We start from the raw sequence: 144,179 nt of genomic DNA, 5'->3' as shown, positions 1-144,179 counted from the left end.
CAGGCCTTTCTAAGGCTATGGAGCCTCAGTGGAGTGAGTAATAAGATGTGGTTCTAACTGACATGCCCATGACCTCTGCGTTATAACACCATTTTAGGCTGGGGGGGTTGGGTAGGTAGGTGGGTGAGTCTTCTTGTTGTGCATCAAAACATCTTTAAGATGTACTGCAATGTTTTTTCTCTTTTTTGTGTGTCTGAAGCGGGTGTCGGGGTTGGGGGGTAAGGGAAGCTATCCGTCTCACCTCTGTGCAGTTAACTGTTAACTTTGGGTAACAAATTGAACCTAGTGTGCTGTTTTTTCTATATTCCTGCTTGTTTTAATGTCAGGCAATGGAGATTCATATTTATATTTATATGAATGCAGTACATCCTTGGTCCAATGAACTTCTGATTTTGTACATGGATGCAAAAGTGCTTAGTGCTGGCTTAAGTTCAAACTCAAAGTTAAGGACAAAGTGCTCTCTGGTTAGGCTGCATGGCATTTGGGATGCCAGTATTCTTCCTCGGATTTCCCATGAGGCAGTGTGAGTGACACTAAGGTGCTGCAGAGTCTATTCTGCTCAAATCTGACCTCAGCCGTTTCAGATGGAAGTGTTTTACTCTGTGGCATTATTTGGGAATGAGAGAGAGCTGAAATCTAACTGCTGAATCTACCTGCCCGTGTGCATCCCTGAATATGTGCTGTGTTCTGTATTCTATAAATCTGACCTCCATTCTAGTTTGTCCTTCAGCTGGAAGGGTACTTCAGCGCTGATCACTCCATCCTCATTTAATTTCTTGCATGGTTAAGACAGAAGAGTCACTGAAGCTTAAAAAAAAAAAAAGTTTGTGCTGGAAAGTAACAGTTGTCACAGCGTAAATGTGTTGCTCAGCGTTTAGGCCAGTGTGTATTGCTGCCCACATGGAGTCCTGCCACATGAGAGCTCAGCGCAGCCTCACCTGCCGGGCTGAAACACAGAGTGGACGTAGAGCAGCCGGTGGCATGGTCCGCGCAGTCCACAGGAAGCACGCTCCAAGGCAGCCATAAACAGAGAAATGCATACATTTTAGAAAGCGCTGCGACAACAAATGCTGCAATCAGTTTAGAAAATGCACATTTTCCGAAAATAAATTATGTGATCCATATCAGAAGCATTAAGTGATAAAACTGTCATTGGGACAATAATAAAATGGCAATTATCCAGTGCGTCTTTGATTATTATTACTTGACATTTATGTCCACAGCTTCCATATTTGATGGCTGTTTATAATGGCATTGTCATTAGTGTGTTGAAAATGGATTTCAGTGCATGTAGGTGGTGAAAACTGTGGACAGTATTCACCCAAAGAAGCACAGTCATTGCTAACATACATTGCTAACATTGTTAATCACCATTTCAGCTATCAGGAATGACTGAATAATCATTTTTCAGCGAATATCATATTCCATTCATTGAATGGCCTGTAATCTCCTACACATTCCCTCAGGTTCAATCATTTGTCCTTCACTTTGACTCAGTTAAACACTTGTGTTTTCTCTTGAGACACTTCAGCAATTGCCAAAATTTATTTTAAAACATATGCCCAAATTGAAAGAAGAAGTACTTGCACTTGGTTGTGAGGCAGAGTTAAAGGCATGTTTTCATTGAATCCATGGGGATTTGATGAATCCTGAATATTTGCAGATGAGTTTAACGGTGGGCAGAATTGTCTGGCTGGGTCAGGAGAGATTTGTCTTTACTGTGGAAATTGGAGTAGGAGGAATGGCCCCATTTGATCTACCACTCATAGTCTACAGACAAATTCTGAATATGTGGATTTCCCTTTCTGTGCCCATACGTGGAGCTTTAGTTACATCTAGGCCTTACTGGCAACACAAAACTATCGGTATGGAAAGGAATGGGAAAAAAAAAGAGTGAGCTGTGGATAGCATTTGGATTTTTTTAAATACAAGTTATTAAAAAACTATATTATATATTATATATAAATATATAAATATTATATTTATATATATATATATATATATTATATATATAAATATTATATTTTATATATTATATATTATATTTTAATAAAAGTTATTTGAAATAAAAAAGAATACTACCCTGCACATCACTTGATGGGGTTTATTTCCTATTACAGTGCTGTCAGGGACATAACGCAGTACACCTCCCCCACCCTGAACTTTTGTCAAACGCGTCTGTATTTCTGGTCATTTTGGGTTAATGATTGCTCTCATTTATCATCTGAACTCTTCCAGTGTGGTTTCTGTGCAACGAATGATCCATGGTCATCAAAGCATCATGTCACTCTGCAAGTCCATTTACCAACCGACCAGGGCTGGGAGTTTTCTTTAATGGCTGTAGAATAGCGGTGACCACATCATATGTGCTTTCATCAGTACCATCACCCCCAAGCTGAGCTATTTCCACTCACTCAACCTTTAGCTACAGGTGAAATCCGTCAAACTGCGGAACATAAGTCAACCTGAGATGTACGGAAACAAGTTAAGGGCGTCGAGAAGCCTATGGATTCTGTAGGTGCATTGAGTCCTTTCAGACCTGCAGTGTTAACAGCTTAGATTTAAGCATCCTCATTTTGAGTTAGTAATCAGTGTTTATATGAAATTATTCATTACCTTACAATGTGGCATAGAGAGGGTCCACAGGTGCATGTAGCCGCTGCTTTATGACATTTTTTCCCAGACTTGATCTCATGATAGTTTAATGTTTATAGATTACAATTTATGTGCATTGCCTGTGGTTCACTGTTTTACTTCTAGCATGTCAGTCATCTTGTCATAGCAGCTACAGTTTGCCTACAGTCATGCTGTGATCAGACTTGTCTCCACTGCTACACTGCACTGCTACACTAACTCGTTTCCTGTTCTGGAGAAAAGCAGTTTAAGCACTCCATCCGGACTGAGTGGCACTCCAGTGCAACACCATCAGCACCCTCAGCACAGGAATTTCAGCTGTTTGTGCAGCTTCAGTAAAACTGCGAGCAACCCTCATTACACTCTAAACATTCTACAGCTCATGCCTTAGTAAGAATTTACTTTACTTAACATGAAATCACCCGAAAAGATACAATTTCTTCACAGCTCGTTTTCCATGAATAGCTTGATAATGCCCACCCTGGATGCAGCTGATCCCAGGCTCTGTCTGCTCTCTGCTGTTGCTATGGCGTTAGATGCAAGTGGTGCTCCGGAGGAGGGACTCCTTTTAAATCCTCACCTCTTTTCACTCCAGACGTTCATGTCTTCCTGTATAGTGACCATTTTTTCCCAGAGTTCCTTACCAGATACCCCGACTCCCCCATATGCCGCCCTCAAGCCATCTTCCCGTCTGGAGGGAGAAACGCAGGTGACCTTCTGTGACCTTTTTACGTTTCCCCCTGGCTAACAGCACACTGACCTGTTGTGTCCGTATTCGGTGTTCCAAGTGCTTATCCCCGCCCCCATGGACACACCCCGGGGTTAACTTCTCAAAGTTCCAGAATCGAGATGCTTTGCGTAAAACCACTTGAAAAGTGAGAGGTGAAATCCGGATCTTTTAGCCTTTTAGGCTTTTTCATGTTGCTGCTTGCTCTATGCTCTTGAAAGTTTTTACACTGTGATAATACACATTCATCTTGTTTGCATTTGCAATTTTATATGTTATTTTTTCTCTCACTGCTGATATTATGTAGAGTAACAGATTATGTATAGTAATAATTATACTAATAATAATGTTGCTGTTTGAAACTGATCATACAGTTTAACAGCTATCTTAATCAGTGATAATAATATTACATCAATAACAATTAAATTAAGTATCATAATGGATGTATGTACCACATCACAGTCATAGATCAAAATATTTAAGTGTATTGAAATGAATAAATGTCTGTAGTCTGCGAGGTGTCTTTTGGTAAGAAATTCCTTCTAATCTTCTTTTATTCTGTCTTTCTTTGAACTGGTACAGGAGATGTCATTAGCAGCATTGTTCAAGTCCATCCATTCCCCCTTGATGTTCAGTCCTTTACAAACATTTAAATATTTGGAGGCTTAAGGTGTAGAAAAACATTTCATATATTTTCATTTATATTCAGTGTATTTGTGCTGTTTTTCTAGTTTAAAATCTTATTACCTCAGGACACAAAATCATAAATGAATGTTACCATCAGTGATTTCTCTTGGTGCAATTAAATATCTCAGGAGTACTAATATTTACTAATCAAAATGCACAGCATGCGAGTGCTCACAACTGTAGTGTAGACTCAGGTCTCACCATTTTTCATATCATATCAACAATATATTGGTAATATAGTATATTATCCTAAAAATCTGATTAGGATTTAAATGAGCTTATTTGTTGGGATAAACGTGACGTTTCCTAATTAGCTCTAAACCAAATGTGTTTTTTCCTCCTCTCTGGCAAAAGCTGAGATGATTTTATTGACCAATCGTTGATCCGGAAGATTAACAACAGCCCGGTGTTAGCAGTGGAGTGAAGAACACTCAAGGTCCAATGGGCTTACTGTGACTGGGCAATGAAAGACAATCATTCCACTGGGAGAACAGCGGGCTTGACATTCTTACAGGAATTTCCCACTACACCCTTGTTACCATGTTTTACTTCTTATCATGCCCCCTGGAGTAAGACTGCCTGAAGGACAAGGTCGCTGGAATTCATTGGTTCATTGGTGCAGTGCAAATCATTATTACTATGTACATTACTATAAATTTCCATTTTATTTTATTATTATTACTTCATTAATATTGGCATAATATTGGCATCATTTTTGTTACAATTTCCCAGTTAAGCCAGACTTACAAACCTGTACCTGTTAGAGTCTGGCTCTACGGAAATCATCCACATAGCTTGGTATGGTTTCCTTTGCGCCTGTTTGCGTCATGTCCGGAGCTCAGCTCACATGCAGCTGTACGGTCTCTCCCAGGGCCGCTGAAGCTGCCGGCACAGCTGAGAACATGCAGCTGTGTGGTCTTCCTCAGACCCGCTTTCGAGTGTTTTTACAGATGTGGAAATGAACACCTGCCGCCTTGTGCCGCCCTCTCCTGAACAGACCCAGATTTTGAAACACTGGAGAGCCCTGTTGTGGGGAACAAAATTGCAAAACATTAACATCATCTGTGTTGAACCGGCCGCTCCTCCAAGTTGTGAAGCACTACTCCAGACAAGGGTAGAATTTCAGCATTATTGACAGAAAGCCATTAACTTGCCGAGTGCACCCACACACTCATTCCACAACAACGCTCCACACACATAACAAGGAAATTGATTCGTGGCACTTGAGCGGCTTTTTACTTTGCTGATTTGTTTATGGATTCTTCATTATTTTACAGTGCTGGTGGTCATATTGAACAACACTCAGGCATAATGTAGGATCCCTGAAGAGAAACAGCAGGCAGAGCTCGGCCGGTGAGCCATACCTGCGCGATTGTGTAAGAGCATCTAAACGTTTTTATTTGATTTAAGAAGTTGGATGGGCTTATCTGGTTTAAGAAGTGGCTTTTGGTTCTCATAAAGAGGGAAATTAGCTACAAAAAATGTCAGGGTAGTTCTGTGAGAAAGCAAATCCAGAAAAGTAGTTTATCTGAGCATATCATGCGTCAATAAATCGGCATTTTAATGGACATTCTCTGCATGTATGTAATTGTGTTATGTTATACAGAACCGATTTCTTTCTGTGAGATTTATGTTCAGCGACAGATTCCAAATGGAAGTTAATATTAAGTGGTAACTGTGGAAAAGGGCCACATGTGTATGTTTCTGTCTTTGTCTTAGTCTTTGTTTGCGCACCACCCCCACCTCTCACAGGCACTTGTTTACGACTCAGTTGAAACCTGGCCAAACCGGTCCTGCTGCTCCCCTTATCAGCAGGACCCCCACTGGTAACTCGAGTCACAGGCGCACCCCCAAGGACGGCCCCCAGGTCACCATTTGCCCTCGGACCTGCCCGTATCCTTTGGCCACCAATCAGGGCCTCAATAGGGCCGGGGATACGGGACAAGATAAAGGTGGCAGTGACCTCCCCCACCTCAGTACCGGAACAATATTTGGGAGGTGAAGAACTGGGGAGACCAAGCCTTTGGGGACCAAACAGTGTGCTGTTGTTGTGTGCATCTGTGCCTAAGTAAGTAGTATGCCTAACTTCAACTGGTTGTAATGTAATTGCCTGTAGAGAGGGAGGGGTGTGCATGTTAATTAAGATAGTGTGTCCTTAATGTATAAATGTTTTCATAGCCATTCCTGCAGTTTAAGTCTGTATGCCTCAATGCCTGTATGTATATTTTTACATTCAATGGACCCAACAATAATGATCATTCTCCCTGCTTACTCTTTGCAGGGAACCACACACACACCCATGCACCACAAACCCTTGTATCCATCCGTTCAAAATCCCCAATAAACACCTGAACCCGGAACCTGACTCCTGTGTCCTGACCGACACCCCACTGTGAGAGCAAACAAGCCTGAACCTAGTACGGGTGAAACTGCCCCCTCAGTTTCAGTAACTTTGAGGTAAATTATTGATTACTGAGACACATATGGCCAGTAAATGACATAAAAATATGAAAGCATGAGGACTGTTTAGTGTGGCAATGCTCCTCGGAGGTGCAGTGCACAGAAGTAGCTATCCTTGTGCATCGCTGTATTTCACCCACTCTCACACCCCGCATTCTCACAGTTTCCATCGTTTCACCATTCAGCCAGAGGGTTCAGGGGTAAGACCAAATCAGAGCATAATGTAATGTAAACCGGGTGTTGGGCAGGGGAATAAGGCAGCTGCGTGTTTACGGTTAACAAGCTGAAATCAATAAAGCAAACACGTGAAAATCAATGAGCCCCTAAGAAAAGAGCAAAAGCTCATAAAAGGTGTTGGCTGTTCTGGAACAGTACAGTCATCGTTACTCCAGATTTATGCACAGGTAGCTCACCTTGTGGCATTTACCGCCAATGAAGAGTGACATCAGGTGTAATTTCTATTGCATAAGACTTATGAATTCTAATGAGATTGTTTGATATACTGTATATAAAATGACCTTTATGATTAACAAAATCAAATGTTCCTTTTCACAGGAATTACACTAAACTCAAACATTGTTGCATTTTCATAAATATTTATTTCACACATCATGTGAAATAAATTCAGAATCATGAAAAAAGAACTAAATTAATCCCCAGAAAGAATAGCAAAAGGTTATAGTGGAAAACACATCCAAAACAGCTGTTTGTAGTATTGACAGCTATTAATAACTTTCTGTGTAGTTGGGTTTATTCATTTATTGGTGGATTTATTTTTCTTGTAGGGAAAGATAATGGTTTTCCACTTGGAACTTGTTTTATTGGAGCTGATGACAAAGGGAAAGAGAAAATGAGATAAATGTCAGGAATTAACATTTAATTCACCCAAAGCATGCGTTTTATGGGGCCTCTCAGAGACGAACATGACACAGGCTGTACTGTCTGAGTACAGTGGCAATCACATCTCATCAGGTGCCATATAACCATGACCACGAATGGAGAATGGGCTGTGTGCAAGTACCCTGTGTTTGGTGTTTATGAGCAACACGACGTGGCACCGAGTGTAATTTTTGTAATTAATTCTCTTCAGTCTAACATGGGTGACTGCCGAACCAACTCTGTCCCCACCTCACATTCATACAGTGTACTCCACCTAATGCAGCACACCATTGACTTTGAAGGAATCGCCTAGAAGGGCCTGGAAATTCAGTGTGCGAGATTCCACTGATAATAACTCACCGCATAGATAACTGAGTAATAACATTAATAAAAATTTTACATTGACTAAAAGTCAGAGTTCTCCCTTCATTAATTTTAAAGTCACTCCCAGGGAGCTGGCAGCAAGCTGGAATCGCTCTAATGCTGTTGCCTCGGTCTGAGCTGCTGAGATCACCCACGGACAGCCTGTTTGAGGAAGACTGAAAGGTTGCAGATGAAAGACATTTTGCACACATTTATGGCTGGATACCTGACATTTCACTCCTGCCATCATGCTCCTGTATTAGCACTATTCTCTTATTTGTGCTGTTACTTTTTCACTTTGGAATGCACACACCGTAAAAATCAATCGATCAGATTGTGGTAAATTTGGCAAAGGGTTCTCTGACCCCCTTATTAAGCGACGGGTTCAAGCGCAGGTCCAGTATCTGATGTCATAGCTGTGGCAGAAGCTTCAGTTCAGTTAGTCTCATTGGTCATTGAAAATGTGGTAAAACTTGAAAAAGTCTGGTCATATGTAATGCAGGTCCATTTGACAATAAAGTACTTTAAAAATAGGCAAACATTTCAGCTTTCATTTTCATTCAGCTCTTAAAATGGTCTTCGTTCCCCGCGAAGTTGTCGTACTGTGTAACAGTCACACTCTATAGGATAGCGATGTGTGCGTGTGTAGAGTGTTCTCAGATCCTGTATACTATATCCATAAGATAAGGAAGCATAGGGCCCTGTCAAATGAGAGAAAAGACAAAACATCTTGCATACTATGTTCATAACAAAACATAGGACCAGGTCACATGACAGAGAAGAGGAAGAGAGTGCTCCTGATTATAGCTTGTTTTTCTTTTTTCGTGAGACATTATGGTCCAAACAATTTGTTGTAACTTGACTTAATTTTTGCTATTGATTAATGGCAGACCAATTGTTGCAAATGTTTATATACTGACTCATAGAGAATATATTCTTTGTGTGTGAGTAACTTCCCATTTTTTTTTTTTTGTTTGAGAACAAATAAGCTTAACTCGTGAAATGTGTTCCATACACTGTGTTCCAAGGCAGATAACTAGTTATAAGTAGCTTCATGGTAAGTGAAATATTGTGATATTTTTAGATGTTATGCGTACACTTGGCTCATGGATGTAGCATGACTCAGGTTTGTAGGTGTTATATTTAGCATATTTGAACTACTCAGGAAAGGTGTGCCTGAGGCAAATGGATGAAGTCATATTCATCTGAAGACCAAACAGAGCATCTTATGTAATGTATGGCCACAATGGAGAATTTACAAAATTTTACATTGAAAACAAGTACACATTTACATATTCATAAACAAGTGTGTCTTTCTACTGCATTAGAAATCTAAACTGCTTTATTTAAAAATCACATACAATATACAAATACTGGCTTTTCAGCAGTACTGTAAATGCTGTCTTAAGCGTTGATTTAGAAGTCATTTAAGCTGTACAACTGTTAGGATGAAATTAGGGAAAATATGCTGAGAGGGTTTTGCATAAGAGATGTATTAAACATAAAAACATATGTTAAATGGATTTGAATTGTATATTCTTGATTTCAGTCTGTAAGCTGAACTTTCCTTAGCATTTTTTCACTTTGTGCATTTGTTACAGCGCTTTTGGTGAATCGAGACAGTGAAGTAGGTAGTGAAATACAGAGAGATTATGCTAAATCATATGTGCATTATTCATATAATAAATGCATGCAGTATTTAAAGTGGTGGAGCAGGTAATCTGCTTATCTTTATAATGCTGCTGCCTATCACTGTACTTAACAGCCAGCAAATAAAAGCGCAGAATGCAGCAGAGACATATGACCTTCAGCTGTTTTTTTCTTTACTGTTCTTTGTTCTTTTGTTTGTGAAGATTAGAAATATTTCTTTACAAAAAAAAATAAATTTCATGGCTGATAAGGGAATTACAGCAGGACATAGAATTCTGCTGTATATTTAAGAAAAATTGACTTGATCTGCCTTGAAGTGGAATGTAAGCTTCCTAGCAAGAGCTTATGGAGTTCCCTTATCTGTGGCATACCTGTTATCAAAGTGCCATGAAATGGCCGACAGACTTCTGGTATTAAAGGCAAAATAATTCGATTTCAAGAATGCTTGACTGAATAGAAACAAAGAGGACGAATGCTTCTTGTGGCTTTGAGGACAAACATTCCTTCGCGCATTACCTTCCCGGACCTTTAAAATTCCTGACATGTTTTCCATCAATAGCCGTGATACTTTGTGCTGTTCCCGAGGACTAGCCCCCATTGGCTGTTTCTCCCTGTCCTTCAGACACTGAGCTGTTCTGCAGTCAGTGACTTCTCCCGCTGGCCAGCTGCAGTATGCTGCCCGCTGCTGAACCCTCCGCACGCCGCACGGAACAGTCTTATTCTTCCCTCGCTCCCCGTTGCGCTGGGGCTCAACCCTGGCCATCCCTTGTGTGTTTAAATCAGCTTAGCAGCCTGCACGCCTCTCTGATTTCCTTGTAGGCCCTGGCGTCCTCAAAAAAGTGATCACCCTTTCGCCAGTGCCCCCGGGATTAAACAGGCCCCGCCAGCCCTCTCTCTCTATCCTTCCCCCTCTCTCTCCCTCTCCCTCTGCATCGCCAATATCTTTGTAGTCAATAAAAGACTAACTAGAAAAGAGTGAGGCGATGGGAGAATCAATCTGCCGGAAGCCACCCTGCAGTTTTCTCATCATTTCGAGTGTCGTGTGTCATTCCGGGCAGCAAAATGAAAAGCGGGACGGCGGTGTGCGGTGGGCAGGGTCTGCAGCACTCCGCGGTGCGAGAAGCCGTGCACGGAGAGAGGGTTTTAACACGGTGTAAGGGAGGAGGTAAGTTATCATTTCAGAGGAATGCACCCTCAATAGGACCCGCTTTATGGCTCTTACACTGTCATGCATTTCCAGCACCCAAACTACGGTACATTACCATACTTAGGAAACATTAGTGAAGACTGTTGGTTCCCAATTTCATCTTTTGTTACTCATAGATGAAAGGTGTGGTCTGGTTGGACTTAATATTAAAGTAAATATCTAAGGGAAACCTAGGGGAATCAAAGTATTCAGTTGTTCACCTAGAATTATAGAAGACTGTAGTTTTAACCATAGTGTTTAGCTTGTAGTTGTGTACCTAATTGGAGCTTGTAATTAATTTGAAGGTTAGAGAATGAACCCCAGATCACGATACCAGGCTTGAAATGAAAGAATAGGATCAAAATACGACCATGGATGCTGTTGTGATGTCATTCATTGCTTCTGTGCTGTCAGAAGACATGAAGTTGGGGCTGTTCCTAGATTTTTGGTCTGTAATTTTTGCTGTTTCCCACAGCCTGGGCGACTTCAGGACCTGGGACAGCAGCGACCTCACAGACAGGCACCTGCGCAGCTGATGCTGAATGCTAAGCAGCCCAGGTGCTGCTCACTGCCTCTGTTAGGCCTGTTATGAGGGCATGGCCGGGAGCTGCCTGTGCTGTGTGCTCTTTGCTGAACCACAATGCTTATGAGTGCTGGCAGGAAGCAGCCTTCCTCACCCTCCTCGGTGGGAGTGCTTTGTTTTGCCTGTTTGCGTTTGATAGCAAAGTTGTGTTTGTTTTGCAGTTTTCCTTAACCTCCACAGCAGGGCAAACAAATAGCCCCTGGCCAGATCTGCATACTATACACTGTGTTCCTGTACAGTTGCCACCCAGCACCTCCTTGTCACCCTGGCACAGACCCTTACCTGGGAGCACTTACTCCTACTCCTCCCCAACAATGAACAGGTGAGCAGGAAGTGACTGTCAAGAAGTCTGTTTGAGCCTTTCATCAATTTTATATTCCCGACCATTTGCATCTCAGAATGATGAGGGCTTCTTGTCCAGCAAAAATGCCACAGCCCAGCCACTGTACAGGCATCTGAAAATGTAATATGGTGGCACTGTTGATCTCACGTGGGCATGAAAGTGACAGGTTGCTTATATTTGTGTATTGCACAATAGAGTGGCAAAGATAAAAGTTATAAGTCTGAATACTGCATATAATGCTGGCTGAATAAGATTGATGCTCTCCAGTGAAGGTGTAACACTGCAGCACAAATATGGGATGTTGATCATGTGACACTTCATTGACATTCCACAGACCAGAGTCACACTTACCAGTGTACAGAGGCAGCTAGTATACACTGTAACAACACTTTTTGTCTTTTAATTTTCCTTTTTTTTGTTTCCTACGGGAACAAAATTCTCTGTCACTGACTTGCAGGAAGAAGGACTGAGACACGTATCCTCTCCTCCTAAATGGCTGCAAAAGAAATGTTACATAGCAAATCAGTATGAACCACAGGAAAGTAAACGACACCCTCAGGGGGTTTGCTGAGATGATCTCAGAAGGAAAAACATGAGGAAATGGCCAGTAAAACAGACAGGCGTAGCATCAGGACACTCCTCTCTGACCATACTTACTATGGTGAGGAAAAGGTCTTTCAATTGGGACTTCAGAAAAAAATGCGATCCCTGGTGTATACGGTTCATACCTGTTTAACTAGGATGACTAGATCACAAAAAGGTGTGCTATTGAAAATTAAAACAATTCACCTCTTATGGTACCAAAAGCACTGCACACTTACGACTGTGCGCTTGAACACATTAATCTTTGCACACCCAGTAACTCCTAAAACTGCAGTTTGTGATCCCTCGTGCAGTACATTCCTGATAGACAGACTGGTGAACAGTTAAAAGAAAAGTACGTCTGATTCCAGTTTTGCTGGAGAGAATGGCATCACTCACAGCTTTCTGTCATTTCAACCACAGTTTAAAATGGGTGTTCTAGCTCCTGAAGCTGACAGCGTAAGTGATGTTTTCAGAAGGTTGAGGAAGCAGGGCGTCTTTTAGGGTGTGGTGCCTATCCTGTCCAATTAAGATTCAGTGAACATCCCATCAAACCCACACATTTGTGGTGTCTTTGAGTCGCCTCCTTAAGAATCTGCTGATGGAGGGTTAGGACTGTGGGGACCGGAACACACTCAGCATTATTGTATTGTAATCGATGATTACACTTAGTGCTGACATGCAGTAGGGTTCCACAGGCAACCAGCCACACACCATTTTACTAAGCCCTTTCTTCTGTGCCTGTAGGGTGCCAAGATGTCACTATGTTTTAACCTTTTTTTGGGGGGAAAATGCAGATACTGTAATGTACAATCTCTTTTAAAATATAAGATGCGCACATGGACAACCTGGCCAAGGTTCAGTCTAACCATAAAATGGTCTGCTCATAATACTCAAACAAAAGTATTATTAAGTAGTTACACAACAAAATTTGATACATGATGAAATTTCATAAGTTTAAGTAACGCAGTTCTGTTCTTTTAAATGATGTATGTGTGGCTGTGTAAACCCCGCTTTCAGCTGCTATACCTGCTGACACAGTCAATGGGTCAGCAGCTGATTAAAGAATTGGGTGGGGTAAGAATTTGATTTAAGAAAAATTACAGCTTACTTAAAAATTACAGCTTTTACATTTAGTTCTTGAGAACTTCAGAGGTCATCTGCATGCATGCTGTTTACAGATGTGTGGAAGCTATTTTAGTAACTGAACACGTAACTATAGAAGATAAAATGATTATGTTACTGCTTGTGTCCATAATTTATTGTATACTTCTGATGGGCATTTGTCTTCATTGATTACCGCTGCCATACTCTAATGCTAATTGATTTTGGCAGCAATGAAATCGCATGTAATTAGCATTGGAGTGCACTGCAATTTGACAATAATAAGTTTGTTTGAATGTGCTCGTTTGAGGAAATCAAGGGATTAATTTTGGGCAATTAGCTATATCAGTTTTTCAGTGAGTGATGTTTGCTGAGCACGTGAGACTGCAGACAGTCTCTGCACAGCTGTCTGCCATGCCTCCAGCTCACGTCTCCACACACAGACCCAGCAGAAGAGCTGCTGCTTAGATCAGTGCCTCCATCAATGCGAGTACAGCTTTTTCACAGACAGACAGACTCCAGTGAAAGTCAAGCATTTTCATCCGATACGCGATTCGGATTACCTTGTGTGTGACCTGTTAAATACATTGTACAGTGAGTGTTCCATGACCTCCTCCCCTGGTTCATACTGTCTCTCTCAGTAATGTACTGATGCAAAAAGGCTGTTTATTTATGAACAAAGTCATCCTGATTCAGCATTTCACAGTATCTCATAGCTCCGCTTGACCCACATTGGCCATGGTGATTTTTTTTTTACCAAAAATATTACTGCTAGATCACCCTCAGCTGGAAGCTAGTGTTGTTATGTCCTTAGTAGTTCTTCACCTGAGAACACATGCAATTATAACAGATGTGATCCATGCTTCATACATGCTTCTTGTCTTATTAAAGTGTCACGGGGTGTTGACATATGATGATAGTGTGGCAGACTAGATCAGTAGTACCATGGGCTAAAGTTATGGATGCATAATCACATTTTGGATTCAAATACATGATGCTTTTTGATCAATATGTACAGAGATACTGACGCCAGAACTTTTCTTCTGTTGCTTGACAGATAACCTTGGGTCTAATTCTTTTGCATTCTGTCCATGTTTTGAGATGAAAATGAAAATATCTCTGCATGTAGGCATCTATTTTCCAGAACTGGACATGGTCTCCTTTTCAATCTCACATCAGTTTAAATGCAAAGGTTTCATTAATGTGACAGTATGATCATTGAGTGTTTAAAGCTTATATCAATTATATTCATAAGCACAGCTGGAAGAATACTGAATGTTTTGAGATTAATTAGAAATGAATTTTAATTAAATTTGCAGGACTTAAATGGTCCTGTGTATGTACCGTTTGAGCATAAAGACAATCAAACACAAATACAGTAGGCTTATTTGGAAAAAAAAATAATTTAATTTAGATGAGTTTTTCCCATTAATATCAAAATTAATCTGTGATTTCTAAAAAAAGAAAAAGCCTTGCCCTTGGGGTCTTCCTTTCATAATTCATTTACAACTCTATGTCTGTTCAGTTATTATTCATTTTATATATCTCTGTGTTTTCAAGCACTTGTATGCTGACAAGGTTTGGTGTTAGATTTCTCACTGGCTCCTTGTTAAGGCATGTTCCAAAAACTTGTGAAGACATAAAAGCTTTGATTAGGTGTAAAAAAAACCTTCAATTCGTCTTACATTCTGCTCATCGTTGAAAGCGATAAAAACACATCCCAGACTATCAAATCTAACTGCTTCATCATCTTTTATTGTTCATCCTTGAAGCATAGAGCTTGGGGGTCTCACTTTTTTGTTGTATTGGTTATATTTCTTGAAAGCAACAAATAGTGATATATGTTGATTCAGTAGCGTTAACTGTGTCCTTTCATGGGTTGATCTTCCAATGTGAGGATACTCAACTGTCCTTCCTTGTCAAACCCTACAGGCTTTGAAAAAGCAAGACGAATGAAAAAGTTTGAAATGAAACTATAACAGACTTCTTTCAGGGCCAAATCAATTCCCACAATGTATTTTTTTTTCTTCTGAGATTTCTTTTGAAGTTTTTTATTATTATTATTCAGAAGGCAGTCACCAAATGAAGTCGTCAAGAAAATGTACTGCATGAAAAGATGAAAGTTTACAGGCTGGTCATTCATCTGAAAAAAAAAGAAAAAGTTCCTGGTATTGAGAATTTTCAGTCTCTACATTGTAGCCTGTACTGTATGAGTGGTTTTGAAGAACAGGTGAAAAAGAAGAGTGCCTTCTGAAAGGACACCTTTCAGAGTCGTATGTTAATTCAATTCTATATAATTGTAATAACGATGCGTACAAAATGAATAAGTAATCATTTTAGGCGCAGTTGGCATTACAGTATGTTTTATTCTTTTTTGTATTTTAATCCTTAAGCACCGTTGGAGTGGAGCCGGTGTGCTTGGCTCCTAATGTATGACTATTTCATATCAGGGGATGAAGCTGTCTGTTCTGGTGATTGACACAAGACCAAGTTAAGAGGTGGTTTTGGAAATGAGTCCGCGGGGACCCTCAGGAGGAGTGATGGAGGAGGAGAGCCGAGCTCCAGGAGGAGCCGCGCCTTTTTAACCCCGCTCATTGCTATTCCGCTGCGCATGCTGCCGAGACGTGCAGACTGGTACCCTCGCGACACCGCGCCGCGCGGACACATCCCGCGGAGAGCAGCCCACAATATGCAGCGCAGAATACAGAAATTTAAACAGAACCCAATTAATAATCACACAGTTATTTCATATTTCATATCCTGTGCAGCGCTCAGCTGAACAAAGTTGGCATTACAATATTGCTGGGGAAAATACTTTATTTTCTGATAACGCCCCAGCCATACTGTAACATTTTGAACTTTTTTCCCCCATCTCTGCACGTTTGAGTTCGCCTGACGTTAATTATATGCTTTTCCCCTGGTTCTCCAGTGTAGGCACAGTGTGTAAAATATACATCATAGGAAGACCACCTAGGATTACTCATATGACTTTAATTATTTGTCCTATTTGAATGCAATGTTGAGCACAAACATGTGGGGAGAATTATAGCCATTGTTTGGCTATAGAATGGAACGGCCGGCCACCATGTTTACTTTGGAGTTTATTATTTGAAATTGGACACCACTAGTTTCGGATGCATACAGGACGGTACTTTCCTCAAAACACATGTTCAGCGATGCATTAGAAAGATTCAGTCCAGTCTTACAGAACGGAAAAGGAAAAGGATGTTAATTCTATAGTTAATTCTAAATGCTGACACTTTTGTGAGGTTGAAGGATGTACCTGTGTAGGCTTCTTGTCTGTGCATCTAGTGAAAGCTTCATTTGACACTTTTGATTCTGTTGTCTATAGATCCTCTTCTGTTGTGGCTTGGTTACAGCCCACTCTCTTTTACTAATAAGATAAATCTTGTTGTCACCTCAAAGGCGGAAATGGATGTTTTACTGATTTTGACATGTTCATTTAAAGTTGCTAATCAGATGTGAGTATGCAGAGCAGATTCCCATGGGCTCTCTTTGAAATGCAAATAAAGAGTGCAGACAGAGGTGAGCTGAATGTGGGTTCTGATACAGCAAGATCCGCAAGGTGTGAGGCAGTTCATTTCTCCCAAGAAATGTGAAAAGACGGCGCTTTATGTTCCCACTGTGCTTAATTCAAGATTTTATTGCAATTTGTTCATAACTCAGTTTGTTGCTTTGACGCTGTCTCATTACACTCCTTAGATGCACGTATACAAGAGGGAGATGGAAACAGTGTGTGATGTCCCATAAGTCCAGTCTCAGTTTAATTACATTAACAGAAATAATGAACACATGGACAAAATGTTCAAATTTGTATTCTTCCTGTTGTCACATGTTGCCTGTGTGATCAATGAGTTTGCAGTTATTTGTGCACAAATTGAATGGATATTTTAGGGTGTTCAGTGGTGCCTGGATGATCGCTGAACACAAGAGAATTAAAAGAATTATTTCCACTTGCTCTCTCACACACACACACACACATCCACATACTTTCCTATGAGACCAAACTTTTGGGACACCCTCTGTAGTGTGTAATACTAGGAAACACCATTAGCACAGGGCCGAACAGCATTCTTTCCAAGTCAGTATTGTGTTTGTGGTTCATATCAAAGGCCAATATCTTGTATCTGTCATATCAGCACCACTGCATGCAAGGAACCATAATTCAGCTCTGTATTCCTGTAAGTAGTGTGAGTTTAGACAGCCACTCACCAGCTATCAGTTTGATGGACAGTAAAGAGAAGGTCATTGTTTCTATAAATATATTTAGCATGAATAACATAATAAGATCTTGATACCAATAGCCAATGCTCTTCCTGCACGCTTGAGGGAAGCAGATTCAATATTTGTTAACCTAAAAAACTGGCCTCACGCGTCCTTTAGGTCACTCCAGAGAAGAAGGCAAAGTTATTATTAAAAACAAAGGCAATGGCATTTTTACTGATAAAAAGTTGCAGGACATCTTTGCGTGGATATTCACAGGAGTAGTCATGTGCAGTATTGTGGCCGTAAGAGATGTAGGAAGCAGATGCTACACAAACACTGGTGTTTGTATCAGTAAAGCCTGCATCAGCAATCCCTCGCATCTTTTAATGCACAACATGCATCTTATTTGTAAGGACGATACAAAGGTGTCTACGTGTAGAGCTCTTATATTGTTGCACATTGTTTTTCATTGCTTTTCTGAAAAAAAAAAAAAACGCATAAAAAGACAATATTATGTGACAAAAATGAAAAAAAAAAACAGAAACAAGAGACAGGTGCATGAAGCAAGTTCTGATTCAAAGAATATTCTTTTATTCTTTGAAATATGGCAGAGCACCACCTCGGAGTCATTCACATGCATAAACCCTTGCTGGCTGTAAATGCACCCGATAGGATAGTGTGTGTGTATATATATATATATATATATATATATATATATATATATATATAATATATATATATATATATATATATAATATAAAATATATTTATCACAAATACGTTTATCATAGTGAAATATATTTACCTGTCACTGAAGTAGTATTTTCTTAGCTATGGTTACAAGGAAACATCTCTAATTTATCTCTAGTTTATATTAATGGCATTAGTCTGACCTACTGTGGTGTTTTGAGTAGTGGCTCTTTCTAGATATTAGAGAGACATTCTTTGCAAAATCATTGATGTACTATTACACATGGGTGGAAGTATTTTGTTTTCATGTGTAATACGCACATTACTTTACTTTTACTTGTCAAAGTAATTGATCAACCTGATCATACTGTCAGATTCTCGCTCATGTCTGAATACACTGTAGGATAGAATATAGACACCCACACTTGGCCTGTTCTTTGGGGGACTGGGAAACAGAGGATTCCCGCACAGTAGTGCACAGTGCCAAGCATCGCTAAAACAAATAAATACTGTATTTCCACTGAGGGATAACATTTATTTATCTTTCATATGCCGACAGTATTAACACTGGAGCTTGAGAAATCATATTTCCTGTTCATCTTATTTCCAGAGCCCTCTCTGACAAGAATAACACAGAGAAAAAAAAATCCCAATAACCTCTTTAGCCAGACTTGGTAGTTAGCTCCAGCAGCAGTATTTTCGGCTCTGCTGGCAGCACACCTAAGCTCCAAAGGTTGGCCGTTGCATTCGAGGAGAGCTGAAAGAAGATATTATAAGATAATTCACTATGACTCTGAGCATTAAGTTAGCCAACCAGCTATAATCAGACAGTCTTGGGTTGTCAGATCTTGATCATAACAAAGAAGTATGAAAAATTGGCAAAAACAGGCAGGAATGGTTACTGAAAAATGCCAAAAATATCCTGTGCTGTATCCCTATTGGACAATAATATAAATGTCATTGGACAATGATATTTAGGTCAGAGGTTATGTGGCAGGAAGTAGGGGGTTGTACCCATGTGAAGTGAGTGAGACATGCTGTGTAAAAAAAAAAAAAAAAAAAAAATTCCAAAGTCAGTTGAAATACAGTGATGAGCGAATGAAGCCACAGTGAGTTTGAACTAGCTTTGCTCTGTTTGGAACTGATTGTGAGGTTTAACTGTATCCTGAAATTCATCTGATGGTCTGATGTTCGAAACTCACTGGTTCTGGCTGTCTGAAATTGGGTTTGTGTATCTGTTATCTAACTGCTTATGGCAGACTGGATCAAAGTAAAGTTTCCCTGGCAGACACAGTATATGTCTTTACTTTTTTGCAATATGAAGGTTCCTCTGTGAGCAGGAAGTGTATAGAACAGCAGAGGAGAATAAGTAGCCACATATTTATCAACACTGGACACATTTATCATTTGGGCACATTTATCAATAAATGAAAAAAGTTCCCCAATCCAACATGAAAACTGAAGATGGTAGCTGTGTAAACAAGCTGTCAGGCAATTGTAGTGGCATGACAAGAAAATGCAGACTTTCTGTTCTACATTTGTTTAGCCAACTGGTTAGTTGTGCTTTCTTACATCCATTGTGAAGAAGGACCATTCAACCAATGTGTAGTTTTGACTGTGTGGTATAGTTTAAACAGCTTAGTCTCCACGTTTCGGCCAGTAAACCACGTACATTGTTTACAAAGAAATATTCCCTTTAAATAAAATATGATTTTAGATATGATTTTTTTTGAGTGTAGCAGTCATATTACTGACGTACAACCAAGTTTAATAATAATTCCTAAATGCAAAGTTTTCTGAATGGAATAGGATACAACGGCTAGTCTGCTGATGATAAATTCAAAACACAACTTCCCATAAATATCATGGTGTGATGGAAGTAAAAAAAAAAAAAAACATTTATTAAAATTCTCATTCACATACAAGGTGCACTTGTGCCTTAAGTAATTTTAAAAGCTGTTTCTCTTATATAAATCCATATATATATAAATATATATTTCTCTTATAAAAAGTGAAAATAAAAGGCACCGCCATGTACACACATCACAGGAAACTCATCTATATAAGATGGGTGAAAATGACAGTCCAGCAATATTCCCTCTGGTCAGCCATGTCTCCTGGTGAAAGGAACTGGATTTCATTGCCAGCAAGCCATCAGCGGCAAAGCTGCTTGTGGATTTCCAGTGTCAGCAGTCAGATTGGTATTTCTGACCGTGCTCAATGGAGACTTGAGCACCATTTTCTGAATCTATGGAGTGGAAAACATGATTCAATTCCTGTTCAGCGCCTTCATTAACTAACCATAGAAAGCCATCCAACAAAATGTTTGTCACACAGAATGGGAGGAAATATTGTATGTCAGTGTTCACAATGACATTTTCTTGTATTGTTTCTTTATGTATGAATACCCATATATATATATATACATATACGCACACACACACACAAATAAATGAAAATTTCAATTAAAAAGAGCAATTAAACAACGAAGTGAGTTACCGGTTGTGCAGGACTTGAATGACCAGCTCTGGGTCTGTGTAATTGGCAGCAGTGGTTAAAACCCAGGCAGCTTTAGTGCTGTTGAATCTCTCCGGAGAGGCGTTTCAGCCCATGCTGTGTACCACCACTTAATGGGACACGGGAACACGATCCCTCGCCTGACTTTACTGCCAATCCATACGTGACACCCACTGTAGTCCCCATTAAAATTTTACAGGTCAGGAGCCTAAAAGGAAGTTGAAGAAATGTTCTTTTTCATTGCAAGTGACAAAAAGACCAGGTCAGTCCGTGGTGTAATGGCACAGTAATTAGAGCCCTCGTACTTGATAAAGTGTGACTGTAAATCAATGTTTGGCTAATTAATCAATATTTTAATCATTAGACCTTTTAATGAGAATTTCGTCTAATTCCCACAGACCCCCCAACCCCCCCACCACCACCATGTCAAGCGCAGCCACAGTTGTTATGGGTTACAATGAAAGTTTACTGCAGTGAGACTGTATTATTGCAGAAGTTCAGCTGTGGGGAGAACCTGGCCAATCTCAGCATCATGTGAGAGCTTTCACTGTGCAGAGGCTTTTACACTACCTACACTACCAACCTAACTCCCTGTCTTCTTTTTCACCTCAAACACTATATAAATCTAATGTAATAAACTGTCTTTGAGATGTAACTAGCTAATAAAGCCTTTTGCCTGTTGCCATTTAGTCCTTACCACCTTTCTTAACTGCAAGATGAAGAGCATTTCCATACTTTCATTTCAAACCTTTCAGCTATGTCATGTATCTTCAGTGTGACCCCTTCTGCAAACAAGAGCGTCTTTCCTGATGTGTTCCAACAAAACAGCTTTTGTGCTGAAATGGAATGAATCACCTCTAAGGTCTCCCTCTTTGCCTGCTCTTCCAGGAAGAGGTGTGACCAGTAGCCACTGGATTCCACTTCACCTAAAGGCAGCATTTCTCTGATGACCCACTAGAGGGCGATGGAGATGGAATAATCATATGCACTTTGACACAGTATAAATGGCTGGCTAACCCTTCTTTATTTTTGACTTAAATGTGAATACAAGTTGAAGCAAATCTGTAAAATTAATGAAATGAAATAACTGGGAAAAAAAATTTTGGTAGAGGTTTTTTTTTCCATATCGAGTAACAATAACTGAATGAATCAGTCGAAAATTATGTGTTTACTTAATGAACTACTTTTATGACTATGCTAAAAACACCGATTATTAGTCATTAGTTTGAACATTTGTAATGGCAACAGCTCAGTGGGAAACATTTTGGTGATACTATCTGGTAATTATCTAGCTGGAAAGTGGTGATTGTAGCATATGCTTACCTGTCTTATGACTGTGTGGGACTAATGGTGAGTTATTTCAATCTACCATATTTGAAGTATGTCTTTGTTCAGACATAATATGCAAAATGTATGCAGTAACTGTTAAAGTGTTGGCTTCTCATAAAAATAGAAAGGCAATATTTTATTTTACGTTCATGTTGGGTAGGGCTTTTGGCACAGGAGTTTATGTTCATATTCGAGTGCCAGTGGTGTGGGGTTTTCTGTACCATTAGGACAGGGATCAATGGTGCAGAGATTTGCTGTGCTTTTGAATTAGGAGCCAATGGTGTGGGGTTTTGCTGTACCGTTGAAGCAGGGACCAATCATGTGGGGTTTTGCTGTACTACTGGGGCAGGAGCCAATGATGTGGGGTTTTGCTATACTGTTGAGGCAGGAGCCAATAGTGTGGGGTTTTGCCATGCCTGTATTTGCCTGTATGGCTGTATTTCAATGGAGTGTTTGCTGTCATTTTGAAATTGCATGTCAGTGCTGATTACTATGGAGGGAATAAAATGCTAAAAGGTTCCTGCAAACCAGATGACACTAGCTTTGCCACACTGCACAGAAACCCATTTTAATGAGGCCAGTCTTAAGAGAAAGCCTAGTTATGGTAAGATTGATATTTCTCTTGTCTGATATCAATAATATTTGGTTTTTGTGATAGTGTGACTCTTAGGCAGCCTAGATATGTAGCAATGTGATCATGTTCCCATTGTGCTCAGCAGTAAAAGAAACATAGTGGGCTCAGTTTAACTGCTTCCAGGAACATTTCCACGTACCGTTTGGCACTGAAAGTGATGGATCTCATCAGAAGTGAATCCAAATCAATCCACCCAGTCTTGTTCGTTTTTGCCTGGGAGCTTTGCTGCATTGGTGGGATGTGTCAAAGAGTGTTTCTGCGGTGGAAGAATTTCTGTTCCAAAACAATTTACGGTCCGAGAGACCTTGGACTGATTTCGCTTCGGAAGGACTCTCAGTTCTCAAAGGCTGTGAAGGTAGTGCCAGCTCTGGATGGCATCCATAATGGATGAAAGGTAAGGGGAGGCCAATCAATCTTTTTAAACCGCCCGAAGTGCCCTTTAGACATCTTTAAATGTTGTTTTAATGATGCTGTTTTATGAGCGATGCGGTTTAAGAGATTCATTTTGAAAAGAAAAATGAAAGCGATGAAATGGATTGAGCAAAATGTTTTGCGTGTAAGTGAATTCCATCCAGATGCATTATGGATAATCCGAGAGGAACTGGTTTATACATCATAAATTCATCTGCATTATATATTTATTTGTAGTTACATGCTAAAAATGTGTAAAAATATAAAATATATGAGATTATAAATATACATTTTTATTTATATAAAATCTATTATAAATATATTCCATTTCTGTTCTATTTCAACTTTTTCTGTTTCTGTTTCAACATTGCAGTGGTTTTTTGGTTTGTGTGCATGAAATTCATTAATCTGAAGTTCTCCATGGTATTGATTTTTTTGTGTTATTTTTCCTAGTGAGACAGCAGTGTTTAGGTAGGTAGTAGTAGTATTTTACTAATACATCCTTATAGCAAGAACATTTATAAGCAACACCATTTTTTCACTGGGGCCAAAATATAGTGCAGGGCCAAAGAACATTGTGCTTCTTGACATCACTTTTTCAGACACATTGATGGTTATGTACACCCGTCTGTCTGAGAGTTCATGGAACTCACATGTAAAATCGCATATTTTTCTGCTTCTGCTCAGAAATGTTTTCTGAATTCTGAGTATTAATCTGAGTGGGGGAAACACAATGGCCATAGCAACAGTAACTGTTTACCTTTGGGCTACACCATCAAGGCCAAACTTCTTCTTCCCATGAGTATTTGTGAACTCAGAGACAGTGTTAATGTACTGCACCATCTGTCAGAATACACTATCTTTACATGCTAAGAAGTAGGAGGCCCTCTCTGGTTGGGTTATTAGATGGTTCCTGTGAGCCAATCACGATGAACAAATGCCTTTAAACAAAGGCATCGCACAGGCAACCAATGATTTGACAGCTGTGACCATGATGTCACCTTTAAAAATGGTATCACGGAAGGAATGCAAATTAAGAATTCAGATTATAGATGTTTTTGTATTGATTGACAAGATTTTAAACAATGAGTTATTGAAATATGAATCTGTGCTCAAGAACCAATACTAAAAAATTTAAGGTTACCTTCCCTATGTACTGTGAAAGATGTAATTCCGTATTTTTGTCATAACACTTCATAGGAGTTGTTCGCCTCTAAATGGTTAGAATTAATTAAATGAACGCATACACTGCCACTGGACGATTCCAGGAACTTTTTATTGGTCAGGTGTTTCCTGCATGTGATAATGAGACATTAAAGCGCAGAGCTGGGCATTATCCACTCATAATTGCACACCTGGGTGTTGTAAGGCCTAGGGGCTGCCGGCCAGAGAACATCTTGCCCCCGGTGCCCAATTATGTGGGTAGTGCAAAGAAAGATCTGTGATGCCTTTATGAAAAGTCTCACTTATCTGACTGAAATAGGCTTTGACATGCTAAGGTGATGAGCACCATTAGATGAGGAAGGCTTTATTCCTGGCGTTTGGTAGAGCCACATGTTCTGTAGCTTAATTGTATGGTTGAAAACCCACTACACTTCAAAACAGGTGAGAATATGACCTTACGTGGATTCGTATCTTGAAGAAAGCGAACGCGAATGGCAATTTTGCATTTGAAGATCCATTTGATTAGCCTATTTTGATGAGCTGAGTGTCTCTGAGCATCATAGAATTCTCAGCCTCAGCCACACCCCCTCCTGTTTCCATGCAGTATGGACCAAAGAACTCATTATTACCCCATCATATAGATTTTACTTTTTGAACAATATGCAATACTTTCATCCAGCGATGGTTGTTTGGTGTTCCGGTCACTCACAATGGCTGTCAGAGATTGAGTTTTGTTCTGATTGGCCCAGACAGAACTGTGGAGGTGGCTTGACAGTTGAGCTGCGCATTATTGTTCAAGCAGAGTTCAGTGTTTTTGGAGAGAGTTGTTTTCTTTACATAAATCTTAAACATGATTTTACAGCTGTTCAGTCTGAAGGTTCTAGATGTCAAGTATCACATGTCAAAGTATCACTTTTAATAAATTGCATTTATATTTATACGTGCAAGAATTGACATGGAAGGTCTAATAACCGTTAGAGTAGCGATTAAAAATATGTCCATCGCTCTACAGATGTGTGTTGATTTGGGAACGGGCTGAAATATTGCAATTCAGTGTGCGTAATAATGGTAGAGCAGTCAGGCTTCGATCATTTGATGGAAATCAGTCAGGTGCCAGGAGAGGAGAGCGTTGTTTTACTCTGACTGTACTCAGACTTGGTCAAACCCACACCTTACCCACCACCAACACCAGCACCCCCCCCCCCCCCCCCCCCCCCCAAAAAAAAAAAAAAAAAAAGCTGCAGCATGTTTCTCTGGGTGCCTGTGGTGATGGCCTGACTGGAGCCTGATGTCACTGATGGGGGAAGTTGCTCATTCAGAGTGACTGTCCGGGTTCCCCAAAATCCCCCACACAACAGCCCCACGCCCCCCAGCAGCGACCTAGGAGGGAGGAGCAGACTTGCCTCTCTACTCTCTGCTCTAGGCATGATGGTGGGGGTAGGCCACAGTAACTCATTAAGCTGCACTCTTGTCTTCTACTTTAAATCAGACCTAATATTCATCTCTGTCTCCCTCTCTCTTACCATCCCTCTGTCCTTCTCTCTCCCTTTCTCTCTTCCCTCCCTCTCCTCTTCTCTCTCTTTCTTTCCTAATTAGCAGTATTTTGTCATTTCGCCAACACAAGCCACTGCAGGTTTCCACATTTCTGTATTGCATTGCATGGCTTTGTGTTTTTTCTTCCATGATAGAGATGGAAAAAATTCATTCATTCAGAACAAAATGAAAGAGAACAAAAGACAAGGGAAGTACCATACATACGTGTGTGTGTGTGTGTGTGTGTGTGTGTGTGTACATATACATACATGCATACGTATATACATATTTGAGGTGACTACTGTATTTTATTTGATAAGCTGAGTAATATTCAATAACTTGACGAAAACACGCACACCACACCGTCCATGAGCTTGCACTGCCTGTCACAAAATCTGTCATGTTGGACAGTGAACATCCTCATAAATCCTCTCATGAAAATGGCACAAAGTGGGAGAAACGACACAGAGAAGAGAGAAAGACTCAAGGTGTATCCACAGATCTCAGAAGTGACACAAAGCCGCGGGGCGAACAGCTTCGCTTCTCCTTCTATGGTTTTATATGGGTTACCTCCACTAACTTAAATGAGGTAAGATAATCTGAAAGAGGTTAATTATAATGACAGCACCCTGGTGTAGCTAAATTGTTACTATAGTGACAAACTGATGAGTTAATCACGGATGCAGGGAAAGAGCTACGGTGGAAATTTGACATGGAAGATCTTTTTTTTTTTTTACGAGGAGAGGAAGAGATTGGACACTAAAATGGCTTTAAAATGGCTCTGAATGTAAGGTAGTCAGCCCAGTATTTCACAGTAGAGCCTGGAACTGAACCTGAACTGAATCAGTGCTGTACGTGACACAATATGATTTGGATCTGTGTTAAATGACTATTCTTTGCGTTCTTCTTAACATTAGTAATATGAATAATGAGAAGATGATTTGTATTTATATTTTTTTGTTTTTGTTTGGCAGAAACACTCAGACTTACAAGGTGCATGATGCAATAATTTTGAATCACATCAGAAACAAGAACAGAAAATATATATTAAACACAATTAAACAGCAAACAATTAAAATAAATAGGTGGTACAGTGAAAACTGTGATGAATAAAAACATAATTAAAACATGGTGTTTAGCAATTATTCTTAACTAACCATACTAATGTGAATGTCAAACCTAAGAATAATCAACAGAAGCAGCATGACCTTAATGCAGATTTACCATAACCAGCTTGGGTTGTTGGGTTAGATAGCTGCATAAAATATGTAATTATTTTATTTGGCTGCGGTAACATTAATACAACAAACCCTCCATAATAAATCTGTATTCAGAATGAACAAAGCTGTGTTTTTATTTCCTTGAATTGTAGTAGTGTCTTTCAGCTACTAAATTGTAAAGGATGAACCCAGCATTGAATTGTGGGATACATAGTGTGAATCTCATCAAATGCATTTCAGTCAATCAATATGCATCATTTACTTCCATTAGTGTACCCTTTTCAGGGTTTTCACACAATGGTGAAAGTCTGGGAGTGACATACAATCAAATCAACCTGTCAATCAAATGTGATTTGAGAAAGGACTTTTAACAAAGGAGATTTCTCACAATACTTCACAGACCACTTTTCCTGCAGAAAGTGTGTTTTCACATGTATAACTTGAAAAGAGGAGCATTGATGCCTTGGCGGCCGAAAAAAATGATCAAGTGTGACGGTAGAGGAGGCAATGAGATGTGATCAAACCGCCCTTGATCTGCAGGAGAGAGATGTCCCAACCGAACACCTTACTGTTACTTATATAGCATGGTTTAAGTGATTTACTCTTCGGCAAACAACAAACCAACAAAGAACTGACATATAAATGAAGAAATAATTGGAAAATTTCCCCTCTGACCCCCTTTAGGCAACCAAAGCTAAACTATAGCTTCAAATCCACACTGTTTTGGTAGGTTGTAGAGTTGAAAGAACTTGATTTGTGAAATTAATAACTTGAGCTACACTAAGAAGCTAAACCATGACAACTGCCCTCGGTTTACGGTATTATCAGTCGCTTTTGTGGGAACATGGAAAACAAGCAAAAAGCTCAACATGACTTCTGTGCTGATCAAGAAATTAATCATTATGCAAGTTAGCTGTGAATAATGGTTCTCTTTCTTTATTTTGTTGATTATGTGTCCTTTTTGGTTCTTGGTTTGGAAAAAAAAATATGTGCACTCAAACTACATATTGCCCAAAGTCTTTATTGTCTCAGCTAATATCCAACAGCCATTATGGCGATGTGCTGTCCCCGGAGTCTAATTCATAGACACTCATAACTGTGAGCTATGAATGGATACAGAGTCATTATTCTCCAGGGCTGTGTGGTGTATATTGAGGTCGTGCATGCATGAATTGTGAATAACCTCGCACACTTGCCTCGCAATGTCCAGAAAACCAAAGTGTGGAAAAGGGGCATTATTTACTGAAAGTGGGAGTTTATCCTCAAAGAGTTACAGTATTTCACAAGAGGGATTTCTGACCTTTCTAACGGCCAGAAGAATGTCACTGAGGGTTTAAGGCAAAGTAATGCAGACATATTTAACCAAGCCTTCAAAATCTTTGACATTTCCTCCGACGGTGCCACAGGATGGCACCTTGAGTGCTTTGTCACGACCGTCCTCGTCGGCCGAGGAGACTGTGAGGCTGTCACACATGTCAGCGTGGCTCTGGGCGGCCATTCCGGACTCTCAAAGCCAGCGATGACGGCCCATTCTGCCTGGAGAAACACGCAGCACAGCCCTGGTGTCTGCATAACTCAGTTACTTGAATGAAAGGCGTAAGGCGATAATTTCCTGCCCGTTACATTACTGTGTAACACCTAGCAGACAGCCCTATCTGAGGGAAACTACACAGCTTACATTGTGAAAACTATCCATTGGTTCAGCTGGATATTTACCGAAGCAGTGCAGGTTAAGTACCTCGCTCAAGGGTACAACAGCGGAGAACCACCCGGGACTCAAACCTCCAACCTCCTGGTTACGTACTCATTTCCTTAACCTCCACACTGCTGCCCACACTAAAAGGCCTGTCTGCTTTTGTCTTTAAGAAGCCCGCAGCCCAGGAGCGCAGTGTTAACCAAATTCTCCATTCTCTACAGAGTCTCACAGGGGACTATGGAGTCTTACACAAGGAGGTTTAGAATAACAAGCCGTATACGAGGCGGGCTTTGAAGTAGAAGAACAGGCAGGGTTAATGACTCAATGCGAAGCTCTGACTTATGGGGGGAGGGAGAGGAGCACATTCAGGCTTCCAAAGAGAGAAATGAAATAGCTTTTTATTTCCATTAATGCTGAAATATATTTAACTCTTTTAACTGTACCTTGATGTGCATCTCTTGATCTTGCCAAGAGCCTCAGACCCACTAGAACATGTCTCTTCTGTCTGGAGCTTGTCTGGCTGTCTTTTTTATCTTTATATTTTATGTGCATATTTTTTTTTTTTTTTGCAATGTGCAACATCTAGAAAATTCTACATGTGAAAGCATGTTTGTTTTATTCAAACCAGTGGATTTCTTTTCTGCTGTTAAAAAAAGCAAATTGACATTAATGTATGGTGAGGAAAAGGAGGGAGTGGATGGTGCAGTGGGTTAACAGAGAAATGGGTTTTACATCTAATGGAATCCGGCTTTGAAGTCGAAACCAAACCTGTCTGCATCGAGATCACAGCATCTTCAGAAACACTGCTCCTGCACTTGATAGGTAGTTTGCAGAGTATATTTCAAATATTTATTTTATTTATTTTTGACATATAGTTAATTCAAATTCAAATGGAAACAGTTGAAATTAGATGTTTGACACCACCAATGCACAACCCTTTTTGGTCCAAATTTGAACCCCCCCCCCCCCCCCCCCCAAGTATAAACATGTCAACATGTTTCATGAAAAAAGAATTGAATTAAACACCATAAGGCCATTGAAAGAGAACTTGCATTTGAATATTTGAATATTAGTAAAATAAGGGCACATATATGCATACACACATACTATCTATTTATCTGTCCATCTATCCACACACACACAGACATACATTTTTAATGGTGTTACACAGTTCACCGCAAATGCTCAATATTGTCTTTTGAAAAAAGGAAAACGTTATTTGTGTCATATAACACATCATTTATCATCACATTTATTTTTTGGTTTCCATCTTTGTGCGGAGCGTTGCATTTATTCGTGGTGTGCCTCTGTCCCCCGGCGTGATTAGAGACCACCTCACAGAGCCGCCGGTATGTCAAACTGCATCTTAACCACGACTGGCTAAACTGTTTGCAGCTCATCTCCGCTGAAGCAGAACTAAAATCTGGAAGTAATCAGCTAGCGGGGAACATGAGAAATTCTCCAGAAAACACTTTAACGCCGCTGGAGCCCACTGCTCTTCGAGATTGGATTCAGGTACCTAATCCCAGTCGGCAGCTCCCCCGCCTCCCCCCGCCCCCCCCGCTCCCTCTCTCTCGCACAGAGGAACGGAGCCGCCCCAGGGTGCCGGTGGGAGCCGAGCGGCTGCAGCGTCTGACACCTGCTGGGTGCTATAAATATAAAACTGTGGCTGCCATTGTTCGTTTGCGCTTCTCTCACACGCCGCCCTCTCTCTCTCTCTCTCTCTCTCCCCCCTCTCTCTGGCTTTTCAAACGATGTTATCCGTAGCGAAGGGCGCCGCTGTCCGCACGCTATTGAATAAGCGCTGCATCTAAACAACTTAACCGCTATTTTCCGCTGAGTAAAATGACAGTCAATGATCGCCGTAGCCGCCTATGCTGCGAAGTGCTTTCTGTCATTGCGAAGACGATGATAGCGGTGGCGCGCATCTAAGAGAAAATATTTCTCGATTACAGTCTCAAAAAAAACTGACAGACCGTTATGTTTGGGCCGGAACTGTCTTTCACATTTGTTCAATGTCATATTACATACATTAAAGGGAACGAGAAGTTTACCGAATCAGTCGCTCTAAAGTATGTGCAGAGAAGCCTGTTCAGCAGAAACCCTGGCACAGACGCGAGCGTCAGGCGGGTTTTGGAACAAGCACAGGGTGTTAATATTTATTTCCTGGCAATCTGACCTGGTCAAATTCCTTAAGGTAATTAGATTTAGCCCACAGGTTCCTGTAAGTGCTGAGGTGTCCTGGTAAAACTCAATATCCTGGTAGATGTCACTGCCAGTGGAGAGTTCTGTTTGAAGTCCCCTGAGACCGGAGCCACACATTGCCGACGAAAAGGTGGGGGCCACATGTAGGCTACTCAGAATGATACTAAACATTGCCTTTGGAAAATAAAAAAACGCTTTAGAGGGAAATCCTTCACATTGCGTTGTGCATTACTGATAACTCACACTCACATATACATATACATTTCAAACATGTATTAAAGCCTAAATGATCTTACTATGTAGGCCTACAGATAGATCATTTGAATTTCTACACATGTTGATATTATAGATAATATACGGGCGCAATTGACAATCTTTCTTGATTCAATAGCTCTACCCCGTCCTCCGTTACGGTGCAATGCTGGCACCGGCTGTTTCCCCGCTGTTGGCGGATCTGCGCTTTACAGATGATCTCCCCTGTATCTGGAGTGTGCGGGGCTATGACGGTGGCAGGCGATAACACCGCCGGCGCGGGGCATCAGAGCCTCGCTGCCCCCTCCCGCCATCAGCAGCGTGCCGCCGCCGTTCCCGGCTGCTGTCGCTCTCCGTCGGAAAACGCGGATTACTGTCAGCTCTGGAGAGGTTTCGCAACGTGCGCCGCTCTCTGAACCAAAGCGCTTTTTCTTCTCACACCCGTGCTGTCTGCACGCCGCGCCTCCCGCTCCGGCGACGCTCGGGAGACCGCAGCGCTGGTGTGCACAGAATCAAACACGATCCTTTCGGAAGCGGCTCTTAATCGCATGTGCCCGGCATCACACTTCCCGCCTTTCTTTGTGTTTGTAGATTTGACGGTTGTGTGTTTCTGCCCCCTCCCTCTCGCTCACTCCTGTCTTTGATTTTCCCCTAGAGACGCCATGCTGAGAGAAAGACAGGGCGGCTGAAGCGCGCAGAACCGGCGCTCCGCCGGCCCCAGCCTCCCCGCTCTCACACGCTGGAATGACCGCATTGACGGGAGGAGAGGCCTGCGCGTCGTGATTATACTGCCGTTTTAGTCAACATAAAGCTAAACACAGTTAATTTTTCCATTCGTTTGCCTTGTTTTTTGTGGTTCACATAACTCAGTTGGATTTAAGGAATAGTCTACTCCAAATTCACATTTAAAAAAGTCAGTGAAATCACGACTTACAAATGTAATGCAAGATAACATCAAGATTGTAAGTGCCTTTCTAACCACCTAAATAGTTTTAGATATGTAGCTGTCTAATTTAGGCAGATATTCATTCTAAGCCTGGAATGCTTTTCTCATCATTTGAAGGAAGGATAGTTTGTGTGTGTGTGTGTGTGTGTGTGTGTGTGTGTGTGTGTGTGAGAGAGAGAGTGTGAATGTTTTTTGGCTTTGTTGTGAAATCAGGGAATTAACACTTAAATATAGAATATAAAACCCAACTGTAGTAAGGAAAAAAATAATTTTCATAGTTTCATATGGAGATTCATGGTTTCATTGAGGGTGGGGTGAAAAATACTGAGTTGAAAATCATGTCACATACTTTCATAGCCACAGTTATCCTTACTGCCACACCGAGGGCTGGAAATGGCTCCATGCCAGGCACTAAGCACCAAATGCCACCGAGGTTACAGAGATGTTACTTTCCGGAGAAATACAGAAATATTAATAATATATGCTAAACTTGTGCTGCCCATGTAAATTGATCATTGAAATTCAAAAGAGGCTCTCTAACCCTGGACAAGTAGTTAAGTAATTAAGCCTGCATTGTAGCGGGAAGGAAACCTTTTTTCATCTCTGCACAGAATATAAAGGAAGACGTGTTCTACCCTTACCACTGCTGGCCTGATCACGGTTATCCAGAAAGGTGTCAAACGCTACTCTAAAAATCTGAAAAGAGCAAGTGCTTTACCAATGAATCTTTACCAAAAAAATGTTACTTATCTATAATGATATGTTTCTTTATAAAGACTGGAAGGCAACTGCAATATGGTAAAGTTGGTCCAATCTAATGAATGTCATTATCCTTAAGAGTGTGTCGCGTAGGGGGAGAATGGAGTGACTGAACAAATATTGCTCTCTATTGTCGCGGTGCGGTTGGATTTACTCGGCTGTTAATTTGCATTAATAGTCCTTGCTCGTTTGTGCTGGTTCTGGAATTGGCATCTTGCGAGAAACTACTTCTGTCAGCCTCTGGAACCAGGCCAGACCTCATTCAAAATCAGTGTCAAAGCCAAATTTATTATCCTCGGTTATTAGCGTAAGAAGGCTGTTTTTTTTTGTTTACTAAGCCTAATTCACTTCTAATTACAGCCACTATGAAATAATTACTATCCGTGGGACAAGTGCAGGGGCTGAATGACTTACAAAAGATCAGTGGGGTTTGGGAGAGAGGCTGTGTGAGATGTCACTGAAAAACAGCTTGCCCCGGTGTTGTGAGCAAATTAAATCTTTCAGCACAAGAGAGCAATAAAACTAGTCAAAAAGAACAAAAGAAGCCTAATAGGAAAATGGCTTCAGCGCGTCTGCATTGCACGCAGACACACAGGGCTGTGCGGCATCTGATCTCATTGTATGCATTGCACAATTGCGGTTTAACATTATCGTGGCTGTTAAATTGCCATTTCATGTCCAGGTTTACTGTCGGCACGTTTTGAGGTGACCTGTGCCAATAAATATGTATTAGACTTTAAAACCCGCTTTTCCAAGGGGTCGCGCACGCTCTTGTCTTTAGACCCTCTCCTTGACAGCTTTCTGCATGAGGCCAGGCTATTTATAACCCACACTGCAGCCTTAGCCAAATCTGCAACAGCTGGGAAAAAAATTGGGATTAATCTGTAAATGATATGGCATCTATTCAATAAAAGGTTGACTTGCAGACAGCTTGGTTATAAAAACATTAATGTTTTTTCACTGCTAGGAAATGTTGGAATGTTGTGAGAAATTCCTAAATTTTAAAAGCTTGTTTTTTGGTAAGTATACATGTGGCAGCTGTGATAAAATAAAGGAAATGTTGATGGTTTTAAAAATATTGTGACCATGTTGGCAAGAGGTTTATTTTCAGGGGATAGATTGGGAATATATTCGGAAATGGATTTTTTTTTTAATCTGAATTAAATCTGAATTTAAAAAAAAAATGTCAAATGAATTAAAAATGTCATTGAGCAAAAAATACACAATTAAACAGATTGGTTTTAATTAGTACTACACATTTGAAATAATACACAAGGTACTAAACATACAGATTCTAATTGTCTTCATCATAAGATTATTGCTTTCCTCAGTGGAATAATCACAACTGTAAACCTCTTTCATTCTCTGAAAAAAAAAATGCATAAAATAAAACAATGATGGCTTTTAGATGACAAGTGCATCCTTTAAAAACAAACAATCTGCTGGATTTAATCAAAATCTACAAATCATTTAAAGCAAAGGTGTGATTCAGTAAAATTAAAAGAAAACCAACAAACAAAAAAAGGGTAATCTGCCACAGTGTAATATAAAAGCAATGCCTGGATTCATTTAAAACCACTAAGTCATCAAGCCAGTAACTTTGTTGTAATACACCTCTAGATACATTTAGAAAGGTTTGATCTTTTTGATTGAATACCACTTTCTCCTAAGATGACTTGGCGGTTTTGATTGAATCCAGAGGTAAATCAGTTTGGTCTCCCAGAATGCCATTTGCTTTTAACATGGCTCTGACAACTGTAATTTGTAAATGTGTGTGATTGGACTGCCCACCCCCACTCCACCCCCCTCCCCTCGGACAGGCTGCCATGTTTGTTCCCCTGACGTCAAGGTCATGACACGCCTCCAAGGTCAGGACACGCCTCCACTGCTGCCCGTGGACATCAATATGAGCAAGATTCTCTCCAAATAACATTTCTATGACAACCAATGGGAAGCATGTGACTGGGATATCCTTTAAACAGTCGCGTTCTTTTGTAATCTGTCTTCGGAGTGTTTCAAAGCCACTTCCTGTGTGTCCCCTGTATGTGCTGTGTGGTGTGTGTCATCACTGCAGAGGCTTACAGTGTGCAGGTGTTAGAGGTGCCACATTTGAAGTTCTGACAGTTCAAGGAAACGGGAGGCGCTGCGGTATTCAGAGCCGAATGAGGCAAGGTCAGCGATCCGGCTCGGCTCTGCGTCCCGGCCAGGGGCCGCGCACCGAACGCCAAACCCGCCGCCGAACGCCACACCCGCCGCCGAGCCCTCGCTCGTCTGTCCTCAGAGGGGGCAGCGCGATAAAAACACCACGGCGAAAATAAATCTGAGGCGCCAAATCAAAGCAGCGGAGTACGCCGGCTCGCGGGCCAGGGCCTCCCGAAAACCAGCCCTCATTTGCAGTTTAATACATACCATTATATACGTCGGGGAGCTAATATCGGCGGGGCTCTCCCGCCGCCCGTGCGGGGCTGATTGACCCCCGCTCTGGAATCAGTCCCCTCTCCCTTGCCGCACCTGGGGCCCGGGGGCCGGCGCGGCGGCTGTCACCGGCGGTCGCCGCGGCGAGGGATTGATGACAGCCATTCACTGATGAAGCTGTGTACATCATTTCTGTCCAGGGCTGCTCCGGCCAGATGGGCCCTGACCATCCATCGCCTGTCAGGGGCACATCTGTTCCACTCCCTGCTCAGAGTGCTAACAAGTCGCCCGCTCTCCGGGAGGAGGGTGCGGGGGGGGGGGACAGGGGGAGGACACACTGACGCACGCGCTCTTTTAAAGACACAGCAATGCCCCGCGGGGGGGTGGAGGGGGCGGGGAGTGGGGGGGCACACCATTAGGCCCCCGATTCTGAATACACGAGGAGGCCTCCCCACAAACTGCCGCTGTCACCTTGGGCTGGACTCTCACCGCTCCGCATGACGCCGAGCGTTTAGTCTCTCAGTCAGAGCCCACAGATTCCGGAATGTTCCATTGTTCATTTTTTGGGAGTATTTTTTTTTGTGCTTTCTGGCTCCCGAATCCTCTGCTAGCCACGGGAGCTTTGGCGAGGTGTCCTTTTCCCTGCGTCTGACAAGGGCGTGGAAAACGCTGAAGAGAGGGACGCGGGCGTGCCTCTCCCCTCCTCTGCTGGCAGGCCACACACAAAGACACCGAGCCGAATGTCCTCGGATTCACCCGTCACTCTCACACCCTCAAACTGCAGCAGAGGAAAAGGAGATACATAATTCATTATGCTGTGTCAATGAAATATATTGCAACCATTAACATTTATATTATATTATTAATTCAACAGTAGGCTATTATTGAATTAATAGTAATGTTAATTGTAGCATTATGTTATTTTCATAAATTATATCTATAATTTACATTATGGATACAATTACATTGTATTTATGGAAAATAAATTTAATGACATACAAATAATTAATATATTGATTAACATATCTTTATGTATGTGTAAATATCTTCATATACTGTAACGTGACTTTTCAGTTGAAACAGTAGTTTCTTCCTACTTTGAAAACCACTGGTATGTAAATTTCTATTTTTTAAACATTATTGGCGTGAATAATACAGGAGTATTCAATTTAAAAAATGAATATGTGAACTGAATGTAAATCTTGGACAATATTTTTCCCCCTGACCTGACCCTGAAGATCTTGAGAACTGGAACTGTACTATTTTTATAAAAATCGTTTCATTCTGTAGCAAACATGCATGGAACAAAGTCCATTTTCTTGCTCCCCTAACATGTAATTTTTATGTTCTGATTATTTAGTTGATTTTTTTTTTGATATTTAGAATAAAAGTGAAAAGCAGGCCCTGACTCTGGTTTAGAGAGAGACACGTTAGAGACAGAGACATTAGAGACAGAGATGTTAGAGACAGGGACGTTAGAGACAGAGAGATATTAGAGACAGAGAGATGTTAGAGTCAGGGAGATGTTAGAGTCAGAGACGTTAGAGTCAGAGACGTTAGAGAGAGACATTAGAAACAGAGAGACATTAGAGACAGAGATGTGAGAGACAGAGAGACATTAGAGACAGAGAGACGTTAGAGTCAGAGATGTTAGAGACATGTTAGAGAGATTCCTGCTCTGTGAGAGCACATGGGCTGTAGAGGCCTCCTGACTGCTGCTGGCTGCGGGTCACTCTGTGTATTGTAGTGAAAGGATGGCTGACGTGCAGGTGATGGGCACACCGTACGGCCTGGGCCCACCCACGCTCAGGCCCCGCCCTCACTCCGGCCACACCCACGCACTCTGTCCCCGTCCGCACTCTGTCCCTGCCCTCACTCTGGCCCCGCCCGCGCTCTGGCCCCGCCCATGTTCCAGCCCTGCCCTCACTCCAGACCCACCCACTCTCCGGCCCCGCCCGCGCTCTGTCCCTGCCCGTGCTCCGGCCCTCCGGCGGGGGCACACTTAGCCCTGCAGAGTTCATAAGCCCCACTGCGAGGGAGCAGTGAGTGTAGGAGGAAGCCGCGTGAAGTTATTCATTGTCTCGCGACTCAGTTCTAATCACCGCGCTCAGCGTGACTGACAGAGGCGCTTTCCGCCGTGATTGAGAGTATTGATCCCCTCCCCTCCCCCCCGCCGGCGGCGTCAGAGGCGCCAAATCACAACCTTCACTTTCAAAAAACCTCTTCATCTGCCTTAATCATCTGATCAATAATTAGCGTCAGGATAGTGGATCTTTGACTAAGCTATCTCTGACAGATTTTTTTTCTCCCCTCTCTCCTCCCCCACCCTCCTTCTCTCTCTCTCTCTCTCTCTCTCTCTCTTTCTCTTTTTCCTCCTCCGCTCTCCTCTGCAGAAGGAATCTGCTGAGTCAAGGTGATCTGAAGAAGGGGGGCAGGGGGTTTTTGAGGGAAGGGTGTCCCTGGCAGGTGTGACTTCCAAACCCGTGGGTTCCACATAGCTCCACCCCTGCCCCCTGCCCCCTGCCCCTCCCCCTCCCCCTCCCCCACCCCCGCCCCAGCCCCCCTCTCCTCCACTGTCACGCAAGATCGGCCGCCCTGCTGTCACCTCCACCAGTCCCTGTAGCGTGTGACTCTCAGCTCTCAGACTGTGATCTCCCAGCTTGCAATCATAGCATCGGCAGAAGCCATTCATTTTGCAATGGTTACCATGACTGGAGTTTAAGTTTAGTAGGGTCAAATAAACCTGTGTCAGCCTAACAGCGCATGTTGGATTGTAATACATTTGCCAAATAATGGCCGAATAACTGTGTTTCCATGTGAAATGCAGGGAACTCTGGTGAAACTGTCGCTCTCAAAATACGGCATATGCCTTCAATCCTTTTAAAAGAGCAAGGGTTTCCTCAAAGGTTGCATTCGGTCTTCAGTTGTGAATCCCAGCCCGGGAGCAGCCACATTGTGGTCATCCTCCTTCAGGGTTGAGGCCTGCGTTTGCTGGTGCGATTCCTGTGGGGGTGGGGGGGTGAGTGAAGCCACACCCTCAGCCTGCCCCTCAGCCTCGGGCCACCAGAGCAGTCGTCTCAGCCGTTAGCCCTGCGCTCCGGAGGGGGTCAGTGATGCGCTCTCTTCTTGGGGCAAGCGTAGGGACGTGTTCAGTTTAAATTATGGTAGGGCGTTGATGGCGTTTCCTTCACGCCGGTGCCCGGATGCTCCTGTAGGCCTGCCCCCCCCCATGCTGAGTGCGAGTAATCTGCTGCGAGGTGACAGCCAGCCGCAGCGTCCGCCATCGCCACTGCCGCTGTGTGAGCGAATCTACAGCAGCCTCGTCACGCCGCCCCGTTATCACGGCCTCTTCCGCGTAAGCCTCGTCAACTTCATTACAAACTCCTAATCTCCGGCAGAGATAACGGCCGGCCGCGGCGACGGCGATGGGGGTGGGGGTGGAGTGGGAGAGGAGAACGGCTTGTTGTCGTCGCTGCCTCTCTCTCTCTCTCTCTCTCTCTCTCCCGAGGGGAGAATGAATGGGCCGATTCTTCAGCGGGAAACAAAAGGCCCTCATGTTGGAGGGCAGAGACGCATGGTGCTGGGCTCAGGCCAGCGATCGCCAGTGAGCATGCTCAGAGGGGAGAGAGGGGAGAGAGGGAGGACATACTGCTGCTTTCACAGTCACATGTTAGAGACAGTGGAAGTGTGTGGAAGCACATGTGTGTTTTTAATTTTTCCCTTTAAAAGCGGAATGTAATCGTAATAACCAAACTCCCCCAGGGCTGGACTGATTCTCTTTCTTGTTTTCGTCTTATAGTATTACAAGCACAATACTAGTGTGTAACATTACACCAAAATATGAAAATTCTCATGAGAAAAAGCATAAAAACAAACAAACCCTGTGTTTACGTTGATTTATTTTTTTTCGATACCTTTTCCTGTAGAGTGCTCTTGAATCTTTGTCCTGGTTTTTACATGTGTTCACATCAGCTTTACGCCCATCAAGCTAACATAAGTGCAAACCACTCCTCTTTTTGTAGTCATTTCAAAAAAAGAGTTTTAAAATGAGTCCTGGCTCCCTCTGCTCATGGTTTTGCAGTGATGTCACCGATCACGGCCTTGTCTTAGTGCCTGCTGCATAACTAAACCCATCAGCTAATTAGCGCTGACAGGTCACTGAGCAATCAAGTCAAACTGAGCTCCGCATTGGCTGAGACGCTCTTTACGAGAGGTGCAGCTCTTAGAAAAATTAGCCAATAAATTCCCTCAAATAATCTCCACAAGCACAGCCAGGAACTCAGAATATAGTTTAAAAAGAGAAAAATAAATAAACTGGGCAGATTTATTGTACAGGAAGAATACTTGTTAGATTACAACCTTTTTACACATACGCTTATTCACTCATCCCTCTGAGAGGATTTCAGCTGTTTGTGTTAGCTTATTTCTGTGAGCAGCATGGATGCAGCTTGAGTGTCATTCTGGGGTTCCGCTATGGTGAATGTGAAGCACCAATCATGGAAAAAAGGCAGAAAAAGGATCTCTCTTTCCCACAATAGATAATGTGGAGTGTCTCTGCTTTTACACTTAAAGATTAATTCAGTTCCTTGGACTTCCTCCTCTCTCTTCCGTTTTTAAATCTATGCAGGAAATAAAGGATGTTGTTCACCATGTGACGCAGCTATAAAACATCTGCTTACGGATGCATTCATAGAAATGTACATGGTAATAAGCAGGTCAAACAGAGCCCTCTTTTCACAACGATTCCAGTCAGGAATCGGTCCTCAAGGTTAATGTTTCTCCTCTCTCTCTCTGATCTTCACAAAGAGCCGTCGATGTTTTGTGTTGATATGTCAGAGTTAAGATTGCAAACCCCTTTTCCACACTCTCCTTGAAGGGTAAAGTAACCCTTCCATTGACAGATGAAGATGAAGGTACATACATTATTTTAATGAAGGGACTTAAAGTGTCCCTGTGACCATGGGCTTTGTGTTTGATCCACAATGTCAGTGTCAACAGCTGAAAGCATGACCTGACATTTCTTTTCTAGATGTATCTTGCAGCATTCAGAGTCTCTGGAGTGACCCAGCCTAGAAAATCGACTTGAAATTATATGCTAAGAAGGAAGGTAAAAGAAGACCATTGTAAAATGAATATCTATGTAGAGCAGTTCTCATTGCAACAAATAGTATCGTACAAAATACTTGGTGTAATAGGAAATTATATTTATGTGATTACATATTTATATAATTACATATATATAATTTAGGTGTGTGTGTGTGTGTGTGTGTGTGTGTGTGTGAGATCACATATTTATATTATCCACAGGATATGCGGGTACTTAATTAAATACAGGGGGGATAGGGGGGAAAAAAAAGAAAATTCACCACAAGCATCATAATGTTTTCTAATTTTCCATTAGAGGAAGTCTAGCACATAATTGCGTGTGCTCTTTATGTATGTGGAGAACGCCAACCAAATGCTCGAAAGTGCCCATTTTCAATTACTTTCAATTAGAAATCCCAATATGAGCAACAGCCTGTGGAGGGCTGAGCTTTCGCCACTCTCTCTCGCCTCCCTGCAAAGCATCTCAATCCAGTGAGAGCCTTTTGGAGTAAAAAAAAAATATCTGCCATTCAAACAATTGATTATGTAACAGTGGAGTGAATCAAGTAGTCCTTGTGTGCCCTCAGTGCCTCTCTGAGGGGACATCTTCACTCCCTCCGTCGGCCGGAAAAAAAGGGACAGGAGAAAGTAATCACTGTGTCTGTGACAACTTTCCCTCTCTGGCGAAGACGCGGGCGCTCCCCGGTGTGGCGGCTGAGGCGTGGTGCGTTCAGCTTCCCCTCGGAGCTGTGCAGGAACAGGAAACCGAGTGTGCGCTTTTGTCTGCCTCTTGCTGCGCGATATTTCCAGAGCTCAGGAAGTCAACCCTGAATAAGCGTCTCCACCAGATAAGGCGTCGACAAACAACAAGCTGTTTTACAATGTATTGTTGTCATGTAACAGACACCCTTATCCAGAGCAACCTACACATGTTGCAGTTTTTACACGTTATCCCTCTAGTTAGTCGAGTCAGTTCTGGGTTAGCAGCAGTGCCCCAGAGGGGGGAATCAAACTAGCAACCTTTTCGTTACCAGCCCTGCTCTTTACCACCGTGTTTCACTGTGTTTTTCTGGGAAGAGAGTCCATCCGGGGAACGATTTGCCAGGACGCAGAGGCTTTTCAAAGAGGAAGGTCATTGCGGAGGCCCCCTGAGCAGATTAATGTATGTTTCTTTACCTTTGACCTCTCCGCCCCCGTAGCCCTGTTTGTTGTCACCTGACACAGTGCAACGGCACAGCCGAGATCCAGCTAATAGCGAGCGCTATTCTGCCTGTCACGCCCTATCACTGTAACTTAAAGCAGCGGCCCTTTGTGAGAGCGCACCAGATCAGGCTCCAACACACACACACACACACACCCTCAGCCTCTCGCTCTGAGATATCTGAATCATGTATAACTGCATCGTCTTGTGAATTACAGTTATTTAAACAAATTTCCGTAAATAAGGACCACATCTTGCTAGTGCGAGTTTTCTCACTGTTTGCCTTTATTACGTGTTTTGGTTGGACTTTATTTTTACATCTTAGAATAATGGGGTAAAAATATGGTAAAAAGCAAGTAAAATTGCCTCTGTAAAACTACAGTCATCTGAATTTCCCCCAGACTGTGTGGACTGTGACATGGAAACAGACAACAGATTGTCACCGATACTGAAATGAAGGAGTATCAGAGCTGTGTGTTTTGATTTCCATCGTTTCAGTGTAAATAGTCATAAATCCATTGGTGAGTAAAGTGTAGATTCTCTCCCTGTCATGCATTTTGAGCAGAGCCTCATGCCTGCATGAGTGAGAGAGGGAGAAAAATTGAACTCAGATGTTTAGCGATATTGTTCTCACTATGCTGGACAATTGTCCCTCTGCTCCATTTGATAACCAGACCAAAAAGAATAGCGGTGCAGCTCGGGGTAGACAAATGAGCGACATTAGTCTTAACTAATCGCAGGCTGACAGTTGGAGGAAAGCTCGGGACTCTGGATGGTCGAAACGCTCAGTGTGAATCAGTATCTTTTGGATTAGCGATTTGAGTGAGGTATCTTTTCAGCGGCGGGGACGACAAGCAATAGGCAGGGGAACCAATTAGTTTGGATAGTTCTTAGAATTCTCCCCAAACCTCTAGGAGATGGACTGATTTTCCTCCAGGAAGCATTTAGCGGAGTGTTTCTTTTGTTTGCCAATGGCTTAATTATGGAGCTAGTGTAGCGTGGCTTTTCCCTGGGGTATGCCTCGTTGGAGATGTGCCAATTTCTTTCTTTTTTTTTTTAATTCAATCCGTAAATTGCGAGTTTGTGTGTTTGGAGGTGGGGTGGGGGGGTGGGGGGTGGTTGGGAGGGGGGATGGAGGACGAGGGGGGAAAATAAATAGCATTTTTTGGAGAGGAGCTGGACGGCCCAGAAGAGAGTAGCTGCAGGACTGCAGGAGCCAGCAGGCCGAGGGGCTGCTGAATTTAATACGAAGTGAAAAAGCCTGGAGGCGGTCATTACCGGCCAGCGAGTCAGAGACGTGCGGAACAGGCAGGCTCTCCTCGCTGTCTCTGAGCCCTCAGAACCCTGAAGCAAACAGAGGGATGGCCTTCCTCCCGGTGCTTATACACACAGGTTTACGCTTGTCCTCATGTCCTCAACACTTTTCACAAATCTTCTGTAATGTTGTGTAAAGGACCAGATGGCCTAAAGGCCTGCATGTATACAGTACATCTAATGTTCCACTGAACCGTTTCATCCATGTGAAAAAATTCACAGTTTAAATGTACACCGCACTAACAGCAGCATCCACACTTCAGAGACGCACTTCACACTTCCTTATCATTGATGTTCCTTGTGCTGTAAGTGTGCTTCTCCAAAGAGAGTGCTGTTCGAGACTCCCCCGTCTCCTTGCATGACCCGTCCACGCAGACTCATCTATGCAGCATGTTTGCATGAACTGACATGAACGGGGAGGCTTTCCTGAGCTGGCCGTCTGCGGGAGACCTCCTCGGGCATTTGCCTCACACCTGCTCTGTCAGAGAAACCCCCCCCCACCAGCAAGTGGTGTGGGAGTACGGTGTGTACACACCCCGAGCTTTCTCCAGGAATCATATTCCTGCCCTGTTTATTGCACACGCGCCTGCTGTCTCCTTCATCCTGCACTGTGAGGAGCAGCGGGTTCGATTACCAGATTTCCCTGCCCCCCCCATGCTCCCCCTGCCCCCCTCCATGCTCCCCATGCTCCCCCTGCCCCGAGGTGCTGGAATTTCAGAGCAGGTGAGTGCACATTCCCCCCCTCTGGGGATTCTCAGGAGTCCTCCTGTAGCCAGAGCCAGGCAGAGGAGAGAGCTCCGTCCAGCTGTGATCACCAGGGCCAGAGCCAGGCAGAGGAGAGAGCTCCGTCCAGCTGTGATCACCAGGGCCAGAGCCAGGCAGCGGAGAGAGCTCCGTCCAGCTGTGATCACCAGGGCCAGAGCCAGGCAGCGGAGAGAGCTCCGTCCAGCTGTGATCACCAGGGCCAGAGCCAGGCAGAGGAGAGAGCTCCGTCCAGCTGTGATCACCAGGGCCAGAGCCAGGCAGCGGAGAGAGCTCTGTCCAGCTGTGATCACCAGGGCTGCCGGTCGCTTCCACAGGCCACGGTGCTGACAACCGCATTTCAGGTGACTGCGTTCCAGGTAACCACATTCCAGATGACCGTGGTTTCGGGCGACCGTTGCCTCGTTACCGGGAGCGGGCGGCTGCATCTCGTTTTTTTTTTCGTGAAAGCCGTTTCTGAAACATTGGGCATTATGAAGAGTGTGCATGGCATAGCAGTGTCCCACATCGATCCTGTTTCTCACACAAAGACAAGGTCATTTGCAGTGCTTTTAGTGTTATTGGTCTTATTGGTTTTTGCAGAATTAGGGGAGTGCTTCTGTTTGGAACCAGGGGACTGTGCCTTTATTGGTCTCTTTAGAATGAAGTCACACTCATGCTTTCAGGCCTCAGCACAGACCCTCATTGTGTGTGGAAACTCAGGCCTCTGTTCAATCCAGTTACAAAGAGCCTTGTCTTTCAGTAAGAAATGTGAACAAGTGTGGCTGTTTTAAACATGGCCTTTAACAGTGATGTGCAAGGTAATTGCTGAAGTTAGTGAGAAACATCTTTAGAAGCAAAAAAAAAATCAACAACAAAACTTCAACCTGTGTTCAATGTTAAAACAATTAATTTAGTCTTAAACCTTGTCTTAACTTGTTTAAATTCTCATCTTATGTTTTTTCTTTTCATATGCTGTCAGTCTTTAAATACATTTTTGTTCACATAAGTGATGGCTGAACTCATCATGATGGTCAAGAAATGAAATGAAAATGTAATGTTTGCTTACCTCAGTTTGAAGGACATGGCATTGTGGGTAGATTGAACTGCAAGTCTTTATTCTTGTCTATTCTTTTCTTTGCACAACTATGTGTAAACACAACTTGTTCTGATTCCTCAATTTCACGTATAAGAGTCCAGTGCATCAGACTATCCTCTTGAATTTAAGTCTGGACAGTCAATAAGCCTGTTCCTTTCAGACAGATGCTACACTGAAATACCCTTTCCACACAAGCTGAGCTGAAGAGAACTGCAGAATATAAATGCATAGAATCTCTCATGAAATATGATCGTTTTTTTTTGTGATGCTTGTTTCCCGGTCCATTTTCCATGGTCGTGGTGTTATTGCTCTTCCTATAATCTGATTTTATTGTTGATTGTCATTTGACACGATTCTCTGTCATTGTTCAGCATTGCTCTGTGATGAAAGCAGCAGCTCCACCCGCCTCTCCGCTTCGCACCACACTGAGAGAGTGCGGACTGGACTGCACTGCATGTGAACAACACAAAGAGAGCAGAAGTTTATTTGGCGTCTGGATGTGTTCGCTCCCTTTCACTGAAGCCATTGCTCCTGTTGCAGCAGCACAGTGTAGGAGCACAGCATAGTAACACAGTGTAGGAGCACAGTGTGAGCACACAGTGGTAACACAATGTAGCAGCACTGAGAAATAACACAGTGTATCAGAATAGTGTAGCAGCACAGGGTAGTAACGCAATGTAACAGTACAGTGCAGTAGCATAGTTTAGTAACACAGTGCAGGAGGCGGTGAGAAACGCAGGTCTCTGCCCATGCTCCAATGCCCTACATATGTGACAGACACAGGAAGTGCTGGTTGCCACGGCTGCATCGATTGCCCAGACCCACCGTTTATTGTTTGGACGCGCCGGCCAATGAGCTTCCCCTCCCGTGGCCTGCGGAGCCTGTGAGCCGTGCACTCAGAAAAGCAGCTCTTTTAATTGTTTCTGGTGTCGGGCCGCCTCGCTCCCGGAGCTCCTGTGGGGCCGGCCTCAGCCCGGGTCCCGACCTTTCCCCCCGCGCTCGGGGAGCCTCTCGCCCAGATTGACCGGGAAGCGTATCAACGCGCCCGGCTGCAACACACTCCCCAATTAACAGCCTCGGAATGGAGATGCAGCGCTGCGCTCCGGAACGCTGGCCACATTCCGACGCTGCCTGAAAGTGGCGTGTGAGCCGCACAGACCGGGAGGACAGCGGAGTGACCGTGCGGAAGCCATGGCTGAACAACAGATTTTAACATTAGACAGCACTACAGTATTTGTGATCCCAATGGAATGCAGTCAACTGGGGGAATATCGGTAATCTCTGCAAATGTTTATTGGCTGGAAAAACTGCCTGGGCAGGAAAGGCTTATTTTGTGGTCGTCAGACATGAGCAAACCTATTCCCCATTGCTCACCTCCCCCTCCGTGGCTGCAACCCCATTAGATGCATTCTGAGACTGGCATTCCACAGAGTTTCAGCTCCAGTGTGGGAGACGTTAAACTGTGCTATTCTGTCTGCGTTAGGTGCGTTTTGCTTTATAATTAAAACGTTTATGAATGTGCACCGTTGCATGAGGACGCAGTGATGATCTTGCAGAGCGAGATCAGGAATCACAAGGGAAGCGCTTATCGTTCCGTTATTGCGGAACTCCATCACTGCCCTGCGCTGCGTGGACATTACCCACAGGCTCCGAATCCTTGCTCTCCGAAAGGTGGATTATTCCTGGATGCACAGATCAGCAGCGGTTTGTGTGCGGGGGTAAATGCAGCTGTCTGCTGTCTGTGGGGAAGACCTGCGTGCGAGGTGGAAAGCAGGACCCGCGCCTGACAGCACAGCGCGGATAGTTACGGCATCCGTGACACGGCTGGCTGCCTCTATGCAGACACAGGGCAGAAGCGGCATACAGATCCAGCCGCACACACACCAGTGGCGGCGGGGTGTAGCCACACACGCACCAGCGGCGGTGGGGTGTAGCCACACACGCACCAGTGGCGGCTGGGTGTAGCCACACACACACACCAGCGGCGGCGGGGTGTAGCCACACACACACCAGTGGCGGCGGGTTGTAGCTCTAGCAATAACACAAAGACAATCTGCGGTGTTTTACGACAATAATCATTCATTCTAATTACGCGATTGGTGTCGATTATTCTGTGAATTATTTGTTTTACTGTTAATCAAGGAGGATAAAGGGGAACATGTTGAAAGTAATGATAGATTTAAAGGTAGTGTTCGGGCTTCCCCTGTTTCCAGCGCACCCACCGCCACTGACACACACACATACAGATACACACAGACACACAGACACACACACACACACACGCACAAACACAGACATGCACAGATATGCACAGATACACACAGATGCACACACATGCTCACACAGACACACATATACATGCGCGTTCACGCACATATGCACACACATGCAGGCGCTCCCACAGACACACAAAGGCATGTACATGCACATGCACGGACAAACTCATGCACACATAAGCACACGCTTACAGACACACAAGCATACACACAAATACCCATGCATGCACACACGCTCCCACAAAGTGAAGAACATAACTATTTTACAGCACCCGCAAGTATTTCCAGTATCCACACATCAATGAAGTTTGGCAGGAATATAAAGCACTACAGTGAACTGGAGAGAGCTTTGTTTTAGCATCTGATGAATTTAGGCACTTCAAGTTACTGACAAAGGCTGTTCACTTCAAAGCCAAAGCCTCATGAAATGCAATGTAATTATAACCTTCGTCTGGCCATTTCGGCTTGTGTGCCATCACTTCAAAACTAATAGTAATATCCAGCCTCTGCACAATAAACAAATAGGCCCAAGCAGATAGTGTGTGATGAAGGAGAGTGGTGCTGGCCCAGACATCTTCAGTCTCCTTTCAGACCGTTCCCATGGGGCCCTGCGGGAGCCGGGGACTCTGACTTAATCCACACGAACGCTATCCGCAAGCCACTGAACCCTATTTGAGGACCGCCAAAGTATACGGAGAAATAGACTTGAACGGAAGGCCCCGGCAAATTCGATTTTGCCTCTGAGGCTGTCCGCCGGCGGGGCGGGAGATCGTTCGGGTTCGGGGTGGGTAAACAGACTGCTCCATCACTCAGAATGAGCCAAAGGCGAAGGCAGGGATTAGCGCCAATCAGGAAGGCACAGAGTTCTTTTAAAATGCCAGGCGGCACAGCCGGAGAGAGAGAGACCAGCTCTTCAAAAGCGCATGCACCAAGTTGGGTGCTTTTTTTGTTTTTTATTGCTCAACAGAGTTATAAAAGCGATAGCAGCCCAACTGTGCTCCAGTGCAACAGGAGTGATTCTGTAAACCTGCAGCACACCGTGCATGTAGATGGGTGCTGGATGCTCTTTGATTTTGATTTCATACTCAGGGGTAATAACACTGCCCATCTGCTTCGCCTTCACCGTTCTGCTGACTTGCCCCACAGAGCTTTGAGCCACTGGGCCAGATCTATGTTAGCTTGGCTAGCAGCTAACAGGGTTTTACAAACACATTATAGTTCACACTAGTGATGAAAATAAGATACAATACGTATACACTCGCTACGCTGGCTCTTGCTCCTTGCTGCTTTAACGGTTCCAGTGATTCTCTTTGTTAAGTGTTCACCGTCTGTGAAGGCGTAGGAAGCTTTACATTACATTGCCGTTGCATTGAGTCAGCAGATGATCTTTTTCAGAGCAACTTCCAGCACAAAAGAACAGAAGTGTATCCATTCAAGTCGAATGAGCAACAGCGTCAGACCAGGCTAACAACACCCCCAGACCAGTGAGGGCAAGCACAACAGCGTCCAAACACTACCACAGCTTGTGCTACCCGCACACACTCATTTTAATATCCGTTTCTAAGCTGTTGTGCTTTGAGATACACCGCTCCTGCCCCCCAAGTCACTCTGTTAACAAGGGTGCTTTCACTACCCACAATGCATGTGTGCTCAGCACACATCAAACCAAAAAATCAAAACCGTTCACAAAAAGATGGGTGAGTGTCATTTCGCATTTTTTGTTGCAGACTCCCCCATTATACCTTCCTGTGCCTCCTAGACATTTGATGCTGATGTGCCGTCATGCAAATGTCCAAGAGTGTGAAAACGTACAGGATTTAATTGAATTTTGTAATGAAACTGATGAAAGGATCATTGAAACTAATGACAGATCGCTTCGGCGGCGTCCCCAGGTGCCGGGACAGCGATTTACTTGGGCCTCTCAATCCGGTCGGAACACGAGGGCTTTTTCAATTTGATCTCGGTAGATTAATGTTGTTTTTCAAATTTTTTGAGCTGGTCTCAATTGCACCGTGCTTCTGTTTGGAGATGCGACAGCTGTGGTGGGCCAGCGCGTGGAAGATCTGTGTGAGTCTGGTTATTAAGAGAAGCCTACTCCAGGCCACTTTACTGCGTAATTCTCCCATCGGCAGTAAACGCTTCCAGAGAGGCCGAGCCTTCGAGTATGAAACACGAGCATTAGCATGAGGGTTATAAAGTGGAGTCTATTAGAATATGTCACCAATGTATCCAGGGACCATTTTGCACACCGGTATAAATACATCATTTAATTACAATAGCCGTATTACTTTGTGTTTCCAGCGATGTAAGTGTTATTGCAATGAAATTCTTCCACAAGCGTGAGCCATTACTTTGGGCTGTAAGCGGCTGGTAAAGATTTAGTACGGAGGAAGAGCGGGGGTATTTCACCGTTAATGGGCTCCATGGAAACAGGCTTTTATCCGGGGTCCCAAAGCAAGGACGGAGTGATCAGCAAGGCTGGAGAACGCCCTTAACATCTGCTGAAACTCAAAATGTTGAGGAATCATAAATCTAAATTTGGGAGTTAACCATGTAAAACAGCTGTGACAGCAGCAATAACAGAGCTAGTGTACAATGACACAGCCGCGGTGTTTAAGTAATAGAAACAATAACAGTGCTAGTTAATAATGACACAGCCATCATATCTCAGGTTTATCTTCCCTCAGCACACAGCACTGAATTTTTACATAAAAGAGTCCCTGCGGGTATACAACCCTGTTTTACTGATTATTTCTAAATACATCAGCACACATTCCTGATCTTTGTGTTTGTTTGTGTGTGTGTGAGAGAGAGAGAGGAGAGAGAGAGGGAGCAAGAGAGGGTATGTGAGAGTGTGTTTGTGTGTGAGAGAGAGAGATGTAGAGGGAAAGAGATTTGTGTCAGATGTAGCGGAAAATATTTTGTGCCAGAATAAGTGTGTTTGTGTGTGTGTGTGTGTGTGAGCGAGTGTGTGTGTTTGTGTGTGTGTGGATGTGTGAGCGAGTGTGTGTGTTTGTGTGTGTGTGTGTGTGTGAGCGAGTGTGTGTGTTTGTGTGTGTGTGTGTGTGTGAGCGAGTGTGTGTGTGCGCATGTATGTGTGAGAGAGAAGTGAGAGAAGTGTGTGCACGCATTCATTTGCGGGTGTGTGCATGTGTGTGTGCAGCGCGGTTTTCAGTCGCTCTGAAGGGGAGATAACACAACAGCACAATGGATCAGACCTGTGCTGGAAGTGCCTCTCCTCACACCGCTGGTGGCAGCTAGATTAAAGAAGCAGCTGTCAGAACTCAATAGCTTCTGCTCAGTCTCTGTCCATCACTGCTCTCCAGATCCACTGAGACAATTACCTGCATCCCTCACTTTTTCCCCTCACACTTGACAGCTTACGTACACTGATGCTGCAAAGCAGATTTTTTTTCATGGAAAGATGTATCATCAAAAAAAACTGATTTATTTATTATTTTCTTAATTTGTGCATGCCTGTGCTAAAAATGAATAGATGATTAAAAGTAATACTCACTCGTGCAGGTGAGCTTTCTATTATTGGCACTGTGCTTAAGTGCGACTGGTAAGGCAATGCTCAATCACAATGGAGGCACTAAAGCTGACGAGAGATGCTTACACTAATTGAACGACCTCAGCATTGCCAGACTTAATGAGGAGATCCACTCCAATATAAAAAGGATACAGGGGGAAAAAATGTATTTCATTGCGCGTGGAAAAAAAAATCCAACTCTGACAGTGGCGCACTAAATGATGACCAGCGCTGCTCTGAGTGACATTACGTAGTTAACTTCGGCCACCTTCGGAGAGATCCCACTCTCGTGGAGTTTGTAATAAAACGCACCATGCCGAGCGGGTCAGAACCTACGAAAGGGGTCGGCAGTCATGCTTTTTACGGCTGCAAAGCGTTATCGTTTCAAGCCAGAGAAAAACATGATGGGATCGTTTTTACAGTGAACAAAACTTATGCAAAAAAGGGTTAAGAGCTTTGGGAATACCCTGACTGAAGCAGTGGGGGGAAGAAGGACACCAGTAAGCTGATCAAACAAATCAAAGCCTACAGCCTAATCCTGCAACACAGACATCTTCTGCAAAACTTACTGACAAAGCCAGCAGTCCTTCCACACAGTCTGCAGTGCTTTGGTGTCATTCCTATTCACCAGAGTCTCAGGAATGAAACTGTTTCAATCGGCTGAAGGTAATCCAGCCGGCGGTATTGGCCTGAACAGGTTTGTATTGATATGGAATAAACTCTGCCTCTCACAAATTGGCTTCTGTGGGGAGAGGGGGCCGGTTGCCACCAGCTCTCTGTCCTGGTAAACGGCTGCTTCAGACTCATTCTGAAATTGGACGATTGAGCTCTGAAAGCGTTTTTCACGGGCAGCGGGAGTGGCTCTGTGTTATTTGTTTCTGGAAGTGGGCTCGGGCGTGATGGGAACTGACTGCTCATTTGTAGATAAATCGGATGAGCAGTGTTCCCCCGTGAGAGGAAGTGTGCCATAAACGTTGAACACGCACCGTTGGGACTGATAACATTTTTCACCGAGGTTTTTTCATCCACCAATAATTATCGTTAAATAATACGGCAATAATAACACACAGATAAATTCCGTAAGCGTCTAGAGCTCTTTATAGTGTCTTTATTTAAATGGTGAGCTGTATGATGCAATTTTCTTCAGACTGCCAGAAAGCGAATATCATATGGCTTCTATGAAAAGGCATCTGTTGCTTTTTCATATCACTGTTTATGCTTTATTTACCCTAGTCCTGTTTTATTTCAGTCTTACCTGCCTACATACACACAAATATCAATGCTTATATACACGACAACCCTGTTAAGTCTATTTCACTCTGTGCTTCACTCAGTAAAAAAAGTAAAAAAAAGGATAGTGATAAAATGGGAGAGACAATATGCACTTCATGTTAAAAGAAGACTGTTTATCTGTAAAACGAAATCGCATGTTATGTTCAACTTGAAACCAAAAATTAGGAGAGTATCTGAGTGACAGGGTCTACAACCTCACAGCCAGGAAAACTTCCACCAAGTTCTAAATTTCCGTCAGAAGCTGATATTTCTCCCCTCTTGCAGAAATATCCCCAGCAAACATAACTTTTTATAGTACTTACAGTACTGTAGTATAGTACATACAGTGATATTCCAGGAGAGGAAATCAGATCTCTGAGTCTGAGTGTTAATTTACCTGATGTCTGACAATACACTCTCACAAACACAAACAATATGCAGCTGTGTCGTACACATCGGAGGAGTTTATGACAAACCGCAGTTTCACTGATGTGGTATCTCTGATTTCATCTCTCACTTCATTCCTGCATTGCTTTGACAGGGCGCACGCCGAGCTCCAAGCGCTCCGGTCTCTTACTGTAAAGAGCGCATCAGAAAGCAGTGAAGCTGTTGAATATGCCAAGTGAGGATTCGCTGAAACGAGGCGCGTTCAGCTGTGAACATACCCCCCACTCCACTCGGAAGAACAGCCCAAAGGTCATGCTTCATATTTAGCGAGAGGGGTAACTCCGGGTTTGCGCTGATGGCGTTTCAATCATGTCGGCTGCTGGGGACGGAGCGGAGGCCTGGTCCCCCGCCTCCAGCCAGCGCCGGCCGACGTGCCTGATCCATCACCGCGGCGGCCGCTGTCTGGGCTGGGGCAGGCACAGGTAGGGGTTCTGAGATCAGGCCTGGGGGTGAGAATGAAATCCTGCAGCTTACTGGCATCCTGCCAGACTGTACTTAGAATCACTGCCCTTCACCTGTACTGCACACGCTGGAGCTTCACGGTCACAGCAGCACAAAGGCGGGCCCCTCATATACACATATGTGTGCGTGTGTGTATATGTACAACATCAAGGTTTAAGGTTTGCATTCTTAATTCTTTGGTGAGTCTTTAATGAATGAACTTCGAAGATAGAATTATTTTGTAGATTAACATATAAAAACATGTCGGTAAATAACAGGGACTGGGTGAGTTGTGAGTAGCAAAGTGTTTATTTTGAAGCTTTTAGATCTGCGGGATTTGCTGAGGGAGAAACTGATAATAACGTTTAGCCAAGTGTTTAGGCTCTGCCAATATTCCAGAGCACAGACAGATGGAGCTGGCATGTGTGTGTGTGTGTGTGTGTGTGTGTGTGTATGTGCGTGTGTGTGCGTGTGTGTGTGTGTGTGTGTGTGTGTGTGTGTGTGTGTGTGTGTGTTTGTGTGCATTTAAAGTAAGCAGATCACAGCTCATTCATCTGAAATTTGTTTTCAGTAATTTCAGCATGACTCAGTCTGTATCGGTCACATTTTTAAAATCTGAGAGCGTCAGCATATGAAGTGTGACCTGTCTCCCATAACATGCTGCTTGATGTGAGCTAATAATTCTCATTCTGACTCTCATAGTTCTAAGCCATGGATCCAAAGGGTCCGCAGAGTTTATTTAATGACTGGGTTTTTAATTACAAACAGGATGCTAACATCTGCAGTCAACACCTCCCTGTTGAAATAGCTGTATTTAGCCATAATGTATATGAGTAATTTGAGACCAGACATATTTGTTATTAAAATCCTGGAACACAACACTGTCATCTTTGCAGCATTTAATTGACTTACTCTGTGTTATTCAATACAGACAAATTTAGTGCAAAGGGCTGCTGATCGTTGGTTACTGCTTAACCATTACATGCTCAATGACATTTCAACAGATACTGCCACACTGATTGAACCTTTGGATTATTTTCATGACTTTGGCTGGGATTTAATGAGTGTTTGTCCTGAACTTTGATGCACATTTAAATGGCAGCATTATACTGTGATTCCTCACAAACACTGTGGGGCAAGCTGAGCTGTCACTGAAATGACTGAAGAGAATTTGTAGTTTGCAGTGAAGAAGACACGCGTTTCTCTGCCAGTCACAGGTAAGGACGCATGTTGACTGAAACCGGGCTTTTATCACGAGAGGGGCACCTGGCAAAACAAATTAGTGGGTATTTCCCAGTGTCAGCAGTCAAAAGTCAGCTTCAGCTCAATTCTGATTGGCGAGCGGCCTCACGCAAGTCGACGGTAATCTTATGCAATTGGGCCGTTGTCTCACATTACCTGTGATTGGTCCACGCAGCCTGGTGTCGGAAAGTTGAGGCAGAAATTTGAAATGGCTGATTGCTCCTCACCAGGATTCTTTCCCTCATCTCAGAGGAGTATTCTATTATCTTCAGCTGGGGGTATTCCAGCAGAAACCGCTTTCAAGCCAAAATCTCCCGGCCGCCAGTACAGCTCTGCCAATTTCCAAAGATCTTTGTGTTATTTTATTTATTTATTTTTTTAGTTTCTATTAGTATTTTTTACAGCAGGTCTGGGGCAGGCAGGGGAATAGAATAAAGCACTTTGGTCATTTTTTAAAAACACAAAGTAAGAATGGAAGGAAGGACTTTAATTAACTTGGGGGGAATGTTTCAGGAGCAGGGCTGTAATTGTGTGAGTTTATTGATGGTCAGTAATCAGAAGTCCTCTGTGAAAGAAGGCCTCTCCTGCTTGCTTTCTCTTCTGCCCCATTCGATCCTGCTTGTTTGTGATGAAGTGACAGAGGTAACAGGCCCCAGCTGGTGCGGGTACAGTCAACATTTCCTGGCCAAAGCACGATGTTTTCAAAATAAAATCCATATCCTTAAATTGAAAAAAACATACGGTAATAATCAACAGGTAATACTTTGATTAGATATTTGATTTTATTTGATAAAATTTTTGATTAATTCAGCACTCATGAACGCAGCTACCCTGAGGCTAGGATGGCAAAAATGTTCTCTGGTAATATAATGACACCCTGTCGGTAATTCTGTGCCTTCCTTTTACCTCATTACAATTCCAATGAAGTGTTGTTCTTCAAACCAAACTTCAGGATCCAGCCTCATAGAACAGTTTATAAAACGGTAACAAGTCCTTTAACGACTGTGGCGATTGCCTGTGCTCCAATAAAAGGCTGTTAATTTATATTCTAGAGACAAATCAGGACTCATTTTCTATCAGGTCTGTGCATCTATGCAAATCGCTTTAAATTAGTCTGAACGTGCATGTCTTTTTTCTCTCTCTCTCTCTCTCTCTACAATGAGTCTGTTCCACCTCCACACTGCAGAGGGAGATAGCTGTGATCTCCTGTTGTGGTCTATGTGTAGAAGCTACTACAGGAGCTGCAATCTATTCAATTTCTGCATTTCTAACACTGTAATTGCAAATTCCGCACATTGTGACCTCACAATGGCACGATGCTGTGTGCGCTGTCCCGACCAATCATTCGGCTGTCTTCATTACACCTGCCATTTCTACATACTTTGCTTTTGTTTTTGCGTATAATTCGGCAAGGACATGCATGCCACTGTGGATTGCTGTTGCTGAGGGTGAGGCTGGAGGCCCAGAAACACGGAGCTGAAAGCCAGGCACTCCATTTCACCGCCCCGCCGCATCTTTTGAGTCCTGTTGAACCGCATACTTCACCGAGCTTATACGTTTGATTGAGTCCGTCCAGCTGAAGAGCAATTGTATCTAGAGAGTAAACCGCAGGGATTTTGTCTGGCCGAGTAATCTTCCCCCCGGCATTGCGGCGGGTACCTTGGCAGGCCCAGGCAGGATGGTTATTGTAAGCTGCCTCTCTCCCTGCACCTTGTGGAGCATGACAGTGGCTGTACTTCAGGAGAGCGGTGAATCGGGCAGTAGCATGCCACGGCCTGAATCTCGGCACTGCAGAGGTCACCACAGATATTGGGGCAGAATTTCAGTCCTCCAAAGTGCAAGACAACGTCAGAACTGTCTACTGTAGAAATAAGATCACTGTTGTTTCTGTGAGCATGTTAATATTTAAAACAATAAATGCATATTGTAAAAACGCATACATTGGCTCAAAAGAATGTGTATAGATGCATATAAGCTTCTGTGTATGTGTATCGTGATTTATCTCAAACTGATGTATGCATACATGGTTTTTTTAATAAATTTCCAAACCTATTCATTATGTTTTGCTAATAAATGAGACTATCTGGTTTGAAAAACACCAGTCGATAGCACAGAACTGTGACACTGATTCTCACTCATCACATGAATCACAGACCACACCGTATCTTTCAGCTTCAATTACCCAGCGGCCCAAATCGAACATGAAAGCGATAGTGCCGGTGATGCACACATTCTTTCATTTCAGCCAGCGTGAGACTCTTTGTTTTCATGATGGCCCTGAACCGGTACACAGGGAACCTACTTGAATTTCAAGTACACGTGGCAGGCCCCCCCACCTCAATTCCACCTCTCCAAACGTCCCGGCTCGAACCTTCAAAAGTGTCAAATTCACTTTAAAAATGTGTGTAATCTCCAGCCAGCCCGCTCTCGTACGAATTCGAGTCATAAACGCAAAAGGCCAACTGCAGACCGCCGCGAGTGGTCAATGACAGGCCCAGCCTCACGCTTCCTGCTGGCGAGAGAGAGCGTGTGCGTTTCAAGTAGCTAATTGGATGGATCTGGGCATTCGCTTAAATAGTTCTGCTGCAAAACAAAACGTGTTTTTTTTTTTTTTAATGCCCATGTACATCATGAAGAAAGTGACAATTGCTTATCTCCATGGAGATCAATAATGGGCCTGAGATCATTGTGTAAAGTGTCTGCAGGTTTAACGCTGATAGAATGTCATTATTATTTCTCTCTAATGGCCGTCATTATGCACCAACACTGATTGAATTGCATTTGTTACCTGTATTTGAGCTGAGTGGAATAATTATCATTTAAGTGTCTCCATTAAAATTCATACACAGATTTTGATGCCCGGACTTCTAGCTTCAAAAATAACTAAAATATTCCTTGAATGTGAAATGAATTGCATTATTACCCAGCTCTGCTGTAAATACCTGATTAAAGAAGTGGCTGTCAATGTGAAATTTGCACATAGCCTTTTATCCTGTTGTGTGGTCATGTCTTAAAAGACCCACACATAAAAACATAATAGTCATCCTTTTCTGCATTTTTAATATTTAATTACAACAGACTCTTTAATAAAACATATTCATTTTAAATTGGGCTTTTTTCCCCAACCTCCTGTGCCAAATCTAAAATAATTACTGTGAGCCCATTGTAGGAAAACATCCCGATATCCTCCTGCATTAGTAGTTAATTTATAATTTATAAATGATATTTGCCGTTTAAATCTAATTAAAATGCCTCAGATAAATAGTATGAGCATATCCTTCAGGCCTGTAACACATTAATTATGTATGTATAATTTATGAAAACTGTAGTGTTCTCACACATTAGTACTGTTACTGTGATGAGTAAACCCTGTCCAACAAAGTGGAAACGTCACTTAGTCGCACGCTCGGGTAACAGAGAGACGATCTTATTTGGTGCATGCCACAATTATGCGGACCGGATATTTGTTGACAGGCATCATCTTCCTGAATACTATTATGCCGTCTCCGCCAGATGTCAGTGGATGATAAGTTAATACGTATTTGTCTTCCGAATGACTAGCGATATTTATTGCCGTTATGCTGAAGTGCTGCAACATTACACGACTAGTCAGCCATATGTCATAGGACTGCTTCATAACAACGTTTGAGTATGGAGTTATCCAAGCAGTTCAGAGATATGGCTTAACAAATATGCAACCCCCCCACCATTGCCCAGTGCTCGTTCTAAACACCAAACAAGAGCATGTCACGTCTCGTTCTCGGGTTTATCAGACCCCACTCCCGCACACATCCACCCAAGTGGAATTAATTGTGTTTGTGTTTCAGGTAAATACAGAGCGAGGCCCTAACACAGCCATTCTGCTGTAAATTCACAGCTGCGACCGAGTGCTGAGCAAAAAAAAAAAAAAAGAAAAGAGGGGGGAAAAAAAGCCAGCGGAGTGGGGATTTGGTAAGGCCTAATCAATCACTGACAGATTACTGCTAAAGCCACTTCCAGACCCATTAAACCAGGACAAATGCAGAATTGCAACTGAACAACTTCTAGTTTTAAGCCAACAGTGGGACTTCCTGGTTATTTATCAAAGTCGTTGGCAGTAAGAGGCATGCCTGGGCGCACGATTGTAGTTCACAGCAGATAGAGCTGAGAGACAGAGCTGCACTGAAAGCAATGTTTATGCTCTCAGCTGTGCCGCTGTCAGCCCTGTGGAATTTACTGTAAATCACATCGCTTTTATTGCAAGATTTAGTAGCTTATCCTCTGTGGGCTCCATTCACTTCAAGCTTGTCCCCATTAGGATGTTAGCCTCAGTCCATAAAGGGACTCGGCTACACATCATCAAACAATGCGAGAAACCTCCAAACCTTTCATTTTGCCATCTCTCTCTTTTTTTTTTGCTCTTCAACAGCCATTGAGTTTCAATTTGCTTTTATTTTCTTTTTAAGCCTCTCATTCTTGCTTTCACAATGTCACTTTTTTGTGTGCAGACATACTAGAAGGCTGATGTAAAGGTTTATAGATATATTAGTGCATATTACCCCAGAGTTCCTTCTAGAAAGACACCACAGCTAAAGTGTGAATGATTTTATGGAGCGATCTTCCTTGCACAATATGAATGGTTTTGACAATGTTGTGTGATACTTAATATTGAAGGTTACCCTCTTTACATTTAACATAAATGAGAACCCAAAAGAATTTGCCTGAATGGTAAAGACACACTACCCATACCTACGCCTGTTTGATCCTGAAGATTAAAGCATTTGATCTATATGACAGCAGATGAATGTTTACATCCATTGTTCTGTAACATAAATGCGTCTGACACACAATTCAAACATTGAGATACACAATGACTGACTTCTTTGAAAAAAAAAAATCAATATGATTTAAGACAGACTCTTTTTATGCCAACGGGATTGCTCCGTTCAGTGAGAATGTTTAATAGCTATCTATTTGATTAAACACTTTGCATAACACATAAAATCGTGCTTTGATAACAGCCATTGTGCGGCCTTTCCCCAGCTCCCGCGTTCTGAAGGGAGAGAAGGGAAGAAGCCTGACTCTGGCTTGTGAAGCAATCAGAGGTGACATCAGAGTCTGCAGGCAAAAGGTTAAAACGCAGCCAGTCACGTGACCCAGTAAACCCCTAACCCCGGTGCTGAGGAGATGAACAATTTCACCGCGGGGGGAAAGTCTGGGCAACAAACAGCCCTCCACAGCCGCGCATTCCTGTTCAATCAGAGAGAGTGAGCTCATTACGAGCAGGCCCACACCATTACTCCTGAAACGCTTAATGAGTTAAAATCTATTTAGATTAATGTAGCAGTTAAATCAAAGCTATGCCAGCTTAAATACCACTAGGCAAACCCCCGCTCACAGCAGCCTCTTTCTCTTTAACTAATAATCTTTGTAGCCACGTGTGTATTCTGTTTTGCGTGGTTTCAAATGCGATTCTGAATTGAAACTGGTTCATTTAAAAACAAAATCACATTGACAAGTCAGCTCACAAGGGTGTATTGACCTGGAGGTATTTTGAATGGCAATAAACATTTTAAAGCTCTTGGTGAAGTAAGTTGTTTATGGGCTTTTGGCAAAGCAGTCGACCCTGAATTAGGAATAAATAACATCATAACTGGCAGTTATGATAACAAACATTCTAAAATCCAAACTAACCCTAACCCTAAAATCCAAATTTTTTTTTTCACTCGTAACTATTCCACTGACAACTCATAGTGTATTTAAATGTAGACCATACTGTTACAGTCTGAAATGCAATAGCCTCCCGGAGTATCCCACATATTTGTTGTTTTGAGTGTATATTTTCTGAAAGACTGAGACAGGAGGAAAGCAATTATCCACAGGACTGCTTTCCTCAGCTACAGTGCGAATCCCGTTTTAATGCCTCATTCAATCAAAGCAAACCTAAATATCAGATATTTACAGCTGGAAAACAAGTCGCTGTCGCGAGCTGCGAAATGATCCAGCGCTGATAACATGAGGGAAAACACAAAGGCCTCGGTGCAACACTACTTGCTGCGCTGCCTGTGTGTGCTGATGGGAGTGAAGTCAGAGAGCAGGTAGCTCTGCCTTTGATGCTAAGCAGTCCTCCTCACAATCGCAGCCAGCCTCCGTGTCTCCGAGCGTCAGGCTGAGCAGTCTGACTGCAAACACAGTACCTGACGCCTCTGAAACGGCCGAGTCCCCGAAGGGCAAGGGACTCTCGCGCTCTGCTTCCTGTGCTGTAGGCACGCCTACTGCGTTAAATCAGACGGGGATGAACGGAGTAACAGCAATAATTAAGAGACGCTTTCCATTCTGATGTGCAAGGTCGTGTCCGTTGCACTCTCACCCCGGGCTTTTTTATTTGTGTTTTTTTTTTTTTTTGGCATCACAATGACCCCCGGTGATAGCGGGTTTTATAAAGGTCATGCGGAACAGGGCCGGCCTGCGAGGTGAGTGTGCCGGGATCGGCTGTAGGGTGTGCTGACATGCTGCAGGCAGAGTGCAGGCTGGCATCTGAGCAGAGAGATTCAGAACCGCCTTCCTGCCGACGCGGCGACAAAAGAGATGCAGAGCCGGGGGGCTGTGGCGTCTGGGCCGGGAGAAGGCCGACGCGGCGCGTCAGTAAACGCACATCCGCGTGTTTTTTAAATGACCTCCGGGCCGCAGGAAGCCCGAGCGGCGCCGTTACCAGGCAGCAGGTGAGGGCGGCGCGGGGTGTCACCCCCGGCTCCACCACTTATAGGCACAGCCAGGATTCTCCCATGATGCCTTTGGCCAGCCGCACGCCTCGACCGGGAGATTAATAGCGATCCTGATTACATCTACTGTGCTGTCTGTGCTCCCTGCTCTCCTGTCTGCTGTGTTTTTACACACTGTACCATAGAGCTAAAGCGAGGTAGGGGCCCTTTTTTTGTCTGTTTATTGATTTACTTCCCAATTTCCTTTTAAGACGAAGAAAACCAGCTAAAGAGACAAGAGAGGGACCCTGCCTCTCCAGCCGCAGTGGGTATCAGCTGCGCAAGGCCAGGCCAGCGCAGTAATTATTACCTTGGAATGTGCGAGCCATCATTTGTTAGGCCGGCTGAGCGTTTGAGTGCCGGCTGCCTTTGGGTAGGAAATCTCCAAAGAGAGCTGCAGAACACAGGAAGCAGCTCTGGCAGCCTGCAGGGAGAGCTCCGGGCCGAATCAGTGCACCGCAGCGCGGGCCCAGTGCAGGACTCTGAGAAGGCAATCTGAGACTCGGGGTGTCAACTTCCAGATCACATGTCAAACCGAGGTTCTGTCTGCAGTCCCAACAGACCGGGAGAGGAAAAAAAAAACTCTCTAAATGAAAAAAAGAGAAAAAAATGAAGACCAGACAGGATCTTATTGTTAAAATCTGATTATGAAAGATGGATATTACATACATATATATATATATATATATATGTGTGTGTGTGTGTGTGTGTGTGTGTGCACATACATCCATACACAGACACACAGACATATATGCTTAAACAACACAAATAAAATCATTTAAGAAAAATTTTCTGTGATACAGGTAGATAGATTTCAGAAAAGGAAAAAAAACGTAGCTTCAGTTTAAATACTTTAATTATGTAATATACATGACAGCAGAGTAGATTGAGTGTTCAAAGGCTGATTTATATTTAAAACAATGAACTTTAGTTGACAGTCATCGTCTTTGATGTCTTCTTCAAACCATGTCTCCCCACTGATCTTCTAATAACATGCTATCTGGGACATTTCCACACTAATTAGGACTGAAATTATTAATTCTGCGCGTGCTCTATAATTATCATTGGGAAAGACATGGCACGGCCATCTCGCAGGGTGTGTGGGTGTTGGGCAGACCTGCACATGAACACTCTGCGCTGCAATGCAAACAGAGACAAACACACTCCGCGCAGCCATTGGCTGAAAGTAAACAGCACTCCCGGTTTCGCTTCGCGGTTTGAGTCATTCCGCGTTTTACTCGAAGCAGGTTAATGTACCGAGCGAAAGCAGCCAATGAGTGACCTCGGTACCCTGTTAATAAAATAAACGTTGTTAATAAAATGAAATAAACTGTATTGACTCATATTGCTATTCACAGAGAGTTCTACATCTGTCCCCGTCAAAATGGAGAGTGACCTCTGACATTGATCAATGAAAACATACCACAGTTCAAACTAATATTGTAAACGAAAGAGTCTGCTTCTCGCATTCACTACATTTTTCTGCTGTCCATCATTCTGAGACTGAAATAAACAATTACCCGATATTACTGGACTTCATTCTTAGATACACATATGCCACTATGTCTTCTAAGAATGCAGTTGACAACAACTCTTTTAGCTACCGATTATAGTTTATTCTTAACCACACACAAGGTAGGTTTTTTTTTAGTTGACAGCCGCTGCTACTGTAGTATCAAATATATGCATATAGCAATGTGCATAAATACCGATGTGAGACTCAACTGATTTGAATTTGGCTCCTTCGCATGACGCATGCGCAGTGCGGGGCATGCTGGCTTCTCCAAAGCAGCTGTTTTGGGTTTGAAATTCCAACATGGCAGAGGCTATGGTCAGTCTTCCCTTTACTAACTTGGAATGGTTTCAAATCGAAAGCATCCTCGATTAAGCCGAAAACCCATTCATCAGCAAACACATCGGATCGATGTTACTCTAACCTCTGACGCTGCCCTGCCACGCATACAGGTAAGACTTTAATATGAGGATATCCGAGATCTGGGCAATTAAAAATACCGAAGCAATTCCAACGTAAGAGCGACCGCTCTCATTTTATCCTACCCTCTCCTAACCCTCGCACGCCTCACCCAGAATTACACATTTTCTTTCTAGTTCATAAATCCACCATGTGCAACACATTTAAATAGACTTAGTTACATATCGCACAGCGTGAGACGAATTTGGTGTCTGATAGGGTTTGGAAAATATCCACACGCGTATTTTCCTTACGATTCCCGTGTTTGGTATTTAATGAGAAAGTGAGAGTGGGGTGGGGTTTAAATTGTTGCAAAGTAACTTTTTTTCAGCGACGAGAAGTTCATGCATGTATCATCGTTTTTAAAAAAAAAGTTATGGTGATCACTTCAGGCATAAAGCTGGGAATTAGATACAATGTCACTGGCTCGTGGAAGCGGCAACTGCAGGCATATCATCTATTTTTAAAGTGGAGGGGGACGCCGTGGTGGGTGTATCGTTTCCTCAGAAATCCAGCTAGCGAAAATGTGCCTTTTAATGGCATTTGCAATGGTCCGACCCTCCTCGTACCACTCTAGCCCTTAGTAGTTTTCAGCGGGAGCGAGTATAACTGACATGGGCTTGCATTCGTGGCCATGCGTTTTTCCCCCATCTCTTTTTTCACTTGTTATCCGAAAGAGCTTTTGTTGGTGTTGCTTTCCCTTAATTATATGCATGTAGGTTAACTGAATACCTGACGAAAACGGCCCGCGTTTCGAGGCTGTGAAATCTGATAGCCGAGAAGGAAGAGTGGTTCTAATGAGAAGCAACCTTTGGAATCTCTCCTTGTGAAAATTTCGATTCAGCCTTTTTTCTGTCTCTTCTTTTTCCCCTGTTATCGCAGCGAGAAATGCTCAGTAGCGGCAGTGTTTATGGTATGTCAATTTTGGGATCTACTTCACTAACTAGCTACAAAATACGAATCGTTTCATGTGTTGTTCGGCTTTCCTCACATGTATGCTTGACAGTTTCTTGTTAAAATGAATGGTTGTAAGGATATTTTTGTGTGGTCATTCGTATGTGACTGTCAGTGTGTTTCATTATGTTTGTGCTTGAGACTTTACATTGTGATGTTATTTCATACTTTTGTCCTCATTTCAGTATTTTAACTCAGTTAAATAACGTATTATTTTTAATGTATATATTTAGTAATGCATTCACTAATAACAATAATATGCTATATCTGTATTTTATGATAATTTTGCATGACTTATTGCAAAGGCCTGTTCAGTACGCCAGTTTACATGTGTTGCCTGTATTTCCTATATTTTAAGATGTTTTATTCATATCGGTACAGTTGTTGAATTTTTCTGTTGATGTTGCCATGATAGCATTTTCTCGGCCTGCATCAAAAAATAGTTGGCAGGGTATAAAACGCAATCATGTTGCAGTAGTATTTTCTAATTTATCTGCAGAACCGATTTCCCTTTTCCTGCCAAACAAATAATCAACAACTGATTTGATGGAATTCTCGCACCTGAATCTTCTGAAATCAAAAGGAACCTTTGTGTAGATGTTTGTTTTAAGATGCACATAATTTGCGAGCAGAAATGTTTTCGGAATGAGCGTGGAGGCTCTCTCTCGGAGCCTTTTCTGCGCGATGTGATTACCAGATGGGAGATTTCCCCTTCCTCGTGTTAAAGCTCTAATATATATTCAGAGCAGATTGGTCAACTCGCCTCTGATGAGCAGGATATCGCATTTATACATTTTAAATCGGGGGCAGCGAGCACCGCCGAGATCTGGATATCTGATGGGAAAAATGTTTTCCCCAGACCGATACTCATTAAGAGTGTTATTGCCAAAAAAGGATTCGATTCGATGGACGCATTTAGGCTAGTTGTCTAAAGTAGACGGTCAGTGAGATCGTGACCGTGTGTGATCCGTACGACTTTGTTGTACGTTTTGTTGTTGTTGTTGTTGATATTGATTTAATGGCATTGCTGGGGTTGTAAATCAATGTGAATGTACCGAAAAACATGTCACCGCGTGTGTACAACAGCCACGCGTTTGTACAACTGCTTAGCTGAGTTTTTCCTAAAAGCAAAGATGAAAAAGTTGAGCCTTAACATTATAGGCAACGTTTGCATTAATTAGCCCCCTGAAAGTGTTAGTCGTGCATGCCTGCCAATCCCTGGAATATGTTGTTGATAGTCTTGCACTTGACGTGTAGTGTAGGTGCTTGCGTTGTTTTGAAGTGGCGGTCCTTTCCGGGCATGTCATTTTCCCCGATTTTCAATTCGCTTGTATTTTTGCGACGACGTGCAATGTCCCGTTCACTCAGATTAATTTGTCATGTTTTATTTCAGTTCCTCCGATTAGTTCGCCAAGCTGCACAGAACTCGGTAACATCACATTACGTCTGACACTACATTTGGATCGGTGTGGCTGCAGAGTAAAGTGGGGTACTGTTTGCTGTTTTTCATATTAAAAGTAATTATAGGTAGTGATGCAGTATTTTTGAACTTCAGGTGAAGCAGACGATTAACACATCGTTTCTTCGACGCAATAGAATCAAACTGCGTTTATTTTGGTAGAATACTTCTATTATACAAATAATTGCGATTCAAGTATTAAGTACAAGAATATAATGCGCATATATATATTATAAAACATAATATAACATAATATTTCTCTGATTTCATTGCAATAAATGATCATCATTTCGGAGACACTCATTAACAAGGTGCTAGATAAGTAAATACATGTTGTTTGCTCCGGCTTTACGCTGGTGTATGTGTTAATTGACGAACATGGTAAACATATTTTAAAATAATTGTTTTGAATTGAATGCTCCTACCGTCATAACACCAGTAATATATTCTGAATATACTCCTGCAGACAGTTCATTTGTATATATTTTAACACTGGAAAAAAAAAACCGTATCAGCAGCTGTGAGCTCAAAATGTGTTTTCATACCTCTTCAGAAACGACAAAATTGAACATTCATCGAGCGAGAGAGAAATATGTGCGGAAAATTATGAAAAATAAAGGCCGCAACCGCGTTGTTTTGTCCGTATGAGTTTAAAATCACAGAGTATTCGCGTGTAATATGCTTCTTTTCTTTAAGTGGTCATCAGTGTTATCCCTTTCTGGTGAAAGTGTGTTTCAGGGCACCCGCAGCTGTTGTGGCTGTTGTTCACTATGCCTACCAGATCAATTCAGAAACAAAAACAACTATATACCATACCTTACTATCACAGCCTGCATTGCTTCTTACAGAAATCTATTGGTAGTAAAAATTGCAATAAATAGTCTTTAAGAAAGGATACCAATTTGTTTCCAGTGTCCAGAGTGTTGTCTTGAAATTAATGGGCTTGGTGTTTTCTGTTGATCGCTTCTAGCCACACACCTTGTTGTAGACATGGGATAAAATGCTCTGTTTTGCAGTTTAATGAGTGTTCAGTAGGCAACAGCACTGTTAATATGTCGGATAATAATCTGACAATTAGTATTCACTACTCCTAGTACTTTGGAATGCAGACGGCGTTAAGTTCATGTGACTGTCTATTATGAGTGTTGCTTATCTAGTCAAAGAGGTTTGAGTGGTAATAAGTTAAGCATTATTAGGGATTAGTTCATTCTAGCAGCCAGTGTTAAAAGGCGGGCTAATGACATTCATTTGGGGGCAAAAAGGGCCAGCTGAATTTGTTTTCTGGTTAATATTTTGCTATCCAGGTTATTGGAAAATAACTGTGACGGTGACAATCAGTTTTCTTCAGATAATTGTCTTCTCTTAGATCTGAGTGGATGTGTAGGTATTTTTTTGGTGGAAGGCCTGCTGGTTCGCTCCATGTGAAGTCCTGTAATTTAGCTCTCAGGTTAGGATGTGCAATGCAGTTGCGTCCAAATCGCGGGGAGTGAAATCTTTGTTAGTCCTGATTTAACCCCGAGCGCTCCAAAATAAGCATGTGAAAGGACATGACAGCTCTGTCTATGCCTGATGGCGACGCGCTTTATGATAGCGATCTGAGCTGGAAAAGTTGAGTTCAGTGGGACAGGCACACGCGATGACAGACGCCAGCCCCACCTCTTTTCACCACTGGCTGTCACACATGTTGACATGCGAGGGAAGCACTTTGGTCATACAGCCAGATAAAGAGTTACGGAAGCAGTAATGTCCCTCTGTCACACATACAGAGGCCGTGAATGTGGAGGGTTTACATTGCGTGGTTTTGTTCTGTACCTCCAGTTTAGAATATTTTTTTAATTTTTATAAGAATGGGACACACACTCATACATTTGTATATATGTATATGTATATGTATATGTATATGTATATGTATGTGTGTGTGTGTGTGTGTGTGTGTGTGTGTGTGTGTGTGTGTGTGTGTGTGTGTATGTAGGCATGTAATTTATAATTTTCTGTTTTTATTTTCTGACACATTTCCTGAGGAAAACAATATATATAGAGTTCAAGATGCATATTTGAGTTTCTTAATTGCATGTTGCACTCAGATCATGCTGTGTGTATTTTTTGTTAGATTTGTCTTTCTTGGATTTGCATAAGATTTGGCACTCCCATGTCAACTGAGAGGGAAAATCCAACAGAGTCCTTTCGGCAGCTGCCCAAATCACTTTGTACTTAGAAAGCAACACACATTTGTCGTCATGCTCTGACTTGGAGCAAGCCGTGCTCTCTCAAAATAATTTTAAACAATTTCAGTTTGCTATGGGGATAAAGGCAACAGTTGCATTAATCATCCCACATTTGAAATAATTTGCTTGAAAAAATGTCTTAAGCTGTAGAAACCCCTTCATAGAGCAATAAAATGTTGTATCAGCAGAACGTAGACATAATGTTAAATCTTAGTCTTGGTGTTAAATTCCCAGATAACATTTATCTTTTCACTTGTATTATTCAATTGCAATCATTAAATGCATAAAGGAAGGCTGTGATGGAGATATAATGCCTGAACTGGTTCCAAATAGACTGACACACCAGCTGTACATTCTAACCCGCCTTTGTTTAGAAAGTTACAGGGACTCTTATAGCTATGTGCAAAAAAAAAAAAAAAATCATAATCAGCCAGTACGTTCAAGATTATCTTTAAATTGCTGATGGTGTTCTGGAATGTTCGAAGGGCTGAAATTCTGTGATTCCTGTATTCCAGAGCCTGGGTGCAGTCACATAAATTACCTTTCGGCTTGAGCCCTGGTGTGTGTCTTGGGAATATTTTAATTTTCGACCCTCTCGTGCTTATATTCTTTTTCCATGGTCGTTTCGGTACCTATGTGTGAATTAATATTCATGCTTGTTTATTTTCACCCCCAGTTGCTGTGGGTTGATGCCAGAATGAAATGAATGTAATGCGGGGCTTCTTTAGCCACGGAGGCTCAGGGTTGTGCTGCCTGCTTCAGCAGACAGTAAAAAAACTGCTGGCTTTCATCTGCTGAGTAAAAGGCTGTTTTGCCTGAATATCCACTTATCATAAGGATCAAACAGTATGTGGTCATGGCGAATTTAAAAGTGTGCTACAGTGGTATGTTTGCTGTGGTAAGGTTTACAGGATTTGAAATGTGGCGCTCCAAATTTAATAACGGCTGTAATTGATTTGTAATGCATTTACCCAGCCCTGTCATAATACGAGCCTCCGAATCCTGATGCCTCTCTCGGTAAATCGATAGCGTAGAGAGCGGCGGTGTGGCCGGTGGGCTCGCCAGTGAATTATACGGCATGTCATATACTGTGACTTCCCCCGCCGTCTGATATAAAAAGCAAACGCGGGGAGCCGCGGCTGGCGTTCTGATGGAATTATAATTACGCAGCGAGATCTTATCAGCGTCTGTGCTGTAACCTCGCCTTCGGAGGAGCCCGGTCCGCCTAATTGACAGTTGTACGCGATGTTATCCATTATGTACATAATGTGTCATTTTGTCTTAATCTAGCTTGGGGTTTTAATAGCCCCTGACAAAGGGATAATGAAGAGGATAATTACGATTATTGAAAGGCGTCTGCATTACAGTTTTGGGTGCGATGCCTGTTTTAACAAACACACGGCTTGAGACTCTTTTCTTGGTAAGATTTATTAATTAATTTATTTTATTTTTTGACTTGCCTGTGACACTTGAAAAGACTGCATATATTGGCATATATTGGATTGGCGGGCGGGGGGGGGGGGGGGGGGGGGTACTACCTTTCCCACGGGGATTATATAAATAAATCAGACTGACAGTATTTATCACATTCTAATGTTGGGCATTAAAGAAAACCTCCGCCTAACTAAAGTTACTTATGGGCAGGCGCTCCTGGGAGTGCTGCTGATCTGTTTAAACTGATGAGGCAGGCAAGCGTTACAGACGGATACATTTGTCAGTCTCTGTTGCAAATATTATTCATCCTCATATCTGGAGTCCTGACAAAGCCGGGCTCAAATGAAATCAACACGAGGTTGTCATCTTTAAGCAAATATGTTAAGTGTTGTCTTTTGTGCTTTTTCCATTTGAAAAGTGCGCTAGACCCCGAGGGAGGCAGACTCATGCAAATAGAACAAATCCCATTTCTTCTGAGTGCTGTGTTTTTTTTCTCTCTCTCTCTCTCCCTCTCCCTCTCCCTCCCTCTCTCTCTCTCTCTGTAGTCTCCTCTCTCCCTCATGGCAGCTTGCTATGTTATCTCTGTGTGTTTCTCTGTGCGCTGACAATTCTTTCAGTGTGATCTAAGTTAGGGTGCATTAGAAAGTGGAAGCAGCTGTCTGTTGCTATACTGAGAGACGTATTTGCTCTACTGCAAAGATGAAGGACCGTGAATCCTTGACATCTCCCCCCTCCCCCCCCCCCCCCCACCCCCAAACCTCCCCCCACCATCTCATTTAGAACCAGAGACTGTCTGCTTAGACAGGGTTTTTTTTTTGACTGACAGCATATGGCATAGACATTTTTTTTAAAAAAAATAAAATGGCATATATGTCTGTTCCCCGTGTCTGGCAGGAGCCTCCATCGGACCCTTCCGGTGTCTGTGCTCTCTGTCCTGCTCTGATATATGGCTGCTGTTGAGAAAAACATTCCAGCCTTTAGCTTCCATCTTGATAAACTTAACAGGAATAGTTTTAGTCCAAAGCAGGTGCAGGTGTGAATACAATATTGTTAGGTAACCAAACACATTTTTTTATAGACTGAAAAAACCTGTATGTAGTTGATATAGGTATAAAGTCATATTTATTTATAGACAGCACATTTATTAATATAAATACCCGTGTGTATGTGTGATTTGTGTTTGTGTGTGCATGCATGCGTGTGTGTGCATTGTAATTTTTATTTTCTTTTCATTTTTTGGTGAAGTTTTTTGTTATAAAGACTGATAATACACAAATATATTAAAATATATTTTTGATCAGTGAACAAGCTTTATTTACAATTTCAAACACAGCCAACTGAAGGTATCTTTCTTTGGGTTAAGACACGTCTTGGAGAACAGGAAATGGCTCATTGGACAGTCAGTGAAGAGTTTGGTATTTTGGGTTAATGGTATGTTCTCAAATGTGATGTGAGTTTTTGTGAGTAGGTGTGGTGGTGTTAGGGGTTTGGTGATGAGGGGTTTGTTTCCCGGGTTTGTGAGCCCTCCGTTTCAGGCTAGGATGGTCTGGTCTGCAGACACGTGGGAGTCGGCTGAATCCAGCCAGTACGTCACCGAGGGTGGCATGCCTGTGCATACTCCCTGCCAGCACTGCAGCACACGTACAATTATATTAGCAGCAGCAGTGCTGCGTCTTATGCGTCCTGTTTTATTTTTTTTCTCACTAATACTGCTACTACATCGGAACATTCTAGTAAATGCACCATCCCAACACTCAGGGATGTGAAAGTGAAGTGCATATCACACAGCGCGCTCTCTCTCTCTCTCTCTCTCTCTAGGTCACAAGAGGTGACATCAGGAACTTTACACTTGCTGTGGTACTGCATAAATGACCCTTTTCTCAGCTGTGATGCATGTTTACAGGCAGGATTGCCGCAAAAGCCCGGTTGTTGCACGTCTGTATGCATAGCAGCTGCTGCTGTTGCCCTGGTGGAACACCATGATGGAACAGAACCACAGGAAGTACTGCTTGGGAATTGTGGCTAAAATGACTTTTTATAGCCAACGTGTGCATTCTTTTGCTGCCATCATTCATATTTGATTTGTATCGTTGTAACAAGAAGTTTTAAAAGAAAAAGAATTGTTGAAGTCTTAAGACTAACAGGGCAGCCATAGCATTATTAATTTTAGCTACCATGGTTACCATGGTTAGCTTGTAGCAGACCATGGTGGAGATTGCTGGAGACTAATTTTGTAAATATCTGTAATAATTTCTCCATGTCTTTTGCCTGTCAGTTTCCAACAATTGACCTGAATGTCAGATCGGCCTTTGTTGGTGGAGATGAGAGAATTTTTTCTCTAGTATTTCATAAAAGTATTACCTTTGTTACAAAATGTTTGCTTCTTATGTGCAATAGGAGCCCTGGACTTCCGTGATCACAGCATAACGGATATAATTCCTGAATGGCCCTTCGGAGGTGACGTTATGCCCTTCTAAATTGGGCATGTCAAAACAGAAACAATTTGTTTTGAAAGGCCACATAATTTGGCATCTGACATACTAATGACAACTGATATGATGGATCAGTGAGTCAAATGGGAACTGTTGCTCATAATTTTTGCTATGTGATGGGTGGATGTAGCCTGTGTTTTGTTTATTTATACTGCAAAGATGAATTGGAAAGCAAAAGATTAATTAGCTATAACTTGTCATCATTCAAATTCAAAGTATTCCTTAAAAAATTGCTGTCATGAGAATGACACTTTAGGTGGAATTTGCACAATACCAGTGTAGAGAAATACATGTGTTATTGAAAAATCTATATCGCCTCAATACCGTTTTAAATTGTTTTATCACTGAATTTGATTGCTATGTTTAAATTTGTTGTTTGTTGCTTTTAATGATATGTATTGTTGTTAGTAGCATTAATGTTACTGTGTCACTTGGCAGACAACCAGGGCATAATACAAAGAATTTAAAATATAATTTAAACTGTTACCAGACATAATTATAATCAGCTGTGTTTTGGCTTTATGAAACTGGGCCTCAATGTATACTGCCCCCTCTGGTCAGGTCAGGTACTCTGGACAGTACACTGAAAACAATCAGTGTTGTTGGTGCAAGCTAAAAGCTGGGTAATGGAAATACTAAGTTCAGAAAAACTAAAGAATGCAAACAAGCTTGTAAACTGACAGGGATGACCTTACTATTGCAAGGATTTTTTTTTATCCTATTATCCTTTTATCCTATTTTTATCCTAGGTATTTGTTCATTAATTTTCCTTACTCAAGTGTTGTGTTCTAAATGGAACCCTTTTCCAGCACATTCATTATCATTATTATTTGAAATGTTTTAAATAAAAGCATGTCAGTAATTAAGTGTAACCAATAAAAAATATCAAATTTTGCTAAATCAGAAAATGAGTGTTTGTGGCTCTGAGAAACTGCCTCAAAATCAAATTTCCATGTTACTTGGAGTAAAACTAGATTGAATATATATTTTTCCCCCAAAAATCAGGTTGGTGAAAATTTTAATTGTTTAATTCGCTGTGTCCATTACTCCTCTTGAATGTTGTTGTGTTTTTTTTTTTTTTTTTTTTTTAAATATACTCTTGACTTTTCATGCCCAAGAGGATCAAAGTTGTTTAAGCATGCTACCACGTAGTAAAACATAGGTGTTTTCCATATAGCAAAATTGACAGGCTTGTTAAATTGAGAAACATTTTGAATATTACACAATATGGTGACCAAACAATGTGGCCAAGATGCCACATTTTTTTTCTTTTTTTTCCATATAAGGTAGCAATATGTCAGATTGAAGTGCTCCTCAAAACACAGTGAAGGCAGGTAGCTGTACTAAAATCGTGACTATAAATATTTGAGAGCCTCCATACCAGCAGGTGATTTGCGTTGTGTTGTAGCACTGTGAGAGGTATTTTCCTGTCATCACATGGCTCTCCCGGCTGTGTAATCTGCCATCTTGGATTGATTTGTCACACTACAGAATGATTTCTACATTACTGTAATACTGGCTGAACAACCTATAGGCCCACCCCAGAATTTCTTGCCGGTATATGACTCCCAAATCAAAAATCGCAGCTACCACAATCGGACGTTTCGCTGTAACCCATGCCGAGGATCGCAGTGAATGAACAGGGAACCATACAGCAGAATTCCTTTGCAAATTCAGCGAAAGCACATTTCGCAATCCTGGTGTGTTTGCTGTCGGGGGCCTTTGCGCAGACCTGCATTTGTGGAAAGTGCAGGTTGACGTGCTTCACGTTCTGCTCAGTCACTTGCTCCAAGTGCACGGTGAGTCCGACAGTCGTGACATCGCTATTGCAAGTGTGGGCCATGTCATTAGCTGACTGTAAGAAGAAGCCTACAGCCGTGGAACATAAGGTCACCTCAGGTCACTGCTGTATAAGCCTCTCCTGGTAACTATCCAGGCATGTATAAGTTTCTAGGTTATCGTCAGTGGTGGATGTGCCTCTCCTCTGATCAGTGCTGGCCGCCCTCGGGGGCCTGAGGTGTGAAAGGGTGTGATTCTCTCAGAGGAATGCACACACCTTGCTTCAGTGCTTCCTGCATGGGGGCAGGCGGCATGCCCGTGATTTGAGTGGGCACAGTCCATTTGGCATTCCAAAGCCAGGCTGAAAGTGTGTGTGTGTGTGTGTGTGTGTGTGTGTGTGTGTGTGTGTGTGTGTGTGTGTGTGTGTGTGTGTGTGTGTGGACAGATTCTAGTGGGTTGCATTCTTATGTACCATATCAGCCATGCATTCAGTGCTTGGTTACACCAATACCATACAATCACACATTTTGTGGAGGCCTCCCAAGTGGTTCAGTAGTTAAGGTGCTCACTTTAAGGGCAAGCTCTACGGCCAGGGTTCGGTGCCGGCTGTGATGTCAGCTGACGGTGACCAGGCATTCATAGTGGCATAAAACATTCTGACTTCATTCCGCCAGGGATAGGGTTGGGTACGTGGGTATGTCTGCAGTGGTCGCCAGTCTCGGACACTCTGCCTCGTCAGACAGCAGTGAGTTGATTGGATGACGTCAGTGATGCCACACTGGGAAAACAGGGGCACACAAAGGTAGGAAAAGCAAAAAGGGGAAAAAAAATTCATGGTGCTCCCGTGTATGGCTTGGCAGGATTGCGGGGTTGTACATTTTCCAAATTATGGTCAATATAAATGGCTGTGAGTAACAAACTACTCAACAGTATATCCAAAATTCAGTTCAGGTAGACTGCATTCCTGAAATCAAACAGTCCTGGCATATTTCTGTAGGGCACTACAGAAAAAAGGAAAAGCAGCTGTTCCTTCTCAATGTAGTTGCATTAAGGCATTTTAATGTGAATATCATGGGGCAGATGCTTTTAGTCATGTTGTGTGTGGCTGTGTCCTTACAAATCTCAAAATGATTTAGTACTCCTGCTCTTATAAATTTGCCAATAATCTGCCATTATATATTTGCAATTGTATTGTACACCTAAATAAAAAAGGAAGTAATTCATTTAAGAAAAAAGACTTTAAGCCATGCTTGTTGTGAAATGCACTGATTGATCGCTTGAGTTGTTGGCATTCCTTTAATGAATCGTTGCACAGTGATTACAAACGTTAATGTACGATTGTATGCATATTTTTTCTGTACATTTTTAAAGGGAAAACGCATCTCTGACATTGTTTTTCCACTGATAAAGGCACCAGCTGCAACTGCCAGCGTCTGTTAAATGAGAACCAAGCAATATGTCTAATTCATACCATTTTATAACTTTAGATGGGTGTGTAAAACAAGGTTTCAACAGCAGAAGGTGTGTTTCTGTATAACTTACTGAGCCGCTGCCTGCCTGCATAACCTGACACACTTTATTTTGTGGATGGGCTCTTATAGTCAGGCCGTGTGTGTCACACGAGTAATTTGTTATTTGAAAGAGCCTTGCTTTGTGTCACCAAGCCCTTCTTTCTCGCGGTTTCAAACGATGAACTCTGGATGTTCCTCCGTCTTCCCTTTTTCCCGCCGCTGTGTTCGCACCGCTAAGGAGCAGAGGCATCTCGGTGCCAGCAGGGGATTGGGTAGAACGGGCAATCCCCTGGAGGAGGGAACTGGGTTTTTGCAGTAATGCCTTTAATCTGGACTTGTGGGTGATTCATGAGCATTCATAGATTTGCTTCAGTAATTATCATACCCCCAAGTGGCAGCCAAAGAGACATTTGCCTGAAACAGTGATGTCTTCATTACATTGTTTACATTTTAATTAGACACTCTAAACTTTTGATTCCTATTGGCTGCTATCGTAGTAGATTTCTTCCCTTTTAGTTCAAGGAGACCAAGGACGTGTGTTGTACATGTGGTACAATGAGGGAGGAGAGCTGGGGATTTTTTTTCCCCTGACAGCTCTGTTTGTAACAAAAACTTGTCAGGTCTTTTGAATATTTGAAGGAGCTGAACATGATTATTGCTTATGAACTGTGACCTCCCAAGCAAAACCTTGATGTAAATATGCTGTTGATTTGTGCCATAGAATGTACGCAGCAATAAATAAATGCGTGTGACTGTTGTGGAAATAGCTTTCACAAATACTACAAATGATGTTTTGTCAAGAATATAAAACCAAGGATTTTTCATTATTGGAGCCAAGAGCAGTTGAAAATTCTCAGTGCTCTGTCTGACGAGAGCCGTCCCTGTCCCCTACTGTGAGCCTGTGTAGACCTGGTGTTCCAACGCACACACTGTGCAAGTTTGTTTGTAGCCTCCATATAAATGATGTCCAGATTTTTTTCCCCTGTTTTTAGGAGATATCTGTAGGTTAAGTGGTGGAAGAGGTTAAACGCCTTGTAGATCTATTAAATCGTTCTTGCTCTGGGAAGAAGCTACTTCTTGAGATCACAATGGACGTGAACGTTCCTTAACTGCCATATTGTATTGGTAAATGAGACCTTACAATTCTAATTAAAATATTGAAATTAGAGCCTGAGCGAAATTTGAGCATTGATATGCGCGCTGGCTTGCATTCATTTGCCACAATTTGAGAGCTGCGAAACCTTTTAGCTGCTCCCCCCCCCTTCTGGAGGGATGAGTTGAGTCATTGTGTTTGGCAGCTAATTGTCTCAAATTGATATTTTGATGTGCACATATGCGCGTGAGGGAAGCTGGCGCTTAATTAGGAGGAGGGTGGTGGAAGGCGGTGACAGCGGCCCCGTTTCGGTCCTTCCCCTCACTGAGAGGCGTGTACCCTCAGCCTGGCAGGAGGCCAGGGATAGACAGGGAGACCCTCCAGCACCTAGGAGAACATCAGCATGTGGATTGGGGAGGATTTGGTGGGGGGGGGGGGGCGGGGGCGGGGGACGTTGGTGACCTGCCACAGAGTCGGGAGGTGTGGGGAATAAAGCAGGCTCGCCCCCCCCCCCCCCCCCCCCCCCCAGGAGGCCAGCAACTGCCACCATGCCAGTCACCAGCCTCTTGCACTCACACCGGATTGGCTGCTAACACCGTACCAGTAAACTGCTGTTCACCCTCACACTCGAACCTCATTGGCTGCTAATAAAAGGTATGCAACATGATCACTGCAGTCATCCAGTGGGTCTGAAGCTGCCATTGTAATGCTTTAGGTCTCTTCCCATCATGTTGAGCTGTATTATCATAATCTGTTTTTCTGATTGGACCTTTATGATCACAAACAAGGGTATGTTAACCCCCCCAGCCCCACAAGTTGATGGTATCATTGAAAGTGGCAGCCCTTCAGTGTTTCTGAACCATGCCCAGATGCTAAGTGACTTCCACTGCTATCTTAATTAAACGCATTCAAGCCCTCTTTTAAGCTCGCAGGCACTGATGCTTGAAGTTATCTGACGCATTTGTGTTTGAGGAGACGTCTTTGAAGCGAGCTCCAGATTGCTTGTTCTTCAGTTATCGTTTTGCCATGTTGGATTACCTGTGTAATCCAGTGTTCAAACTGAACAGATAAACCGTGATTCATCTCTCCTCCTTTCTCTGCGCAAGAACATATCAAAATGCTTTTCATTTCATTTTTGTTTGAACAAGTTCCCCTCATTCAGATTTTGCTCTTCTGATGATCAAGTACTGTTTTTCAAACTGAGTTTGTGACTTGTGTTTGTAGTGTGAAGTACCATTCAACAGAAAAAACATGTCCAATCCACAGTGTATTGTTTTCCCTCAAAATGTTTGACAAATTTACTGTGAAGCAACATCCTTTAACAATTATCATTCAGCATCAGGCTGTGTGCATCTGTATATCTTCTATGTCCTTCTCCAGTTAACCCAGGTAAAGTAATTATTTGGTATGGCAAATAAAAAAAATGACATTTGGAAACATCCAGAATGTAATGATTTTATTTTTGGAAAAAAAAGTATATATAATAATAATATGAATCATCCATCTGTATGTAAATGGATCCTTATGTAACATAACTGCCACAATAGGCTCACATTTCCATTAGATGCTACATTTACATTTTTCAATTTAAAACTTTAGACAGGTTCTGTGGTCTAAGAGGAGGAGGACCGGCTCAGGCTAGCGAGTGACACTAATTGGTGTTCACTGGTGTGGAGAGAGAACTTTGCGTTTGCTGTGAACTTAGTGGCGGATTTTGTACCTTTAGCTTGTGTTTTTTGGCCTGTAAATTCCTCACATCTAAGGTCTCTACTATTTTCACTCACTTAGAGAAGCTGCTGTAAATGGACTATTTACGAAATACTACTGACAGCAGTTTATTGAAGATGTGAAATTGTAGTGGACGTGTCTTTGGTAATGATATTCTTGGGCTCTGTCATTTATGCACTGAACGTACCTATTCCTGTGTGGTTCTGTTTGTTTTTACTTCTCCGTTTTTGAAGCAGTGACATGTGTTTGCAGAAAGTGTCGCGTTTTCAAAATCTCCTGCTTTCCAAGCTGTCAGTGTCAGTGACAAAAGGCTTTTTTTCCCCCCTCTCTCCCTTTGTTACTTTCGGGGAAACTGCCAAGAAAGTCATGCCAAATATTGCTGTCAATATGGAAAAAAAACTGTGTGGGCAAGAGAACTTGTTGAAACGACTGAATGGAGCATTCACATTAAAGAAGAATTAGCGAGATGTCATATTGTTGCCTCAACAATGATAAATGCATTCAGACAAAGGGAGGATTGTGTGTGGAAGTATTCTGTGTGTCAGGCAAATGTGGCTTTTGTGTTTTAAGAGTAAAGCTCAGGTCTTAAAAAGAGTAACAATTGTGTTTTTGTTACTGAGAGCATTTTTGCATGCACTCTTAATGTTAAATATCTTGCGCTTTTGAAAAACAAGTAAGTGTGGTTGCCCGTTTGTATTTTCGTGTATATTCTAGACAGTTCTCAGCTCGATTGAAGCAAAACTGCATTTGTGTTTTTGTGAAAGGTAATTGTGTTCTAATGGTGCTTGATGAATTTATCTTGTATTTTTGTATTTTGAAGTTAAGAAGAACTGGATTCTAATTAATGTTCCCTGGGGGGGTGGCGGGTAGGTATAGATTTTATTTTTGGGGGTCCTGTAACTACTGTGCCTTCCTCCCCTCCCCCCCAAGAAAGGAAGTTGTAGCTGACCCTATTTTATTCACAAAAGTAGAACCAATTGGTTGGGAAAAAAGCCTGGAGGAGCTACATAATGAGATTCTTCTGTAGAAAGATGCATTTTTGAGCTGGCTTCAGTGCTTTGCTCCACAGTGGTGTTTGTTTTGAGTGTGCGGTTTCTAATTTCTTACTTTTATGTGAAGTCTTTTACTGTGCGGTTTAAAGGTGATTCTGGGGACAGCATATTCACATTGTGTGTTACCCAATACTGCCCGTCATATGGCATATCAGACTCTCTTGTGAATATCCCCCTTGTTTTTGCTCCATTCATGCCAGAAAGATTCCCTCTGAAGACATACTACCTGCGTACAGAAAGCGCACATCACAGATTCACTGGTCTCCATATCATCTGGGCTGGCCGGTGTGGCAACACTGGCGATTCCACGGACACATCCATGCGGAGTAGTGATTAGTGGATTTGCAGCCTTTAGCCGGTGTCCGTACACAAGCAGATGGTTATGAAGGAAATTCGGTTGGAAAATGGGGCCGGTGGGGTGCACTGGTCGGGTCGGGTTTCGGGGGAACTGATCGAGACTGGCAGAGGTGCGGTGGGGTTCATCAGATGGGGCGCGCCCAAAAAAAAAAAGCTGCTTTCACTAATAATAATCAGTGATGGTTGGTCATGGTGTAATTGTATTACTAGAACAATGATAATCGAACCCATCTGTTATATTTCGTGCAGTTGAATAGCTCTTTTCCCCCTTGTGGTATTGTAAATCAGTCTCTAGTCTGTATTGTATTGTATTCAGAGTATTGATTTACACGGCCATTTGGTTAGTTTGAGTTTCCCCCACCTGAACTCAGAACTGCTGTGTGTGTTTGGGCCTGTAACATGTGGCCTGGTGCAGTTTAATTACATTGTCTCATGGTTTGTCCTTGAATGACCTCCCTTGCTGGACCAGCCCTGTTTTTCACAAACCTTCTCTGATCACAGTATAGGCCATAGAGGACAGAGACAGACACACACACTTGCACATATGCACAAACGTGAACAGAAACGCACACACACAAACTTGCATGACGGTGTCTCTGTCCTCTATGGTCTATAGTGTAATCAGAGGCCCTCTGATTACAATTTTTTACATGCAAGGCTGTGTGTGTGTGTGTGTGTGTGTGTGTGTGTGTGTGTGTGTGTGTGTGTGTGTGTGTGTGTGTGTGTGTGTGTGTGTGTGTGTGTGTGTGTGTGTGGCCTAGATGATGGATCTACCTGATGTCCACATGGAATAAGATTAATTTAAAAGTGGAAAAAAGATCATCTTCATAAAAGGGTTCAGCATTATCCTGGAGGTTTTAAGACTATATGAGGGCTGACACCTCTTTTGTGTTCATTATCATGGAATCGCTTCAGGGATTAATGATGTCATAGCACATTCTAAAATAAGTGTTTCAGAGTGCTGTACCACACTTTTTGGTTGATATGAGTTCCTAGTCCTGAAAAAATAAAGAGCAACAATGCTACAATTTTGGTGTACCCCCATCTTTACTGAGAAATGGTAAGGTTTCAAAGAATGCAGATTAGAGGATTTAAAGTTAATCGGTGTGTTTCATGTGTGCGTTTTATGACTTTGGCTAAAGCTTACATGCTACATTTGCCGTCTGACTCTTTTATGAGTTGTGCTCGTAAATCACGTGTGTTGGCATAGCGTCGTAGTGTTGCAAGTTGACTGGGATCTAAAGCACCATAAGGCTCAGTGCAACAGGCTGCACTGTGACCTGCAGTTGGGTAATTCTCCATAATAGCGGGTCAAACCCGTTTCGCCCGTGTGTCGAATGGTAGCAGCTGTATAGGTAATCCATAAAGGCCTGAGCCTAATTTGAGCGTGCACTGCTGTGAAGATAAAAGCAGAGCACGTGTAAGTGCGGGTTATTAATTGGTTCAACAGCGCGTTTTCTTCTGTGGTGATTTCCGTGTGAAATGAACTCGGATTTATCTTGGCTACGGTATCTAGAACATTGGCCCACACCTCCATTTTATTGAGGCAGCCACCCAGGTAAATTTTTATTCATTTTTATCTTAGATCATTTCTGAGATTTGATGAATCGGGGTTGTTATCGGTTGGCCATTTTTGTGCCTGCAGAGGGTGTCTTGAAGATGTTTGATATGCATGTTGCAGATGAAATCTTGGTGTAAAATTACACCCCTGATTTGGTGGTAGTTTTGTCACCTGAAGGTGATGGACAGGCATCTTAACATGCCCATGAGTCTGATTTTATGGTATTGCACCAGGGGGCTTTATTTTATATGACTTACCCTTGTGGTACTATTCCTGTGCAAGGATGGCATTTGACATAATCCTGCTCAGACAAGTATATCTGCCTGCCAGATCGAAATTAAGTCGATAGCTTGAACAATACATTACTAATCAATCATTTTAAAGTAGTAAATAAGAACAGTGAGTAAAGTCTCTGCAGCCCTGATTTCTGGGTATAGAAAAGAGTGAACACATTCAGCTTGGTGTGATGTCAGACATTGAAAAAGAAACCTTACAATATTAGGCCTAGGAATCTATTTTGAAAAGTATGTGGAAACAATTGGTCGTCATTGAAAATGGGGTTTCCAACCTTATGAAATGCATGTTTACTTGTTTTTTTTTTTGTTTGTTTTTTGGTTTGCGTGCAGGGTTTTCGTCTTTTTTGAAACCTCACCTGCATCCTCCACATGCCACCCAATCGTACTCGCGATTGCACCTCAAAGACTGGGCGTAGCTTCTCTCCAGAAAGCTTTGATTGTTGAAAAAAGTGATGCTGTGCTTTTTTTGGTTTGAGCAACAGACGCATTGCATGCTGAAAGTCACAGTGATCCAGAGACCCTGCATCTCTCTGAAACGCTTTTGGGTTCCTCAGCAGGGCATTGATGCCTTCGAAAGGGAAAAACCCTCCACATTGTCTTCTTCATGGAAGATACTCTCCGCCTGAGGCTTAGTGTACAGCCAACAGCAAACAAAGCAGAAATAAAATACAATGACAAATAGTTTTCTCCAAATACATGATCTATGTCAGATTGGATATTTTTGTTTGTCATTTTGGAATAATGCAAGTCAGACGATACAGTACTGCTTAAGCTGTAACATTAATACTGCTTAAGCTTTTGAAAGCTGTAACAGTGATAAACACTCTCTGTATACAAGAGAACTGCAAATCACTGTTTATTGACTTGAACAGTTTCTGGCGAGACTCAGAAGGGCTAAAACAGCGTTCAGGATCCTGGTGAGCTGAGAAACACGGGGACGGTTTGATTAAGTGCTGCCTTATATCATACGCTGTGTTTTCTGTAATATCACCAAGAGCTTTTATTCAGTGCATGATCGGGCTATTAATCACAGTAGCATTTTATTCCTGAATAAAATATCAAATTCATTGTTTTGTTGGACAGTAATGGGCTTTTAATTACTCAATATGAGCAGTTCATAGATTCCATTTCTCCTGTGTGTTGGACAAATAGCATTGATCTTGTTCTCTAATGTACGGGGAAACCAAGTAAAGCAGAATTAGTATCGGGAAGAAGGCGAGCAAGATGTCCTAATGAGGTTTCCACTCGTTAAGAGTTCATGTTTCCAGCGCAGCCGGCATTCCTCTGAAGCTCTCTTTGGTTTAAATTGTTTTGGGCAAATTTAATTTGAAGGGTTTTGCACGTGAGAATGTCATGCTCTCTGCCAAAAGGAAATGGAAGCGTTTCACTGTGTGTTTTGGACTTTGGGGTATAAATAATGCATGCGGACAGATTTCTTCACACCGCGGCCTATCCCAGAATGCCTCTGTGGGCTGACAAAACTGCCCCTCTCCTCTTTAAAGGGGGATACAATGGGGAAGGCAAGGGGTGGGTGCGGGGGTAACATAATTTAGCATCTAAGATGAGCCAAAATTTATGTAGAATGGTGCTTTTTACAAAATCCCCTCGGAGCTGGGGGGGTGTACATGAGTCTGGCAGGGCTGAGGGGCTGAGAGCAGGCAGGGAGTGAGCTCGGCTCTTCAGCTGTCTGTGTGAGGCTGTCAGCCTGTCACCGGGAGTCCTAACGGCTTTCCCAGGGGCCACCTGGGGGAGGCCCACGCTGGGCCCGGTGGAATTCGGTGGCGGGCCACCCGGTGACAGCAGGCCGTGATGGGGGGGAAACGTGGCGGATAATGGGCAGGCGACGCGCCGTGGCAGGTGCTGTGGAATTAGCCGCGAGCTCCCACTCTGAGCAGAAAAGGAAAAACATGGCTACCGGCTCAACAGGGTTGTTTAATTCAAAACGTAAACGCAGCTAACCTCGAAGACATTGACAGTTAGACAGAGTATTATGGGGCTAAAGAATGGTTGCTTCTCAAATCAGAAGCAAAATGGTGTTTAAAATGTGATGACTGCTTTGCAGTATACAGTAGTGGAATTAGTGACTTTTGCATTTGAAGAAAAGAAAAGACGTAAAGTAGATTTTGTGTAACCACAGCAGCCTTACTTTAGCAACATTAGAAATGGAACATTGAGAGCTTTACAGACGGGAGATTTCCAGACATCAGGGGTCAGGGCAAATGAATGCAATGCAGGATAGCAAATAGACTGTAAATAAGTGCAGGATAGATTGTGAAGGTTTGTGTTTTAGATACATTGGTGTAATACACAGGGTGTCATTTGTAACACATGTTTGTTATTTGTAAATGTGCATTTTGTTAGCAGTGGCACATACGTGTTGTGCATGTGACTGTGTACGTGTTATGTAAGACTCTGTGCTGTGACATCATGCCCTGCTGTTCAGATGAGCACAGACCCTGTGTGAATGTGCATTTGTGTGACTGGCTGTGCTGTGTTCATTGGTGAAGGCCTTGACTCTCTTTATAAAGGTGGCTGACACGGAGAGCAGAATGATCATAATTCTAACAGTAGGTTAGATGTGACAGGTGTTGAGAAATCCTAACTGCCTCAAACTGGGAGATGATTTTATGTATTTATATTCTCCTTTGAAGTTCTTACTCAAATGAAATATAACCCTATATGTGCACATGTATTGGAATGATTAATGCTTCTCCATGTTATAATTTTTGAAAATAATAGTAAATGCTCCAAAGAAAGGACTAATATTCTGAAGAAGTGGCCACCCACGCTGATTGTGCATTTATTTCAATGTGTGTGTTGTGTGTTTGCTGGTGATTGCATGACTCTCTCCTCTGCAGCTGATGAAACAGTATCACACCCAGGAAGTCGTTTATACACATGGGGCCTCTTGCAGCTGCATTTCCAGAGTTCCTTCCATCACACGACAGGCTGATAGAAAAGTGTTTCTCTCATTTTATCTGGGGGAAAAAAACGTGAGGATGTTGGGAAGGGGAAGAGGGGTTGATGGTGTTGGCTTGTAACAGGCCCTAAAAATGCACGGATCAGGTAGATTAGAGAACGCAGCTTTCATTTAGTTTTGATTAACATAAACTGGAAATGAACAGAAGTGCCAGGTTCCTTGTTTTTGAGAGTTTTTATTTGAATTTCCTTCACGATTTCGTGAGTAAGATGGCAAGACCAGAAGGGAAGCGGTCCTCAGCTGATTAGTCAAGTGTTGTTTAAAAAAAAAAGTGTTGAAATGATTTTGTTAAAACAATGAAAGGTATTCATTTCAACTAAATGGTCCATCTTCACACTGAAGTAATGGGGCAGATAAATTTAATTATTCTTGTACTTAATTAAATAAGTGAACATCCTCATGAAATACTGGATTTGTTTGAGGCCCACTCAGTCCTTGTGTCACAAAAATGTAGAGAATGCTGGGTAATCAGGCCAGGTGTCGCTGTATCACCCTAAAAGATCCCGACAAGTGATCTGATTCAGCTGTGTGTGTGTGTGTCTCATGCTTGTTGCTGTATTCCAAGCTGCTGTTTGAGTATGAAGCTCATTTTAATGCTTAACAGCATAAAAGTTGAACACAGGAAAGCAGGTCGTTGAGGCTCGTCGTATTGCCTGTGGTCTTGAGCGTACCTCGCTGGTGTTAAACACTCCAAGCGTCCTCCATTATGAATCCTGTTAAGCTGTTTTATGCATTAATAAGGCTGTGTGCAGAAAAACCACTCTCTGGTATCAGTGCCTAATATACTTTCAGCTAATTTCCTCCTACACCATCTTGCAGTCAGTGCAGTCAACAGCATTGCATTGTGTGTTAGAGGAGGTTTTTTATTTGACTGATGCCAATTTTCCTACAGTCCTACAGGAAGTAATGTCTCTGTCGTCTTCTGTTTCTCCCAGAAGCAAAGCAATGAGAGACTACCTTTTCTCCTACTGCTCGTACCAAGCAAAAACAAAATCTATCAGCTGGCCCAGTACATCACCTGAGAATGTATTTGTGCTGTGGTTTAAATTTAAATCTTTAGGGGAGCTATTGTGTGTTTTTAGGTTGGTATAAATCAGAAGCCGCTCCTCACTGAAGCAGCGGGTGACCTCAGGCTGTGTGTATTGATGAGTGGGATTTGTTTCTTAATAGAATTGTATCTAATTAATTGGCTTTTAATTGGGGGAACGAAGCACATGCATATGCAGCAGAATCGGTTTCAGTCATTATTTAACTGCATAAATAATCGTATTATCCTCTCCGCTTAATGGAATGAGGTCGTGTTTTAAATGTGCTTTGTTTTATCTGTTTAATATCTTCCTCTTAAATTGCAGAAAAGATTGTGTTGGTGTGGTAATTCAGTCCTCTTTGATGGCTAAATACTCATCTTTTGAGTAGGGGGGAAAAAAATCTTGCATGCAGAGGTTTTGTTTCATAAGATGCTTCATGAAGTGGAGTAAAAAGCCCACAGTGTGTTGCGCAGTGATTTTCAGGCTGGCTGCTGGTCGGTCCTTTTTTGCGTGTTCGTGTGTGAATGCTGTGAGGTACGTGACGCAGTAATTGCTGTAGTGTCGGTGGCGTGTGAGTGAAGGACAGCAGGCCTCTCATGCCGCTGTGTCCGTGAGGTCCCGGCAGGAGGGGTTGGTCTGTAGCTCCTCTCCGCCAGGCCTCTCTGCGCAGCCCGATGACTCACTGGCCCCCTCCGGTCCTGCCTCGGCGCGCGGAGGACTCCTCTGGAATATTCTGTCGCCGCTGACCTTCTTGCCTCATTTCCTCCGGACCTCTGACCGCTTGGCAGGCAGCCTCCCTGGCTGCAGCTCCGCCTCCCGGCCCGCAATCAGCTCCGCAGCGCCGGTTTTGGAGCCGGGAGGCGGCCGCCATCAACACTACAGCTGCATACTTTCCGTGCCTGCTCATTAGCCGGGCAGTGACCGGCCGTCCGCCACGGCCAGCCCCCAAAATACACCCCAGCCTGTCTGTGCTGCGTGTGCATCTGCGTGTGTAAACGTGAGTGCGTGTGATTGAGTGTGAGAGCGGGTCACGGGCCTGTGCTTAATACAGAAACACACACGGCCAAACCCACTGCTCAAGAAAAAAGGAAAAGTACTGTAGATCAACCACACTGCCATTATAGGTGCTGTATACTGGGGAGAAAAAAAAATAAAAAGCAGGAAGGCCTCCCCAGGATCAGAGAGGCTCAGAATCGCAGTTTAATATCCAGCCCCTCAGATCTTCCCCCGGCCCCCCGACTCGCTTTCACACCAATAAGCTGTGATCCCGGATTCCCATGAATAATTGCCGACACCTCCTTTGCAGAGCTTAAATGAGTGCAAAAGTGGGTTTCAAACAGAAGCCATTAATATTTATTACTTCTCGTTTTTTTGCAACGCGGAGGTTGAAAAGCGTTCTCTTCACACGATGCTTCGTTTGGCCACTCGATTAGCGAGCCGCGCTGATTGACTGTGTTCCTGTCTCTGAGGTATTAACACTGACAAGACAGCAGAGGGGGGAGCAGCCTTAAAGTACCTATCCTCTATCTGCAAAAATGTCTTCACATGCTCTGTGCCCATCTCCCATGAGGACAGACTACATGTGCACCTATATCACAATGTACAGATATTGTATATATTGCCTCTTATCTTTACTTTTTTTTGTCAGTCTGCCAGTTCTTTGCTTTCTTTCACTTTTTTTTTTTTTAGCCTGCTGAACATTTGACTTCACAATCGCATTAATGCTGAGTTGATGTATCTTCTGTCTCTGGCCAAATCGATACTGGGATGACGGCTAAACCCAGGCAATGAAAAATCTTTAGCTTTGAACAGGGATCCGTCTGTCGGGCCTGCCACAGAGCCCAAGACCATCTCACACAACGTGAATCGAAAGTTTGCCAAAGTTCAGGGTTGGCTGTTTTACTTTCTCCCTGCAAAGCCTTTTTTTCAGTCAATTTGTATATTTAAGAATCTGAATTACCCAGTATGCTGTGAGGTGAAACCATGTGAGAGTGAGCCCAGGTCATCCTCGATGTCCCACACGTTCCAATTATTCAGTACAGAACTGATATATTCATTAATTATGCAAGTTATTGTTGGAATTTTTTAATTTTAGAGAACAAAGTCGAGGTGCTCATTGTGTCCGTGGACAGGACTGATTATAATAAGTTAAGCTCAAAAACATTACGAAAAAGAAGAAAAGGTAGAGGTGAAACTTGTCTTTATTTATCAAGTAAAAGCCCACCTCTATGTGAGCATCACTAAGATGAATCATCAATACATTACACAAAATTAAATTTAGATAAACATTTTTAGATAATAAGAAGGCAAAGATTCTCTCCTAATTAAATGCAAACCATGAATGGCTGGCAGGCTACTGTATTTTTACAGAAAACAAGCTCAAGACATTGTCATTGGCTTCGGTCCAACGGTTTCACAATAAATAATACATAGCAAGGCTATCTGTGGGCCTAAGCCAGTCATGAGCCAGGTTTAAGCATCTCCAGTTTGCTTTCAAAATTGTATTTTGGAATATAAGTCGACAGCTCAATATTTAATCAGTAATTGTCAGTAATTGCAAAATGAAAGATTTCATTTATAACCTGTGATGAGTTTTCTACCTTTTTTATTTTTAAATATTTTTTTTGGCTTCCTTTAAACCCTTGCTGAAATGCATCCTTCAGGCTGGATGGGACAGCAGAAAGTATCTGCAGCATGCATTTTCTATGCCAGTATTGCCTGTATTTAAGCCCATATTCACTAAATATCAGCTGGTGGAGTTGTGAAATGGCAGATGTCAGATTAATGAGTGATTGACAGATCGACTTCCAACACTTGCAGGTCTGGTGTAAGGTGAAGCGTCCAGGTCTCTACTACTAAAGATGGCATGAGACGTTTAGGGTATAAATTGCACCTGCTTGGTGCCCTCAGATTCAGCTGTCCCTGATGCATATACACAGGAACCACTCTTATGAAATCATGTTTTTTATGCAATAAAACATATTTTTATTCAATAAGAAAGAGCCAGGTTAGTTCATGTATCTATTCATGGTCAGTATGCTTGGCTTGCTTCTTTGACAGGAGTTCAGTGGTCTCCTTAAGGTCGTCCTGAAATTTATCTCCATGAAGACCGTAGCTGGCATGAGTCGGTGTTCTGTTTTCTCCCAGCCAAGCTCACAGTACTGAAATGAGAGCACATCTCTTCAGTGTTACATCAGGCTGTCAGATGCATCTGTCAGAAAACAAGTGTTGGTGTTTTCATGACTGATCTGCTTTCACAAGATCAGACCAGTGATGGAAAAGAGGAAGAACCATGCACTCATCTGGAAATGGTTATGTGTTTAAATAAACCACGTGTGTGTATATAAAATTGGTATAATAAAAATAACTGTGGCTGTGTTTGTGCACCATTACCAGGCACTGAGGGTGTTTAAAAGGAAGGTTCGGGGGCTGGGGGGGGGGGGGGGACCTCCATCTGAGTCGTCCCACAGCGTGTGCCTCGGCGTGGAAGCGGTGGGTACGAGCGGTGTGGCGTTTTTCGGGGAGTCGTTCCCCTTCTGAAAGTTCCGCTTTTGGATTTGCCACTTCAGTGCAGTGTGGCTGAGAGGTTTCCATTTCCCTCTGACCGCAGATCAGCTTCCCTGCCCGAGTGGCAGACAGAGCGCTGGTCTCCAGCAGCAGGAGGGAGGGCACCAATACATCCTCAAAGCTCTGGAGGAGGGTGCGGTTTGCTGCTGTGGACAAAGTTCTTTTTACTGACTCTGATCCACTTAGTGTCTTTTTAAATTAGTCCTTAAGCAAAGACTCTTAATTACTATTTAATACTGTATAATTAAAAAAGACAATGGACAGGGCTAGTTTTGTATAAAAGGCATCAATTTGGACTTGGCTTTTGATTAATAGCCTGGCTGTACAAAGTTTGCCACAAAAGGCAGCAGCTCGGGGGTCACTGGCTTAATGGCAGTTTAAAGAGTGTTTTTAGCTGTTATTCGCTCTGACAATTGGACTGAAAGAAAATGTGCTGCGTCTATTCACTGCATTATAAATGGCTCTAATTGCACAAAACCAATTAAAATGTTATGCACATTTATTGTATTCAGTTGCTTGCTATTTTTAATTACAGACCTAGTGGTGCTCATGTACATATGATCTTTCTGTGTGTGTTGGAAGAACCTCATAAATAAGGAAAATTAAGCTTTTTCTTTGCAGATTTGATTTTTAATGCCGCTGTTGTGGATTTGTTTTTGTCTTTATTTTTAGTTTTAGGTTTGTATTTTCTGAAAGAAATGCTGTATTTACAGAGTTATAGTCAAACCAATATTATTTTCTCTTGATTAACCAATAAATAAAAACCTACACACATCTTCATACAAAGAGACTGTGTGCTGAGGTCAAGTCTCAGTGTGAAGCAAAAATTGGAAACGCAAAATACAGTCTTGATTGTGCTCCTTTTTAAACATTTAGCCATTTAAGTGTTTTATGCACATGGAATGTGTTTGCTTTTGTGAACACAGGCAGAAAAGATAAATATCATTAGCAGTATGCCAATGAGTCTGCCATCAAACACCACAACTACACGACTCATTCAGATTAAACCCCGCCCCACCTAAAGTGACCCTTACAAAACGCTGAGAAACAGGCTTTGATTTGAACATACGTAGCAAAGTTAATTTGATCTGGCACTTTTGTGTCTGGACACTGAGTCATGATGACGTCTGTAATTTCACAAACGGAGCATGAATTGAGTGCAGTGTTTTCACCAGCCCCTGAGTCAGTCAGAGTCTGGCGTGAAGCTCGTGTTTCCCCTGTGGAGGAGAAGGAGACGCATGATAATGACTTGCACAAGATGCAGTGCAGGTTGTTTTTTTTTCATGAAGCGTCTTCAAACATGGCTCTGTTTTATACTCAGTTTTTCTTTAGATCCAACCCGAAAAGGGCCCTGTTTACCGCAAACTGGCAGTTTTTTTTTTTTCTTGTTTTCTGAAGGCTTGTGTGCTTTTCTTTTTGTCTCTCTCTCGTGTGGCGTGCGTGTTGTGTGAAACCCCGGGCGGAGCTTGACAGAGCGAGGGCGCGAGGCTGCTGGACCGCCTGGATGCTGCCATTTATTTAAGGATCCATGTCAAGTCACGACCTATTTATCTCCATGTTTACACCAGCAAGCTCCGAGAACATCAGAGCAAAGCAAGCACCTCCCTGAGCCCTGGCACAGATTAGGGAAAAGAAATCAGCATCAGGCCTGCCAAAATAATCACGCACAGCACCGGGAGTGTACATGTTCATGTCTCAGTTACATCTAAAATGTGTTAAACCCTGATATTCCTGCACCGTTCCCCCTCTCCACCCGTACATTTTTTTTACACCATTGTGAACTAATAGAAGCAAGTGCGAGGTAATCACAATTCCGCATCGGACCAGTGAACAAGGTAATCTTTGAATTCGCAGTGGGGACGGCCTGTTGGTTTACAAATCAAATGACCGCCCGACAGAGCTGCAGGGTCATTGACATGCGATAAATGTAGTTCAGTTCCTAGAAGCCGCATTGCTGTCCCGGTCATCTCCTTTGAAGAATATCCTGTCTTCTTCTTTTCCTCCCTCCCCTCCTCTTTGCTTGGGTATTCTCAGCGGACACGTCCTCGCCAGGATGGTTTTTTTTTTTTTTTTTTTCGCTTGTGCGCGTTTTGAAGAAGTAGATTTTTGGTCAGCAAGCCCACATCCGGCAGGTCACGGGCTCCTGCTCCACTCCCTTGAAGTGAGTAAGTGTTCCCGCGGGGGCCGGGATACCCGCCCGCAGAACCGCGGTCACAGAGCCCCACAGAGCCGCCCTCCGCGAATCCCGGCGCACCGCGGTTTAAGAAGCCAGAGTACTCTGTAAAGACCAGCCACGAGTAAACATCTCAGCCCACTGCCGTGATCAGCACCCGTCATCATCACATTTACATCTACTTTTACATGTAGTTATTCAGCAGATGCTCTTATCCAGAGGGACCAGCATACAGATGCTGCAGTGAATCTCAGTGGTATGTAGTAACCCAGATGTTTCAGACTGTATTCCCGGGTGGGCCGATGCTGCTGTACCCTTGGGCAAAGTACTTAACCCTGAATTGCCTCAGTAAACATCCAGCTGTATAAGTGGGTAATGTGAAAACTGTGAGCTGTGTAGTCACTCCGGATGAGGGTGTCTGCTAAGCAAATTTAATGGTATAATGACAGGAGTAGTGTTAGCGGGATTACTCTGAATTTCATTGCTCTTGCAGATTAAGAGGCTGGGGTACTCAGTTCGGCCCGCAAGCGCAATTCGCAGCTGATTGTTTGTCAGTGTTATGTGCAGAACGCTGACCGGTAATCTCATTCCGCCAACCGTTGCGTGCCGTCCTTATGATATATCTGATTGGCTCAGAGACGTAATGACAGTCGCTGTTGGGAGGAGTGCTGTTGGGCTCTGTTGAGATGAGCTGCAGACACCAGCAGATGTATCTCCTCGCTCCGCTCTGCCCTCTCTGACAGAGCGAGATGGAGCCGGGCCATGTCTGCGAGCTCCCCAGCTTTTAGGGAGGAGATTGGCTGCCGTCTTTCTCCCGGCCTCTGGAGTCACGGCTTAATGATCAGCATTTGGACAGAACAATGATGCCTCACAAATGCCTCCCTACACCCCCAGGGTTAACTGTATCAAATGTGGGGAAAAAAAAAAGGCAGGCGCAGACAGTTGGTGTTCTCTAGGCCCTGCGGTGGCCTTCAAGCGCACCCTGCCTTAAAAAACACTTTCAAACGCAACCACGTCGCAATCTTTAAACACCCTCCTTGCACTCGCCTGGGCCTTGGAAATCAGCATAGTTCCCCTGACACTACATGTGTAGCTGAGATCTCAGACCTGGGAGAAGCAAATCTAAAGTGTATTTCTTATGGAATTTATGTACATCCTGTTCTGTTAGGGGCTGAACAGAGAAATTATTCTACTGGAAGCGGTACATTTCGCAGACCAGATAACATTCCAATACAACCTTTTCTTTGTGATATGTCTAGTGGTGTCAAAACATCTCAGCAGGATTGAAACATCATAAATAGTGGGAGGGGTTTTTTGTGGGGGGGGGGGTGAGTTATTCCCTACCATCAGAAACAGACCTCTGCTCCTGACTTTTTGGTCACACCTTGTAGTTACACCAAGTGATCGGCAAACTTCGTCAGAATACCTAGACATAGTCGGACTGAACATGTCGAAATGTAACGGTAACGTTTTCCTGACAACCAGCTCAAGTTGGACCAGAAGCTGGACAAGCCAATGAGGGCGCGTGCACTATGATTATTACAGCGGACAGACGTCTTGCTCATTTCACTGGTGAAGCTGCACAGCATTTCACTCACTCCATCACCAGTACGTATGATCAGAGAGGAGGCATCAGTAATGTAGCAGGCAGCGCGTTCCGGTTTCCCCGGGCCGGTTCTGTTAGCCGTGAGAGCTCTCTGCTGTAGACTGGGAGCTGTTAATGGTAGAGGCCTGCTTCTCAGCACGTTCCCTAACACAGTTAGGGGCCTTATTGATTGCTCATTATTCTTGTCAGGTGGAGTATCACATTACGTTATGATCGCATTATGTCGTTTCGCAAGTTTATTTGTAGGTGGTAGTGTCTGCTTATTCTTGCCTTTAGGTTTTGCATTGACGCAAGGGAAATTGTAGTTTGCCAGTAATTTTTTTTTGTGTTGTAATAACTTTATCATCGTTTGCATTTTGGCTTTTTTGATGAAAAGTTAAAACAAGCATTGAGTCTTGGTTGCACAGGACAGTTTGTGGCATTTTTCTGAGACGCAATAACTGTCTGAGAGTAACGGTCATTTTGGTAGGTTGTCTGTCCATATGGTAATGAAATCGAAGCTCTCAGGCAGACCTTTAGTGTGGGGGATGGGGGGTGGGTGATTCTCTGAACACTGACTAATGGTCAAGGCAAAAGGGGTGCCTTAAATTGGGAATTTAAAAGCTAAGGTGTGAAACTGTGCTCAAGCTTGTACAATGTTTGTTAGATATTTGTACCCTTAAAGTAAGTGCATCATGTCTTTCTTTAAGTTGATATTGTCCAGCCATTACTGACAAAATGCCCTTCCAGGCTACCCCCCGATTTGTGCTGGACTCCCAGAAAGGGATCGCATTGTCATGAAAGATGCCACATTTCTGCGAGCAGAATATTAATGGTGGTCTGTGCTCTCTTTCAGAGATGAAAGGCTGGAATGGCCACATAACAAGGCTCTTACATAAAATATAATGTATTTGTAACAGTTTGAATTGAGTCTGAACATTTAAATCTAACTCTCAGTAAATGCAACGGAGGCAATCTCATGACATCTCCAAATGAATTATTCAAGGAATCCAGTGTGCTGGGTTTGTAAGCTAGTCCTAGCATATTTTACAGTCAGTGAAAGAATGCAGATGAATTTTCTGATGTCATTTCAGCCGACATTGAAACAGACCGTACAAAAACATCAACTGTAAAATGCCTTTTTTTGTTTGTATATACATATTTAGTTTGACAGGAAATTACTGAAAGGTTTTTATCTGTGTGTGTTGGTGACATTATGCAGTGCAGATGCAGTTTGCCCTTGTGTTAAATGCTGGGTATGGATTTCTTGATCTGTGAAAGTCACATGTTGTCCACTTGTTTGTGTCTGTCTCATTAGCATAGGTTAGCGATTCAGCAGGAGAGTGTTCAGACAGCATAAGGATCGTGTGTGCTGGAGTGATGAAATTTAGCCCGTACTGCACCAACTATGGATGTGTTCCTACGTGTTCCACATGAATCACATCATCCTTTCTGGCTGGATAAAAATGCATATGAGAAATGAGATTGGTATGCATGATGATGATTCATTTGCGGGGTAGGTACACTGAAGTACTCCTCTAAGCAACACAATGAGCAGTGCATGGATAAAGACCAAAGTCTTTCAGTCTGAGAGTGCTGAACTTTGTCCGTAAACTCAAGGCCACAAATTCCAACAAAATTTTGCCTTTTTTAAAATTCTTGGAAATGCTTGAAGTCGGTACTGAGTCCATTGTTTGCTCAAAAACCCCCCAGAGTGTGTGAGTGTTGTGGTTACATTGGACAGAGGCCGAGGATGAAGAAATCGTAATGTTATCATTTTCCCATGATGCCATTTGTCTTTCTGTGTCTTTGTTGTTCTACATGACGTACACGTATCAGAGTATTACATGCAAAGTACTGGCCACAGACAACAAAAAAATCTTTCTTGCAACTGCAAGAAAGGGCTTCACCTATGTGTCATTATAGAGTGCCCCGTGGAGTACCTGTCTGTGGGCCAGGGGTGGGGGCTTCTGTCTATAATCACAGTTCATGATGTTATCGTCCAGCTAAAACGCTTTGGTCAGTTTAAGTACTAAATTATTATTGTTTTACTAACAATTCAGTCAACTATACAGTTGTGCCGATGGTGTAGGCAATGTTGCAATGCTAGCTACTGAAAGTGCTTTTTTGTAAGACAGGCTCTTCCCCTATAGCAGTGGGATACATAAATAGCAATTTGTTTTGGTTACATACAGTGAAAAACATTTCTAGCAGGAAGCCTAGTTTACTAGTGTTCAGGCCCCCCCCCCTGCTGCCAAGACTGGTCAGATCATTGTCTGTTGTGCATGTGCGCTAAGTGTGAATGCTCCCAGTATCTTCATCTCCTGAAATTTGTGCACCACAGGGTACACAACACACACTCTGTAGGCCGTGTTATTAATAAAATAAAATGTAATGCAACCAGCTGTGGAGAAAGGATTAGATGAAGAGGGGGAAAAAACTTCATGTGTGAGTGTTCAGTACAGCTCTAGAGCGTTTTATGCAATAATATGATTGAAAAATACATTAGATAAGACAGTAGATAAGAGTGACCAGCGTGAAGTGTGTGCGGTCCTGACTTCTCCCTATAATGGCCTAAACAGACGGGGCTGCCCATCATGGCTTGCGTTGGTATTTCAGCTGGTCCTGCTTTGTAGTCCTGACAGGTTCTGCTGGCAATGGGGGACATTTTTTTCTGATCTCAAATCTCTGGCAACTTCACTTTTGGAGGGTATGTCGTTGACTCCCTCCCTGACCCCTCCGCCTTTTAATTTTGGGGAAATTGTCAGTTTTGTCAGTTTAATGCGGGCGGCCATCATTAGCGGCTAGCACGACTCTCGACACGCGGACCCCTCCCGTTCCCCCGGGGCCGCGCGTGTAATGTCATCGGCGGTGTCAGCGGAGTTTAAGCGCTCCTGACGTCCTAATCGCTGGGGATGGGTGCGCGTCGGCACTCTCTGTATCTGTGAGTCCATCGCTGGCTTCTGCTTTCCGCCACACCGAGCAGTGAGGGGCGAGCCGGCTGGTGACGGACAGGCGTGCGGCATGTTGACATCCGCTCGCATTCATCAGCGTTTCCGAGCCCAGTGGCGCTCAGCGTGAATAACGCCTCCACGGGGGGGGGGGGGGGGGGGGAGACTGCGGGGGGGGGTACCGCAGCAAAACTGCATGAGAAACAGTTTTAAGACAAAAGCTCGTAGGGTTGCTGTGTGTTTTATGAATGAATTTCTTTCTTTCCTCCTGTGGCATGTGTGCGTTATCGGCTGCCTCTGGCTGTGTGCGTCCGTGTGTGTCTGTCTGTCTTTCTGTCTCTGTCAAGTTTCATCATGTAAAAATAAAATTCTGAATCTGTGGAGGCATCAACTCTGAGTTAAATATGCATCATTGGCACCTGCATCTTATTTAAAGAATGAAAGGGTCAGGTTTACATAAACTTTGTGAATCATCAAATTCACCATAGTGTTCTCATGTCTTACCAGCACGTCTCTGACAGGACAAATGTAAGGCTTCATGGTGTATGTATTTTGTCGTATTGCTTTGTGCTTAGTGGATGAAAGTTTGAACATGACACCGAAAACTGAGGGCACCCACAGCTGTGACCTCAGCTCTGGTAATGACCTTTAAATGCTCACTTTGGATTATATATGAACGCCTTTGTTCCAAGCATCTAATAAATGATTCTTTCTCGAATGAGACACTTGAAAATTATTATTGCAAGCAATATAAGGTAATGGGTAGCCATTACTCTCTCTGCTGTCTGTGCTTCTGTGCATTGCCTGCTCTTGAAATATGATGCATCTACTGTACTTAGCAGGCACTTAATATCAGAAAGTGCCATGTTTATAATGATTTATAATTGCCACAATAAATGTGCATTGTAGACATAACGTCTTGGGTTGTTCAGTCGGTAATTATCTCATGTTACTTATTCAGACTGTTGAGGCTTAGGGAAAGGCTTCCTTTGCAAGGCTAGTGGGTGCTCTCACTGTTTCTGGTCCTGTGTTGCTAGTCACAATGGAACTGCTTTTTGCATTTCCTGAAGAAGAATTCTCAGTGGCAGCATGTACCATTTAATTTTTAATTTTGTGTGATACATGTATTCCATCTATTTCTACTGTCACTTAAAATGTAGTTGATTAAATTAAGTGCCCAAACTGAGAGGTTTGGGGACATCTCTGATACACTCGTGGAGCCTGACATTGGAATATTTTCAGACACACATGTGGCTAAGATTTGCTATAGGTCAAGTTTTCCACGCTTCTGGGTGTTAGCTCAATAGTTACTCTGTTCTGAGGGTGGGATTTTAAGATGCAGATCATGTTTGTGAATATGTGGTTTGTAAGATATATGGTTCTAGAGTGTTGTTTTAGACTAAAGTCAAATTTAAAAAAAACTAAATTGCTGACTTTGGAGTGCCTCCCATTGGACTAATTTGGGGTTTGTTTGTGAAGCCCAAAAGCCAGGCACTTAAAGGCTGTTATGTATTCAATATAAATATCTGCATTCACAGAATGTGTTTTTTTTTGACATAACAATACTGGTCCCATGTGGTTCAGTCATTCTACTTAAATTACAGTCTCAAGTGGCTGCACCTTTCAAAGCGGAGTACACTTCTCATCCACTAGGGGAGAGCCAGCAAGGCTAGCTATGCATTGGAGGTATTTATTTGTACTCCCTCAAAATAACTATGATAAGGTAGCAGTAGTTTTAGCAGCAAATGTAAACACAATATCAAAACATAAAAAGAGACCTTGATCTTTTTTCTCAAGGTGGAGAGAGCGATCCAGATATAGCTAACACGAAAGAAGGCGTTTGGCCCTGGGGGAGATGGTGGCTGCTTTAGGTATTCAGTTTGGAATGCTTCTGATGTTACTTGTAGCTAGCTAACTGTGCTACTCAGAAGCTTGGTAACTTAAAATTGAATTGTAGATGATGGGCAGAAACTGAGAAACTAATCACAATGAAGCCAGCTGTTATCGGTTTCACACAAATGCACTTGTAAGTGACATCCTAACTAATGGCTAATTTTCACTGATAACTGTAAACCGGAATTAGAGATTCATTAGACATCTTGTAACACTAAAAACATTGCAAATGGACTTGAAACAAACTTGTCAAAACAATCATCCTTGACTAAAAGAGGCAAAATGCTGCACATTTTTGCCACAAGACCCCATTATGACATACCCCCAGAAACTATGCTAAACCAAATACACCACCATCGCTGCCATGCTGAGGTCACATGGATCTGAACATACATTTCCCAATGATAAAAAAAACAGATACATTCAGTACTTTTATCACATAAAAATATTCATAGTTATATGTTAATACTATGGTCTGTTCAGACCGCAAGCATGTCCCCCCCCCCCCCCACACACACACACACCCCACCCAAAAAAAAAACAGACAGTTTTATTCATGACCCCACTGTTCTTATTTTGTGTATGCTCCTTTGGCTTTGATGCAACAGAGAAGACTCTTCCTGTAGTCTTTTATGAGATTCCAGCCGATCACTGGGGGCTGTTCCCTTTTTCCCCTCAGCTTCTCCTCACAGATTCCTCCAGCTTCTTCAGAGTTCTCCGTTTTTCCCTTGTGAACCCGCGTTCTTCGCTTTGAACCACAAACGTCCTATCAGATCCGGCTTTCGGGCATTTCTGATGACCAGCACAGAATCTAGATTTACTGTTAGCTGAAGTATTTCTTGGTGGACTGGCCTTGTTTTGGCCATTAGCATGCTGGATTGACCTTTTTTATACCAGCCTTCAGCTTATTAGCACATGGAGCCAGAATTTTAGCTGTTGTTCCATAGTATGAATATGAATCCATTGTTCCCTTGATTCTGAAAATGGCCCAAGGACTGGACCTTGGAAAAACATAAGTCCACCTACATATTAAAAAGAAGGAATGATGATTTCTGCAACACAAAATGTTTTTTTATTTTTGCCCCGATCCTTTCAGCTAGGAGAACATCCTTAAATTGACCACAAAGCGTGGAAGCAGCAGTAGCCTTGAAATTTTTTGGACACTAAAGTAGAAACTGGCAGCTTTTTTTGGTTGTTTTGTTTTTTTTTTTTATAGCCACCACCCAACTTGTGGAGGCCAGTGAACCTAAAATTTTCAGACTTTCTCTGAGGTTCGTTCCATAAGTTTCTTTTAACATCCACTGTGGGCATTGTGTGGCAAGTGCAAACAAGGTGATGTTGGGCTTCAATTTACATTTTTTACAATGTAATAACAATGACCTCCACAGACATTCATTCCTTTGATAAACTGTAAAACAAAGATAAATATGCCATTGGGCAAAATACATCTAGATTACAGACTTTTAGTTATTCATGCAGAAAATGGAGTGCTTTCACGTTCACTCTATTGAATGAATCAAGTGTTCATGCTTTTTCAAGGGGGTGAATACGTTTGAATCCATGTGCTAAAAGCGGGGGAACTTTGCAGTGAAGACCTTTTCAGTAACGGAGCAAAGGCGTAACACGGCTGTGACTGCACGGCTGGTATGGAATTCAATGTTTGAGATGTAAAAGCACATGATAGAGTTTTCATTCTCTCATGGCTCTGTCTGTTCTCATTCAGGTATCCACTCAGTAGAAAAGTGGGCACCTGAATGGTGTCACACACACACACAGACACACAGACAGACAGACACACACACAGACACACACAGACAGACAGACACACACAGACAGACAGACACACACAGACAGACAGACACACACAGACAGACAGACACACACACACACAGACACACACACACACACGGACACACACACACACACGGACACACACAGACACACACACACACACGGACACACACACACAGACACACACACACACACGGACACACACACACACAGACACACACACACAGACACACACACACACACACACGGACAGACACACACACACGCACACACGGACAGACACACACACACGCACACAGACACACAGGCACACGCACACGCACACAGACACGCACACACGCACACACGCACACACACGCACACACGGACAGACACACACGCACACACGGACAGACACACACACACACACACGGACAGACACACACACACACACACGCACACACGGACAGACACACACGCACACGCACACACGGACACACACACACACACACACGCACACACACACACGGACACACACACGCACACACACACGGACACACACACGCACACACACACGGACACACACACACACACACACACACACACACATACACGGACAGACACACACGCACGCACGCGCACACACACACACACACACACACATACATACACGGACAGACACACACGCACGCACGCGCACACACACGCACACACACACACACACATACATACACGGACAGACACACACGCACGCACGCACGCACGCGCACACACACACGCACACACGCACACACATACATACATACATACATACATACATACATACACGGACAGACACACGCACACACACACACACGCACGCACACACACACACACGCACACACGGACAGACACACGCACACATATACACACACATATACATACACATACCCATGCACACGCACATACACACACAGACACATGCACGCATACTTGCATACACACACACACAGACATAGAGACAGACACACACACACACACACACACACGCACACCACATGTTTCATGTGTTTTCAGAGAGTGTGCTTTAGTAACCACAGACAGGCTGGGGAAAATGTCACAGCCAGACACTTGTCAGTGTTCCTGTGAGAGCATCCAGGTGAAGGAAGCAGACTGCTCTATCAGTGAAGGATGGATCAAGTTTAAAAAAAAAAAAAAAAAAAAAAAAAAACAGCCAATGAGTGTTTACCAGATGGAAATGATTATAGTTCTGTCACTGCGGGCAACACACATGTGCAGTGTCCTGTCTGAGGACAGCGTTGTGAATATTACCGCCATTAGAAACGGTGAGTCTTGTCGTGGGAAAGTGAGCCGCTGAGTGACGGGTGGGCCACTTCGGTGGCCTGTGACGTGTGAGATAATGCCAGTCTCCTTTCTGTCTGCACCAGACCGGCGGAGATCCGGCTCTTATGGTCACACTGGTGTAGAATACCTGGGCCTGTCTCCTGAACTAGGATAGGGCATGATACTCTGCTGATGCTTCACGTCTACTTCTGATGAGAACATGAAATAAAGGTTTTAGAGGTAAAGCGAGCAAATTATTTGCAAGGAAAGCCCAAAGAACATGTTTGAAGAGACGTACCGAGCACATGCCAAACCTTTAAAAGGCTTGGTACATCCAAGCAAATGCTCTCCCTTGTTCATAGAACCATGCCAGGTGCATTTTGATTTTTACATAACTCACTGATGACCATTCTATCAGAGTTGAAAAGGCTTAGCTGTGCAAGCATTTACCGTGTTCCACTGAGAAATCCTTGAATGTTGTAGTGATCACTTTGGTTAGATCCGCTCTGGGAACGCGCAGTGTGTCAGTGTTGTCTTATCCTTATTGTGACAGGTGGCGGTTGAGCAGTGGCTTTACTGCTCTGAATTGCTCAGTCCTGAACATTTGTGGAGGAATCTGTTGTTCATAACAATCATGAAACATTTTTACAAAAAGGTGAGGAAATTTTAATCGGAGATCTGTTTTCTGAAGAGACTTTACTATAAGTTCTAGCAGGCTTCCACACAAGGGCACAGAAACAACATATGGAAAGGAAGTTCTCTTCCACAGTGATTAATATGTATAAGGTCAGTAAGGGAAGACCATGCAGGACAGTTGTTCATGAAAAGCATTCACACTGGGCGCTATGCATGTATCTAGCATCTTGTTTTTCCCTCCAGCAAAGCAAAAGACTACATGTAATGAATTTGTTTTTCTGTATCCTTCTGAAATGATACCATCCTCAGATCAGAATTGTGTAATGGTGAATAAGACGTCTAATTTAACACTGCAAATTGCACCACTGGTGAAAACTCTGCATGACCCTCCAAATGCAATTTTTACTTCTTTATTTTTGGTTTTGCGTGTGTAATACATACTCAGGTTGCACGATGAAAACCTCGAATGTTTTTATTTTTTTATCCCCAAATAAAAAAAAAAATCGTGACATAATGTTTTGTCTTCTGTAGACAGATGTTATTTTTAATTACTTTCCCCACTGAGAGTTGTCAGACAACCTCACATAATTGTTTGAATTACAAGTTTCCAGCTTCCTAAGGTTACTAACCACTCAACCACTCAGCTTTTGTTCCACCGAGTACTCGGAGTTATCCTTTGGATTGAAATGAAGTCTTTCTGCGCTCAAACCTAGAATTATGCCTGCTTTTGTGTTTGTTACAGCGCATTAGCTACTCTTCCTGTGAAGATTATTTTGAATGCCATTAGCGGCTCTGCCCACAGCCAGCCAGTGCTCCAAACATTGTTTAATGTTCTAGTTTGTCCTCTTGATAAGCGAGCGAATAGCGGGTGGAATTTAATCGAGCTCTTCAAACGGAGAGCGGCGCTTGTTTTTATTTTGAGTTTCTGAAAAGAAAAGGACAGTCGACTGCAAGGGGGAAAAACGCAGAACCCTAAGAACAAATGAGTTTGTCAAAATTGCGTTTAGGGACTTTTCCCTTTTTTTCCCGATGCATTTTAGAGGACGTCAACGGAATGACAGCTATTGGTTGTAACGTTGAAAAAAAATCCAAAGGAGACCTTGAAGTGCACGGACAGACAGCAGCGTTGACAGTGTAGCAGAATGTTTAAAATTTGCGGGCTGCCTCATCAAAAGTATCATTTTCAAGTCACATTTACATACGACTGAAATTTAAACAAATGCTTCAAAATCTAACTTCATTTGTTCCGCTACCTTTGAGGTGTAACCCAGAACACTCATGATTTGGCAGGCGCTGCACGGCTTATGATAGTTTAATAAATGGCCTGATTTTAAATTAATCTTACCCAAAATCTATAACCATTTTCTTTATTACAGAAAATTTGAGTGCAAATTCTGCAGCACATTAAAATGAAGTGCAAATATTTGATAGCGCTTAAGTTCAGTCAATTAACCATAACACTGAAATGATGTGGACTGTGGTCTGACACTCATTTAAGGCTAATTAGTTAATTAATTGTATTTAGAGTGCTTAATTAAAATATTTTTGCAGTACAGAACTATGTGACTGCGGCAGGTTTGCTGCGTTATTTGGCGTGATGGTACCCGGGTTGTCACTTGCTGTGTGTTGGTTCGTTTGAATGCTGACAGAAACGCAGTCACGCCACGGCTGCAGGTCTCTGATCATCTCCAGCATCACAGTGACGCGTCGGGCCGCAGGATGGACGGATCAGAACAGCGAAAAAGACAGTGACACGTGCTCCCGTATGTGACCAATTAGGGGTTAAATAGAGGCTCCTGTTCTTAAGATCTGTTTGAATGACTACCGTGTAGATTTCCACATTAAGTCTAAATGGCTCTAACTCGATGTGGAAGATGAATCGGCTCCAGCCGACAGATTCCCATTGCATATTGAATTAGGTGTTTTTCCCTTGAAATATTTCAAGTTAATTATGGTATGAATATGTGTTTGAGTTTTCGTCCCTAAACGCTGTGCCTGTCTAGTTGTGTACGTTGCACTTTATTTAAATAACATCTCTGTTGTCAAAAGAGGCTCTCCGGCATGCCCGGGTACAATCTAAAATGAAAAGCTCTCATAATAATGTTTACATCGGCTGATGAAAATCCCAGCGCTGTAATGATCAGTAATTACACGTATTTTTCGCTCCGTTCTGAAGACAGACGCGTTTTTCCCCGCTTCAGCCCGCTGCTTGCGGCGCGGAGAGGGAAGCCCGGCTCGCTCACGGCTTAATTATGACATTACTAAACGCAGCAGTCTGCTGCGGTGCAGCAAACACTTCCAGCGCATAATCACGCCGAAGACTGACTTTAAAGAGCTCATTACAGTTATTTTTCTAAAGACCGCTTTATTAAACACAGTTACCTAATAAGCATCTTTGGTGGGGCAAATTGCTGAAAACAGTAATGAGTCTGATTAGCCCACGTTTCAATTACGACAGCTCACCCCCCCCCCCCCCCCCCCAAAAAAGGGGGGGGGGATTTGTGCCTTGATTCTTGGGAATCGTGCTGGAAGGCATTGCACACAAAAAAAAAACCTCACCGCCACCTCTATGCTTCTTCTCTACAGCACAGTAATGAATAGAGAACTGTGCAAGCGGCAGTCCAATTTACGCACTGGGAAATTGGCTGGACAGAGCGGAGGCGCAGTCGTGTTTGCTTAAAAACAGCAAAGGCCACCGAGATTAATAGTTCTCAAAAAGGTCAGCTTCTCCGTTTCTCTTGCTGCTTTGGTGATGACTGCACTAACAGAAATTACATGCAATACAAATTAAATGCAATACAAAGCGGTTTTTTTTTTTTAAGTCGCCGGTAGTGAGGTGGCTTTTTAAGTGTTTTAATTGACCATCTCCTTGTCACGATTTCCATTGCCTTTAAAGATGTAAGTTTTGTCACATTGTACATTCTGAAGCCAAACTGAATAAAGCTTTTATGATTTCTTATGATTTAATATTTGTGAAGCTATCAAATGATCAAGCCACAAATGTTTGTTTTGTACATTTTAAAGAACACTTGTATGTTGTTTATATTTCTGTATCATGTTTTATTTGATTGCCATAGTGCTGTATAATATATTCTAATATATATTGGTTCTAGGGTGATGTGATGTTACAATTGAGTAAATTTATTTTTTACCCATATTAGAGAATACAGTAACCCATAATTAACAAGTCTAATAAACACAGCTATTTATGTTTATTTTTTATTTATATGTGGACATATATTTTGAGGATATGAAAAATATTTTTAAAAGTCTTATTTTAAGTGGGTTAATGTTTTGTTGGGTTGGTTAGTTTTGCCAGTGGCAGTTAATTCATAAGATACTACCAGCCATATATGGAATAAAATAAGTAAATAGAAAGTACCTAGAATTAAGTGAAGTTTGCTAGCTGCTTTTCTTAAAGTCCTGCTTCACAGCTCCATATTAGCCGGGTGTGATGACTAACACATGTTGATGGCAGTTGTAAAAGTTGGAATTCAGACTGTCATTTTGAATGAGTGTAATCCTCATGTTTTCGCGCCTTAGGCAGCGCCAAGTGTTGTTTTAGGTGGTGAACTCTGAGGCCAAGGATCAGCGTTCATCTAATCAGCGTTAGGAATCACAACTGCTCTGAGTCGAATTTAAAATTTAAAAAAAATCCCGGTGTTTGTGGTGTCTGCGCTTTGTTAGTTACCTGTGCGGATAGAGTATATTCTCTAAAATATAAGGAATGAAAACGTGAATCTGTTGTTGCTTGAATAGCTGTAGATGCTGGTTTTTGAGGCTTCTGGCTTGAAATGTTGACCGCTGGATAAGGCTGAATCACACAAAGACCTTTTCAGGGCCCCGAGAGTTGCTAATCAGTGCAATTTGAGCTTAAGCCCTGGAGCCAATGAGGAAAAAAATCCACTAATGGAACATTCACTAATTACACCACAGCAAATGTGGAGGAAGAAAATTGCATATTTGTTTTCAGATGTGTGTGTGTGTGTGTGTGTGTGTGTGTGCGCGAGTGCGTGAGTGAGCACAGTGTGTGTGCGTGTTTATATGTATCCTGACTGCATGTGTTTATGTGTGCGTGTGTGTGTATGTGTGTGTGTGCACGCATGTGTGTTTACATGTTTATGTGTATCCTGAGTGTGCATGTGTGCGTGTGCTTGTGTCTGTGCTAGCATGTGTTTTTGAACAGGTGTGTGTTTCGATACCTGACTAACTGCATCTCTGAATATGCTTCTTTCCCTCCCTCAAATACCCCCACTCCCAGCTAGAGCTCTCCCTTTCACTCACACCCTCTTGCTCTCTCTCTCTCTCTGTCTCTCTCTCCCTCTCTCTCTCTGTCTCTCTCTCTCTCCCTCTCTCTCTCTGTCTCTCTCTCTCTCCCTCTCTCTCTCTGTCTCTCTCTCCCTCTCTCTCTCTGTCTCTCTCTCTCTGTCTCTCTCTCTCTGTCTCTCTCTCTGTCTCTCTCTCTCTCCCTCTATCTCTCTCTCTCCCTCCCCCTCCCCCCCCCCCCTCTCTCTCTCTCTCTCAGCCAGCATGCCAGCTCTGTGGTTTTTTTCTGCAGAATGCTGAACCTTGCTCCCTTGAGCAAGCCCAGCACAACATGAAGAGTTAGTTTGTGGATTCTTTAGCGCAGGCAGGAAGTGTTTTCAGCAGATGACTGACTGCCCGCTGCTGTGAAGAGAGGGCAGAATGGATTTTTTGCCACAGACCCTTATATTCTCTAATTGTCTCCAATACGTTTGTAATCGCGTCTCAGGTGGGAATCGGGCCTTAGCGGCTGACCGGGCATGGTCCTTCCACATTCCAACCATGTGGAGCGGTCAGTCAGACACGGTTTTATACAGAAAGGGCCTGTGGTTATTTCATCTCCTGCATTATGGTCTGTTCTGAATGTTTTAGAAGCTGTAAAATGAGGTCTGTGGGACTGTAGTCCATCTCTCAAAGCAAGGGTCTTTACCGAAACTAGTTATTTACTGGTTGTGTGTATTTGTGTGTGTATCTTTACAGTGGAGTGAAGTGGTAAGAGAGACAGCACCAGCTCATCTCATCCTCTGTCGGAGATGGAGGGATGCCTCTCTCTGTCTCTCTCTTCTTTCTCACCACGGCCACTCTCCACAAATCAGTGGTTTCTGACTCACTTGTGCTCTATTTAATGTCTTTTTTTTCCCATCTCCGTCTTGGTCCGTTTCCATTTCATTAAGCTTTTGATGCTCAGGGATCTGAACTGCACCTGGTAAAGTACCCTCAGCCAGAAGCACCTCTGCGATTGGTCGAAGTGGCCCTTTATGCAGATGAGGTGGAACAGAGAAAAGAAGCCATTTACTGCAAATGTATTGTAATTTGCAGGAGTGAGATGTGGAAGTGTGATTCAAGGGGAATCATCATTTTGTACTGTGTAAATGAAATAATTAGGATGTATTAGAACAGACCCACTGGACTCTCCTGAGTCACCTTAAAACAAATCTGTCCTCATTTCTTTGAGGAGTGAGGGAAGTTTGTGGTCTTTATGTATGAGATGAAACTCCATACCACCCCATAACTACTCTACGAGTTGCACCATGCAACTGAAAGGAAATGTTAAGCATCTAAATGTGTCCAACTGCTCATTAAAATCCATAAAAATGAAATGCAAGCTCTGTTTGAAGCCTGTGGAAGCTCAGCAGTTAATCAGGAGTTACTCCTTAAAAGTGCATTACTGCATGTTGTGATTAATTAGTGCCGTAACACAGCAACACAGATACAGTGGAGTTCTCCATCGCCTGATGTATGCAGGAGGGTGAGTGAGTTGGTGTGAAGGAAAGACAGGTGACGTTATTATAGAATCCATGCAACACTTCACATTTGTGCATTTGCCACGTGAAGATGACGAGTAAAGATTGTATCAAATACTCCACATTTAATCCAATGTCTAGCAGCCTCTAATATTTCAGAATTGTTTGTCAGTGTATGCATAAGTATCAACACTTTATCCAAAATAAAGTTATGAATGCATTACTTTGTTGATTTATTTGATATTACAGTTAGCATTAGAAAAGGATCATGTGCTCATTTAAATTAGTTTTATCCATTGGCCTGTCATATTGTATGCCCATGATCTTGTTTTATTCTCTTTGCACTTTAATATTTTAAGGTTATTTAGTACTATTAGCTGGTTAACCGCACGCCAGTGTAAAATATGTCAGTGGAAATGAAAAAACTCCCGATCAGGGTCAGTAAAGTAAAGTTAGTAAAGTAAAGCAGTAAAGTTAATGTCTGTGTTCTGAAATGAAAATTTAGCAGGAAAAGTATATTTCTGGAAATGCAGTATTTGGCAGCTCTCTCATCTAGCCGATGTTGCATCAGTGAGTCAGTGATGCAAGCGCTTTTTTTTACTCAGAGGGTTAAGCCGGCATCTGTTCTCCCCACGGGATGGGCGTATTACAGGGGCTGATTTTGATTTATCAGTAATTGATGGAGTTTGTGTGTGTGTGGCGTGTTCATCACTGTGCTCTTTGTCTTCTGCCTTTCTTAATCGTTAGCTTGGAAGCCTGACAGCCTGGCAGCCGTGGCAAGATTGTCTTTGACTAAAACCTTGTAAATTAACACAATTAGTGCAGCATCATCCTGCTAATTAGCTCCCGGAGTCTGGAGCGCCGGCTCAGCTATCGGCTGGGAAGAAGTCATGTGGGAATCGGCACGCTGCTCTGTTACCAAACAAACACGGTGCTGCATTCGCCATGTCTGAGCCCTGCACTGGACTGCACTACAGAGGTCTGTGAGTGTGTGAGTGTGTGTGCGTGCATGCGTGCGTGCGTGTGTATGCACATGTGTGCGTGTGTATGCACACGTGTGCATGCGTGTGTGTGTGCGCGTGCGTGTGTGTGCGCGTGCGTGTGTGTGTGCGCGTGCGTGTGTGTGTGCGTGTGCGTCTGTGTGTGCGCGTGCGTCTGTGTGTGCGTGTGTGTGTGTGTGTGTGTGTGTGTGTGTGTGTGTGTGTGTGTGAGAGCGTGTGTGTGTGTGCGGTAGTGTGTCAGGGAGAGAGGAGGTTGGGTCAGCAGTGGCACACGCCGGTCGCCTGGTGACAGATGCTGGGTTGCACCTACGTTGTCCTCCGTCACCCGGTTCATGCCGGGGGCGGGCGATTCGGTGGACACATCGCAGCGTGACAGAGAGGGGGTGTAACTGAGGCTCCTGCTGCACGTCAGCAGCAGAGTGCGTGTGCCACGCCCCGACCACGGCGTGACCCGTGTCCCCTCAGTGTGTCCCGAAACGCGATCACCGCCAGATCACCCCATCCTGCGCCGTGGAAACCGTGCACGACAGTGTCCGAGGCAACGGTTTATACACAGCCGCTCTCATTTGCAGATGAAGGCTGGGATTAAGCGGGATGGTATCTGTCGAGACCCGGAGACAGAGGAGAGGAGTGTACTGATACGGAGGCGAGTGGGGCCTGTGTGTTTCTTACCGCCAGACGCCGCTCCCGCAGGCTGAGGGGAGGCCGTTGTAATTCATGCCGGGCTGTGGGGGCTTTGCAGTGATGAAGGCAGCCGAGCGCTGCCCGGGAGATTGCTTTGCAGCACTCCGCGGAGCAGATTTGAAACCGTCTCGGGCCGCTTTAGATGAGACTTGGATTATAGAGTGACCCGCGATGTCTGTGTCACATTGTTCTGCGCGGGGTGCATTACAGTGCGCTAACTAGGTGCTAGGTCCCCGAATCTCGGCGCCGTCCCTGATGCCGTCTGTCAGAGGCGCCTCTTACTCGGGCGAGAAGGCCGAGGCAGGAGGAGCACCCAGGCTTTGCTTGTCACTTCTGGAAGATTCCAACTCTGTCTTTAAATGGCACCCCTGATTCTCCCCTGAAAGCTTCTCAGCGATTCACCACGTCTTTATCTGACGGCTACATCTTATTTTTGTGGGAAGATGATTTGATCAATTAAGTCAATAGCTATTTGAAAAAAAAGCTTCAGGGGAGGTGTTAAGTACCAACAGACCAAATGACCCTTGCAAAAAAAAAAAAAAAGCTCAGTGTTTTCCTCTGTGCAGTTGCCCTTGGCCTGAGTATCTCAGAATCAGTTGCCTTTTTAAGGTAGGGAGATCAATAGAATAGTCATTTACTGAAGCGCTAATCTCACTGCATTTCACCTTTTCTTGGTGTCTGTTCATGTGGAGTGTGTTGCGGTGAAGGAGGCCTTTGGCGAGTTTAAAACCCACCCTGGTAAAAATAAATCTAAAATATTATTATATTAAATATGGTTTCTTTGTTGTTGGGATTTCAGGCATAAAGATGCAGTGGACCCCCGAGCACGCCCAGTGGGCTGAACAGCACTTTGACGTCAGCTCTACCACCCGGTCCCCGGCTCACAAAGCCGAGGCCTACCGGGGCCACCTGCAGCGCACCTACCAGTACGCCTGGGCCAATGACGACATCTCCGCGCTCACCGCCTCCAACCTCCTCAAGAAGTACGCCGAGAAGTACTCGGGCATCCTGGAGGGCTCGGGCGAGAGGGCCCTGCTGGGCTCCTACCCCGACGGTGCCCCACCCGTCCCCAACGGGAGGAAGTCAGAGGGCGACTCCTGGCAGGAGGGGGTCTACCCCATGAGCTGCGGTCCCGACGTCATTCCGGCCAGCAAAGCCGGGGCACCGGCCGATGTCTCCGCCGGGCTGGGGGGGTCGCCGAACCTGGCGGAGGCTGGCTACTCCAGCAGCAGCTGCGCCAGCTTGCACTCGGGGCTGGCGTCTCAGGAATACGTGGCGGGTTACAACGGCTCCTACCTGCAGTCGGGCTACAGCGGGCAGCCCGCCCCGGCCCTGCCCTCCCCACACCCTTCCCCCCTGCACAGCGCGGGACTCCTCCAGGCGCCTCCTCCCCCTCCTCCGCCCCCTCCCCCCACGCTGGTGCCCGGCTACAACACCGGGTCCCCCAACCTCTCGGGCTACAACTACCCCCCGGCGGGGTACCACCCCCAGACTGCCGTGGCCCCCGGGTATAGCCCTGGCGGGGCGCCCCCTCCCTCGGCATATTTACCGTCAGGTATCGCCGCCCCCACCCCCCTCCCTCCCTCTACCCTCCCCGGCTACACCTACCAGTCACATAACCTTGCACCGATCGCACCCACACCTTTGAACAGCAGCTCGGCCAACTCTCTAAAAAGAAAAGCATTTTACATGACAGGGCAAGGAGACATGGACTCCAGTTATGGAAATTTCAGCTACAGCCAGCAGCGCTCGACTCAGAGCCCAATGTACCGGCCGCCAGACAGCGGCGCCTCAAACGCGGGCCGCGGAAACGGCTTTGACAGAAGTGCTGAGGCGGCGTCTTTGGCGTTTAAGCCGACGAAGCAGCTGATGGCCTCAGAGCAGCAGAGGAAGTTCGGTGGTCAGTCGGGCAGGGCGATGACGCCGCCGTCCTTCGCCCCGGCCAAGGGCTCCCTGGGTGGGGCCAGGTCGGGCGGCGAGGCGTTCGGGAAGTTCACGTCCCCCGTCATGGGCGAGCACGGCGACGAGCGAGGGCAGCACCTCCCCCACGCCGCCGCTGCCGCCGCCCCCCCAGGCTCAGCTACCTCATCTGCCCACCCCGCCGAGGAGCAGCTGAAGAACAGCGACCCCCGTCTGGTGGAGCTGGTGATGGCTGAGATCGTCCAGCAGCTCCCCCCGGTGGACTGGGGCGACATCGCGGGCCTGGAGCTGGCCAAAGCCGCGGTGAAGGAGGAGGTGCTGTGGCCCATGCTGAGGCCAGACGTGTTCGGCGGCCTGGCGGTCCTGCCTCGCAGTATCCTCCTCTTCGGACCTCAGGGAACCGGCAGGACACTGCTGGCCCGCTGCATCGCCAGCCAGCTGGGGGCGACCTTCCTCCGGCTCAGCGGCTCCGCCCTGGTGACCAAGTGGCTGGGGGAGGGCGAGAAGGTGGTGCAGGCCTCCTTTCTGGTGGCACGTTGCCGGCAGCCGGCCGTGGTGTTCGTCAGCGAGGTGGACGCGGTGCTGGCGGCCCAGCCGGGAGAGGACGGTCCCACCAACCGCGTCAAGAGCGAGCTCCTCATGCAGCTGGACGCGGTGCTGACGTCCGCCGACGACCACGTCCTGGTGGTCTGCTCCACCAGCAAGCCCGAGGACATCGACGAGTCCCTCCGACGCTACTTCATGAAGAGGCTGTTCGTGCCGCTGCCCGACAGCACAGCCAGACACCAGATAATCAGCCAGCTGCTCTCACAGCACAACTACTGCCTCAGCGACAAGGAGGTTGCACTGCTGGTCCAGCGGACGGAGGGCTTCTCTGGGCTGGACGTGACCCGGCTGTGCCAGGAGGCGGTGGTGGGCCCGCTTCATGGCGTGCCCGGCGCCGAGCTCGGACCTATCCTGCCCGGCCAGATCCGGCCCGTCACCTACCAGGACTTCGAGAACGCGCTTTGCAAAGTGCAGCCCAGCATATCGCAGAAAGAACTCGACACGTACACGGAGTGGAACAAAACATTCGGGTGCGGTCAATGAAAAAGAGGGACGGAGAGAGAGAGAAAGAGAGGGAGCGAGAGAAAGGAAGATACGAGAACGGGCAGGAAAACCCGTTAGAAAGAAAGAGGGAGAAAGGACAGGATCCTCTCACTGCGGTGGAGGAGAGCGGACGGCGGTAACCGTGGCACCCCGTGAAGGCGCCGGAACAGACTGGAAAGGACTGCGCTTTAGATACCGAGAGCCGGTGATCTGCAAGTGACAGACACAGAAATCTTCTCGGGATGCTCGATACTGCTGAAGCCAGCATCACTTACAAAAGGTGCAAGTGGGGCGGCTTGGAGTGGCTGGGAGCCCTTGTGTGTGTATATATCATTCTGCTGTTCTTGAGATTCTGTTGCTATCAAGTGCCTCAAGTGGTGCTTTATGATTTTGTATTATTATTTGTTTGCCTCACAATCGACATTGGTGGCATGTGCTAATATAAAGAGCTTTAACTCCAAACACAAGACTAAAACTAGAAATTTTTTGCTGTTTTAGGAGACAGTCTGATTTTTGCCATTGCAAAGAGCAACAGTATTCCTCAACTGGGTCTGTTCTGCAGAGTCATTCAGGAGCAGGAGAAGATGCTTAGGGTAACTCTAATCTAGGACCCTAATCTGTAATCTTCGTTTCCTCTAAATGATCTGCCTGCAAAAACTCAGGAAAGCGATTGTGATTTGTACAGTACCTCATATGATTGTGTGGAAAGCACTACGTACTGCTGAGAGCGTAAGGCAAGGCTTCTGAATTTACACGATCTGAAAACATAGGTTTACCTCAACAGGCTTGATAGGAAATGGCAAGATGATGACGATGAATGTACCAGATATATTCTGGAGAGACGGGACAAAGTCAATAGTAAAGTTTTTTTTTTTTTTTTTTTTTTTTTTTTCCCCAAGAATTAAAGTGAAGAATTTTTATTGTTAGCATAGATTTTATTTGACATGCAGCCAGAATTGAGGCCCAATTTTGTTTTGTTTTGTTTTTATTTTGCTCTAATTCCCAAAATGTGTATCAAATGGTGATACCAAACCTCAGCCTTCAGCTGCAGTGCAGAGGAAGTGTGTGTGTTAAAGAGATGGGCAGAGTTGATTAAACTGAGGTGAGACTAGCAAACACGATCCACAGGAAAAAAAAGAAAAAGAGAAAACAAACTGATTTCAGAAGGCCAATCATATCCGCCTGCCTCTTTTGTGTCCCTGCTACAGTGAGGGCAGGCAGAGACCTTGTGTCAGAGCAGGAACCAAATTAATATTTAAGCCGGCCACTGGCGTGTACGAAATGAGCACCTTGGGGTTGAGAAGGAGAACCCGATCTCCCGAAACGATGTAAAAGCAGTTTCTGAGGGGCGTGACTCCCCATTCCGCTGCTGCTGTTTGGTCACGCGCTTAACGGCAGCCAATCGCACGCGAGGACGGGCCTGCTCTGCTTTCCTTTCTACCTCAGTTTGCCGTCACGGCCTCTAACAGCAGATCACTGGAGGACCGCCCCGTGTCACAGCCTCTCCGCTACGCTAGCTGGCTGAGGTGTGATTTTTCTTATTTTTTAAGATAGAAAAAACGCTGCCTTTTATGAAGGAAATCCAGTCACGGCACTCCCCCCCCTTGGCCCTCCCTCTCTAGCTCACACACCTTCCTGCTTACCGTCTCCCCCGAAACGCAGGGGCAGGTGTGCTTCCTCCCCCCTCGGGGGTTCCCCTCGGCGGGCCGTCTGAGGCAGTCAGATGCGTGGTTCTGTGCTGTGAGTGCGGGTCTTTGTAGTGTGGCCAATCGGAGCTGGCGTGAGAGAGAGAGAGGCAGCGGAGAATCCGTTAACCGCATGAGAAAAATTAAGCCTTGTGTTTTGAATGTATTTTTATTTCATATGCATTTTTTTTCTTCATTTTCTTGTATCAGTATGAAAGCTGTTGCTAAGCACTAGGGCAGTGGTCCAGTAGTACCACTCTATACCACTGAAGGTTTTAAGAACAGCACATAGCAGGTGAACTGAGGGGTGTTGCTTTGCTTTCTGTCACTCATTACCTTTTCATTACTTGCCTGTTTGGAAAGTCTGCTAATAGAGATGTCATATATTTATTTTGATTTTTGTTTGATATAAATGGTTTTAATGTTATGATGTTTTCTCTTCCAATTAATGAAAGCATAGTGCTTTTACATTTTTTTTTCTCTATATTTTTTTTTTCTTAGACATCCAGTGACGGAATTCGTAGAGCTGCAGAAGGATCTCGCTCTGAATGTACTCTGGCAAAACTAAATATTATGACATCTCTGTTACCTGTGAGTAAAACATGTCTCTGATAGCTGCAGGAGTGAACTGACCCACCAGTGGCATTCAGCTGGAAATGCAGTTTCCTCTTTGGCTTCACCCATTTAAGTGCAACTGAGTGGGAAAGGATGCACAACATGATAGAGAAGGTACAGCCATTTCGGGATGGATGTGCTTCTGAAACCCAGGGAAAGGGTTTGCTTGGACAACCCTTGCTCAACTGTTCGGTTGCGGTATGTCCAGTTGAACACTTTCCCAGAGGTTTGTTTTCAAATATTTACTGGTTTTTCCAGAACTGAAAATAAATATCTAGTTCAGAAATAATATACAGTAGAAATGATCACTGTAAAGTACACTACTGGTTATGTTCCAGAGAATATGCTCTAGGAGCACTTAAAGATGTAACTTTGTTAAAACGGAAAAGGGTAAGTTTAGAGTCTTTCACTCACTCATCATTAAATACCTTTTGGAATATTGACTTCATCACTTATCTTTAAAACTCCACTGGATTTTAATGAACAAATAATCAAATGCCCTGTTTAAATATTTGGTTTACCTGATGGTAATCTTTTCTGAAATCATCCTCCCGGGCACAGCAGATTTAACAACACTTTTGTTTTCCGCATGTTATAATTGCGTTCAAACTGGATTTTCTCCTTTCAATTAAAAGATGTTAAGCTATGCTGCCAGGTGTAAGTCTGAAAGCTATAGCTCTTTTTTAATAACGGTAATGGAAAAGTTATCTGACGGTAGTTTACTTAAAGCTGTGTGCTCTTCTGCCACAGTTTTGTGGTGCGTTGTTAGTCTTCTCAGAGCTGGAGAGGTATGTACCCAGAATGCTCTTTACCAACCAGGCCCGCTTTTCCCAAATCCCAAGAAAGGAGGCGACTGTGCCAGACACCCAGGAACTGTGCCTAAATTAGGTAGAATGGTTTAAATTCTTTGCAAATTCAGCCCCCCCCCTACATTTTTTGGATTTCTGAGAGTGTATTGCTTCGTTCTTGCGTTGTCAGAAGAGATTAAGCACTGGTGGAAGGGGTGGCACCTCTCTTACCTATTGGAGACTGACAGCTGGGTCAGTTTGGCTTTGGCACAAGGAGAGAGAACAGCCTGTCCAATGCTTAAATATTCCTCTCAATCTCCTCCTGCAGTACACCAAGGTTATAAGCACATTCATGACTTTGCATATTGTCGACACAACCAAATCACTTGAATTTTATTTTGGAACCAACCTTTGTCCTTTTTCCAGTTTTAGGTTTGTGCTGAACTGCTTAAGGATGTTTTCATGTCTGTGTATCATATCGGTTTATATCCGAGCATTGTTCTTTATAACCATTTCTACCTCATTGCTACATATTGTACATGTAGTATTTATTTTATGTCTTTTTGAATGTCATGCATTTGTAAAAAAAAAAAAAAAAAAAAAAAACCCGAACAAAAAAAAAAAAAAACAACAAAAAAACATAAAAAGATGAAGAAAAAGATTTGTCCTTGAACTCGAACAGTCTACCTCAGAAAGACTGTCTTTACACTGAACAGTATTATAAACCGAGTTGATAAGAACCGTTAGTGAGTGTGGTGGTGAGCGTAATCCACACTCGCTTTGGACATCAGCTGACTTCTTCATATTCTCACAATGCTAAACTTTCTGCAAGGAAATTGTGGACTGTATAGGTCTTCTGCAAGGTCTCTCTTAATGCAAATTCAGTTTGAAAATATAACGCGTTGCTTTAATCTTTTGTGAATTGTAGTGGTGCGCGTGTGAATGTGTATGTGTGTGCATATATAAATATATATATATATATATATATAATTCATTGTGTATGTGTGGGATTTTATATAGAAATAATATATAAAACACACTTGCACAAACTAACGCTTAATGTACTTTTGTTATTGATACATACATATTAAAATGCACCACATACATGTTTATATGTGTGTATATATTGCCATACTTACAGTCAACTTTAAATGTATTTTCATGTATTCTGAGGTACAAAGTACAGCAAAAGGTCCATTAAAGCCGTTTTCTTGAAACCTCACTCTGTGCATCTCTCTTGTATTTCTGCCCAGACATCATTGATTAGAATTATGAGGTGCCTAAAATGACCTGTGCACAATTTTTTGAGTGCCTGGACTGTCCCCTCCCCCGGCAGCATTTCCACAATCTGCTGGGACAGTAACACACAAGAGGCATTTTGTGGAAAACAGTGGACCGCCTTTTCTTTTTCTTTTTTTTTTTTTAAATGATATAAAAGGCTGTATCTGAGGCATAGAGGAGAAACGATTTCTTCCAAAAGACCTATGCAATGCACAATGCATACAGATCTCCTTCTCTCTCTCTCTGTGTTTCCTCTCTGTGTCTCCTGGGTTGTGTATCTGCAATTACAAAATCAATTTTTTTTGTTGCACATTATTTTTGCTTTTGCAGAAACCAAATGTGTTATTATTGCACTCATTAAAATATAACAAACCGTTTCTCTCCAGAAAAAAAAATGACAAGCATCAAATGATGAATGCTTAAATTGCCCATCACTCACATAATGAACTCCTATAATTTGTGAACATTATTAATGTAAATGAGACATTTCTGCTTAGGTTTTTTTTACTGTCATTATATGGTTGATGGTATATGCAGAGGAAGCTGCTGAAATCTTTATAAAAAACATTTAGAGATAAGTTTGTCCTCTTTGCCATTTCAGTTGTAATATTTTGCATCATCATCATCTCTGGTGTATTTGCTGTAATGTTCAAATGAATTAGTCCCTATGTATGTATCTCAATTAGGGTCTTTTTTTTTTATCCCTCCGCAGTAATGTCACAGGGACCTGGCTTGGGTGAAATAAAAAAAATAATAATAAAGCCTATGAAAGCAGTACCCATTACGGGAAATCGCAGTATTTTTCTCAGCGATTGTCTCCAGTGTTACTGAAAAAAGGAAGAAGTAGAAAACAAGCGCAAAACTCAAATAAATGTTCAAAAATGAAAACCAAAGCCTAGAATTGTGTATTATTAAAATGCCCTTCTAAAGGCATTAGTGTGTGTGTGTGTGTGTTTAGAATATAAACCATAAAGAGGAAATCAAATGCCTTTTAAGAAAAAAAGGTATGTATACGCATTAGATAAATCTTTAATTATCTGATGTGTTTCTCTCTTTCTTGCAGCCTAAATGTTTTTTGAGCATCTGCTGGAGGGTTCATTAAAATGCAATTAATTAATGATTTGCTGCAGAGTAGCCAGTGTTTGCTGGGTCCCTTCCCTTCAAAGACCGTGTGACTCACAGCTGCCTGGCCAACATGGCACGATTCACAGACTCCTTTATCTCCTGAGATTTCTACTTTCTAATCAAGACAAATAAAGAAACTTAAACTGCCAGGTCATTTTTCATCTGGAGTTCATCTAGTGGCCAGACACAGGGTGTTACCATTTTAAGATTCTCCTCCAAGCTAAGGGTTAATTTTGCAAACCTCCCTGTACAATATGGGAGAGCACTCAAATAACTGAATACTGTGGAAGGTACAAAAACAGATACATCCATGCTTATTAGACTATATTATATCATCATTGTTATGTCATGGATTGGATTAAATACTTACACTGGCTGGCTGAGGTTTATTCTATATACAGCAGTGGCAGTATATACCAACTAAATGTAGATTATCCTAGTCAGACCTGTAAAAAAATTCAAATCTGTTTTACTGTCTGTTTGTAATTTATTTCATAATTAATTTAAATTATTGTATTATGTGTGGAGTAGAGTTTAGGGAGTGTCATAATCACTTTTTAGTACTAAAATCGGATTACTCCCTTGAAGCTGTTTATGAGTCATCAGACACCTCTCTCTGCTGTCTCTCATTGCAGTAGTTTAGTTTAAGGTCAAAGCAAATTGCAAAGCTCCTGGATGCCATCTGTAGATGAAGTAAAGGATGCAAGTTCAGTGTACCTGTAGCCAGGTGTTTTCAGCCAGTGACTGTCAGGCCTTGCTAGATGAGTTTAGTGACATAGCAAACATTGTAGGAATGTTGTTTCCTCTTTCCCCCAGACATCCTCTTCCACAGATCTTTTTTTCTGGAAATGATAGGGCTTTAGACCGTGAATCAAATTTGCATTGTGAACAAATTCCCAAATGACGGAATTTATTGTGTAAACTGGACATGATGAAGGTTGTGAGTGCACAGGAACATATGAACAGTATACTTACAGGCATGACAGACGAACCAGGTCGAAAGATCCCTCAGCACTGATGCTCTGTATGCTGTAGCCTTTACCCTTGAGTTGAGTGTGAATAATCAGCTAATCCTTTATGGCCAAGCCAACAGTCTGGTATTACCTACCCCATCGACTGAGCTTTTCCCCACTTGCTTTTTTTTACCTCAGGTCATTCATGCTTATCTGATGCAATATCTATGTGTCAGCAATCTCCCTGATTTCACAAAACAAGCCCAGTTCTGTCAGACGTGTGTGTGTGTGTGTGTGTGTGAGTGTGAGAGAGAGAGAGAGAGAGAGAAAGAACAAGGACAGAATTCTGAAGTATGTTCTTTCTAAGTTTAGTAGCTTGTCTCCCATGTTTAAACTCATTTGATAATGCATGTCTTTTAACAGAAGTTAAAAATAAATTTAGTGTGCTTTGGCTTCAACCTGTATGTTATACCTACAGATGGATATGTGATATTGGCATACAGTTTAACCCTTTTTGCATCTGTTCCTTTTTTACTTTGAATATAGTGATGGAAGGTTTGTATCAGGAAGAAAAACGCAGATAAGGGAAACTAAAGTTATGTCAAACAAATTACATTCAAGTTATTAGTGGCTATTTTGTAAATATCAAAGATCCACTTGTTCCTGCGCTCTGAGCTCCATTTGCATTCTGATGAAATTGGAGTGGATGTGCGTGAACTCGGGGGTTATCTGCGGCGGAGCAGCGTGCGGCGGCCAAATCAGACGGCTCCGTGCCCGCGCCGCTCGAGAGGATGAGCCGCGGACCTCTCTCAATCCACTTTCTTCACAACAATTAAAATATGCAAAGTGATAATTTTCCTTAAGTAGCCTTAAATGTGCGATCTATTTAAATGTGAGGGAAATTGCCTAAAGCTTGCAGCAGGAGAGAAAAAAAAGAATAAATTATGCAAATAACAGAAGGACTCTACCACTTTAAAGCCTAATTTTTCTGTAATAAGCATACTGTTTCATTTAATTTTTTCCCTTTCTTTTTTTTTTTTTTTCTTAAATTTGCTTCTTATTAAACGTGACAGTTCCTTTGCGCTGTCTGATGGCTATATCTGACACAAGCCCGGGAAATGACTGCTAGACTAAATGCTAAAGCATTTTGGTAGCTTTTAGATGATGGTTACATTCACAAAGTAATTATGCGCTGGAGAGTCCAGAAATAAGGTTTAATTACACAGTAATCGCCTCTGATGGGCACTGCGAAGCGTGAGCCGTGCCAGACTGCAATCCATCAATGACAAAGCCCTGGCCACTTTTAATTCTTCCTCATTTGCATCATAACCTCCGCACCAAGTTGCACAAATGCTGTTAAATGTTAATAGGACCTGTCTCTCTGTTCACAATGAATGCTTAAGCCATTTCGCCAGTGCTCTCTCTCTCTCTCTCTCTCTCTCCCCCTCTTTCTCTCTCTCTCTCTCTCTCTCCCCCCCCTTACTCCCCTGCTCTCTCCCTCTCTCCCTCTCTCTCCACCCCCCCCTCTTCCCAGGCCTTCATAACTATCTCCGCTGAAGGAGCAGGCATTAGACAGAGAACACAGCACATGGTCACTGTTGTGCTAATTGGGTGCAACACTTAAAGTTTTATCTCTCCAGCTCTAATAATGTTCCGTGCTGACAAACCGCTGCATAAGTAATGCTCTGGGTGTGCTGGGGGGGGGGGGGGGGGGGGGGGGGGGGGGGGGGGGGGGGATGCTGAAGAGCCGACATGCCCAGAATGGGAAAGCGCCTCCCGCGCCGCGGTGCCGTGTGATTGGGCCCTCCAGTCACATTTAATCCACATCCTGGGGGACCGGGGACAAAATTACATCTTCATTAATTGAAATGTGTGGCCGGTGCCGTGTGTCCAGCAGAAGCATTTATTATTGTTCGCTTTTTGCAGCTCCATGAGGTGGATGATAACCAGGGTGTCTCATTATCAAGTCCGTCTCAACCATATATTAAAATAACACCCTTGATTATACCTGTGTCTCTGTTGTACACTAGGAAAAAAACACAAGCGGTATTAGCAAGCTGATGGGGAACCATTTAAAGTGTCTGCTCTACCTGAAAATAACGCGGCCCACGGGCTCTCAGATCTACATAAACATCTTTTGTAATTTTACACGTCTATTAGTGCGTCCTGTCTGATGCAGCACACATAATTGGAATCAACATGCATTGTTCTTATTTTTGACCTCCCTGCTGTTATACCCTAGACACTTTAAAGCAAATCTCAGTCTGAAAAAAGCTATGAAATGTCACATGCATTTTTTGAGCATATACATGTAATCCCCTACCTAAAGCAGTGCCGTGCATGCATTGTGTCTTGAATTATCTTGGTAAATCATAACATTGTTAAATCACATAGACTTTTAACTATTTCAAGTCACGGTTCACAGACGATCCCATTTAATTAACTCTGCATTTAATCTGAAGTAGGCTGCTCAAGCATCTCAGCTTTCTGTAGTCAGAAAAATCTACATACAAAGGATGTGCAGGTATTTGATGGGAGTATTTTTATTCAGACCAACCCTAATGACGGGAAGATGTTCCTTTTAATCTTTCACAATTATCTGATATTATATTTGCCTTTGAGTGCTGTATTCATCACCATGATCAGCATTTCCATATATGTTAATTACCATTTTTTCACTCATTTACATTGCATATAAAAACTCAGTAGAACAGCAATCTTTTTATTCTGGCTTCTAAATTCTATTTTCTCAGCCTAAATGTCCACACATAGTAAATTGCACAGCATTCCAACAAACAGATATTTGGTAGAAAAAGCCTACTATGTAATTTTGGTCCTATGCATGAAATATCCAATGGATTTTAATTGCAGGAATATGAGCAGTGAACCCTGTAATAATTTATTTGTTCAGTACAATCAGCTGTCTTTTCATATAGCTGTGTGCCTCTGAGAAATCTGTGTGTTTTAGAGCTGCAGGAAGTGACCCCTGACCTTGCCATAGCGCAATTCAAAATGCAGGGCGTGTGTGCATCTGATAGCCGTCTCATGCGATCAGGTGTTTTTCATCTCTCAATAAAACGAAAAACGGTTGATAAAAATGGTAGATGGATTTCACCTTCTGTTCTAATCTTCGAGAAAAACTAGATCTTGCACAGATTATGAGGAGAATATGGTTGGATAGTAATGTGAAGTAAGATAATTGCATGATATATTGTATAATTTTCCAAATTATGCATGTACGTGAAACATTAAAACCGTTAGATAACCAATCCCAAACTCCCAGCGATATATTTAAGTAAAACAACAGAGACCATTAAAGGTCCTTATTATGTAAAGTGATGCTTTTGTTGCTATTCTGGATTGTTAGGACACGTATCTTTCCATGCAAATGATGAAATATATTATCATAATATATGCAAAGTGGATTACATCTTTAATGCATGACATTGTGATATTAATAACCTATTAAATTATGTCTTTTTTTCTTTCGAGATATTTTTTCTGTCAGTAGTTACTCTGGCATTTATAGATGAACCTAAAAGAGACAAAGTGTTGTAATGGAATCTCTTTGAATAAGTGAAACTCCTCAGCACTCTCAGAAAGGCCTGAATTTGCTTTGTTTCAGTAGGGCTGCTGGAACGGTTTTAACACATAGTGTCTGCTCTCCTGTCTGAACTCATCTGCATTCTCTCTGAGATGGTAAAAGGTGATAAAATACATGAGTAAGCAAATAGTGCTTAAAAAAAGGTGTTTCTTAACAAAATTACTTGACTCTTCATCTTAAGTATGTAAATATGTAAATTGGTATTTAAATTAAGGGACACCATTCTTGCAGTCCTGTGTACTTAATATTTTAGAGGACAAGCAGGCTAGCATACTACACACTACTATAATGTGTGTAGATATAAGTATATGTATTAATAAAGGAATGATTGTAGTACGAAAATGCTAATGTACAAGCAGTATTTCTTAAATATGCTTTGTTCATATTATAACATTTTAATATTAATAATGATATAATAATATTTAATATTTTAACTATTACACTATTACACTGTTACACTACAGGGAGCAGCATCATTTTCCAAATAATTGCATGTTTCTGGTGAAAATGTGACAGTCCTTTTTTTTTTTTTTTCCACACTCCGGCGATCAGTATTTTGTCCATCCTCCTTTGATGTGGCCTCTTTCAGCAATCTTTTATTGGGTTCACGCTGTTCTCAAGCACTTCTCATTTCTGACCACAGAATTTCTCTCTCTCTCAGAGTTCTGCTTTTTCCCTTCCCCTACAATCACATTTCAGTCAGGAGATTAATATTGATAGCTCAGAATGTTGATTTTGTCTTCATTTAATGATTGCTTTGTATATATGGACTGCATTTATATAGCGCTTTTCTACTCATTTGAGTACTCAAAGCACTTTACAGTTATATGCCTCACATCTACCTACCAGTGGCAGAGGCTGCTATACAGGCTTACCAACTGGCCACTGGGAGCTGTTGGGGGTTCAGTGTCTTGCTCAAGGACACTTCGACACTCTGCCAGGATGAGCCAGATTCGAACCAGGGACCTTCCAATCCCCAGTCGACTGCTCTATCTCCTGAGCCACTGTCGCCCCCGTGTGAGTTTTCACCAAGTCCTCACCATGCTGAAATATCAATTGTCCACAAGGCTCTAGCTTCTTAGAGTAAACTAGGCTTTTGGCAAATATTTCCTTCTGTAAGCTCAACACCATCATTACCTCACTTCTAAAAAGAATTACTAGAACCATGGATGTCCACCAACTGGACAATAGAACACCTTTTATATTTCATACCTCCATATTTCACAGAGAGGATGATTCTCTCAGCACGAGATTCAGATTTTCACATTTTCAGCTCTAAACCCCTCGCTGAAGAGCATGTCCATGAAGCTCAGTGTCACTGTCCCAGAATGCAGTACCCACGTCATTAAGACACGCTCAGCCCATCCAGATTAATACCACTGATTAGCGTCCAGTGGCTTCCAGGCTTCTTCCTCGTAGTTCTTCTGCTGGCTCAAGATTCGTTCATCTGCCTGCCACCAAACAGTGGTTTTTAGGCAACAGACATCATTTTCTGGTGTTGCCAAACTACCCTGAAGAAAGAAACCATCTCCTGTTATTGCTCCTGTATTCCAATCTGCCTCCCAATCCAAATTTCCTGGCAATCCATTCCTGTTGTGATAGCAACCATCCCAGTATTGAACTTTTACAATGGACTCTACAGTATAAACTATAGGATTCAATTTATCACTTCTCAATAATTATGAAATCAACATATTTCCAGATTTTTGTTTATATAACCACAAAATATGTATTTCCTTGGCTACCTAAATTGGTAAACTGTTACATCATTCAGTGAAAAATACATGCGCATTGATTCAAAAGCTCCAGTATTACACATAAAACTCATTGCCAAAAGTAATGTTTCTGCAATGAGACGAAACTTCTGCAAACACTTGCAGTTTAAAGATGTTTATCTCCGGAAATAAATGTGAAGGAGACAATGTGAGGATCATTCCCTGCCACACAGTTTGCTGTATAAGTGAATTATCCATAAAAGGGAGATCTGAACGTTAAACAATATGGATAACGACAAGGCTATAGAAAGACAGTTCCTCTGTACATGGAGGCTGTTCCTGAAGGTCACAGTCATTTTATTCTTAATTAACAGGTGATTGGCAGGCAGCGGCTAGCCAATCAGGGCTCATTAAATGCAAACATCTGCCATTATCTTTGAGAAACGAGGCATTGGAACCCGTTCATGCGATGTGGGCGTTATGTGTTTGCCCACAGAGCAGTCGTTATCAGTGGGCGGAGTGTCTCGTCCCTCTTTTCGCTGCCGACTCTCGCTAATGATGCCATTTTAAACATGGTGTGTTGGGACGCACCATTTATCTGCCTGAAGGGCCTAAGGACATGGCAGGTCACCTGGAAGTTACACACTGCTGTGTGTTCTGAAGCGTTCTCCAGCTTCGTCTGCCATTTAGTAGAAACAACATACGTATAACTATTATATATTTGTTTATTCTGCAAAAATGATGGGAAAGCAGGTTTGTTTTAACCTGTCATCCTCAATAATTCTGCCATACGTGAGGCTGAAATCTGTTTATTTAATCCTACCACTCAGCGCATCTTAAAAGCTGGCCAGACTACTGAGCGGAGCACGTACAGACAAGTATTGCTCTCATGGTTTAATGCTTTATGCTGTCAATTTTCCAGAAGATTCGAGACCTGTAGGAAACTTTGAAAGTAATCATTATTAAGAGCGAGTTTAGGATTCAAACGACAGACACAAGCTGTCACATTAGTCTTTATTGTGACAGATAAACACTACTGTTCTCACACAAATGCCAGCCGAACAACAGAGGGGTCACTCATATAATATGCATATTGAAGGAGTGAAAGCTATTCAATAAAGGCAGACTAGCGTTCTGAATACAAAAGGATTTTGCTTTTAGCATTTCTGAGTGTCAAGGTGATTGGTGCGACTTGAGTGATTGACTCCCCTTTATGAGGGAATGAGATTGTTTTGTTGTAGTAAAATGTCACTCTTTGGTGCCGACGTCGATGTTATCTGTTTGTTCACCAAGCGGTCGCAGCTCGGTTTGTAATTTGGACTGGTTGGATGTGAAGCACTGTGAGTGTGGGACTGAACTGGGCCAAAGCTAGACCTCTCCTCTCCTCTCCTCTCCTCTCCACGCCTCTTCTCTCCTCTCCTCTCCTCTCCTCTCCTCTCCTCTCCTCTCCTTTCCTCTCCTCTCCTCTCCACGCCTCTTCTCTCCTCTCCTCTCGTCTTCTCTCCTCTCCTGGTCCAAAATCCAGGCTGCCCAATTAGTGCTGGGGTTCTTCTTCTTCCTCTCCACCGCCAGTGTCCAGCCGCACCTGGACTCCCCCCTCTGAGAGGAGGTGTGAAGAGCGAGCGTCAGCCGTCCCCCCCCCCCTTTTTTACAGAGGTCTAATTGGTAGCGTGGGTCCCGCTATACGTTTCTCTGCACACCATTACCGAGGTGGCCCGCTCCACCCCTGTGCCTGCTTTAACAGGACACGCCATGTTCGGCTTCAGCAGCAGCCCAAACCCACCCTTTTCCCTCTGCTGTTTTCTTAATGTTGTGATTGTTTCGATTTCGGTTGGAAATGAACGCTTTTTATCAGACCCAGGCGGTTTTAATGAGATTTTGTTGTCACGGGTGCGTCGGCGATAAGTGCTTCCGCTTGGTGCGTTTGCAGAGACGTCGCCGCTTCATCGCGGCTCATTAGCAGCTGTGCTGTTTTTGCGCGTGTTTGTAACGCCCCGCTGCGATGCGTGTCAACACACAGTGTTTCTGTCTGTTTGGGACAGCGTGTTAGCTCTCGCATGAATTTAATTCGTTTTTCGGCATGATCGATAGCGGGTACCGCATTCCGAGCCTTCCTCTGTGATCTCTGAGCACAAGCAGCATTCCTGGAGCCTGAATTCTGACTCGGGGGTTAAAGTGAGTGAATTCTGGAGAGTCTCCGCAGAAGCTGCTTTTGCCCATGTGCAGTTAGCTGGAGTTAATTATCTGCTATTCCCGTGTTTTCCCTTTCAGATCTGCCCGTCACGGATTGGGGCGGCCGTGGCCCATGGGTCGATGGCTCAGCAATCCGAGGGGAACAGGGGGGAAACATGAGGGGGTGAGTCACCCGAATGTCACTGTGTCCAGCGGAATATACCTTCACATGGTGGTGTGGGGGGGGGGGGGGGGGGGGAGGGGGTCTCTACCCAGCTGCATCTCCTCGTCTCTCCATGAGCACCCAGTGGTTACTCTGAATTATCACATTATCCCCTCGCCACCAGAGCAGTGACCACTTCCTAACTGCTATCTGATTCTGGGATCCAGGCCTGGATTCAGTTAGCAATGGTCTTTAAAGTTTGACTCGCGAGTGTGACAAAAAAAATCATTACTTCTGCTTAACACAGACACAGTGTTGTGTATGAAAAAAAAATGTGTGCAAAATTATACAGCTATTAAAAATAATACTTGCATTCGGTCAGGAGCTACAGTTCACATCCAAAATAATGCGGCACGCTGGATTTGTGCAGCCCCCCCCCCACCCCACCAATTCAACCCCCTCTCCACCCTACCCCTTCCCATCCCAGGTGATGGAAGTGTCCAGATCATCACCACTCTCAGGGTGCACACTCTCCCAGCGCCACGGTGCAATCTAGTTACCCTTTGCAGTGTGGGCAGGCGGTGCTGAGGAGAGCTTTAATGATGTAGTGATAAGAGATGACACCCGTGCTGTCGGTCCGGTGCAGTAAGTACTCTCATTAATGCCGGTAAACGCAAGCCTGAGATAACCCATTATTTTGGAGTTAAATCTTTCTTTTTTTTTCCTTCTTTATCTGAATAATGACATTATATGGATGTCCCAATTCTGTGGCAATTATCCATTTTAAACGAGGAATTTCCAAGTAATGCTTTAATTACAACAATAAATTAAGACGTAACACCAGTGTGGTACAAAAGTCTGTCAGTTTGATTTCCATTAATATCTTAATTACTATTTAGAATCCCTAATTGGCTGTAACAGTTTATTACAGTTATTTATTGGAGGTCATTTTAAATAAAGAAAACCACAGATGACAGAACGGAGTCAGGGAGGCTTTGGGTTTCATTTCTTTTTATGATTTATTTTTCCTCTCAAATGTCATCATTGACACACTTAGCTCTCGGTCCCTGAGAGTATTTTTTGACTGTTTTAACCCAGAGATCAAGCCCATCTAATGGGTGCAGGTAGGAAGAACTGGTGTCCAATAATCAGGGCAGTTTGGGCCACCATTCCAAACCTGTATCCTCATTCTTTCAGTTTGAGTTTTATTTACAGGGCAAAACTTGCACAACGTCATTATCTGTACACATCTAGTGAGTCTTTTGACTGGGGCACTGTATCCAGGCACGGGGAAAAAATGCAAATTGATTTCATATCTAAAGTGACATTTTCAAAGGCACTACATGTAACATTCTGTCGTCGCAAGCCCCGGATAGGAAAATCACAAGCAAAATGTCAGACTGCAGGCGGACTCTATTTCCAGGGGTGTGTGTTTGTTGTGGTGATCAGCGGGTGCGCCAGACTAGTTTGTGACAGATCAAGTTAAACTCTACAGATCGGGATTCCACCCACAAGTCCTTTCATCTCTTCAAGGGCGGCTCTTTAATAGATTTCTGCACATGCGTCGGCCGCCACTGACGAGATTAGCGTAGAGAGAGCACGCGGGCATTCGGTGTCCCTGTCCCTGGGCCTGGTCTGCTGCCGAATGCTGCTCGGCGTGCTTGTGGTGGAATGTCTTCAGAGAAAAATTAGCCAACCAGTGGCTGCAATTATCATTTTTTTCAGAAACAGAACACTTGAATAACCTATTGAAATGTAACTAATTCATTCTTTTAGATACAAATGTACAAATATTGAAACTGAAACAACTTCAAATCTGATCTTACCACTTTCCGGCTGTGTTAATGTTTCTCCCTGTCAAAATTATGGAGAGGATAAAGTGCCAGAGAAAGTACTGAAGGTGACCACTTTCTGTGCTGCTCTGTGGCTTTGTGAAAACTGATCTCAGAACAGCCACCCACACTTTCCGATGCTCCTCCTCCATTGTTCACTTGTTCTGAAACTGGACACTAACCTTCATGTCACTGCTCTGTAGCTTGTCGGAAGTGACCTGTGTGTGTTATTCAAATATTCAGAGGACGAACTAGGATTAACTGTCTAATTCCATGTGCAGTCTCACATGCGTCACTCACAAAATATAACTTTTATCTGAGAATGAATACACTGCATATGATCACACCCATCTCATACGAAATGATTTGTAGGTTACTTGTAATGCAGACATTTTAAAAGTGTAGTTCACACAAGGGTAAACACTGAAAATCAGGGGAACAGTGATTCACCAAATTGAATGGGTCATATTTTGTAAGCTCTTGTAACGTTAACAGCCTTATCTTACATTAAAATGACGTAACTGTGAGAATGGAGCTTTATTAGCTGTCACTTTTCAGCATTCACCGCAACTGTAGAAATTACATCATGTGGAATCACCCCAATGACTTCAGATTACATCAGCAAACAGCATTACTCTGGCTTTCCATTTATCTCGGGGAAAAAAAGCGATTGAAAATGATCTACTGCAGTAAGCAGCAGCACAGGGGCTGAAGGCCAGGAGGCAGCTCCACCCAGGGAGTGTAGCAATGCAGATTAACCACAGGGTCAAATTCAAACCTGGGAGTTACTCACAAACCCTGACTGTATCACCTCACAGCTGCCCACTGCAAGCCAGAGGACCAGGGCTTTATCTAGACTAAACATTGACTGGAACCCTAGCTGCAAAACAAGCTAAAACCAAAACAGAGTACGAGATAGTGGCACAAAACTATACTCCTCGATTCTATACATAACATTAATGTGTGTGTGTGTGTATGTATGTATATATGCAGATTAATGCATTTATCTCACAGAACATTGTGCCCTCAGTAACTTGGTCATAGGTCTATGGCATGAACTGCACTCTCCTAACTAACTGGCTGTTTATCTTTTTCAATACACAAAAATACCAATCTGAATCCATTATTTTAGGGCATAGATAATTTAAGAAAGTTTCAAGTACTGAGTTGAAAAACTAGTGATTGTCAAGTCGTTCATATAGGTAACTAGGATAAAGGTGCAAATCATGATAACATGATGATGATGACAATTTACAATTCATATACACGTTTTTTCAATGCCCACCTAACCACTAATTTGTATATATGGCTTTCATGCCTATCACAGGTCTGTACATATTGTAAATATTTTGTTCATTGTAAAGCAGGCATTTAAAATTTACTGAGGGGAATTTCACAACACTGTAGCTCTTTTTTATTTCCCTTTTGAAAACCACATGCCTTGGCCCTCTATATTAAATGAGTCCTGATAACACAGCAACCTGGTTGATATACGCAATTTTACAGCACAAGGGATATTAAAAGGAGTCATCCGTAGTTTGGAAGCTGCCATTCATTCCTAATAATCTCTGGCTTTAAGTCTTTCTGTCGCCCTACTGATATCTAATCAGCGGTGTCTCTAATTAAATTCAAGAACATAGAATATAATCAATGACACAGGGGTAATTGCTAAGTTTGTGCTACGTCTCTTCCAAAGTAACAGTGTCCACGGCAGTCAGATAGACCTTTATAGTGCTGTGCACTGCTAACACTCCTCTGAAAACCTGGCTTTCCTGCCCCGCTAATAAAATGGTAGTTTAAGTCTTAATTTGAGTACGCAGTGCGTGGGGGGTGAGGAGCGGAGAGGCAGCGCTGGTCTGCCTCACTCTGCGCCGGGGATCTGACAGCGCAGGAAAGAAATGAGAGGAGAAACAGGAGCCAGCAGATGGTTAAAGATGAAGGTCAAATCAGATTGAGAAGTTTGTCAAAATGTGATGACATAAGCAATCTGTAAAGCGTTATTGCACCTAGCTGGAGGTGCCGGGAAACATTTTTGAAATTACAAAAACACCGGAGTTGCCAGCGCACTGCCTGGAAAGATTGCCCCAAGTGTTTTTTGTTTAGTTTGTCCCACCCCCCTTCTCTGCTTTCTCTCCCTCTCCTCCTCCTCTCTCCCCCTCCCTCCCTCTCCCTCTCACACACACGGATGAATGCCAGATGTTGAGAGAAGTATATCTGGAATTAATGATATTAAACGTGCTTTCCTTTATGCTCAATAATAACTCCATTATGATTGATACGGAGCCGCCGACACTTTATCTAGTACAAATGGAGCGGTCCTGTCGTCCGCTACATTGAATCATCAATTTCCACTGGTGACGAGGATCGTTTACGGTAACTAATCATCTGTCTAGTTTGGATGTCTAGGAGGCTGATCGGATTGCGCTTTTGAATACTGGTAGAACAACCATGACAATCTAACCCTTCTGCGAAGACTGAGAAGGGCCCATTAGGCCCGCCGCCTGTGGCAATATCTCGGCTTTCTTTCTACATAATACGCGGCTGTAAATAAATCACTCCCCGCCTCGCCGCTTATTGATTACCGCCACTTCCACGGCTCTGTCTAGTGAATTCTCTACAGAATAAAACGCTGCTTTATATTTTGTCCTGTCAAAATATTAAAGCGCTTTGTCAAGTGAACCCGGCTCGCGCAGGAGAGAGCTATTCCACCCCGACTGCGCCTTGTCGCCTTGCCGGACCCATGCAATACACTCCAAGCGGTATAGTAAATGTATCTGCCGATTTACTTTATATTAAAAGCAGGGACCAACTGAAAAAAGATTGTCAGTTAATTAACTAGCTGTAAAAATGTTCACATAATGAGATTCGATTTGAATTTGTTGAAAGCACAGCGCAAATTACTGTAATTTCATATTGTTAGAAATCCTATACGCGCAGCAATGTTATTAATCCTTTCTCCTTTCTTGATGTAATTTGTCATGACAATATTATTTTGTGAAACTTCCTCATTTGAGTAACTCCTGCAGAACGGCAGGGCTATTTCACTGGAATTATGCCACAATGGGGGTTTTAAATGGTTAGGCTCAAACTAATAAAGAGGCTGAGTCCCTCAGACTGACCAGTCAACAAACCATTTTAATTCTCTTGTACAGATCAGTCAGTCAAATAGGCAGTCAGATAGTCATTTCACCTCAATAAGTTGTGTTTGAATCTAGATTCAGTGATTCAAAATTACCATTTTTAATTTAATGACCCTGTCTGTTAAATAGTGAGAAGCAGTACTAAGATAGTGTTTATGCTTTGGGCCATGTGTCTGTTGATTGCACTAGGATCAGAGAGTCTTCCTTTTATGCATCCTTGTAAAACATTTTTTGAAATTCACCTGACACAACCTAAAATTAACCCTGCTGTTGTCTGTCCAAAGGAGAAATGCAGCACAGATGTGATTGTCTCTCTCCTCTTCAGACGGCTTCTCGGTCTGTTTCTGTAGCCTTCTCCCAGTCTGTGCAAATCTGCCTGCTCCCTGTCAGCCCTTTAAAGCAGGCATGTGAAGCAGCTCTCCTGATTCCCACCTGCCACAGAAGGTTTCAGAGATCAATTAATCAAAATGCAAAATCTTACCCATGCTCAGAATCAGAGGAGTCTCTCAGCCTGGTTTCAAAGTCATCAAGCTGTGGGTTATTTTCATTGTTAAGACAATACTTTAATCGTCATCATGGTGTTTTTTGTGTGTGGTTTTACAAAGATTAGAAAAGCTTGGGAACAACTGGAAGATTTTTCAAAACTCTAAACACTGACACACAAAACCCCAAATGCTACCAGCAAACGGCTGTCAGATGCAAAACCATATTGTTATTTAAAATGAAATGAAAATGAAATGAAGGTATTAATTTGATATAAACAAACTTAATTGCACCAAAATTCAAAACCAGCCACGAATTAGTATCATATATTAAATCCATGTTTGACTCTAGCTTTCCAGAAACCTGCTTTGACCTGAATAGTAAAAGAATGAGTGGTGAGTATATGGAATATGGTCATTGCCGCAATAGTTGTTCTCTGATAAATCACATATGCACACTGCCCCCTGTGGTAGGATGTCCTTATTGCAACCCAGATGCTAGGGCTTACAATGGTGTTTAAGAAAGTGTAAAAATGTTCTGTTTGAATAACAGGTATGTTTATGTATTCAGTATGTGTGTTTTAAGTCGTTTCTTGACACTGTAAAATGAGTGACAATAAATCTGTATTCATCCACACCAGCAGTTTGTAAACAATTCTCTCCACCAAAGACACAATTTCTGCAATGCAAAATATTAGGCATAATAATTCCTTCTCTGGTTAAGTGGGTTCAACCAATGCAAAAAAAATTACTTTAAACATTTCATTAGCAGTTTTAGAAATATGGACAAATTAACAAATAAATAACAGCTTGGTTTCATAGTGTTGCTACAGTGAATGGAGGCGTCTGTGGAGCTGATGCACCCCACAGAGCTACAGCGCAAAAAAACAAAACAAAAAAAAACTTCCAAGTATTTCCAAGTTGTAATGTGAGACTGAGTTCATAAGAGACTATTGGCAACACAGATGCTGTTACATACAGCATGGCATCTGCTGAACCAATGGTGATGCTTTCCTCTAAGGAGAATCTGAGAGCTGCTCTCCATCACTGTTCTACAGTACTATTCTGTGTGAAGGAGAACACTCACATGGTCTGGCCTGTGTCAGATAGGGAAAAAAAATCTGTGACATTTCAATCCATAAATGCAAATATAGTCCTCCTCATTTGTGATTATAATGCATTGTTTAGATGTATGTAGGTTTGGCACTAAACTTGGAGGGTTGGGGGTGGGTAAGGGGGGGTGATACTACTTTTTATACTAGTGGGTAGAAAGTATTGATTGAAGATGCATTCAGCACATAGCTGATAAATATTCATTGCGGAATATGATTTAGATACTGCAACCGAAGTGTGCGAGATGTTCCTTACTCGCTCCAGTATTGATATATGTATATGTTTTTTTTTATTTATTATTTTGATGATTGCCAGGTCAGACCTGCGCCTGGATGTGTTTGCGGTGAAATGCCTACGTGCTGGAGATGTCGGCCCGGATTCGAGAGTTAAACCGCGTGAACTCTTATTAGAGGACACCTCGCGACTGGCAATCAGCGCTAATAAGATTCCGCTCTTCTGGAAAGATCGGCAGAAAAGCCCTCAATCCATTCCGAGCACATTCAAAGGCGAGGGACCGCCATCTCCCCGCGCGAGTTCATTATCATTCGCGGGTTATCCCGAGCCAAGCGAATCTGGAACGCAAATGAATTAGTGAGAATTAAGGGGCCTCTGTGCTCTGAACCCTCTCCAAATCTCAGCTAAGATGAAAGGTGCACAGCGACGTCTCGTGTCCCACGCCTCTCGGAGCCGGGCGCCCCGGTGCCAAGCCCCCCGCCCCCGGAGTCTCCGTGGAAACGCGCGGGCGGTTAATGTTGCCTAACGTCTCCTGACCGGCGGGTTCAGCCACGTGGGAAAAGTTTTACGCGCCTAGGAGAAAAAGTCCAAATCCCCCCTCGCCGGCGATTAATTACAGCACCGCGCCGGTAGCACCTAGCCGCCAATGATCCCTCTCTAAGCAAGCTCCCCTCTCATCTCCGCCACTCCCCGGTAATCAAAGCGGCCTCCGCTGCCGGGAGAAAAGGAAAGGGAGGATGGGAGGAGAGGGGGGCCGCCATGACACTCAGAGGCGGTATCTGAACTGGAATTCAGAAGTAACTTCTGTCTCCTCCCAAGCGTATTCTCAGAAACCCGTGCATAAGGTAGAGAAGGCAAAGTCATGTGACCCTGAAGTGGGCAGGGGTGGAAAGGAAAAGGGTCAGCATGCTCATCTCGCCCACTTTGTGCACAGGGAAAAAAAAAAAAAAAAGTTTGGGGAGGGGCAAGCAGTTTGCATTGACCTTTAGGGGAAAGTCATTCCTTCTGACCTTTGAACTCATGACCGTGCATGCACACTGTCAGTGCATCATAACTGAAGGAATTCCCTGGGCTGTGGTCAAGGCAAAGCCAAGTTTTGAATTTTGATAGCTGTAATTGCAGTAACAGTAACAAGTATTCTGGACAATAAACAAGCAGAGGTCAAAGCAAGAGTTTGCTTAGATCCACAAGTGCAGCCTTGTATGAAATACTGTTTTCATTTAAAATGAAACTAGTCTTTCCTTAAATGTTGCTATTGTTTTGTGTCTTAAATCTTCAGAAACAACCATTGTTTTATCTGGTGAAAATTGGTGATATATTCCCAGACATAATACGTCTCACAACACAATCATCTACTGAAATATAAGTGATTCTCTAAAAAAGCTTATTCAGAAGGCACTGTTGATACATTTTCATCAAAATGATGTGCAATAACGCCTGAAGTGGCACTATTGTTTTTTCGCATTCCCAGAATAGAGGCATTTGTGTCTATTAAAAGGCTTAATCCTGTCCTCAATCATTTACATGGCATCTGTGTGACGTATATGTTGTTGCAGCTTGGAGGCGTGTATGTGTTCGCAGCAGATGCATGTGAACATCAGTATCTGTCTCTACCTATCAAAATACACGAGCGGAGGTTTCTGTCTCTGCTCTCTGAGTGAGTTTCGTTTTTTTCCCCTTTCTTCCACCAGCCGGCCTGTTCTTGCGACAGACTGCGGAGGCTGCCCCCCCCTCCCCCCCCACCCCCCCTGCTCATTTAACGTCATGCCCTGCCCTTGTGCCGGACACGAAATGACCAGTGAACCCCCCCCCCCAGGAGCGCTCCGGTTTCAGCCTCCTCATCTCCACAGCCACAGCAGCCCCCCTCCCCTCCAAACGCCCCCCCCCCCCCCCCACACACCCACACACACACACACCTCGGAGGGAGAGAGGACATCTGTCCGTCTGATGGGGGACAGCCGGGTTGTGCCGTCCGTCTGTCAGCTCGTCATATCGGCGCGTGCCCCCCCCCCCCTCCCCCCCCCAGCCCAGCCTTATCAGAATCTCTTCCCCACTGTACACCTCTTCCCCACGCTTGCGTCTGCTCCTTCCTTTATCTCGCTTCTGCCTAACCTCTCTCCCCCCTCTCATTCTGCCCGTAATGATTATCTCATAATTTGATTATACGTGTGTTTCGCAAATCTGTTTATCGACGACAGGTGCTGCGATTGATCGGGGCGAATTTGCATGGAAATCTATTTCACGGCAGAGGCAGGATCAAGATTGATCTCCCAGGATGAAGACGTCTTTGGCCTCCCTGCCTGTTTAAGGTGAAAATTAATTTGTTTCCTTCCCAGACCTAATATTGGGATTCGCTTCACAACAAGATTCACTGGCTCATGTTTATAAAGCAAACAGACATTAACGTTGTGAACATTTTCGGTTTTGCCATGGTAACAGAGCCAATATTTTTTTTTTCAGCCTTTCCCTGTTTTAATATGTTATTATTACAGCAAAGTTGTACAATAATGAGCATTTATGGAAACACACACAGAACACTACACACAAATTTAAGTCTGATTTTTTTTTTTCTTGTGCAGCTTGTAAATCGTTCACTCCCTGCTAGGCTGTGCACATTTGGAATACCTGCTTTGATGCATGTAGACACCCCCCCCCCCCCCCCCCCACTCAATCTGTCTGAAGAAAATAAAAAAAAGAGCTGGTCTTGTAGCGTGAACTGCTGGCCCACAGCCTCACGCGCAAACATGGAGCAGGACTGCAGCTACGAGCACCAGCCTTCTGGACCAGGCTAGAGGTGAAGGAGAAAGTATCAGTCTCTCCTTGTCAGCTGCAAGGGTAATTACTGCTGGCTGAAATTACTCAACATTTGTTTATAAGCTCCCCAGAGCACGCTGTAAATAGATTGTCTGTTACAGTCCGATCGCATTAAAACCCCTGCTCCTCGCAAGCCCCCCCCCACCCCCCCACCCCCACCTCCTGTTTGCTGTGAGCTGGCCCGCTGTTGTTCACTTACTGAGCAGCTAGCTCCATGGAGCCATGTTAAATGTGATTGTTTTTCATTAGCTACATCCTGTCCAATACTTCATTTGTTCTTTGTAATTACTGAGTTCTGCCACGCCACATCACGTCCATTAAGCCGCTGTATGCCCGTATGCGTTTTCTGCAGCTAGCCCCCCCCCCAACCCCCCCAGCCCCCATCCCCCGTTTTTCACCACACTTATTTGCATGCGGTTTGGGGTTTTTTTTTATGTGATATTGATTTAAGCATGCACATCTGTCTGTGCCTCAGGTACCCTCCTACCCTGATCGCTGCCAGTTTGTGCATGCTGTTATAGAAAACTTAGGAAGTCAAGGGCCGTCCCTGTATTCATTGTACGAGATGGATCCTGTCAAAGATGACATTCTAAAATGCTTGACCCACAAAAATGAATTCTTGGCCAGGGCCCAGTGACAGTGTGGAGCAATTCATTCCCCTGAAACAGAGGGAGAGAGAGAGAGAGAGAGGGAGAGGGGGAGAGGGAGGGAGAGGAGGAGCGAACATCGGTCCTGTCACAAGGAGGTGAAAGAGGGAGAAAGGATTAACCGGACGGCTGGAAAGGTACATGGAAACACGCAGGTAGAGCTGTGTGGAAGGACATGCTGCTGCATCCTGAAACAAAAAATGCGTGATGTTTCAAATCTGATGAGAGGGAAATAGTGTTGCTATATTAGAGACAGTTATGGTGAAAGAAAATTCTCAGGTGAGATTGACGTATTGGTGACAGGTAGAAGAGGTCCGGCACTCCCAGCTCCTTGGAAACCAGCCCAGAAAAGTCCAGTTTTTCCATGACATCCTGGCTCCCATGCTCCCTGACTGACAGCAAGCAGAGAGGTTACAGCGCAAAGGGGAGGGGCTCAGGGCTGCTGGACATCTATCACATCCCTTTGGAGCAGCGTCTACTGCAGCCCCGCTGGGTGCCTTTGGTGTCTTCGTCTTATTAATGCTTCACGTTTCTGTGGTGATTCTGCCTGTGAAGTGGAAAGGCCTCACTGACAGACATCTGTTACCCCCCCCCCCCCCCCCCCCCACTCCATATTGTTTTCTGACAGCCCCCGTGTCTCGGATCTGTTTTTTGCGGGGGGGGGGGGGGAGAGAAATTCGATCGCGTCAGATGTCCTCTGAGACGCGGGGACATAACGGCCGCCAGCACCCGACTGCCTGCGGGAGCAGGTGGCGTCTGCACGCGGGCCGGGGTCCGCGCAGACCAAGCCGTGAGGCAAACGCTGCCCGTCGCTTCGCATTGAGAATCACACGCCGCATCTCCGCCCACCTGCACGGTGTCACATCCAGGTAGCCTCACCTGCTGCCACCGCGACGGCGGGTCTGCCTCCAAATGGCATTTTAAAAAGAGGCTTTAAGCCATCCCACGCAGAACCAGAACAGATGAGACAATACGTCAGGCTGGCTTGGTAAATAGCGGTGATGAGAACATGAGATTTATGATTTTAAAAGGATTCCCCACACTGCAAGGTGGTTGTCATTTGTTTTTTTGGATTGAGCCACTGCAATTATGTCAGGGTAAATATTCATAGTTACATTTCGTATTGCTGGTCAGAATCCCATTGTGAGTGAATGAGCCAGGTTTTTCAATGACTTCAGTCCTCAGAGACTTTGCTGCTGTAGGTCTATCCATGTGTTGCTCTGTAGCCTGTCACTGACTCTTACATCTGCATGTGGATTTTTCTGTTTTTCTTTGAACTGTCCGTTGGGCTTTGGAGATTCCCTCTCTTGTTTGTGCTCGGCACCATTTTGACAACCGATAGAACCTAGAATGCCTTCAGGGCTCAAAGACTCTATACAGCAGCAAGATGGTAAGCTGCAACTTTAACAAGAGGAATTTCATTTTTGCTTGAGGATTTGTGTTGAAATATTTATGAATATTTGTTCTGACATAATTGCAGTGGCTCCAGGAATCCAGGATCAACAAAACGGCAATTTCCTCTGATGGTCATGTGGAGGGATAATGATTGGGCAGTTCTCTTGTCAGTCATTGGGTGGGCGTGGTTTTTCTTTCACTGCACACCTACTCTGAATCTGAATTGACACAGTGTAATATCACAATTCAATAGGAACCAAAAACTCCCCCTCCCCTTGGCAATTTTAATTTGCTTTATGACCTTGCTGAAACATCCCCCTTAACCGCCCACCAATATTGCTCTAAACTTTAATGTTACACAAGATATTTAATACATTTTATTGCATATTCGTATTTTAAGTATGCATCACGTCCTGAAGGTTTAATACTTTGAATACTTAATTTTAACAACTGGAGAAAACTACCATTCTTACATTGCCTGACATTTCAATTGTAATATGGAGCATGCTTCTGTTAGAGAAACTACATGTTTCACGGAGTATAACAATGCTCTGGGAGTAATGTTGCCTCCTGAAAATTATTATTATTACTATTTTTTTTCTTCATTTAAGTATGCTATTTCAATTCCCGACTCTTTCCACAGAGGCCATTCTTTCCTTCAAGACCATAAATAAAAGACTGTAATTGAAATGGTCACAATCGGTCCAAAGACAAATTGCACACAGGTGAAAAAGTTACTTGTCGAAATGTCAGCTGCGCTTTTCCAAATCTTGTAACCAGTTTGTTCTGCCTTCCTCGGTGTAACTCTAGACCCGGGAGATTTAATGCAAAAACAACAAACACAACTTGGAATTCCATTCCACCTTACTTTTATGGGCCCTAAATAAACTTTATGATAACACGAGGTTTGTGCCTGACGTTTACGAGGTTTCCCACATGATGCGTCCCTGTCTCCATCGCTCTCCTCAATAATGAAAGAGGGCTGTGTTCTATGCACGTCTTTTATTGCTCGCAGTAGATGAGTGCGGTGGCTGTGTGTTCGCGAGGAGCGGGGAAGAGCAGCGAGAGCGAGTTCCGTTGGGGGGTTAGCGCAAGGTCGCCCGGCCTTTTAGCCATAACCAGAAGCGCCAAATTCACCCAACACATCGTGTAAATCACATAATAATAATAATAATAATAATAATACAATATTTGTATTATCAAGCTGCATCATGTTTGGCACAAGCGGAATAAGTGTTGTTCTGTATGTAGTACTAAATACATACAGAACAATAAGTTCCTAAAGAAAAAGTTCCCGCATTATAATATCGACAGTCATAATGCGACATTCTTAAGAAATGATCCTCGCTGTCACGTGTGAGCTTGGCAGATGGTTCAGGGTTTAGTGTATTTCTGTAATAAAGTAAAATCACCGATCGCTTTGTAGCGTCGGCCCTGGCTCCTTAGTTAAAACAAAACTCGTTTGTTTCATTCGTTCACTTGAACACCGCACGTCAGAAATGGCATCTGAAAGAGAGGTTTGAAAACTGCCCTTCAAGCGCTGAAGTGTATTCCGTTCAGTCCTTGAACTTGAAATAACTGAGCTGATAAAAAAAGGAAGCCAGGGAAGAGGACCAAAGCGAAAGGAAATGAAAGTGGAAAATTTAAAATACAAAAAAAAAAATCGCTCTCCGTTTTCAAAGCCTAAATATCAGGCGGCGGCGGCGGCGGCGGCGGCCGGGGGGGGGCATCGTTCCTGGTGAAAGATGGAATTCATCCTATAAGGCTCCACGTCCTGCGCCTGACGTGCCAGATTTTGACATCGCTGAAGTGAGGTGATAATTGCTTTTAAAGACTAAGGAGGAGAGAGGAAAGATGAAAGATAGAGAAAATGAAATGTACTAAAGAGCACATTAGAATGTGGGGGAGACGGGCAGGCCACGGAGACTGTCCACATAAATAGTCATGAAATAGAAGTTTCTGACTCGTATTGAAGTCGAAAAAATACTCTGGGAGAGGCCAGGAGGCCAAACTAAATAATCCTTGACTTAACGTCCCGTTCTGAATCCCATATTAGCTGCCGAGATTTTAATGTAAATATGCCATTACACTGTCATTACAGTGATCAGGCAGCGTGGCTTTCAGGTCAGCTCAGCCACTGTTAATTTTGCTGGCAAAAGCTTTTTTTTCCTCTCTTGAAATGTTAATAACTTTCTATTAGTTAATGTAGCGTGACTAAAATTCAGATTAGATATAATTCATTTTAATATCTGTGACTGGTTAGCCTGATCATTTAGCAATGGTTTCCAGCCGAACACAAGAGTCTAAATTGGATTCATTTGCATGGGATAGGCGGAGTGCGCCTTGTCTCACAATTTAGTCATCGTCAAATCAATTTGACGATTGTCGTTGCTCCGCGAGATGCGTGTATCGGGAATTGAATAATGTCGATCATCGCATTTAATGAATGTTGTACTGTTTGCCAGTCAGTCGTGTGTGCCGAACCGGTCAGGATTGAGTTACAAAGGAGGACAACGTCGACAATTCAGCCTTAAAGCACAGAATTACTGCTCGGCAGGCAATCCGCGCATGCGCTGCATTTATAACAAATAAATTGAATTGTTCATGTTGTGAAGTGACGGGTAGATAGCTATTTAAGAAACATATAGGATTCATTAATGCAATAATAATGAGCTTTTATATTAATGCAATGTATTTAGATTGCACAGAGCACCAAATAAAGGCTGATCTAGTACACCAAATGTAGTTACGGAGTTGGAAGAGTTTTCCTTAAAATACATTCTCTGCAAAAACAATAGCGGGATTATTCAGACATAGTGTGTGTGTGTATGTGTGTGTGCGTGCGAATGTGTGTGTGTGTGCGTGCGCATGTGCATGTGTTTGTGTGTGTGTGTGTGCATCTGTGTGCGTGCGTGCAAGTGTGTGTGTACGTGTTTGTGTTTGTGTGTGTGTGTGTGTGTGTGTGTGTCTGTGTGCGTGTGAGTGTGTGTGTGTGTGTGTGTGCACGTGCGTGTGTGTGTGTAAATCTCCACCAGGGAAGAACGGGGCTGATGGGAAACATCTGGCAGAGCGCAGGGTAGCGAGCGTGTTGGAGTGAGCCAGCCGGGATTTGGGGATGACCTCGCCGTGACAGCTCTGACCTCTGCGGAGTACGCGCTCAGAGGAGGGGGCACAGGTGGGAGTGACGTTCTCCTGGCGCTCCAGCTCAAGGTACCGAGCGGTACCGCCGATCTCTGCCCAGCCCGGGTCCCACACACACGTGTTCTGTGGGTTTGGGCTGTGATTTAAAGCCTGATACTGAAAGGCAGCGGTGGGACCGTGCACAGGCCGCAGTGGAGAGCGCTGACGGAGCTGCTGGAGATGTACACGGCCACTTCCTCTTCTCCACACTGCCCGCCAGGTGACTGTTGCAGCACATCTGAAACGAATGCAAAAATAGTGTTCATTCATGGGGCACTGTATTTCAGTCTGTAATATTCTAATCTGACAGCGAGAAGAGATTACTTGCATTTCTGCACTTTGCAATGGCTGTCAATATTTTTCATAGTTTACTTGCACGGAACCTGGACCTCCTGCAGAAAAACAAACAGAATCTAAATTCAGGATGAACACATTTACAAGGGAATTAAAACACATACAACAATGAAAACTGTAATGATATTTTAATGCAACAAAACGCCCAAAATGGGACAGTAAAAAGTATTTCCATTCCTAAGTTCTTGCGTCTCACATCACTAATGTGAGACACAAAAATGGCCACTCCCCCATAACCAGCTGTATTGAGTTGATCTGCCAGATGTTTCTGTGACAACGCTGAGCAAAGTAAGGAACACACTGCAAAGTGCTCTTTAAATTTCACCTGACACAGAACACAGCTGCGGGTCGGTCCAATCCCAGAGCACATCGTACATCGTTTTTAAGAACACCACAGTTATGCAGCATAACCCTGGCTCCGTGAGTAAATCTCTGAGAGTAAGTGCCTCACAGAGGAGGTATTGAAGTTCCTGTGCAGGTCTGTATTCCCGTAACTCTATTTTGCTGTACTTATTAATTTATCGTTTAGATTGTTATCGTTGCAGTGTTGATTTGTAATCACATTCCCTTTGGTGTGTAGAACTGTACATGACCACAAACACCTTAGAGCATGTCAAAAATTGAACTCACTTCAGCCAAAAAGTTCAAAAGTTTCTGCAACATCCAATGATGTAATTAAATCCGGCTTCTTTATGATGGTAACCATTCTCCACCATGTGATCTGGCTGTCAGAGTCTGGACAGATGTCTGCATTCACAGTATCCAGCATCGATAATAGGTTCAGCCTGAGTGAGAGAGGGGAAGGTGTCCCTTCCTGAAGTTTTAGTGGGGAGTGTTTGGGGGAGCTGGGGGTTAGAGCAGCGATATGTCTGTGCAGTAAATCAGTACTGACATTGCAAGGGACGAGAGGACTCCTCTCTAGCTGCTCCACTCTCCTCTCCCTCAATAATTACTCACACCGAATAGCATATCGTAGCCGCATAGGTAATGTGTCTGCTCACGCTGAAAAACCTGAAGTTTGTGTCACCTTCCTGCATTGTGATCGACACGAGCAGATTTTCAGACACACGCAATGCATTAAAAATCAGTGTTTTTTGCTCATATTATCGCTAAGTGCATTGCCTTGCTTTAGTCCTTTGACGGAACAATATCACCCTTATTGCTGTGAAGGCCAAAGGAAACATTCTAAGTTTTGGTATGAAGCATAATTCAATCTACCATTTGGTTTGGAAACGACTACAATGATTAAAAATAGATGGGCCTATAACATTTTCCATAATATTGACGGTTCTGGTATGCGCATGTCTGAGTGACCTTGAAATACTGTTCCTCAAGGTGCATATTCAGTTAGGTTTTTTTTCTGTATGTCTATCACAAAATATCTACAATACCGGAGCATTATGACACCCAGAGTGTTTACTTGGAAATAGAGTCTCGCAGAATCTCTGATTTATACACAAATCAGGGTATACAAAGGTACGATACAACATGGTAGTTCAAAACCCCTCTATATCAATATTAATGTTTATGCTAATGGACATTCCCAGATGAAGAACGCATATTAATTCATTAGCAAAATAGATGCACACAATTATCTGAGATGATGTTGCTGGTGTCCCTTGATATGCATTGAGGAGAATTAAGTGCAGGTTTTGCAGACCTATAGATGTGTCTATCAGACATGCATTTACCTGCAGCCTCATAAGCGTTACAGTGCGACGTGCAAAACATTGTATGTGAATATAATTTTCAACAGCCACTTAGCAGCCAGGAAATTACGCTCATTTGCATGAGCTCTATCTTTCGAAAAAAGCACTAAACTGCTTCCCTTTCCTCAAAGATATATTTTAAATAAGGCCCAAATGTGAGGTTGAAACCAATTTTACGAGTCGCCACCAAAGACATTTGTGAAATGATCTATATTGAGATTTTCAGAGCTTAAGCCTCTTATCACACGTACACCATAAAACACACATCACTCTGTTTCAGCACTGAATTTTCAAGATATAAATTACAATAAATTTGACACATTAAAGCTTTGGCTTACTTTTTAATTACAAAATCCTTTTAAATTAAACTTAAAGAACTTAATAACTGCTTATTTGGGCTGAGGAATGTGCATACTGTCGCTGTTGGATTGGGGGGTTGGGGGGGGGTGGTCCTCTTCACCAGTGCTTTTCACTAGAGGTCTAGAATTTTAGGTCATTTTACTTAACATCTAATCAACTCCAATTCCAGAAGGGATCCTTATTCTCGAGACTTCTACCTTTCATATTACTCCTTAATTTCAGCACAGAATGAGCCCATATTCTTTTAATTTAACTTAATGTTGTGCATCTCCGTCTGCATTACGCTCCCCCATAAAACAAAACCAGAATCAAAGGCTGGTCTGTAAACCCAATCAGAGGCCGGTCAGAAGAATCATGGCCACGTCCTGCAGCTGGCTTTGGGGGTGAAGTTCTGGAGAGCTCGTGAGAGAGGGACCCCTCGTTTTAAGGTGCATTTCCAGGGTGCATTAATATGCTGTGTGAATCACGGCAGAAAATCCACCTCGTTATATTCTTTCGGTTGAAGTGAGGGAGAGACCACAAAGTGAGGGGACTGGCCCCATAAGGGACACAGCACGTTTTCGGAAAACACTTCTACCCACTTTCTGCTGGGCCCCAGAAGTCAGGACCGAAGGCAGAGTTTAACATAGTAATTCGTTTTATGTTTCTCTGTTCTAGTACATTTCTACAGTTCTACAGTACATTCCGTGAACAGCCGGGAGATGGTCATTCAGTGCACCGGTGAGTGGTAGCCCCATTGACAGTGTGCAGTTCAGAGGAACACTTCATGCAGCCCACTTATTGTGATCACTTTTGAATCTGTAGCATGTTGCATTGCACACGCCCCATGTATCATCCCATCATTGCCATGTCTAAAATGTTGCGACGAACACGTTTGCACACGTGTGCACATGTGAGTTTTCCTCCTGTGATCCTAGCCCAGCGCTGACACGCACCGGTTGGCCTGTCTCAGTCCCTGCAGCAGCAGCGGGGGTGTTTGGGGTTTAGTGTCTGGTCCCCCCGCTTATCGCCCATCCCGACAGACGGCCCCGCTCTGGGACAGCTCCTCTCCGGTGAGATCTGAGCATAGCATGGTCGAGGTCTCCTCTGTGGAGAGAGAGCTGTAATCTGTGCACCACACAGTGTCATTGCACCCCCCCCCCCCCCCCCCACCCTCCACTGTAATAAATGGTACAGCTATCGAATCAATTGGGCCTCTGTTAAGATGTTAATATCCACAATTATTTCCCAAGTCCCATTAAACAAAAAAAATGCCTTTTACATTTTCGACAGGCCGGGTTTAGAGTCAAAATTCAATTGAGCGGCCTCCAACGAGATACTCCGCTCCTGGAACAGAAATGCCTGGCCAAGGTGGTTGATTAACAATCCCAAAGGTTATCCAATTTGGATAATTCTGCCAGATTAATTAATAGAGGGGCCGCCTCTTGTTTTTATTAGCTCTGGCCTTTACCACCATCGTGTTTGGGAGTTTTTCCCCCCTTTTAATTAATATTGATTTTATTACCGATCTGTTGTCTTAGATCTGAATGGAAAGGTGCATTAATGATGCACTTGTGTTGCATTGTATGTTTTGTAATGGATTCACTCAGACTCGAACATAATTATACAGATATCAATAATTAAGATCATTAATAAATGAGCTTAAACCCAGAAAAAGGGTCTTTGATTTCTCTTTGATGTTAACACCCTTTTTGTAATTTGTACAACACCTCTGTGTTGTACATTACAAGATGTTGCATTCTATTTGTTGTGTACGCCATTATAGAAGCCGACATTTCCAGGATATTGACACCCATGTGAAATGTGTAGATTAGCTGGGATTTAAATGATGGTCTGGCTAATGAATCAGGAAGTCCAAACTGATTCTCTCAGAAAGTGCTGGTTGTGTGTGATGGCACTGACGCTCTCTCAGAAAGTGTGTGTTGTGTGTGATGGCGCTGACGCTCTCTCA

General features: G+C 43.3%; 1 protein-coding gene across 3 annotated transcripts; it reads left to right on the top strand.

The window, feature by feature from the left end:
• The first annotated feature begins 62,400 nt into the window (after positions 1-62,400).
• Positions 62,401-111,008, top strand: LOC118789477 (fidgetin-like). 3 transcript variants are annotated; one of them, XM_036545916.1, is made up of 3 exons: positions 62,401-62,551; positions 63,441-63,471; positions 108,658-111,008. In XM_036545916.1, exons 1-3 carry the CDS (start codon positions 62,444-62,446, stop codon positions 110,865-110,867), a joined length of 2,349 nt encoding a protein of 782 aa, XP_036401809.1. In that variant the 5' UTR covers positions 62,401-62,443; the 3' UTR covers positions 110,868-111,008. The 3 variants fall into 3 exon arrangements, with proteins under 3 accessions (XP_036401809.1, XP_036401810.1, XP_036401812.1); XM_036545917.1 differs by lacking the exon at positions 63,441-63,471 and having other exon boundaries at positions 62,481-62,551; XM_036545919.1 differs by lacking the exons at positions 62,401-62,551; positions 63,441-63,471 and adding an exon at positions 106,697-106,712.
• The last annotated feature ends 33,171 nt before the right edge of the window (positions 111,009-144,179 follow it).

The sequence above is a fragment of the Megalops cyprinoides genome, chromosome 14, assembly GCF_013368585.1.
Source record: "Megalops cyprinoides isolate fMegCyp1 chromosome 14, fMegCyp1.pri, whole genome shotgun sequence".
Classification (NCBI taxonomy): Eukaryota; Metazoa; Chordata; class Actinopteri; order Elopiformes; family Megalopidae; genus Megalops; species Megalops cyprinoides.
Note: the sequence above shows the minus strand (reverse complement) of the source record. Positions and strands in the feature narration are given on the sequence as shown.

Excerpts from the sequence above, each read along its gene's own strand:
- LOC118789477 (XM_036545916.1), top strand. The coding sequence starts at position 62,444 with ATGGTTTCAAATCGAAAGCATCCTCGATTAAGCCGAAAACCCATTCAT. Across the intron at positions 62,552-63,440 it reads CTGCCCTGCCACGCATACAG|CGAGAAATGCTCAGTAGCGG; the intron begins GTAAGACTTTAA and ends CTGTTATCGCAG. Across the intron at positions 63,472-108,657 it reads CAGTAGCGGCAGTGTTTATG|GCATAAAGATGCAGTGGACC; the intron begins GTATGTCAATTT and ends TTGGGATTTCAG.